A 144,179-nucleotide genomic window follows, 5' to 3' on the forward strand; every position below is an offset into this window, starting at 1 on the left:
AATTCCTGTAACACTAATGTATATGTTATTTCGATTCTTTTGTAAAGACTGTACTACAAATGTTATCTGTATTGTTATGTTTTTAATGATGTATTTTGTACCTTTGTTATTGTATTCTTATGTTATAAAATTGTAATTGACACCAGTTCATCAAATTAAGTAACTTGTAAGTTACGTTTCACTGCACACGTTTCTGTTGGTCATAGTATATGGAAAATATGTGAGAAGTAGGGACTGATAGTGTTTGCACGTGTGTTAATAATTCAGAAAGGGACTGGATAACAGCATTGCTGGTTCTAAGAACAATTCCAAAAACTTTGTGAGTGCACAAGTGGTGGTTATGGACTTGCTATATTATCCGCAAGACTCTTCAATGGTGATTGTGCACCTGCACAGTCACAACAGATGGCTGCTGGCCATCTCTACAAGGACTGCAGTGGGTCTGCATCTTTGATGACCCACCAATACCATTATTTCTACAAGGACTGCAGTGGGTCTGCACCTCTGGTGGCCCACCAATACCGTAATCTCTACCAGGACTACAGTGGGTCTACTCTGTGATGACCTACCTACCAATATTCTTCAAAACGTCGAATGACTCTGCTGTGGGTTTGCTCTGTTGTGGCCCATTACCTGTCTGAATGTCAAGAGTCAGCACTGTCTTTCCGTTGGAAGGACAACACTACTTGTTCAAGACTGCATGGAAATCCACTACTTCCGTGTGCTTTTTATTTTACTGCTCAGACTTTGAAAAAAAAAAAACCACTGAAATTTTCTGTGATGAACAATCTGGACTGTCTTTATGGACTGTGAGAAAATTTTAGCTTTTGACCAACATTGTATAAATAAGTGTGTGCATTTGATATCTTTGTTATTGTAATTATGAAAAATTTTATCAAATCATTATTGGCCACTGCCAAAAACAATTTGTAAAATTTTTTGTGGGGAGCATGGGGGCTATGTAAGTAGGCTGTTTATGTTTTCTTATTGGCAACGTTACGTAGCGCTCTGTATGAAAATCACTGGCTGTGCTGTGTGCAGTCTGTGGCTAGTTTGCATTGTTGTCTGCCACTGTAGTGTTGGGTAGCTGGATGTGAACAGCGCGTAGCGTTGCGCAGTAGGAGGTGAGCCGCCAGCAGTGGTGGATGTGGGGAGAGAGATGGCGGAGTTTTGAAATTTGCAATACTGGATATCATGAACTGCTATATACATTATGACTTTTGAACACTATTGAGGTAAATACATTGTTTGTTCTCTATCAAAATCTTTCATTTGTTAACTATGCCTATCAGTAGTTAGTGCCTTCAGTAGTTTGAATCTTTTATTTAACTGGCAGTAGTGGCGCTCGCTGTATTGCAGTAGTTCGAGTAACGAAGATTTTTGTGAGGTAAGTGATTTGTGAAAGGTATAGGTTAATGTTAGTCAGGGCCATTCATTTGTAGGGATTATTGAAAGTCAGATTGCGTTGGGCTAAAAAAAAAAGCACAGTCTTGAACAATTTTTCTAAGGGGACGTTCCATAACTTGCCTGTCTAGCTCCCAATACACGGCACCGCAACACCAACACCAATGCGCAGCCAATGGAGTCTTAGTTACCAGACATGAAGTTAATGGCATTTCGTCTCCCACTGCCCTGCCCAATTGATCAGTGGCCCTTAGTGAAGATATTTGCAACTGTCCCGTGCGTGTAATGGACATTAGATAGGAGCAGTCACCAACTGTACCCGCCATAGGATAAACGCAATGGAGGGTTCTCCTGTGCATCATAAGACTTCCTGCCTTACTCCCTATATGGTGCGCCAAGCAAAAGTTACAGTTAACGAACTGCTATCGGCTGGGATTATCTAACCATGAGACAGTAACTGCTTAAGAAAGACAGTTCATTCCATATGTGTGGGGACTATTGCTGGTTGAATGCCTGCACTATAATTAACAACTATCTAATCCCTCACATTAAGGATTTTGCACACTCCTTGATGGGGTACAAATATTCAGCAAACTCAGTTCCCAAAAGGCATACTTACTGATCCCCATGTTTATTAATGAAATTTCAAAAACAGCAATCATTACTCCATTTGGACTCTCTGAATTCTGTTTTATACCATATGGTCTGAAGAATGCAGTCGAAACTTGGCAACGCTTCATTGATTCTGTCTTGTTGGGACCCCCACATTTTTACCCCAAACTTGACGACATCCTCATATTCTCGTCATCTTTTGGGAGCATAAATAACACCTGAATCAGGTGTGAGCTGCCCTGTCTGACAATGGTGCCGAAATAAATGCTGACAAGTCTCAGCACGGTCCCACAAACGTTGCTTTCGTTGGATGCACTGTATCGCCCAATGGATTAGTCCGGCCTCTGACCACATCAAGCTCATTAAGTACCTTCCACTACCAATCATCAACCCTGAATTGTGCCCTTTTAAAACATGCTCAGTTTTTACTGTAAACACCTAGCAACATTCTGCCTCCATTCAGATATGCCTCACTGAGGATCCGGCAGACAAGAACATTTCAGGTAGTTTAAGGTGCTATGGTCAGAGGAAATGGTTCAGGCGTTCAAAAATCTCAAAAAGGCACTAGCAAACGCCATCACGCTCGCACACTCGGTAACGGATGTGCGCATTTCCATCAAGCTGATGCAAGCGACACTTCGATCGGTAGTGTGCTTCAAGTACATGTGGGTTATTCTAATCATCCCCTTAGGTTCTTTTCGAAGAAACTTTCCTCCTTTCAACGAAAGCGGTCAGCATTCGACAGAGTTATTTGCCGTGTACGAAGCAGTGGGATTCTTCCGTGATGACATTGAGGGGCCGCCCGAAGTGGCCGTGCGGTTCTAGGCGCTGCAGTCTGGAACCGTGAGACCGCTACGGTCGCAGGTTCGAATCCTGCCTCGGACATGGATGTGTGTGATGTCCTTAGGTTAGTTAGGTTTAACTAGTTCTAAGTTCTAGGGGACTAATGACCTCCGAAGTTGAATTCCATAGTTCTCAGAGCCATTTGAACCATTTGACATTGAGGGACCTGCTGTAATGATTTATACAGATCGTAAGTCACTCGCCGACGCAAACCGAAGCCCAGTGCAGTACCTTCCTCGATGGAGAGTTCGCCATGTGGACCTCATCTGTCAATATTCTACGGACATTATACATATATGTGGGACAGATAATGTGGTAGCGGATTATCTCTCCAGGGTAGATGCAATCACTAGCCCACTTGACTTAGACAGGTTGGCTAAATTACAAGCTGACGACAATAAACATCAAAATTTGTGCCAAGATGCCGATTCAGCTTACACATCGTGTCTCATTGGGTTCCTAGCTCTGCCTCCCGTGTTAGGTACAGTTCTTCAACCTCTGCCTATTTATCATACAGCAGACAGCATTTTCAGTCCTACACAGCCTCGTGAACCAAGGCATCAGGGCCACTACACACCTTCTTGACGTACGTTTCGTTTGGCCAGGAGTACAAAAAGACTGTCGTCTTTGGGTTAGAGCTTACATTTCATGCCAATATAATCAAGTCAGACGACACCACAAAACAACCGTTGGGCTCTTTTAATATCCTGAAGGACCACGTACAATGTGTGCATTTAGATTTAATCAGGGCCCTTCCTCTTTCATACAGTACATTCTGTCAGCAATCGATTGTACAACCAGGTGGGTCGAAGCAGCTCCTCTGGCAGAAATCACAGCCGACTCATTCACCTGAACCTTCATTTCTACTTGGACTGTGCGCTTTGGTTGTTCCTCTTTCATTACGATGGGCCAAGGCCACCAATTTTAATTTCTACTATTCTCCAGGTTGTGCTTCTTACGCAGCGTAGATAGACGGAGAGTGGAACACACCGAACAAATAAATGAAGACGTGGGATGCAAGTGCTACTGTGAGATGACGGCGTCGGCACAAGAGAGGAACTCATGGCGGGCAGCATGGAACATGTCAGAAGACTGACGACTAAAAAAAAAAAAAAAAAAAAAAAAAAATCATCGAATAGAACGATATCCAGTTCGTGTCTGCTCCGTTTATACACCTTCCTTACTGCGTCACTTTCCTGCAACGCAGCAAGTGACATTCATCCTCGCGGCAGGGATTTGCTAGATGTTTTGGGTCATCAGATTATGCCCGCAACAGGAAATTGTTATGGTCTGTAGTGCAGTTCTATGATAATCGTACTTTGTGAATATACATCGTTCAGTCATTATTTTCTCTTGCATGCATTCATAGCATTTTTAGATGTAGAAAAAGTTTTTAACAATATTGACTGGAGTACACGTTTTGATATTCTGGAAACTTGTGGCTACAAGACTCGAAGAGTATGAAAGGGAGGCAGTTGTTAAGAAAGAATTGATACAGCGCTGCAGCCTCTCGCTCATATTATTCAGTGTGTACATAAGATAGAAAGCTGAGGATGCTATGAAAAAATCCTGAAAAACCGTTAAAAGTGAGGAAGAAAAAATAAAAGCTTAAAGGTTTGCTGAAGACAAAGAAATTCAGCCAGATACGGAACAGCGCTTAGAAGGTCATTTGGACGGAATGGATAGAATATTGAAAACGGAGTATAGGATGAATATGAATAAATGTAGAAGAAGGGCAGTTTAATTAAGTCAGGAGATACTGCTGAATTAGATAACAAAATGAGGCATTGAAAGTAATACAAGAATTTTGATATTTTGTGAGTGAAATAAATGACGACGGCACAAATAAAGAGGATACAGTACATAAACAGGAACAGCGAAAAAATCTTTTCCGGACAAATAGGTGAATTAAAATCTAATATAAATGACAATGTGGAGAAGTATTTTCCAAAAAAATTTACGTGAAATGTTGCCTTGCGTGGAAGTGAAATGTGGATGATGAATAGAGCAGACAAACAGAAAATAGATTTTGAAGTTTAATGTTAGATAAGGATGCTAGAGATTAGATTAGTATATCGAATAACTAATAAAATATACTGAATGGAATCAGAGTGAAAATTGGTTTACGACGAAAACAAAGGATCGTTTGATAAGGCAGACCGTTAGACATCAAGGAATATTTAATTTGTTAGGGGTCGGAAGTGTTGGAGTTAAAAACAGTGGAGAGAGACCGAAGTTTTAACACAGTAAGCAGCATTAAATGGATGTAAATTGTAGAAAGTATGGAGAAAAGGGGAGAGTCGGGGAGAGTCACACATGATTAACTAGCGTGTATAGCTCCATCGAAATAGTCTTCGGGATGAAGATAAAAACGGACAAGAACAGCGTATTTAGTATCCCAGATCTGCCTATTTCATTTAGTAGTAGTTCAGATAGATGTGCAGATATCCGTCCAAGCCTCATAGAAGCAGCACTTTTACTTAAGGCAAGTGCTTCGTAACGTCTGGCTAACTAGCTAATATCAGCTGTGTCTTCATTTCGTTACACAAAGATCACATAAAGATTACATATGAATCATACGACAAAGAATTTCACTTTGTAACGCTAGATAAAAGTAATTTAATTACGTGAGTTGCATACGTGTCTCTAGTACAAAATGGGACATCTTGACCGAACGGCACAAAATTAAAAAAGAAAAAAGTACTTGCATGCATGTGTTATATGTTTTTATAAACAAAGTTAGGACACTTCTAAATTGCACAAAATCCAGATTGTTTAGAAACTGACAACTCAAAAATATTTTAACGCTAGAAAGGAAGGAAGATTAGGCTTCAACGTTCAAATGTTCAAATGTGTGTGAATTCCTAAGGGACCAAACTGCTGAGGTCATCGGTCCCTATACTTAAATACTACTTAAACTAACTAACGCTAAGGGCAACACACACATCCATGTGTGAGGGAGGACTTGAACCCCCGGCGAGAGGAACCGCGCGATTCGTGACATGGCGCCTCTAACCGCACGGCCACTCCGCGCGGCGGTTTCAACATTCCGTCGTCATCGAAGTCATTAGAGACAGAGCACAAACTGGCATTGTTTCAAGGACAGGGAACGAAATCGACCATGTCCTATTAAAGAATCATCCCAATATTTCCCTGGAGCGATTGAGGAAAACCTAAATCTGCAGACCTGTCACAGATTTGAACCGTCGTCCTCCCGAATGCTAGTCCAGTGTGCTAACAACTTCCCCACCTCGCTCGATAGACTCGGGTTGTTCCAGAACGATTACGCCAAGATGCACCGTAGAACTGTTCGACTAGCTCTGATGAATAGACGGGTGAAAACAGCTGCGTTTACAGGCATAGAGCTATCGCAAACCATCGGGAAGAGCATAGATTAGTGGAGACCGGGTTGTAACGTCGAAATGCAATGCTGCCACCGTACTACAGACAAGAAAGACTTGTTCAGTGTAGAACAAGAGTCAACTGGAACACTGAGTTTACGAATGTGTGATGTCTGTTCTTTCGGACTGAAACCACGCAGAATGCGCGACTGTTATGCATTTTAGTTACAGTGTTGGCGTAACATGTTTCCTCCAATTTAAGTAGAAGACGTCTGAAGGTCGGGTATTATGTGTGAAGTCGTTGGGGGTCACAGCCATTGCTCAGCATTGCATTGTTTCTGTTGAGAAATATTGCTCCGTTGTGTAATACGGACGTCCAATCGATCTCACTATGTACGCTCTGGCTTACGTAGATCATGCGGCCACGACCGTACAGGCACGATTAGTGTGAGAAAACCACACGAATGTGAGAAACAGAGCTACGTGTGCCTTCGTCTCCTACTGTTAACTTCTCGGCTTTCATCTACATCTACATCTACATCCATACTCCGCAAGCCACCTGACGGTGTGTGGCGGAGGATACCTTGAGTACCTCTATCGGTTCTCCCTTCTATTCCAGTCTCGTGTTGTTCGTGGAAAGAAGGATTGTCGGTATGTCTCTGTGTGGGCTCTAATCTCTCTGATTTTATCCTCATGGTCTCTTTGCGAGATATATGTAGGAGGGAGCAATATACTGCTTGACTCCTCGGTGAAGGTATGTTCTCGAAACTTCAACAAAATCCCGTACCGAGCTACTGAGCGTCTCTCCTGCAGAGTCTTCCACGGGAGTTTATCTATCATCTCCGTAACGCTTTCGCGATTACTAAATGATCCTGTAACGAAGCGCGCTGCTCTCCGTTGGATCTTCTCTATCTCTTCTATCAACCCTACCTGGTACGGATCCCACACTGCTGAGCAGTATTCAAGCAGTGGGCGAACAAGCGTACTGTAACCTTTGTTTTAGAATTGCATTTCCTTTGGATTTTTCCAATGAATCTCAGTCTGGCATCTGCTTTACCGACGATCAACTTTATATGATCATTCTATTTTAAATCACTCCTAATGCGTACTCCCAGATAACTTATGGAATTAACTGCTTCCAGTTGCTGACTTGCTATATTGTAGCTAAATGATAAGGGATCTTTCTTCCTATGTCTACATTGAGATTTTTCATTCCCTGCACCATGCGTCAATTCGCTGCAGATCCTCCTGCATTTCAGTACAATTTTCCATTGTTACAACCTGTCGATAAATCACGGCATCATCCGCAAAAAGCCTCAGTGAACTTACGATGTCAACCACAAGGTCATTTATGTATATTGTGAATAGCAACGGTCCTACGATACTGCCCTGCGGCACACCTGAAATCACTCTTACTTCGGAAGACTTCTCTCCATTGAGAATGACATGCTGCGTCCTGTTATCTAGGAACTCCTCAATCCAATCACACAATTGGTCTGATAGTCCCTATGCTCTTACTTTGTTCATTAAACGACTGTGGGGAACTGTATCGAACGCCTTGCGGAAGTCAAGAAACACGGCATCTACCTGGGACCCCGTGTCTATGGCCCTCTGAGTCTCGTGGACGAATAGCGCGAGCTGGGTTTCACACGATCGTCTTTTTCGAAACGCATGCTGATTCCTACAGAGTAGATTTCTAGTCTCCAGAAAAGTCATTATACTCGAACATAATACGTGTTCCAAAATTCTACAACTGATCGACGTTAGAGATATAGGTCTATAGTTCTGCATATCTGTTCGACGTCTCTTCTTAAAAACGGGGATGACCTTTGCCCTTTTCCAATCCTTTAGAACGCTACGCTCTTCTAGAGACCTACGGTACACCGCTGCAAGAAGGGCGGCAAGTTCCTTCGCGTACTCTGTGTAAAATCGAACTGGTAGCCCATCTGGTGCAGCGGCCTTTCCTCTTTTGAGTTATTTTAATTGTTTCTCTATCACTCTGTCGTCTATTTCGACATCTATCATTTTGTCATCTGTGCGACAATCTAGAGAAGGAACTACAGTGCAGTCTTCCTCTGTGAAACAACTTTGGAAAAAGACATTTAGTATTTCGGCCTTTAGTCTGTCATCCTCTGTTTCAGTACCGTTTTGGTCACAGAGTGTGTGGACATTTTGTTTTGATCCACCTACCGCTTTGACATAAGACCAAAATTTATTAGGATTTTCTGCCAGGTCAATACATAGAACTTTACTTTCAAATTAATTGAACGCCTCTCGCATAGCCCTCCTCAAACTACATTTCGCTTCGCTTAATTTTTGTTTGTCTGCAAGGCTTTGGCTATGTTTATGTTTGCTGTGAATTTCCCTTTGCTTCCGCAGCAGTTTTCTAACTCGGTTGTTGTACCACTGTGGCTCTTTTCCATCTCCTACGATCTTGCTTGGCAGATGCTCATCTAACGCATAGTGTACGACGGTTTTGAACTTTGTCCACTGATCCTCAACACTATCTGTACTTGAGACAAAACTTTTGTGTTGAGCCCTCAGGTACTCTGAAATCTGCTTTTGTCACTTTTGCTAAACAGAAAAATTTTCCTACCTTTTTTAATATTTCTATTTACGGCTGAAATCATCGATGCAGTAACCGCTTTATGATCGCTGATTCCCTGTTCACCTGGGATGGCATCTGGTGCCCAGGTGGATCGTTGCCAAGTTACTTCTGTCTGCGGGGAGTTTGGCCCAAGTAAGTTATGTGACCACTTCCCTCGGGTGTAATGTTGCTTGCTGGCTGGGTAGGCGCACGGTCTACCTGCAGCACTCCCAACATTGTTTCAGTTCAGTTACCTATCAGTCTTTCAGTTTGGTCAAAACTGCCAAGTAGTGTGTAGTACCCTTCTGTAATAATTGATATGCAATGACCACGAAAAACCTTGTTGTCTGGAAGGTAGGAGTCTGAGGCGCTTTTAATCTCAAGGTAATGGAATCTCACGCAATGCTATGTGTGCGAACAGTCCATCAGAAAACAGACGGCGTCGAACCGTCTAAAAAATGTTTCGACGTCCATTGGAGTTTTGCACCATCAGGGAAATGCTAAAGATAATAATTTATAGGCTGCTAGGTTCAGTTAGAGAGGATGGCTGCCGTCCTGACCTGTGGTGACAAGGCGTTGTCCTGCTCTCACTCTTCGCTGCGTAACCTATTCCATCTGCTGCTTACACACGCTCATTACTGTAGATGCAGCAGGCCCACTATTAGCTGAAATGTTACGGTACACAAATCTATTTCCTGGAGACCTGTCACTCTATCCTGTTCCAGCTTACTGTGCCGTATTACATCGACCTGAAACTCTGGTACTTACCAACTTTTTTTCTATATCGTTCGTCGACGCTTTACTAGCTGAGCTTGAAGTGAAACTGTGCACTGTGGCCATGAAAGAGAGAACATTCATGGATCTATGAGTACGTTATATCTCTGTTCTTAACACTGATTTATTTAGAATCACTTATATCGTAATCAAGTCATTTCCTTTCTGGAAGTAGCACAGTATTCCTTCCTACTCGCGTACCTACCCTCTAGCAAAATCAGGTGCGCCGTTTTGCCAGTATATTGATTCATCACTTTTGTGAATGCTCCTTTATAATGTTTGTTCCATTTCCACTTATAGACTCTGAAGAAGTCTTCCTTGAATATTTTTTTTTAAAAAGGGAGCCATTTCCTGTAACCTGCAGACAAATAAGAGACACTCGTGATATAACCTCAGTAGTCTTCTCAGGAGAGGTTGTGAAGTCTTTCTGTAATTCCAGGAGCACACTATCCTGTATGTTTCTCCACAGACTTTTTCTTTTTTCAATTTATTGGCCTTCAGGGCTTGCTCATTGAGCCATCTCAACAGTGGAATGCCACTTAAGACGATAGGAATGCAAACATAGCACAACACGCAGTCCCCGAGCAGAGAAAGTCTCTAACCCAGCTGGGAATCGAACCCTGGCCCCTTCGCTTAGCAATCGGCCGCGCTACCTCGCGCTACCAAGGAGGACGCCGCACAGGATTTTGGGTGCCTTAGCTTACATGCCAACATATAAATCTATGTTAGTCGACAGTCTCTGTAGTAAAGTATTGACACTAGGAACCTCCTTCTTTTGTGCAGAGACTCTGGCATCACCCACTAGATATCAGCGTACAGTATCGCGCTTTGTAATTTATTGCAATTTAAGAGTTGCGCCTTTAGTTATGTACCAGTAAGCCCCACTCACCATTGTTTAAAGAAACGACATCCCATACATAAAACAGCTTTAGACATTTTGACTACTTTACAAATGAGTTAACATGTTAAATATTTGACGTTAAGCATGCAAAACTTCATGATTGAAGATGTAAAACCATAATTAGGTTGGTTTCATTAGTTCCGAACCATTCATGCGTAGACAATGAAAAGGTCAAAAGCAAAACTGGTAAACAAAAAAGTGATAAACTATTGACGTGTTCCTGTAACACATGTTTAGCAAACTATTATCTGAACTATTTAATTTAGACTTCATCACAGGGAAATTAAGTTGTACAAGCAGAGTCATTGCACAGCAGACCAGTTTTTCACACATCTCAATGTTTATGACTATGTACCTCCCGAATAATGTGCCATACAGTGACGTAATTTTGCAGATACATTCTGTAGTATATTTGGTTACTGTCTGCAAACCGCTTTGCGCATAGTTTCAGTAGGAAAGAAGTAATAAATTAAAACATGGTGCTCGATGCCGCATGCGCAGTAAACTTTTTTCCTTTCATTGTTTTGTGGGATTTGTCTGAAAGAAGAACCTTCCAAAATGTATAAAATCACCTGTAAAATTTCTTGGAAGTCGCTAGATACTCTCCTTCTCAAGCACTGGATGAATATACTGGGGACGATACACATGCTGTGAATTGTACTTCCTCAAGACATTCACAATTTGTAACTATAATACTTGAATTATTGTGTTAAAACTTTAACGTAAGGTTACACCTTTTTAAATTATGAAATCGTTTTGAATTTTTGAATTCGATAAATAATTATTTGAAATAGTGAAGATCACACTTTTGTTACCCCTGGAAACCGTTAAACAGTCAACCTGAGATTGTGCACCGTGTCAGTCATTTAGTGGTATACACTGGCTGATAAAAAAAAAGTGAAACACCTATAAGATGGCAGGAAATAAAACTTCACGGCTTGGGAGGGTACGTGATGTTATTTCAGTAAATGCAATATCGAGTCAAATTGCAAAGAACTTAAAAGTGTGAACCCATTTATCAGTATGATGTTACACCCCGTCTGATCTGGATGGGAAGGATGGGAAGGGTGTCATAAAATAATAGATTCTCTCTCCTAAGCCAAGTTGGCCCACAAATTTTGTAACTGGTCCTTGATAGCCTAGATACTGGCATTGGGCTTGAGTTGACTCCGACCTGGTACACTCACCTAGTGTTGGTATAGTTAGTTCTTCCAAGCAAACGTCGTCAGACCTTTCTTATATTGTCCAAAACAACTAGCGCACTGTTCCTGAAGACATCAACCTCGATGGTATGTTACACACTGCACCTCCTCCCTCTTCCCATTCTTCTTCTCGCCTTTATGGTGATACATGGCTAAGAAGGGTCCTTAGTTGTTAGCCAGCATACTGGACAGCAAAAGTGCATTAGTTAGGAATGTCTGCGGTGTCAGTTTTTGGGCTTCATTGCATTCGGCATTTTATATTTTCTTGGAGCGTTTGCATTAACATGGAACCATCCAATTAGAAGAACCTCCAATTATTCACAGCTTTCGTGCCTTCTCTTACTGTTTACATTCTCGAGGCAGAAGCGCACTTGAATCCTGAGATCTATTCTCCTTCACTGGCCACGTGATTAAAAGTAGTTCCTACAATGTTCTGGGGCGCAGGGTGTATTTGGATCAGCGTTTTGCCCACGATGAGTAGCCGCGCGGTCTGAGGGGCCTTGTCACGATCCGCGCGGCTTTCCCCCGTCGGAGATTCGAGTCCTCCCTCGAGCATGGATGTGTGTCTGTTGTCCATAGCGTAAGTTAGTTTAAGTTAGATTGAGTAGTGTGTAAACTTAGGAACCGATGACCTCAGCAGTTTGGTCCCTTAAGACCTTGCCACAAATTTGCAATTTCCACGATGAGTAGTGCACTCAGAATGGTTACCTGGCCCATGTGTTCAGTGCAGTCGCATTCTATCAATCAGGAACTCACTTTGGAACCGCCTCAACGAAGAGGCCGTAATTTGTGTCAGTGATCAGTTAGTTCTTGTCTTTGCTTCTACACTAGACTTGACTGTGTTTTCTCATATACAAACTTTGAAACTGGGCTGTCCTCCTGGGACTTCAACTCGTGTTGAATCTAAGTGTACAAAACTGAAAATCTGGTCAGTCCGTCGGGACTTGAACATTGCCTAACGTAGTGCATTGTTGTTTATCAGTCAGTGACTTTTCCGCGGTGTTTGTTTTCTTCCTGAAGGCCTTCGGCCTTAGACCATATTTGAGCCTCATTCTTCCACAGAATATGACCATTTCGTTCGGGCTTTTTGCCTTCGCATAAATTTTACTGTTATTTCAGTATTTGAGAAGAGGTTCTTTTCAATACCTTCTTATCTTCATTTAAGAAAAAATTGCCTTTCAAAAGTGATTAATTTTTACGTTGTTCTTTTGAACATTTCTTGTCCGCGAAATCAGGCGGACGCCACAACATATTTTCATCCATTTATCCACGTAGTATTTTATTAACGTGACACAACAGCATGCCTTCCTGTGCTGGTACTGCGGTCGGCAAATAACAAGGGGAAACTACAGCTCTCAGTTTTTTCTCGAGAGCAAGCAGACGAGCTATTTTGTTTAATAATGATGGCATCCTCTAGGATACCATATTCCGCAGGTAAAATAGTCCCTCAATCGGATCTCCGGGAGATGACCACTCAGGAGGATGTCGCAATCAGAAAAAATGAAAATGGTATCCATAGATCAGAGCGGGGAATGATACATCCCTTAATTGGGTGGGTAGATCACAACATTTAAAAATGGAAATGGACAGGGTGAAGTTAGGTATACTGATAATTATTGGCTTGCCGTTGAGGAAGAACAGGACTTCTGGTCAGATCAGTACAGGTTTATCAACATAAAATCAGGTAGGGGTCATGCAGACATAGGCCTAGTAATGGATAACAAATCAGGAATACCGGCAAGATACTACGAACAGCATAGGGAACGCATTTCTGTAGCCAAGATACACATGAAGCATTTACACTACACAGAAAATAAGTCTGTTTGACCACTATCTCCGGAGATGATTGAGACTGAATGAATGTAAGATGAATAAAGTAAATAATTCAGATACTTAAGAGAGACGAAAATTTGTGGTAGCTGACTGGAATTCGGTAGTAGAAATAGAAAGAGAAGGAAAAGTAGTAGTAGAAGATGGACTGAAGGAAAAGAATGAAAGGAAAAGCCGGCTGTTAGAATTTTGCAGAGAGCATGATTTAATAATCACTGACAATTGGTTTAAGAATCACGAATGTTGGCTATGTACTTGGCAGAAATCTGGAGACACTGGAAGGTTTCAGATCGATTACATAGAGATTTCGAAACCAACTTTTATATTGCAAGGCATTTCCAGGGGCAGATGTGGACTCTGGTCACAATTTATTGATCACGAATTGCAGGCTAAAATGGAAGAAATTGCAAAAAAGAAAGAATTTAGGGTGAAGAGACTTGGATAAATTGAAAGAACCATAGGTTGTTGAGAGTTTCAGAGAGAGAGTTAGGACTGAAACGGGGGAAGGGAATGCAACAGAAGAGGAGTGGAACAGGAAGGGCACCAGAGGATCACGTAGGTAGAAAGACAAGACATATAAGAAATCCATGAGTAACACAGGAGACGTGAATTTAATTGAAGAAAGGAGAAAACATAAAACTGCAGCAGATGGAGCAGACGAAAGGGAATACAGACGTCGAAAAACAAGATTCGCTTGAAGTCCAAAATGGTTAAGTAGTAATAGCTTGAGGACAAATGCAAGACTGTAGAAGAAACCGGAGGTAACGTAGATGCTGCCTACAGGAGAATCATAGACAGTCGTGGAGAAAAAAGAAAGAGTTTTATGAATATCATGAGCTCAGACGGTTAGCCAGTGCTAAGCAAAGAAGCTAAAGCTGAAAGACAGATGAAATGTACAGAACTTCAGCGGATCTAGATATGGGAAACAACTTGAGGACAGTATTATACAAAGAAACGAGGAAGTATGGGAGATAGGAAACATGGTCCTGCTTGGATTAGACAACATTCTCTCAATTTTTGAGGTCCTTGAGACAAAATGAGAGAATTTTCCTCCCGGTTCGCAGGACACACGAGACAGGCGAAATACTCCTCGTATTTTAAGATGAACGTAACTGCCGTAACTGCCGTCCGCTTCACATCTGCTGTGCAGTGAGCTACGTTAATTAAAGTATTAACTGTATTTTTCTTACTTGTCACTTCTTCTTCGTGTGTTTTTGCTTTTAGGAAGCTTTAATTTTCGAGTACTAGTAATAGTGTTGCATACATTTCGTGTTTGTTTTGAATACAGTCAGAGAGAGTCCCTTTAGTCAGCTGTAGTGCCAGTAGTGCTAGCGTTTGTTTTTAATACAGTCTAGAGGCAGGTAGTGCTTATTTTCATTGTTTTCAACAAGAAGTGTCTAGTAACGACAGTTTAGTCAGCTATCAGCCGCCTTTAGTGACTTAGCAGTCTAGTTAAAAGTTGATTAACTCTCCACAGTAAATTGTTGATTTCTCAGGATAGATAGGATGTGTAACTGCTGTGTACGGACGCAGGAGGAGCTGGCCACCGTTCGCGAACTGCTGAATGTGTTGATAGCCGCGGTCAGCCGTCTTCAGGCTGCTGCCTCGGAGTGTAGCGGCAGTGGGGAGTCTGGTGCGTCGCATGGTGCACCCCAGGTGTTACATGCTTCACCCATGGTCCCTGCTGTCGAGACATCTACGCGGGTATCGGGCACGGTTGGGTCACCCTCTCCTCAAGAGGAGTGGCGGGTTCAGCGGCGTTCGCGGCGCACGAGGCGGATGGTCAATGTGAAGGCTGGCTGTGTGGCATCGCCTGCTCTGCCTGTGAGTGGACATGTGGCCGCTCCTTCAGCAAGGTCCGAGCAGGCACACGGGGGGAGGGGTTTATTAGTGATGGGAGCTCCAACGTTAGGCGGGTGATGGAGCCCCTTAGGGAAATAGCGGAAAGGTCGGGGAAGAAGGCCAGTGTTCACTCTGTCTGCTTGCCGAGGGGTCTCCTCCGAGATGTAAACCAGGCCGTACCGGCGCCGATAGAGAGCACTGGGTGCACCCGACTGCAAATTGTTGCTCATGTCGGCACCAATGACTCCTGCCGTCTGGCTTCAGAGGTCATCCTCAGTTCGTACAGGCGGTTGGCGGAGTTGGTGAAGGCGGAAAGCCTCGCTCGCGGGGTGGAATCTGAGCTTACTATTTGTAGTATCGTTCTCAGAACCGATCGCTCCTCTGGTTTGGAGCCGAGTGGAAGACTTAAACAAGAGGCTCAGGCGATTCTGCGGAGATCTGGGTTGCAAATTTCTCGACCTCCACTATCGGGTGAAGAAATGTAGGGTCCCCCTGAATAGGTCAGGTGTGAACTACACGCAGAAAGCGGCCACAAGGGTAGCGGAGTACGTGTGGAGTGCACATGTGGGTTTTTTAGGTTAGAGAATTCCCTCCCTAGGCCTGACAAGACGCCTCCTGAGACACAACAAGGTAGTAGTAGGCAAAACGCAACAAGGAATAACAATATTAATGGGGTAATAGGAAAGCTAACATTAACCTAACCTAACCTGAACCTAACCCTAATCTAACCGAACCTGACCTAACCTAACCTAAACTATCACAATCCAGAAGAACCTAACACAACCGAACCCAACCTAACAGAACCCAGCTCAACCCCACCCAACCCAACCAAACCCAACTCAACCCATCACAACCTAACCCAAACCAACACTAAGCCAATGCAACCAAACTGAATCCAACCCAACACTACCTAACACCTCCTAACCATACCCAACCCAACCTAACCCAACCCAATCCTACCTGAACCAAACCTGACCCAATTCGAACTGAAACATCCTGACCTGATCCAACCTGTCCTGACTGAACACAGCCTGCCCCTACCTAAACTTACCAGACCCAAACCGACCCAACCTGAACTGATCTTACCTGACCTGACATGACCTTTCTTTTCCCAACCTGATGCGACCTCACCTGAGGTGATGGAACCTTGCCTGACCTAACCTAACCTAGCCCAGCCCAACCTAACCTAACATAACGTTACCTAATGTAACCTAACCTAACCTAAACCAATCCTCCAAATACAATGCTACTGTACCAAAACTACCCTCAGCGAATTCAACACAATATGACCCAACACAACCTAACCAAGTCCTATCTAATTTAAACTATCCTAAATGTAATGATAAATAATCAAAACTATCAGTTCCCAAAAGATGTTGTTGATATATCTCGATGGGGGCTGTTGAAAATGTGTACCCCAACAGGGACTCTAACCTGGGATCTCCTGCTTACATGACAGAAGCTGTATCCATATGAGCCACCGAGGGCACAGAGGATAGCGCGACTGCAGGGACTTATCCCTTGCACACTTCTTGTGAGACACACTTTCGCAACTGTCCACAACTTAAATTTGTAAGGTGAAAATTCCTGTAAGAGTTTGGCCAAAGTGTGTGCATTCACATAGGAGAAGGTCAATGGCTGGGTACCCTTTAATTATACGAAGATAGTAAGTGTTCCAAAAGAATCAATCCTAATGTAACCTAACATAACCTAGCCTGATCTAATCTGACCTAACATTTTGTAATGTGATATAATTTTACCTAGCCTGACCTATCCTTTCCTAACTGATGTAACCTGATGCAGCCTGGGCTCACCCTGCCTCACCTGATCTCTCTTGACCTCATCTGATCTCACTTTATCTCACCTGTCCTGACTGGTGCAGAATGGACTGCAACAGATTGGGTCAAACCAGTTCAGTGTGGACTGGACAGGACTGGATCAGATTGGACCAGACCAGACTGGAGTAGACCTGACCTGATCAGACCAGTCCAGACTGGGTAGGACTGTGACAGAGTTGATCTGACAGGACCACACTGGTCCACACCTGTCCAGAGCTGACCCAACATGATCTGATGTGACCTTAGCTGACCCAGCTCTGTCTGTGTTTAATTTTTTTAGAGTGGTCGTTTCCAATGTGCGCAGGTGCGTTGCCTTACAAAAAAAAAATGATCCTATCCACACGCCCACGCTGTTGAAGGGTTGGAATGACGTTGGTGCGTAAAAGAGTCTCATGCCGCTTACCAGTGACGATATAGGTTATAGGAGCCACAGGATTCATCTGCTCGAAAAAAACATGGCCCGACGATGAACGTTGCCATCAACCTGCACCACACGGTTATCTTTGCACAGTGAACTGGTACCGGTTGATGTATGTGCGGGGTTTCCGTTGCCCATTTTCTGCGACTCTGCGTATTGACAAGGAAATCGGCTTCGCCTGGACACAAAATTTTCCGTGTCCGTTCACTGTTCACTTCCATGCGAACAAGAAAATTGAGATCGAACGCTTGTGTTGCTGGTAGGTCAGCAGGAAGCAACTCTGAACATGTGTGATTTCGTGCGTATGGCAGTTCAAGATGTTATGTAAGATTTTGCGCACCGTACTCCTAGGCACATCCCAACATTCGGGCAATTTCCCGTCCACTGTATGTTTGCACATCATAGTCGGACTCCTCCTCCAGTGCTGTGGTCACATATTCGACAGACGTCGTATCGTATCAACTGCTTCCCCCGCCCCCCTTGCCAATTTGCGCTTCAAAAGAACCCGTCTCTCCGAATTTTGCAATCATTTACCCCAGACCCTTACCAGACTTCACCAACGTTTTTTTTTTCATAACTGTGAGTGTCCGGAACTTCTGGAGGGCTATAAGCCAGTCGTTCTTGTAAAAGAGCCTTACCATCAGCACCCGGTCTGTCATGGAGACACTCATGTTGGGCGTCCATGATCTTTCCTCCAGCGCAAATAATATGGTGTTCAAATTTGACACCATTCTGAGCTGTGGTTTTCTTTCTACAGCGTTTTGAAACCTGAACTTCAGTTATGAACACCCTGCATATTGGTTCAAAATATTAAGGATTTCTACACTTTAGGTGCACATTGTGTAACATATCATTTCATGGGCAATGATGTGTGCTAGCTTGTTCGTCTTTCTAGTCCGCCCCAACCAGTTTTGTGTTGCATAGGGAAGGGGGCTTTCCCTCTCCCTCCTAAATGAGTCGGTTGGAACCTGCATTGTGACTGTAAGGGAGAGAAATTTCTTGATGACGGTCGATACAGGTAAGAGTCTGAAGGTCGTACCATGTGGTAGCACCTTACAGGAGTTGCGCTAAAGAACGGAAGGGGGTGGCTCCCTGTCGGCTCCTGGTTGTGCCACCTGGGAGGACTGTCACTGTGTGTCGGACAGTGTCGAGGAGGAGCTGGGAGATCGATAAATCGCCAAGTCGGCCTTGAGCCCTCGTATGGGTGACGTGGCAAGCTGTGGCCCTCTAGGGCGGACTTTGTGTTTTGACGTGGCCATCATTTCCGAGTTCTGGAGTGAGAGATCGTGCGATATTAGCAGAGGTACGTTTCCGGTGAAGAGAGCCGACAAAGTAGTCGAAAGTAAATTCCCGTGCGCGGGAGTCGATAACCACTTGGGCATTTCCCTGTTGGTCTCTGAGAGTGCTATGAAGTAATGAGTGTCAAATTTTTCTGTCAGTTAACAACTCAGAGGAAACTTGCTGTAAGTAATGGTTATGTAAAATGTGACGGAGTTGGCTAGGTTTATTTCATACCAATGACCTTATTGGCTATGAGCACTATGGGACTTAATTTCTGAGGTCATCAGTCCCCTAGAACTTAGAATTACTTAAACCTAACTAACCTAAGGACATCACACACATCCATACCCGAGTAAGGATTCGAACCAGCGACCGTAGTGGTCGCGCGGTTCCAGACTGTAGCGCCTAGAACCGCTCGGCCACAACGGCCGGCCAATGAGCTTAATTTGTTTCGATGCAAATCTGTGATTAATTTTTTTTGAGTGGTCGTTTCCATATTGTCTTTGAACTGTGTACTGCGTACACGCAGGTGAATGTGATTTATTAAGCTTAGCAGTGAAGCTTCCCAGTCCCATGATCCTATCTCGGAGTCTTCCCTGAAAGTAGCTAGGTGGTAACAGGACAATTTTTACGAGGGTGAGTCAAACGAAAACCTTAAATTTGTAATAACAAATCGAAATTTTGCGCCGTTATCCTATAAGCTGATAAGCGTGCTGCAAACAGCGTGCAGAATGGTCTGTAGGTGGCAGCATAGTGCAGATGCACACATACCGTCGCAGTATTAGTATAAAGATTGCCGCCCCACTTGCGACTTGCACCAGGGAAGAACAGCGGTTCTGTTATTCGATTTTTGCGTAGTGAAGGTGTGAAACCTATTGAAATTCATCGACGAATGAAGGTTCAGTACGGAGATGCGTGTTTGTCACAGTAGCAAGTCTACGAATGGAGTAGGAAGTTCACAAATGGTGTGACTTCAGTGGAAGAGGCTTCTCGTCCACGTCAGGCACAACGAGTTGTGACTCCTCAGAACATTGCAGCAGTTGAAGCCATAGTAAAGGAAAACCGCCGAGTGACACTGAATGATATTGCAGCTTGTTTACAGATTAGTCATGGGTCAGCACACCACATTGTGCATGATGTGCTCCAGTTTCACAAAGTGTTGCCAGATGGGTGCCACGGCAGCTGACTCCTGAAATGAGAGAACGACGTGTTGATGCTTGTGAAGAAATTCTTCGGCGCTTTGAACGAGAAGGTAATGGCTTCCTTGCAAGAATCGTTACTGGGAACGAAACCTGGGTTCACTTCCACCAACTGAAAACGAAGAGAGCGAGCAGGGAATGGCGCCATTCCTCATCACCAAAACCAAAGAAGTTTCGAACAGAGCCATGAGTAGGGAAAGTTAAGCTGACTCTCTTTTGGGAGGAAAAAGGCGTCATTTTGGAGCATTACATGCCTAGAGGGACCAATGTTACCAGTGCATCATACACAAATCTCCTAAAAAGTCATCTGCGGCCTGCAATGAAATCAAAGCGACATGGATTGCTGTCAGCAGGTGTCCTTTTTCAACATGACAATGCAAGGCCCCACACCGCAGTACAACAGTTGCAACAATCACAGACCTGCATTTTGAGTATCTTCCTCATCCACAATACTCACCAGACCTTGCCCCAAGTGATTTCCGTATGTTTGGACCACTTAAAGACGCAATGGAAGATAAGAAGTTCCGTTCTGATGAAGAGGTACGCCACGCGGTGCATGAGTGGTTGTGCGGACTACCAAAAGAATTTTTTTCTAAGCGAATTTATGCACTTTGTAAGCGCTAGAGGACTTGCATTCAGCGTGGGTGAGATTATGTTGAAAAGTGATACAGCTTAGTACCACTTCAGCACAATAAATAATATTTAAAAAAAATATTTAAGGTTTTCATTTGACTCACCCTCGTATTACAGAATTCTGAGTGATGAAGTTTAACCTTGTCTTCCAAGTCAAAGTAATGCTGACTACCCTTAACGTTACACTGATTTTACATTTGTAGCAGAGTAGGAAATTTGTTCTGGTCCACAAGTGAACGTTTCTATTTAAGTCCACGGAACACTACGCCATGTAATATGTTCCGCGCCGCACGCTGCCTGGAGTTTCGCTTCAACCCCAGTATGACTGCGCACGACGTTACGGAAGCCCCGAAGAACGGACGGGTAAGTATGTTCCAGTGCGACACAGTTTGGTTCGCCTCTGCTGTCAGTGTCTTTCTGTGGTGAAAGGCGTATGGAAGAAAGCAGTACCTGACACTTACCTTATGTGCAGTTTCTGGTTCCATTGTATCCAAAACTCGTACTCCTTGAATATCACGAAATTTACTGTCAAGTTTATTGGTACTTGGTAAATGGGTGATGACTGCTGTAACTTGACAGTTTCTGAAAATCAGATCTATCTAGTACCGTTTATATCAGGGTGTTGAGTTGGAATGGATATTAAATTCACACAGAGACCAGTTTCAATTGCGTTCGTCGCTGACTCAGTTTTTATTTGAACAAATGGACGAAAGTTTATCGATAACATATGACACTTAGTTGCATGTATCATGTCGTTATAGATTAATTTGTGGCCAGACGTCTGCTCTTTAGTTCAGCTTCTGACACATGTGTTTCCTACCACGATACCATTTGTATAAATGTCTCTTTAAATAACCTTCTTACTTGCTTTAGACTAACACACTACATGCGCAATACTTTTTAACGTCTTCTGCAGTACCTCGCTGTATCTCTCACTCATCAACATCTCGCTAACAAGCGCCATTACTCAAAACTTTTCGTTCACTTCAGACTACATTTCACACATGTAATTGTTAGAGTCGTTTGCTCTTCCTAGACGGACGTACCTTGTACAAATAAGCACGCGATTGTAAATAAAGAGTAAATTATAAAACTGTGGCACTGTGTCACGGTATCTATCACAGTTTATGTTATTTCATCGGCCGGACTGTGTCTTTATGTTTGATCACAGGCTTTAGTCGAGTCTACAATTAAGACACTTCTTAGAGAAGAATACACACGGGGATTAAAACGAGGATTCTGCAGGCAGAGACAGTTCCTTCCTCATCCTCGCCAGATTTCTCTCCGCTGCTGAACACAGCTCCCGCCCTGGACCGACCGCGTCTGGGTTAAACCATCCCAGTACTCTGTCCCTGAGCAGAGGCAGTGTTGTTCCGTTGCAAATGAAAAAAACAAACAGCACCGGTCCCTGCATCATCGTAGCTATGTGCACGTAGTACACGAACTGTGCAATACCTTGTGCCTGGTGGAACCCAATTCTAATAATCACGCCTATACCACTTAGGATAACGGTCTTCACTGACATAAACAGAACATCTTTCTTTGAGCCAAATTTATTTTTACTATAAATTTTGAGTTGGCGCATGGAGTTCCGATTACGCAGGTACATGTACCCCACTAGTCCAAGGCAAATCAAATTAAAAGCTATCGAAAGTGAAATTCCCACGAGCAATATTATTCGACTGTGGAACAAATAATATTTACTCGTTTTTTCCAAGGCAATACTTGCTGCACATACTACACTCCAGGATATTAGAGCATACAGCGCCTGACAACAGAATACTTTTCTTGCTTCAGCAGGTCGTAGGTCGTTAGGAAGCCTCAGGTGACGAATGCACGCGTACATTTGGTAGCAGAATGAGTTTAGCCAGATGCAGCCGAGAAGTGTGAGGGCGCTATCTATTAGCACCGCCGTAGATACATCAGGCACACCTGCCATACGATAAACGACCTCAGAACACAGGATCTGGATTATACCTGTGATCTGAAAGCACAAGAATATCTTTCCAGGCAAATTACGTAAGTGGGGAAGGTACATGTATACTCCGGCGGCCAAAAATCGGAAAAGAATATTAACTGCTATAAATGAAATTTCTAAAAGTTTTAAGCTGTCGATTTTAAAGTCCTTGTATTTCAAGGTGGCATTGTTCAAACTGTCTTTGTAGCTCAGTGTTATTTCTGTTGGCTTTCCATCCGCTTCGAAATCACCTTCTCTCCACATTTGATTGAACATCTTTACGTACGATCCATCCGCATGAAGTCCGACGAGACATTTCTCGGCAGGTTTAAGGGAGAAAAAGTCGCGACACTTCATGAACAGAATAGCTCTGGAAACAGAGCAGATGGCATCCGTAGCGTTCGATCCCAGACATGACTGGTGATCAGGACTATCGAAGTAGCAGCGAGCATCGTGTACAGACCGTAACATACTAAAGGGTACGTCCTGACAAATGCTGAACGAGTTGGCAGCCATCCAGGCCAGTAAACAGAGGTTGACTTTTGCCCTCTGTGTGTAGGCCAGGTAGCTGGTGACGGGTAAGTAGGGCGACCTCTGCACCATGTCGTTCCACAACTGCACGCGGCACCGCTCGCGCTGCTCGGTGGCTTCTGGAGGCAGGTCTTCCAGTGGACACGTGGGGTGGTCCAGGGCGTTGGCCAGCAGCTGCATGCAGCCAGTATCCACGTAAAGCGTAGCGTTGCTTCTGTCCTCCAGCTGCCACTCTTCTTCTGCAAAAGAAACACGCGGAACTTAAACTCTCCTCGATAAGACTGGCGGTTGCATAACTAAATCATCTGTGATCAATGTTTAGAATACGTCGCAACCAACAGACGTACATGAATTACCCACAATGTAAGGCGGATGTTCAACATACGCTACTGGCCATTACAATTGCTACACCACGAAGATGACGTGCTACAGACGCGAAATTTAACCGACAGGGAGAAGATGCTGTGATATGCAAATGATTATCTGTTCAGAGCATTCACACAAGGCTGGCGCCGATGGCGACACCTACAACGTGCTGACATGATTTCTCAGACACAAATAATAGTTGACCGGCGTTGCCTGGTGAAACGTTGTTGTGATGCCTCGTGTAAGGAGGAGAAATGCGTACCATCACGTTTCCGACTTTGATAAAGGTCGGATTGTAGCCTATCGCGATTGCGGTTTATCGTATCGCGACATTGCTGCTCGCGTTGGTCGAGATCCAATGACTGTTAGCAGAATATGGAATTGGTGGGTTCAGGAGGGTAATACGGAACGCCGTGCTGGATCCCAACGGCCTTGTATCACTAGCAGTCGAGATGACAGACATCTTATCCGTATGACTGTAACGGATCGTGCAGCCGCGTCTCGATCCCTGAGTCAACAGATGGGAACGTTTGCAAGACAACAACCATCTGCACGAACAGTTCAACGACGTTTGCAGCAGCATGGACTATCAGCTGCGGTTACCCTTGACGCTGCATCAAAGTCAGGAGCGCCTGGGATGGTGTACTCAACGACGAACCTAGGTGCACGAATGGCAAAACGTCAGTTTTTCGGATGAATACAGGTCCACTTTGAAAAGTGGACGTTACATTTCAGATATGTTACGACCCGTGGCTCTACCCTTCATTCGATCTCTGTGAAACCCTACATTTCTGCAGGATAATGCACGACCGCATGTTGCAGGTCCTGTACGGGCCTTTCTGGATACAGAAAATGTTCGACTGCTGCCCTGGCCAGCACGTTCTCCAGATCTCGCACCAATTGAAACCGTCTGGTCAATGGTGGCCGAGAAACTGGCTCGTCACAATACGCCAGTCACTACTCTTGATGAACTGTGGTATCGTGTTGAAGCTGCATGGGCAGCTGTACCTGTACACGCCATCCAAGCTGTGTTTGACTCAACGTCCAGGCGTATCAAGGCCGTCATTACGGCCAGAGGTGGTTGTTCTGGGTACTGATTTCTCAGGATCTATGCACCCAAACTGCGTGAAAATGTAATCACATGTCAGTTCTAGTATAATATATTTGTTCAATGAATACCCGGTTTATCATCTGCATTTATTCTTGGTGTAGCAATTTTAATGGCCAGTTCTGTAGTTCCCGATATTATTGTTACTGTTATTATATGTTGCATTAACTTTGTTTCATACAGTTTCGCAAACTTGCCCCCAGCCAGAAGATTTAACCAAAGGGTCACAAGTGTCTAATTTATGGCACGTAATGCAACACGTGCGATTGAACCCCTAGACGAGTTTGAGCCAATACATTTCGATGAAGGGGAACCGCATGTGAGCCCGAACATCTTTGGGATGTTAGCACGCATGATTGAATGTTGGTTTACAACTCCAGAGATATTGGATTCAGGGATAATTGCTACGCTTTTTCACCTCTACAGTGATTTGTCTGCAGCCAGAGTATACGTCCCCCAATAATTAAATGCGCAAGATAGTTCAAAAGTTGCAAGATGACAAGGGCCCACTGTATGCAGCAGAGACATGCCTAGTGAAGCACTGCTACGTCCAAACCAACCCTCACCTCTAGGACAGTTTTACATATTACATTCTGAAAAGTGCTGATAACCTTTCTTTCGAGCACTACCCAGGTTCAAAATACAAAGCGAAGGAAAATCATGCTGCTCCGCAATGCATCATACACTGCACATAGTACACTGATTTGTTGAGAGAAAATGCAGACAACAGCAAGACAAATTTATTCCAAAAGGTTTAAAGACAAAGGTAGTTTCTGGAAAAGACAGAAAACACGAGTTTGACTGTGACAGTTCTTTTTTTAATTATTTATTTCATTCCCACGATATGACGTGGCGGTAGCAATAGTAGTAGTAGTAGTAGTAGTAGTGTCGGTGGTATTACCTCTAACTAAACAGGGTATGGCGCTGTGTTGGGAAGTGCGGCTGATGAGTTGGTGCCGGAAGAGGGAGGAGCGAGAGAGGGCTTCTGATGGCCGGGAGGCCAGCAGAACAGCACAGTCCACACTTCAGGAATCTATGGAATGAACAGAATCAAGAAAACCAATAGGTTGACCATGAAGAAAATGAAGAAACCAGGTGAAGGACGAGTAGAACTGAAGGAGACTATAGCGGGAGGAAATGCTGAACGATGGACTGTAGGAGAATCGAGAAGACTGGAAGACACTGCGAACGGCCTGCATAAGCGGAAAGGTTTCATTAAGATGGAGGCGGAGGAGGCTGATAGAGGTATTGCAACCTTGGTATAAGTAGGGGAGGATTATAGCTGGTAGCATGGGTATGTATCAGCAGAGGGAGGATATGACTTGTTAATGTAGCCGCAATAGGAGCCCTTTTTTGCAGAAGACTGGTGAAAAAATTTATTTTGGTCCCCAAATTTCCGGGATGTGTAGAATTCGTTAAAATGTTCGAGGAATTTCAGAAGAGACGGCTATCTAATCAGCTGTAGAGGTTCCATGTAAGAAGGGGAAGATGGATACAGCAGAAAACACAGAGTGAATGGCTTTATAAGGACTGGTAAAGTCTTAGGAGGGCAGAGATCGTTCGTGGAGATGAGACTGGGACGGATGAGGCTTTTGTTAAAATGAAGTAAGAAAGAAGAGTAGGGTTAGTATTCTGTTGACGAAGAACTTAGAGAGAAAGCACAAGCTAGAACTTGGGAAGTGTACGGAAGCAACTCAGCTGTGTCTCTCCAAAGGATTCGTCCTAGCATTCGTCTTAAGCTGTTTGGGGAAATCGTGAGAAATCTAAGTTTTTATGGGCAAATTCGAGTTGTTAAACATCGTCTTACTACAGCGCCACGTCGCTCACAAGGGAAACTCCCCATCGCACCCTGTAATATTTCTGGCCTAGTCAGCCATCATATTAGGCTCCAAGAAGCTGTTCCCGGAGCAGTGGAGATGCAATAAGTATATAGATGCCAAAATGTGGTGTGAGGTACCTGTGACAGATGTTAGACTCGGTACCATTCCCGTGAGAAAGACCGCCTGCATAATGCTACTGCTCTGTGATTGGCTGCTGTGTTCGGAGCAAGGGCGCCAAAACGTTAAATTATAGTTATTATTATTAGTTAAACTACTCATTGGAATGACTTCAGTTTTTAATATAAATATCTCTCAACAGCTGACTATCAATCAGTCATTTTAGAATTATTAAAAACAATTTAAATCAAAAACAAAAGACTGACAAAATTGCAGACGAAGCACTTCGGAAGCGTTCGGGTCACGCCTCTTCTGGTACGGCGTGCGAATTGTTTCGGGCTGTTCGTCACTCTGGATTAGGCAGTCGAGAAGAACACACATGTTGTCTGTCGTAGGATGTGTTTCCAATTTTTATTTAAGTTCCTGTTCGCCACTCTAGATTAGGCAGTCGAGATGTACAGTCATGTTGTCTGTGGCATGATGTGTTTGCCAGTATTCAGTATTAAAAGATTCACTCTGGTAGTCATGAGGCACAGACACGTGCCGGAAATAGTGTAAAGATACATTTTCGTAAACATTGTGTTTGATCATGTACTTTGCTGTATCAGGAGGTGTTGTGTTAAGATCATGCAGTTATCTCGTGTGGCTATATTAAAATACGCGAGTGGCATCCCAAAGAAGTGATACAGTATTTCAGAACAGAACCTCGCTAAAAGTCAGTTTCAGCCTCAAGCTACAAAACCTACGACCTGCGTGCTGTTTTCTGCGCTGGGGACATCAACTTGAAGGTGCAGGTTAGTGAACTATAACAGAACCTTGGTATTCCACACAGTGCAGTGGAAACAACTAGGCCCTCATGTGTACTGCATGCACAGAACAAATGTGCTCAGTGACACGTCATCTGCAGTAATGCAGAGGAGGTAAAGGAGTATGATTGTTATTAAAACCAACAATCAATTCATTCTTCCTTTCTTGCCGGAACCCCCTCAGATTTAGTGGTAAGAGGGCCCAGTGGACAACCCGTCAAAAACTGAACACAGATAAACTTGAAAACAGGGAGAAGGCGTACTGAACTGTGAAAAGAAGCAAGACAGAAACACTGAACGGTCGAAGAATGGGAAGTGCAATATAGAACAGCCTAAAGCAACAGCGGAGTTGTGGTTAAGTGCTCAAGGTTTTGGATTGCCAAACGGGCGAACGATGTTCAAACCAGCATAGTACCAACTTCTTTTCCCGCTGTTCGCGTATTCAAATTTGTGTCTGTTTCGTGGTGTAACATCCGTTTGCAACAGCGAAGTGTAAGGAATAATACTAGTTGATTCTGCGGAACTACTCTATTAGCAGCCGAAAGGAAATGGCTTTCGAATGCGAACCGTAAACGTTTGATGACATGACGACAAGTCAACCGAATCCTCCACCAGAAAACAAGTCAAGTGTGTCATACACGGGATTAGTGACTGTACGTACGTCATATGATAGGAATCTCTTACCGACACTTCTAATTTGTACGCCTGGCAAGTGACTGAGATGTGCCTCATTGACCGATTTTGGTGTTAATGTGAATGTGATCACTCCCAAGGAAATGATGAAAACGTAATAGTTTGTCACAGAAACTGCAACAAATCAACGCAACTGTTGCACAATCACACAGTTTCTCTGTGCTCTGTGAAATCATATGTTTTTAACGTTTATGAAGCTGCGTTCCATTTTGGAAATTTCGACTCCTGAATTCCTCTGTTGTAACAGAGTTCACACATGTTTACTTGTTGCTTTCATTTCTGTGAGGCATCTATGTGGTATCGCTTGCTCTCATATTCATCACGTCTACTTGCAACGGTAACGTATTCTTACCACATTGCTCGTTTCCTATAACCAGTGAACAGTATGACAACTGCCAAGACTACAGAAAGACATTAAACATTTCAGTGACCGGAGGGACAATTCATAATACTGTGACAAAAAAAAGGCACAAGAGAGATTTGAACACGGTACATCCGCTTTAAAGTCCAATACCGTCACTTGTTAAGCTTGGACCGTTAACTATTTCTATTTTGCTTTTTTTCACAGTTCAGTGCACCTTCTTCCTCTTTCATTCACGATCTGTATTCAGCTTTTGACTGGGACAACTTACCACTAAATATGAGGGCCATGATGGAGAGTTTCCCTTGTCAGCAGGCTTTTACAAGAATAGACGATGGCTATAAGATGGACACCCCATGTATGGTCAGTTTGGAGACTTCATAATATGAGTCTACAGCGTGCTGGAGGTGCCAGGTTAGTTCACGATATGAGAAGTAAATTAAGAGTTATCTGCCAGTGTTGCCTGGGAGACCCTGAGGGATAGATCTCTAGCCACGTAATTGGAAGCCTATGTTCCTCCAGACACAATGGCTCCTGTCCATACAGTGTGCGAGAATTGTGTCTTGGAATGTACGAGTATTGGTGACTGTAACGTCAACATGTGAGAAACAGGTCATGATCGGTGTGGCATGCTCTCACGCCTTAAGACACTGTCGAGAGATTTGGAATTTAAACTAGTATATTGAAGCAAAGCCTAGCAACCAGAAATTCTACTGTTCTCCCTCCTCCTCCCCTGTCCCATTAGTGGATAAACACTAGTGGACGGCATTTCTTACACCACCTAGATTCGAACTGGTTACTTGTGAATCGAGTGCCACTACACAGGCTTGCGTTATCTACCTTGGCCATGGGCGCGGGTGGTACAACCCATTTAAGTGCGATAGCAAGATCGATGACAATTTATTGTGCGGTGGACGTCAGGGAGAGGGAAACGATAGGTGGTATATCTTGCGATATTTGGCTGGATTTTCAGCATAATTGATTTTGAGGTAACTTAAGCTACACAAACAAGGAAAATTTTTGAGGTAGTTCTGGAGTGAACATTAGTAGCTTGGAGGACTGGTTGGGTGTTAGGAAGGCGGTGTTGTTGGCGTAATGTAGCAGGTCTATACGGAGGTGGGTGGTCTATACGGAGCAAAACTGATTTGTCAGCGATCTCCTGTAGACGAATGAAGATATACTTTTGGGTAAGATTTACAGTGACAACAGAAGGTAGTGTGTCAGACAAGAAACTATACGACAGATATAATTGTCTGAAAGACCATAGACTTTTAGTTCATACATGGGAGAGCTGTGGCATACTTAGTCAAAGGTTTTCCATTCACGAGGGAAAGAAAAATCAGCATCTCAGCTTGAGTTCGTTATAAGAAAAGAAGAAAAAAATAAGGCTGAGAAGCTGGTACTCTATGGAGCACTTCCGATGGAAGCCATACTGGATTATGTGGAGGCTTAGATGGTGTTACAAATGTTTGTGGTTATTCTGGTTTAGAATCGGTTGACCCGTCGCACTGAAGATGTAAGTCAGGCTAATGGGTAGGTTGGATGATGATTCACAGGGACGTTTATAATTTTTGAAAATTTTTCCACTACCTAACAGTTTGGAGAAAAGAGAACCACTTGCATGAATATCAAGAGTTCAGATAGAAACCCAGTTCTAAGGAAAGAAGGGAAAGGAGAAAGGTGGAAGGAGTATATAGAGGGTCTATACAGGGGCGATGTTCTTGAGGACAATATTATGGAAATGGAAGAGGATGTAGATGAAGATGAAATGGGAGATATGATACTGCGGGAAGAGTTTGACAGAGCACTGAAAGATCTAATTCGAAACAAGGGCACGGGAGTAGACAACATTCCATTCGAACTACTGACGGCCTTGGGAGAGCCAGTCCTGACAAAGCTCTACCATCTGGTGAGCAAGACGTATGAGACAGGCGAAATTCCCTCAGACTTCAAGAAGAATATAATAATTCGAATCCCAAAGAAAGCAGGTGTTGACAGATGTGAAAATTACCGAACTATCAGTTTAATAAGTCACAGCTGCAAAATACTAACTCGAATTCTTTATAGACGAATGGAAAAACTGACAGAAGCCGACCTCGGGGAAGATCAGTTTCGATTCCGTAGAAATGTTGGAACACGTGAGGCAATACTGACCTTACGACTTATCTTAGAAGGAAGATTAAGGAAAGGCAAACCTACATTTCTAGCATTTGTAGACTTAGAGAAAGCTTTTGACAATGTTGACTGGAATACTCTCTTTCAAATTCTGAAGGTGGCAGGGGTAAAATGCAGGGAGCGAAAGGCTGTTTACAATGTGTACAGAAACCAGATGGCAGTTATAAGAGTCGAGGGACATGAAAGGGAAGCAGTGGTTGGGAAGGGAGGTGAGACAGGGTTGTAGCCTCTCCCCGATGCTATTCAATCTGTATATTGAGCAAGCAGTAAAAGAAACAAAAGAAAAATTCGGAGTAGGAATTAAAATTCATGGAGAAGAAATAAAAACTTTGAGGTTCGCCGTTGACACTGTAATTCTGTCAGAGACAGCAAAGGACTTCGAAGAGCAGTTGAACGGTATGGACAGTATCTTGAAAGGAGGATGTGAGATGAACGTCAACAAAAGCAAAACAAGGGTAATGGAATTTAGTCGAATTAAATCGGGTGATGCTGAGGGAATTAGATTAGGAAATGAGACGCTTAAAGTAGTAAATGAGTTTTGCTGTTTGGGGAGCAAAATAACTGATGATGGTTGAAGTAGAGAGGATATAAAATGTAGACTGGCAATGGCAAGGAAAGCGTTTCTGAAGAAGAGAAATTTATTAACATCGAGTACAGGTTTAAGTGTCAGGGAGTCGTATCTGAAAGTATTTGTATGGAGTGTAGCCATGTACGGAAGTGAAACGTGGACGATAAATAGTTTAGACAAGAAGAAAATAGAAGCTTTCGAAATGTGGTGCTACAGAAGAATGCTGAAGATTAGATGGGTAGATCACATAACTAATGAGGAGGTGTTGAATAGAATTGGGGAGAAGAGAAATTTGTGGCACACCTTGACTAGAAGAAGGGCTCGGTTGGTAGGACATGTTCTGAGGCACCAAGGGATCACCAGTTTATTATTGGAGGGCAGCGTGGAGGGTAAACATCGTAGAGGGAGACCAAGAGATGAATACACTAAACATGTTCAGAAGGATGTAGGTTGCAGTAAGTACTGGGAGATGAAGAAGCTTGCACAGGACAGGGTAACATGGAGAGCTGCATTAAACCAGTTTCTGGACTGAAGGCCACAACAACAACAACCTGATACAGAAACCTGTATACAGGATGACACTGTACAACGTGACTACTGCTAGTAGGAAGGAAAAGAGGCTATTTTTAAGATGGCGTATGTAATGAACAAACGAGCAAGCTCCTTTCCGTATTTTATGGATTGTGTTGTTTTCATATCTTGTGTTGTAATTGCTATATTTAATTTGTTTTGTGTCATTATGGTCAAGTATTGTAACTGGGAGCAAGGGAGTGGGATGTTTGTATTTGTGCTCTCTTGGACATACCAACTGGTGAAGCGTTAGCTACCTATAGTGAAGATATCTTCGAGAAATGAGGCACTGATTTTGGGTTTGCTGAGGTTGATTGGGAATGGTTGGTTGTTATGGAGGAGAAGATAATGTGCAGAATGGGTGCTTTCCAATACTTCGTTAAGTTTATGGGAAATATGGGGTTAGGTTCGTACATATCAGCCACCAGTCCCAGAGTTTCTTGTCCTACACAAGGTCAAAAATGTCGTCCTGTAGCATTGGTCTTCGGGCATGTGACATAGACATTTAGATGGAAGGTGAATGGAGCTGTTATCATCATCTGTTGGACGAGATACTGAACGTTCAATGAGGTTGGAGGTTGAGCAAAACAGTGATTCTCAAATGAAGGTCTTTCTTGGTGGGGTTGCGATGCAAGGAGTTGTTCGATTGAGGAAATGGTAAGTTCATTTTAGCGGATGATGCTTTTGCTTTGCATTTATGGAAATACATGGAGTGTGGCCGATGCAGGTAAGTAAAGATTGTACTTTTGAACACTGTTTATGTAGGTAGTTTTGCTTCTAATGGGGTGGGTCAGATGGTTTCTTCATATAACTGAACACGTCGACAGCGGTAGTAGATCAAGGCTGTGTTATTGATACGCTGGTCTACTGTGGATGTGGGTTCACTGAAAACAAGGGAATTAATGAGGATACGCAGGAATTTGCGTGTTTACACTTTGGGATGGGATTTTAAATACTTCACGATTTTCTCTGCTGATTATCATATTCACGAATCTGATTGATAGCTGTGAAAGTACGTGGACGTGAGCTCGAGTGTGTGAAAGCACAAGTTCCAGACATGAATGATTGGGATATTCTGAAGGAGGGATGTTTGAAATCATGGTTTGTGGATTTTATGGAGATGGAATCTAATCTAGGAAGTAGCTATAAGTGAGTACGATTTAGATTTGTGAGTATGATTTACATTTTTTCTCTAGAGATTTAGGCCTAAGGTCTTTCATGGGTGGGTGGGACTAGACAAAAAAGTAAGTCGCTGGAGACAGATTTCGAGAAGAAATGTGTGTGAAACTGATGTACTTGATGTTATCAGATACACGTATCTTTTTTTCTAGGTTAGGAGCTTTATCAAGACTTCGTCTTTGTAAGTTACTCTGAGTGGTTTGTGGTATGAGGCAGTTGGTGAGAATGTAGAAGGGAGGGAGTAACGACTAGACGTGTTACCAGGAGCGAGCGTGGTATCAGTAACCAAAAAGCGCCAGATGTGCTGTCTTCATGATTCTGCAATAATCTAGAAATCTTTTTCGTAAAGAAAACTAACAATGGAAGTAAATTGAAATGGAGGATAATGATGTTGAAAAACAGAGTACTTATGCTTTCACGAACGTTGTTCCCATCAGCTATACAAATGGAGTTAGGATGGCTACGAATGTAGCTGCGTTTGAATATCGTAATTTTGGGTGCTAGGGCACGTCATTGTAATGCACTAATCCAGTTATATCATCGACGTGTTTACAGAGGTCACCTTCAGTGCGATTAGCTGCTACAAGTCGTGGATTGTCTTCCGTATATACCATCTTACTGCAGTTGTCAGGCGATTACTGTTTTCACATTTCCTGGGATGTCAATGGACAGGTCGAACGTAGATTCCTATGGAAAGGTGGATGTAGTCTGACAGATGATTGGTAGACAAAAGCGAACCGGAAGCTTGTACCCAGAGCTAATGTTTTCCTGCACCGATACGTTGATGCCGAGCGCAGTTCTCGTGTGGCCGCTTGTTTGTGCTGTTGAACTTGTGTTAAGTGTGGCTACTGGCTGGCGAACCCACGCACCTCGTCGGACTGTGATCGCCGGCAGCCATGCCGTCGGTAAATTGTAAACACCTTCCTGTTAATGCTGTTGAGTCGCTTAACTATATCCCCCCCCCCCCAAGGGAAATCAGAAAGAATGGGGGCCAGATTCCTTACATAATACAGAACACTATCCCAGAATCTGACCTGTGATACGACCATCATATGAGACAATAGTAATTTCTCCCAAATGGTGACAGCCGTCAGAATCCAACGGAAATTTGAACTGCTACTATTTCTTCAGAGAAGAGGCCGATGCAGAAAACGTGATTTGGCGCCGAGGCAGGATGGGAAACCCCTCCAGAACGAGGAACGAGAAAACTATTACATGGCCGTCTTATTCCATTGCTCCGATGGATGACTGAGTATTTCTTCGTACGCAAATTACGTTTCGAAATCATAAGGGAGTCTGTATGCCATAGAAGAAAGTGAGAGTGAGAGGATAACTGACTATTTGTCACAAGCAAATCAGAATTCAAGAATCAGTATTGGATGCATATGCATGTACATGGTGTGGAAGGCTGTTAGTTTTAGTGGCACATTGGTTAATCGTGTCAGGACGAAAACACACACACACACACACACACACACACACACACACATACACACACAAACCAAGTATTATGTTACTTAAATAGCACGGACAGACGGTTGAAACTATGCAGCAGTATTTCGTAAATAATCGTCTCTTGGTTTATTGTGTGTTTTAAATTCCACGTTTTGCATCCAAAACCTGTTGCGTAGGTATAGCACCTTGCGTTGAACTTTCGTTGATCTTAGAATGACTGAGTGACCGAAAACACTAACAGCACATCTCTACCTCAGTGCTTCCACTATCTTAAGCAAGACAACATCACAGATCTACTTTCGCTCCACTGCAGCACACACCACTTCACCAAACCATGTATGTTTACGACATTTTGATGCTTTAGAAATATGCTCTTCAGTGAGTACCGCCTTAAGCGTTGTCACTGTCGACTGCAGCCAGTCATGTTCCATGCTGTCTGAAGGATGTCATAGACGGACGGCACCATAATTGATGTGCTGCTTGTTACCACAAAAGTGCTTTCTTTTTAAATTATAGTTAGTAAGTCATACTATTTTAAATTAAAAAAATAAAGAATCCTATTTCAACTGGGCCCATCCAGTGGGTTTGATAAATTAACACATCGTCTAAAAGATTATCTCTGCATTTTGACAAAAGAAATTTTGTGAAACTGTTTTGCTTACAGTTCCTCTTTTCAGAAAGGTCGATTGAATCTTTGAAGCTCATTTTGCTTATGATTCATGAAATTATTATTATTATTATTATTGGACTTAAATTCTAAATTTAGTTTCAAATATTGCTCTACTTGCGATACCCTCTCCCCACACCGTTCACGTTAAAAATATCTTGTAACTATTGCTAGCTTGTTTTGAACTGAGGCATATGTATATATACACATACTTTCTATGCACTGTGTTTCCTAAAAATTTTGTGGACTAAGCGCCGGCTGTTGCAAACTGGATGTCAATGTTGTTACCAGTGTGCAACACTGTTATGTATAGGTAAATAAAGAATATTGTTATATGGTATCCTCGGTTGGGTTCGTACATTCTACTCCAGCAGCCCTGTACCTTGTGTTGTAAGTAGGCTATGTAAGTAGGCTGTTTATGTTTTCTTATTGGCAACGTTACGTAGCGCTCTGTATGAAAATCACTGGCTGTGCTGTGTGTAGTCTGTGGCCAGTTTGCATTGTTGTCAGCCATTGTAGTGTTGGGCAGCTGGATGTGAACAGTGCGTAGCGTTGTGCAGTTGGTGGTGAGCCGCCAGCAGTGGTGGTTGTGGGAAATGAGATGGCGGATTTTTGAGTACAGAATGGATGTCATGAACTGCTATATATATTATGACTATTAAGGTAAATACATTGTTTGTTCTCTATTAAAATCTTTCATTTGCTAACTATCCCTATCAGTAGTTAGTGCCTTCCGTAGTTTGAATCTTTTATTTAGCTGGCAGTAGTGGCGCTCGCTGTATTGCAGTAGTTCGAGTAACGAAGATTTTTGGTGAGGTAAGTGATTTGTGAAAGGTGTAGGTTAATGTTAGTCAGGGCCATTCTTTTGTAGGGATTTTTGAAAGTCAGATTGCGTTGTGCTAAAAATATTGTGTGTCAGTTTAAGCACAGTCTTCTATAATTTTTCTAAGGGGATGTTTCATATGGCGACCCTGCCAGGATTATGGTATTTGCTTACACAACTTTACACATCGGTACCATATTTCTCTAACACACAAATTACACAGCTATCTGATCATTTAACTGAGAGAGACAAACTTTTTATTATGTCAGTGACAGATGTTTATGCAATTACACAGTTGGATAATTTCACACTTATGAAATTGTATTTTGTCTGTACTTTGTGAACTGTTCATATTTTTTCAGACCCATTGTGATATTATGAGAACTTTGAATGATATATTTGGTATGAGTTAATGATTTTTAAAGTACGTTTGAGGTAGATGACACTACTGAAATGAGCAGAGAATTTTTTTTAGGTTTTGAAATTATTGCAGAAAGCTACAACGTTTTCGAGATTTGACTGAGGTGTTATGATGTTATTATTACAACGACGATGTGTATTGTGCTGTTGAGGAATGTTTATTATGCTACGTATTTATTATGATGAAATATTGAAGAAGTGTCGACGAATAAGGTAAGGAATAATGAGTAGTGGTTAGGGACTCTGATTTGTGGAAAAGGATGTTGGAAACCAAGAATCGTACTTTAAGAGTTATGAAATGTGTGTAAATGCGTGAATGTATCACAATGCCGGCGAAAATTTTTTGGACACTGTTATATTCATAAGATTTTGTTTCTACACATTTGCAACGCAAATTCTCGACCCGTGAAATTTTGTATATTAGACTGTCACTGTAGCAGAAACTGCTGTCGTAAATATTTCCGTAAGAAAGTTAGGTGACCACCAGCACGTAATGCGTCGTGGGCACCCAGCTGTGTCAGATGCCGGGAGAACAAGTCATTAGTGAGTGCCTTTCAGAGGCACAGGTAAAAAAAAAAAGGGAGGCCATTATCCTCGCTATTGACATTCCTTTGTAGAAAGCATCGTAAATACGACACCCTCAAACTTGAAAACATGATAACACTGTGGAGCTCTTAATTTATGATATTTACTAAAATGCCTAATGAAATGATGACAAACATTTTACATATATTGTCTTTGTAGTTGAGAGATTGCTCATTTTGTTTAATATCTGGTTTCCAGCTGTGTTGCAGCATTAGTTTTATAAAATAAACTTAGATGCATTTGCTAATGTGAACACTTTCTGTCAACAGATCTATTAAATAATTATTTTATGATCCACATTCTTCGAAAAAGGAGCTCTTGGAATGGAAAGAACAATAAGAAGGGACATTTCATATGGAGGAAGAATGTATAAATAACAACACTGTGTCATCTGTTTGCAATAACAATGCATTCGCAATTACTTGTCTAGGTTACCTATGTTCTTGACTGGATAGTTAGTTAGCTTTAAAACATAGTTGCATGTTAACAGTTTGTAAGTGTGACAAGGAGTACTAATAACGTGAAGTGAAAAATTTTATAGCAAAGACTAAATTAAAAAACAGTTTATCTCTCAATAAACGGTTTTACATGTGAGATGTGGTGTAACCCTTTGCGCTTCTCAGTACGCAGAGTTTCAACTTGAATGCAATTATCATGCGGTATTCGTCCGTAAAGAATACTGGAATTTATGTTACACTGAAAACAAACCCTGTCCTTTCCTTTTGGTGTTATCCCACTATGTGTTTGTGTACGCTTTGTATTTGTTTTCTTCCTGTCTGTAGTTTCATAGAATTTTTTCTTCTTCTAATACTAAGCCACATTCACTATGATGAGGAATACTGTTATCCTCAAATATAATTGGCATTAATAATATGTTATTTACCTTGTAAATATGCTTAGACATTATTTATTCTGTTTTGTTTTAATGCTCATGTGTGAAGTTGATGTTTCGAAAGTTATTCTGATCTTTTATGTATGTACTCATGTCATAATTCCTGTAACACTGATGTATATGTTATTTCGATTCTTTTGTAAAGCTTGTACTACAAATGTTATCTGTATTGTTATGTTCTTTAATGATATATTTTGTACCTTTGTAATTGTATTCTCATGTTATAAAATCGTAATTGACACCAGTTCATCAAATTAAGTAACTTGTAAGTTACATTTCACTGCACATGTTTCTGTTGGTCATAGTATATGGACAATATGTGAGAAGTAGGGACTGTTAGTGTTTGCACGTGTGTTAATAATTCAGCAAGGGACTGGATAACAGCATTGCTGGTTCTAAGGACAATTCCAAAAACTTTGTGAGTGCACAAGTGGTGGTTATGGACTTGCTATATTATCCACAAGACTCTTCAATGGTGATTGTGCACCTGCACAGTCACAACAGATGGCTGCTTGCCATCTCTACCAGGACTACAGTGGGTCTACTCTGTGATGACCTACCTACCAATATTCATCAACTTTGAATGACTCTGCTGTGGGTTTACTCTGTTGTGGCCCATTACCTGTCAGCATGTCAAGAGTCAGCACTGTCTTTCCGTTGGAAGGACAACACTACTTCTTCAAGACTAGAAATCCACTACTTCCATGTGCATTGTCTTTTACTGCTCAGACTTTGAGAAAAGAAACGGCAGTTTTACTGTGATGAATGATCAGGACTGTCTTTATGGACTGTGAGAAAATTTTAGCTTTTGACCAACATTGTATCAATAAGTGTGTGCATTTGATATCTTTGTTATTGTAATTATGAAAAATTTTATCAAATCATTATTGGCCACTGCCCAAAACAATTTGTAAATTTTTTTGTGGGGAGCATGGGGGCTATGTAAGTAGGCTATGTAAAGGCTGTTTATGTTTTCTTATTGGCAACGTTACGTAGCGCTCTGTATGAAAATCACTGGCTGTGCTGCGTGTAGTCTGTGGCCAGTTTGCATTGTTGTCAGCCATTGTAGTGTTGGGCAGCTGGATGTGAACAGCGCATAGTGTTGCGCAGTTGGTGGTGAGCCGCCAGCAGTGGTGGATGTGGGAAATGAGATGGTGGATTTTTGAGTACAGAATGGATGTCATGAACTGCTATATATATTATGACTATTAAGGTAAATACATTGTTTGTTCTGTATTAAAATCTTTCATTTGCTAACTATCCCTATCAGTAGTTAGTGCCTTCCGTAGTTTGAATCTTTTATATAGCTGGCAGTAGTGGCGCTTGCTGTATTGCAGTAGTTCGAGTAACGAAGATTTTTGGTGAGTTAAGTGATTTGTGAAAGGTATAGGTTAATGTTAGTCAGGGCCATTCTTTTGTAGGGATTTTTGAAAGTCAGATTGCGTTGCGCTAAAAATATTGTGTGTCAGTTTAAGCACAGTCTTCTATAATTTTTCTAAGGGGATGTTTCAGTGTCACCTATCAAATACATCTTTTCATTTTACTTTCTTTCACGTATAATGTGCGAGTGATTTAGAACAACCAGATATTGATGAGTGGGTCACTCCCTTTTCTCCCTATCTTCAAGCTCCATACTGACTGCGCTAAATCAGCAACACGTCTATAAGAGCTTTAAATTTTGTGCAGATCATGCAGTGAGACACAATATTCTTCTGCGAGTGTCGTGTGCCTGAAAATGGATGGACTTATATATTAATAGATCGAATAAATTTACATTGTTTACTCCAAGATAAAGTCCTCTGAATAAAGCACTAGCATCGCTCTACAGCTCAAAAATTTTGGTCGACAGACCGATGTTCTTTCCAGCCACCAAAAAGAAACAACCAGCAAAGAAAGCAGGTTGTAACGTGTTTGTATTATCCGCTAAATGATGATTAGTGATCAACGACATTGGACAAATTGCCTGAAGCAGATTGTAGCATCAAGCTAAATAGTCAAAGGACTCCAATGGATTTTTTCGGTGACTTGTGGAAGAAAACGTTAAACATTGCAAACACAGAGTTGACTTGGAATTTAGTATTTTCTTTCAATTGCTTAATTAATGAGTGTAATTGCATAATTAAATTACTTAGACAGTTATTATGAGTCCTCTGAAAAGTTGCTGTAGAGTAAATCAAGTGCTGTAGTCCTTGTGAGTGACTGAAAAGTCTGGGTGGATAGTGTACATTCTTCCGTGAGTTTGGTCTGTCTATAAATGGATGGACTGACATTTTGATAGGCAGACTAAATTTACGTTGTTCACTCGCAGATAAGAAACAGTGAATTGAGATATGGAATTACTCTGCAATTATAACCGAGAGAAAGACATTCCACTCGTGCCCAATACACGAATGGTATAAGCTTCAGACGAAAAACGAATATGCTCGACTACTACTAGCAGTCAAGCTAAATAGTCAAAGGACTCCAATGGATTTTTTCGGTGACTTGTGGAAGAAAACGTGAAACATTTCAAACACAGAGTTGACTTGTAATTTGATCGCTACCACACTGAAACTTGAAACGAGAGGAAAGCCATTTGCTTGATTTGGAACGTCAGTTCATATGAAATTAATTTTTCAACGATCAGTGGGTCGGAATGACAAAAAAATACTAGAACTGACATAACGTAAATGAACGTGAAATTTCGAAGAGCAAATGAAGTCACATATCTTTGGAAACGTATACAAGGTTTCAGGAGAGATGTAAAATTACACGTATGGTCTGCTCGAATATAGGACAAAGGAGGTGGCCAATCCATTTTTTAAAATTATGGTATGTGTGAGACGGTTTTATAGAGTCAGATAGAGGTGTGCCACCTCGCATTCAGAGATGAAGGGCAGAACATCCGTATGCGACCAGTCGCAACAGGTCACACATAGCGCCTTTGTCTTTCTGCCCACTGTTTGCGGTGGGGCGGGCAAGGGCATTGCACATGCGAGCAGCCAGTCATCGCGATGCTTCATTACATGCAAATGTTCCGGGACGTGCAGTGCGGTGGAGAAGCACTCTGTTCTGCAGTATGATACGCATCACTGTGCGAAGTAAGGAATTTTATTGCTTTACACGTTTCTGAGAGGCCGCTGCACTGTCCAATGTTTAGTTAAACACAAACGTTGTAATAATTCACATACCATCCTGGTAGTTATCTCAAGGCGGTACTAAAATGGGAAGCAGCGGCGGCAGTTACTGTTAAATACGGTAGGCGGCCGCTGAAACATAAGGACTCCCCCAGTCCATTGCGGGCTTCGTGGTTGGTAGGACACGTTTTGAGACGTCGAGGGATCACCAGTTTAGTACTGGAGGGAAGAGTGTCGGGGTTAAAGATCGTAGAGGGAGACCTGTGGTCTTGCAATATTAATCACCTAATCATTTGAATGTTTTCCTGAAATTTCATATATATGTATATATTTTTTTTTTTCAATTTTTCTTTAATAAGTAATTTCTCGGTTTCTAATTGATTAGTCAGCTGCGGAAGATAAATTGTTAATTTTTGTCCATATAATTGTTAATAGCCTTAAATGTGACAAGATTGTATCACGTACACCAGTAGTAGTGGTGCAGAACCGATTTACAAAGTCAGAGTTTATGCGAGAGGGTCTAGCGCGAGGTACTGGACAAAGCGGTGCAGTACACGCTCGCGGCAGCAGAGGCGCTGAGGTCGCGTTCGCCATAAGCCATCCCACAACTTGGCTTGGTCTTCAAATCCCACCACTGCGACACCCCGTAAATGCGCCGCCATATATATATATATATATATATATATATATATATATATATATTTATATATATATATATATATATATATATACGTGATACAATCTTGTCACATTTAAGGCTATTAACAATTATATGGACAAAAATTAACAATTTATCTTCCGCAGCTGACTAATCAATTAGAAACCGAGAAATTACTTATTAAAGAAAAATTGAAAATATGGGAAATCTTACATGCAGCTAATGCATGTGACATTGAGAACACTACACCATTTCCCATTTTAACAAAAATGTAATTTAGGTGTGGAGCTGTTGTGTTACAGACTCGAAGTGTGATTTTTAAAACAAGTTATATATAGGATGTAAAAAACTACGTGTACAGAATTTTAGTATGTTAAGAGCAAATAAAACATATTTTTGTGCGATAAATGTTATGCAGTCGCACCGCATCCCCACCAGATGATTTTGATGAGAGCGATGTTCAGAGACCATGTTCACACTGAAGTGTTATCAATTTTATTCAAGAAATGTTGCTGATGTCTAATGGAATGTATCTTGTGGAGCGAGATGAAGCGTTTGGTGTAGAAGACACCGACAGATAATGCAAAAGAGCAGGCAGCCCGTTTGACTGAGGCGAATCACCTGGTTATGTTGAGCACACAGATGGCAGTTGAGAATTAATGTCAACTTGCGTTGTTTTCAGCAACATTTCTAAAAGATTATTCATCAAAAGGCAGTTTGAACACCGTCCCTGAACATCACTAGCGTCATATCCCTCGCGGTGGGGACACGGTGGAACTGTCTCACTCTTGTCACGTCAAAGAGCTTTTTTAACAGCTCTGATCATTCAAAAATTTTGTGCACGTTGTTATTCTACACCACTTATATCACAGGAGTCAATAGTACGTCGGAACGAAGTAGTCAGCTTACAGCAGACACAGATGGAAAGACGCCAACCAAACGAAGAACTGACTACGAGAACAACATCAACAATTATCTTGCCTGACACAGAAAGTCGCAGAAGATGTAAAACTGGATATTCATAGGCTTTTTATCCTCATACCTCGAATTAGAATGAAGTGGACGAGTCTCAGTAGTAAACTTACCTACAGTGTTTACATAGTGGAAACTTGCACCGAGTACATGTTGAAACCAGAAGGTGCGGAAGAAGGTGTACAGTGCGTCGGTGAGGCCGAACATTTGTGAAGCCTGTGGCTGTTGCTCCTTGCATAACGCACCAAAATCTTCACGGAAGGAGAGTTGCGGCACGTGATAGATCAGTAGGCGATGACTCAACAGCGGCAACCTGCAACATACATTTATATATAACACCAAATGAATTTGATTCTTGCAGAACATTTTCTTTGTTCTCTGCTTATATATCGTTTTAAATGGTTTTAGATGAAAATTATAGAAATTAAGAAGCACAATTGCTACTGGTCTAGAATACTTGTTATCTTTATATAAGAATTTTAAGTGAATCGAAAGAAAGTGAACATGTCATATTTATGTTAATGATATGAATGATTTTGATTTGTTCACATTTTTTGTAGATGAAGGTAATTTGCTTAGGTTTGTATAACGAATCACGCCCATCCCTCAAAGGTTTACTTCCACCAGTACCTCAGCTCCTACGTTTCAGACTTCACAGATGATCACCTGCGTGTCTTCCTGGACTAACACTCCCGTAAGAAAGGGTACCACAGATTAATTGCCTACAGGATTGTTACCGTAATTGATTTTTCAGTCTGTAGCGGAGAATGCTCTTATCTGAAGCTTCCGGTATCGAGTGCTTTGCAACTAACCCAGCGATTGAGGACAACCACGACGGGTTATTCCTGCGTCTAATACTGGACTTTTTGGCCTGTTTGCAACTCGATATGCAGCGCTACAAGTTACCTGACATAAAGCACGAAGAATAGAAGCACCACTGTTACACACAAATGTTTGTTTAATAGGTTCTGAAAACATTTGTTTTGGGCATCGCTTCGTGAACAGTGCTGTGGGTCTTTTGTTTGACAGTGAAATTTGTTATAGGGAAACGGGTGTCCGTAAGACGTGATCATAAGATGGGCTTTCCATACAGCTCTCCGATTCATATGTATCAGATACGTCTTACGGTGAGATCAAAAGTCTGAAAATCGATCTTGACATGTTAAAGAGCATCTAAACGCGGTGTCAGACAAATTTTTTTCCCAGTAAATCTGCGACTGCGTACCCCATAGGCCCGCCAACGACGGGAAGCTTCCATACTGCCAGAAAAATGCGGATGAACTCGTATTTGTTGTAGAGTGGTCTCTGGATACCAGCATTGCTTGAGGACATCACTGTCAATTAAAGGATGAAGGTCCATGATAACGAATTCCGTGCGATTCCTGGTCCCCAGTTTCTCCCTTTACAAGACAAAAATCAAATGGCTCTAAGCACTATGGGGCTTAACATCTGAGGTCATCAGTTCCCTAGACTTAGAACTACTTAAATCCAACTAACCTAAGGACATCACACACATCCATGCCCGAGGCAAGATTCAAACCTGCGACCGTAGCAGCAGCGAGGTTCCGGACTGAAGCGCCTATAACCGCTCGGCCACAGCGGCCGGCCTTTACAAGACATCTAATGTCATGATGTTAAGACTCACAAGTCATTTATCCATATGATCTATCCCAATTGCAGCCCATTGCACTTGGACATACAGTGCCATACTTACTCCACTGACAAGCTGGCTACTCAGAATTCGTGCCATGATGATATTCATCTTTTGCATGCCAAAGATGGAGGAAATAGCTGGATACTAACATCAGTGTGGATAATCATTGAGGATGAAATTCGGGAGAGGGATGGTTTTATAATGGTGGAGCGCAAACCAAAGAAGGAATGAGGTGAGAATTTAGTTTCTACCAAAAGCGTAGGAAAAATCCCCGAGACTTACTAACACCTTGTAGGTGTACAACATACCAGTGATGATTATTCATTTTATTTATTTATTTGATGTTTTCTTTTAGTCTGTTATCAATATCGAAAAAAGACCGAATGTCGCACGTGAATTGGCATGACTAAGTACGTAATATCTTAAAATTTCAAATGTGTTAGTGATAACTGAGCATTACGCTGTTTGAGGGGGGGGCGGGAATCTACATCGAATAGTTACATTGAAACAAAAACTTACAATAATAACTAAAAAAGGCGCCGTCCGTGGTGGCCGAGCGGTTCTAGGCGCTACATTCTGGAACCGCGTGACTGCTACGATTGCAGGTTCGAATTCTGCCTCGGGCATGGATGTGTGTGATGTACTTAGGTTAGTTAGGTTTAAGTAGTTCTAAGTTCTAGGCGACTGGTGACCTCAGAAGTTAAGTCCCATAGTGCTCAGAGCCAGTCAACTAAAAAAGTCTACATACTCCCTTTTGGCCACCTGGTGCACAAACATCTATTTATACGTAATCCAGGAGACACACACTACTGGCATTGCGCTATGCGGCATTGGTAGATCAGACAATTTTGTAATTTATAATTCTAGACTAGACTACTAGAACACTGTACAACACAGTTCTACACTACACTACACTTCTGTAGTTGGTATTAGAAACAAGCTATATATCTCATTCTGGATACTTAGGCCCGGCGCACTAAGGTGCAATTGAGGAATCACAGGGGATATGACACCCAAGATGTAGAGATTGGGAGACGGCTATCAGGGTCTCAGGAACTCCTTCCCTGTCCTCCGCGAGGCTCGTATCCTCACTGCTTCCAGAAGGTTGTTGTTGTTGGGTGTTCTGCCGTGGTGGAGCTCGTTATCGTGACGTATGGCCTGTTGCTGGTTGCCTCTCACCCATGTAGGCTTGCAGTTCATAAGCTGATATCTTCACTGCAAGCGAGATAAGCTTGTGCCACAGTTGCCCATTCCGTATTATGGTATGGACTGTTACATTTTCAAATGCGTTCCTTTCCTCGCCTGTAACATCTTGCCTAACGGCACACTCCCAGACGATGTGATCCGAGTTAGCGATTGCTCTACATTCACAAGTGTCTGTTGTGCACTATCGTATTTTTAGTAAGTAGTTAGGATACGGGCAATGTTCCGTATAGCCCCCTCTGTCGGAAGGAAGTATGTCATTCTTGATCTTTCTTTTGTGTTAGGAAGGAACTGGTGGACTCTCCCAGATTTCATGCTATTTTCTGTCAGTGCACGTTTTTATTTCCTCTTTCGATACCCCCCTTGTGTCCAGTGCCTCCTTATCACACTCACGCTTTTTGAGCCAATACTCTGCCCCTCCCTTCCTTATTCCTAGGTCGACAGGTAGCAAGCCTAATATCATCTGCAGCGCCTCAAATAGTGTTGTTCTACACGCGCCTCTCAGACACAGGAGTAAACTCCTCCGTGATCGCCGTAAAGCCTGCGCTGCCCTTAGCTCTCTGGCTCTACGACTGCAAACGCCGGACCCGAAGCCCACGACAGCGAGTAAGACAACGCAGTGGTACGTTCGTATTGCACTCAGTGGTAGCTGAAAATTTCTTGTTGCTTTCGTTAATATATGCATATGCTCTATTTAGCTAGCTAGACTCATTGCATTTTCACACATTTCGGAAACAGGTCGCGGGGCGGGCCATAAACTTCTTCCATCACTGTTTGTATCCTTTTCCCGTTAACATCTGTAATTTTTATGATATGCGTATTTTCACAAAGCGCTGGGTGCTATCAGACTTCACTACCACAACGTGTTGCAAGGTCTCACATCTTGCATTTAAGCACTTTTTTCTGAATTTGATAGTATGTAGTTCTACATCTACATCTACATCCATACTCCGCAAGCCACCTGACGGTGTGTGGCGGAGTGTACCTTGAGTACCTCTATCAGTTCTCCCTTCTATTCCAGTCACGTATTGTTCGTGGAAAGAAGGATTGTCGGTATGCCTCTGTGTGGACTCTAGTCTCTCTGATTTTATCCTCATGGTCTCTTCGCGAGATATACGTAGGAGGGAGCAATGTACTGCTTGTCTCTTCGGTGAAGGTATGTTCTCGAAACTTCAACAAAAGCCCGTACCGAGGTAATGAGCGTCTCTCTTGCAGGATCTTCCACTGGAGTTCATCTATCATCTCCGTAACGCTTTCGCTATTACTAAATGATCCTGTAACGAAGCGCGCTACTCTCCGTTGGATCTTCTCTATCTCTTCTATCAACCCTATCTGGTACGGATCCCACACTGCTGAGCAGTATTCAAGCATTGGGTGAACAAGCGTACTGTAACCTACTTCCTTTGTTTTCAGATTGCATTTCCTTAGGCATCTGCTTTATCGACGATCAACTTTATATGATCATTCCATTTTAAATCACTCCTAATGCGTACTCCCAGATAATTTATGGAATTAACTGCTTCCAGTTGCTGACCTGCTATATTGTAGCTAAATGATAAGGGATCTTTCTTTCTGTGTATTCGCAGCACATTACACTTGTCTACATTGAGATTCAATTGCCATTCCCTGCACCATGCGTCAATTCGCTGCAGATCCTCCTGCATGCAGTTCTTGAAGCCCTCCTTGTCTAGAGGTAGGCATGCTGCCCGTTCCTTGTTTTAGTTTCTTCTCAGCCATTTCCAGAAATTCCACTCCTTTTCTCCATTATTCTTCCTGATGACATTTTCATTGTCCATCTCATTATGGCCCTTGTCTGGATGGTGAGTCACGTTTTCGGTTTGGTCGCTATGCCTCTTCTCGTTCTGCCCTTCACATTCGACCAATATATTTTAGCTCTTTCTGCATCTCGCTTCATTTTCGATAGAGTTTTCCGTTGTTCACAATTATGACAGGTAACTTAATAATCCGTTTTCTCAGTGGGCTCGATATTTTTTTTACTAGATACCATTTCATCTTCTTCGACTGTCGACGTCATATTTGCTGCGTTTGTGTTTGCTCTGTGGTTTCCTGTGATGCTCGGCAGTAGATTACGCAATGGTACAGAATCCATATTCGATTTTTTGAATTTCCCGCTCCAAGAATATATGGTACGTCGCACTGTCTTTACCTCGTTGGGTTTCTTCCTTTTCGCATATGGAATGCACACTGGAGCTCGCTTGGCATTTTTACAGTTCTTTTTTAGATGGTCACCCTCTCCACAGTGGAAACATGCCTGTTTGTTTTCTTTATATTACTTTACAATATGCCGATAGCCGTGGCAGTTATAGCATTGGGTAACTGAAACGTAGTACTTCATAATGGTTGATCGATATCTATTGTATAATCGTTTCTGCGTAAATAATTGTGCTCTGACTTTTACATTTACCTTCAGTACATAACTTAATGTCAGCTTCTCCCGTAGGCCTTCTTTAAACATGACTTTTGTTTATTCTAAGAATTGCTTCCTATCTGTCGTTTCCTTCGGGTTCTGGTTCAAATGGCTCTGAGCACTATGGCACTTAACATCTGAGATCATCAGTCCACTAGAACTTAGAACTACTTAAACCTAACTAACCTAAGGACATCACACACATCCATGCCCGAGGCAGGATTCGAACCTACGACTGTAGCAGTCGCGCGGTTTCGGACTGAAGCGCCTAGAATCGCTCGGCCACCACGGCCGGCTCCTCCGGGTTGTGTCAGTACAGTGAGACTATTAATTTACTTTCTGGCATGCTAACTGGGACGTCATGCAGTATCACGTCCGGCCCACGTTTCCTAGATGGCTCACATATCATTTCTTTATTTAGCTTAGAATTTTATTTCAGGTTCCTGATTTCCTCCTCTATTTCTGTTTCAATTATGCCTGCCAACGACGAACGAAAGGACTGTCTTGCGTTTGTTTTCTTCCCTGAGCTTGGTGTTCTCTTTTTCTAATTGTTCTATACGCCCAGTCAGTTTTTCGTGTGACATTTCCCAATGTGTGAGTTTGTTTTTAGAATATACTACTTTTGCGACAGTGACCTTTGTGGTTATGCGGTATTCCTCATCAGTGTGGCGTATCATGTCCTCAAGTTCATCCAACTGTACTTTGCTTGTTTCTGAGTGATCGGAGGTTTTCGTGAAGTTGTTTGTTGCAATCTCTCTGTCACATTTTGCCTCGTCCATGTTGCATAATGTGCAGATGACATACCTGGGCCCTGCTGTGCCGGTACTCACGCATACGCACAGACGCCGTCGTTGCCGACGTCTCTGCTGTGTCCGCAGTCGTCGACGTCATACGCTGTCTCCGCCGACGAAGACGATGTCCCCCGGTAACCTGCGGTGCGACAGCTGGTGGCGGTGTCGCAGTGTGTGTACGCGACGCGGCCCGGGGCGCGGAGAGCGACAATTAGACGCAGACGAATACGCGAAGAGTGTCTCGTAATATCCAAGTAGCATCCGCACGGTGTGCAATCACTCACAGTGAAAGTGATGCCTCTACACGCAATCGCTAGCCGAACGCAAACGTTACTGGATTGCGTTTTTCACAGCAAATACGTAGTACAAACGGAGTGGACATTAACTCACTATCTACACGGCGGCCGTTTTGCCCATCAGTGATGATACAATATTGATTACGACAGTCAATTTAAGAGTACGAGCATTAGTGCACGAAGTGGCAAGTCAACAGAAGACGCAGTAAATACTCGCCGGAAGGAGCTGAAGTGGTCAGATATACATATGCCTGGGAGACCACTACCATGGAAGAAAACTGTCTTCAATGTGCACAGAAAGGCTGCCCCAGGGGTCAGTTTGCGATCCAGAGTTTTGGCTAGTTGCTCTGGATCCATTACTACAACGTCATTTGACTGCAGTAAATAAGTGGATTGCTAGGATTTTGAGACAACCTACAGTAAACGGCGACACGAGAGCTATAGAAGATATGTGTAGTACTGCATGCTCGAATAGAAGGACGACATCAAAGCCTCGCTGCCGCCGTTGCAGCTCTGCGGCTCCTCATACACCTCCGGTCTTCGACTCTGCGCCGATACTGAACCGACCGTAATCATCGGAACTTACGCCAGCACCTCAGACCCATCACGAGCAGTCACACAGTATGTGCAGATAGCCCTCTCAGTATCGGAACCCGAAATGTGACTTGGATAATATTTTATTTGCGGTGAGATGTTTAAGAAGGCCACTCCATATTATCTTTTCTAAAATTGTTGAGATTTCAGGCAAAACAGTATTTCCGTATAAAGTACAGTGAACCAACAACCCATACGCAATACGCATTCCAGATGTGGAATAGAGAAATAATAACCCAGATGTGGAGTACCAATTGGGTTTATCAAAAACAGCCTTATTCTGCTACAAACCCAGTTAAATCATCTTTACACTGAATGCTTTATCCTGTGCATCTATTTTATCACCCTAACAGTCACCTGTGCCACTACCTATGTCTGTCCGAGTCATCCTATATCATTTCCTTGCTCACATTGGTCAATACTTCTCCACCTCTTTTTATTGACGCTGAGGTGTATGTCCGCAGCAGTTCCCCTGCTGAACTTAAACAGGGATGACAGTTGACCTCCTTCCCTTCAGGAGGCCTAGTCCGCTTTCTTAAGACACCCATTTCCAAATGGACTCCTCTGACAACCTACTCACAACCCGATCACGACTTAGTTCAACTGTCAGTTCTAATCTGCACTCCATACCTTCAAACCCAAACCACAATAACCTGCGCAAAATAATCCAAGCACACCAGCACAAAATCTTGGGTGCCTGCTCTATCCTTACTCATACCGGAAGTAACCTTGTCACCGCCAACATCACTAAAATGCCTCGAACACTACTTCCTTCCCATCTATCCACTTGGCTTCTCCTCACCCCACCAGCTCTTGAAACATTCACAGAATGCCGCTACAGCTACTTCGTCCGGATCTTTTGTAAGTAGGCTGTTTAGGTTTTTATGTTGGTGACGCCACGTAGCGCTCTGTATTAAAATTATTAAAATCGCTGACTGCGCTGTGTGCAGTCTGTGGCTGGTTGGACTCACTGTTGGATTATTCGCTAGTGTAATGTTGGGCAGTTGGATGTGAACAACCCATAGCGCTGGGCAGTTAGAGGTGATGGATGTGGGGATGTTAATATGAGAGGACGATCTGGACGTGTGTCCGTCAGAAAAAGGAAATTTGTCAAAATAGGTCAAGATTTATATATACATTATGACTTATGAACACTATTAAGGTAAATACAGTGTTTGTTCTCTATCAAAATCTTTCATTTGATAACTATATACCTATCAGTAGTTAGTGCCTGTAGTAGTTAGAATCTTTTATTTAGCTGGCAGCATTGGGGCTCGCTGTATTCCAGTAGTTCGAGTAACGAAGATTTTGGTGAGGTAAGCGATTCATGAAGGGAATAGGTCATTGTTAGTTTGGGGCTATTCTTTTGTAGGGATTATTAAAAGTCAGATTGCGTTGCGCTAAAATATTGTTTGTCAATTTAGAAATGATCAGAATAAGTAAAAAGAAAACTGTCTGAGTACGTTCAGTTTTACTCAGCTGTTTCTGTATAAAATAACGTAGAAGTTTACCAGCACAGTCTTTCTTTATATTCAAAGGGGAAGTTTCACTTTGACTGGGACACATTAACTCTCCACCGGCAATTACAGACACATGTCAACAACATTCTTAATGCAAAAGATGCCTGGACTGCTTTAATACAAAACCAATCATACACTCAAGTAAGTATTGGAAAGCTTTCCATAGACTGTTAGAGTAGATACACTAAATAGCTGCATATAATAAGTACCATTCAATATGAAATATTGGCATCCATACCTATTCTCGCCAAAATAGTAATTGCAGGTACTTGAAAATGGCGATTAAGCCGAAACAGACAGTCGTAAATAAAGATTACTTATTAGAAGCATCTATATGGTGTATGTACTCTAACAATCATATCGTTATCAGACATATATTACGCTGCTCGCCCTAAAGGAGAGAAATTTCCATAGACTTATCAGCCACATTCCTCCCCACACTACGCACTCCTTCTCAACAGTCATCAACCTGACATTTAACTAAAGTAAAATTTTCCGCCTCCTACGTGCAGGACACTTCCACAGTCGCTGACGATCCTAAATTCAGCATTTCAAATGGTTCAAATGGCTCTAAGCACTAATGGACTTAACAAAAATGGTTCAAATGGCTCTGAGCACTATGCGACTTAACATCTGAGGTCATCAGCTGCCTAGACTTAGAACTACTTAAACCTAACTAACCTAAGGACCCCACACACATCCATGCCCGAGGCAGGATTCGAACCTGCGACCGTAGCAGCCGCGTGTTTCCGGACTGAAGCACCTAGAAACGCTCGACCACAGCGGCCGGCTAATTCAGCGTTCCATGGCCCATTGTGTCCACCAGTGGAGACACATTAAAGTTGCCACTCTACCCACCAATTTCCAGTATTTACGGTCCCTATGGTATACATAGTTTTTAAACACACTAATCGGAGCACAAGGTGTGAATACCATGGCGAGAGCCCATCCCTCCCCCTTCTGCCGACATCTTACCATTTTTTGTTTAATCTTAATGGCTGCTAAGTCTTTTTCTTCGTCTGCTGAGATTAACATGACCTACCGAGTCTCTCCCTCGCCAGATTGATGCCGTTATCTAGGCTAGGTGTGGTGTTACATGGTATTAGCGGAATTTCTCAAGGGCATGACTAATTTTGTTTGCCACGTGTTCTTAGTCTCGTACGGATTTACTGTGGTGACGAAATACTTAGTTTTCGTGTTCAGGTACCACAGGTGTTCCCAAGTTGTTATTGTTCCCATAAATTATGTAAACTTAGGTAGCATCCCACAGCAACGATATTTTGTAGTCAAAGTAGTAACACCGTTCATTAGAATAGTATGTTGTGTTGGTTTCCTGTGCTCTCTTGCCGCCTAATATGTAGCCAATTTTCAGACAAAGAAGCAAACCCAAAAACTGAAGACTAAACGGAATCCCAAACATTTGTTAATGACTAAATCCTGTAACCATCTCATTCACTGTTGACCATCAGTCACATTTCTTTACCCCGTCCTGATTTAATTACCTTATCGGCATGTATAGCTGTAAAGACTACATCCCAGGGAGAAAAGCGCAAGAAACGTTCAGAAATTATGGTAAGTTCTAGAAAGGTTTGAATGTACACTGGTTTATACCTTATTAAATACTCCTCAGTCCCGTTCTTGTCTTCTTCTATCTTGTATGTCGGTATCTGCTCCAAGACGGAATGCATGTCATGTACCCAATCCTTTAATTTCCTGTCTAGCATGTCCCTCACACGTTCCATGTCCTTAATCCACCCATCGAGCCGCTGATGAGTGGTGTGGTTACCCTGTGACACACAGAAAATAATTCAGATTACTTGCACTATATTCAGAAGCAGCAATCATAGTAACTTAAAGGTAATGTCATTATATAACATTTGAATTATTGCTGGTATATGACTATCCATTAAGTTTTGTGCAACCATAACAAGATTACTGCAAAGTAAGTGTCTAGCGATGTCGTATCAGCCACACAGAATCCTCAACCTGCAGAATCAAAAAAGAAAACTGCAGAAACTTTTAGGTAGTTAGAGCACAGACATTTTAATCTATGAATGCATGTTCTAGCGGCAGTGTGACTGAATAAAATGTTCCAGGGCTTCTAGCTGCGTCAGGTTACTACATGCATAGCCATCACGTCGTGGTTGGGAATCCAAGGATTTTATTCAGAGATATGAACGATTTTAAAAAAGAGATCGTTGATTATTACATCAAAACCTTACTCGTTACCAGTGTTGTGAGAAACATGGACACGTGATAATATGTATACGTAATGATGGACAACAAGCACTTCATATCAGAAAAAGTTCCTTAGATACTTTTGCACATATTAAAGGTCAGTTGGATTCAAAACTTTGTAGCGTTTTCCTGTTGTCTTGTAGCTTCCTTTCCGTGATCATTTAGGATTGTTGTTGGATGTCTGGTGTGTATCATCTATTCCTGAATATGTCTGGAGTATTGCAGATTTGGAGGCATAAAGAAAAGTTTATGGATTTAAGAGTTTCAGACGGGAAAAAATGAGCCCGTCCCAATTGTCCTAACAGAGAAGCAAAATCAGAGAAGATCTGTTGCATGCACTAAGATAACCAGTATGTACGGAGAATGTTTATCACAGAAAAGGTTATCGTCAAGAGCGCCCACAGAAGTGTTGTAGGACCACTCTCGTTCTCTGCATACGTGAACGTTGTAACTGGCAGGGTGAGCAGCGGTCTGCGACGGTTTGCTGAAGGACGCTGTAGTCTACGAGAAAGTGTCGTCACTGAGCGACTGTGGGAAGAGGCGAGATTACTTGGACAGAATTTCTGTTTGGTATCTACATCTACATCTACATCCATACTTCGCAAGTCACCTGACGGTGTGTGGTGGAGGGTACCTTGAGTACCTCTATCGGTTCTCCCTACTATTCCAGTCTGGTATTGTTCGCGAAAAGAAGGATTGTCGGTATGCCTCTGTGTGGGCTCTAATCTCTGATTTTACCCTCATGATCTCTTCGCGAGATATACGTAGGAGGGAGCAATGTACTGCTTGACTCCTCGGTGAAGGTATGTTCTCGAAACTTCAACAAAAGCCCCTACCGAGCTACTGAGCGTCTCTCCTGCAGAGTCTTCCACTGCAGTTTATCTATCATCTCCGTAACGCTGTCGCGATTACTAAATGATCCTGTAACGAAGCGCGCTGCTCTCCGTTGGATCTTCTCTATCTCTTCTATCAACCCTATCTGGTACGGATCCCACACTGCTGAGCAGTATTCAAGCATTGGGCGAACAAGCGTACTGTAACCTACTTCCTTTGTTTTCGGATTGCATTTCCTTAGGCATCTGCTTTATCGACGATCAACTTTACGTGATCATTCCATTTTAAAACACTCCTAATGCGTACTCCCAGATAATTTATGGAATTAACTGCTTCCAGGTGCTGACCTGCTATATTGTAGCTAAATGATAAGGGACCTTTCTTTCTATGTATGATGATTAGCGGGCTCCTTTAAATGCAGAAAAATGTAAGCTAATGGAGATGAGTAAGATAAACAATCCAGTATTGTTCGAATAAGTATCTGTGGTGTGCTGATCGACACAGTTACAGCGGTTAAATACTTAAGCTTAACATCGCAAAGGGACGTAAAATGGAACGAGCACATAAGGACTGTCGAATGGAAGACGAATGGTCGATTTCTGTTTATTGAGAGAATTTTAGGTAACTGTAGTTCACCGCATATTCAACACTTGTGAGACCCATTCTTGAGTACTGCTCGATAGTCTGAGATCCTCTCAGGGTCGTATTAAAGAAGAAGATCGAAGCAATTCGGAGGCGTCCTGTTCGACTTGTTATCGGTAGGTTCGATCAGCAAGGGGAGTATTAAGGATTTACCCAGTGAATTCAAGACGTTACGAGGAGCAACTGAGAAACTTTAGACAACAAATAGTTCAAATGGCTCTGAGCACTAAGGGACTTAACATCTGAGATTATCAGTCCCCTGTAACTTAGAACTACTTAAACCTAACTAACCGAAGGACATCACACACATCCATGCCCGAGGCAGGATTCGAACCTGCGACCGTAGCAGCAGCACGGTTCCGGACTGAAGCGTCTAGAACCGTTCGGCCACACCGGCCGGCAGATACCCTCCCCCACGCACCGTACGGTGGCCTGCGGAGTGTGTATGTAAATGTAGATGTGGAGCAGAACATGTATTCTTGGTAAGTTAGCACAAATGCAAACTGCGTGTCCTCTGTTTCTGTCACCGGGCGGTCGGGTGACCAAACTTCCGTTGCAGCCACTCTTCCTCGGCTGCTGGTCGCTCAGCACACGTGGTAGAGGTATCGCCTTCTGGAGTCTGGCGGCAGGTGTCAAACTGGTCACTGAGGCGTCCGCTGGTGCCTCAGTGGGGAGAGGACTTTCACTGGGAGGCGATCTGGTCCGGTTTCAGTTCCTCTTCCACTCAGAATTTCAACTTGTTAAAAATGTCCACGTACACCACTAACATGATAACGCTCTTGGGAAAATTATTGGAGAGCGAGAAGGAGCTGCACAGTATTCAGTTTCAGAATGAGGACTCAGAAGAGATTCATCTACCAAAGATAACGTAAGCTACTGTGAGCAAATATAATGATGGCAATGGAAAGTGTAGCACCATAAGGGAAAAGTCCGACACTTATCATAGTTTGTGGAGATGTTCATTGCACAACTGGGATTAAACAATTAAAGTTTCGTTCCATGTAGAACTGATGACCATCATCAACGTCAATATGAGATGTGACACCCACGCACACGAATAACCTGTTCGTTCATTGGAACATGTTGGTATATAGCCTCTGAGGTTTATCTAAAGAAATTTTTTGCTTTACCACAAACTAATGCTGTGTCAGTTGAAGAGCCGGCCGCAGTGGCCGAGTGCTTCTAGGTACTTCAGTCCGGAGCCGCGCGACTGCTACGGTCACAGGTTCGAATCCTGCCTCGGGCATGGATGTGTGTGATGTCCTTAGGTTAGTTAGGTTTAAGTAGTTCTAAGTTCTAGGGGACTGATGACCTCAGATGTTAAGTCCCATACTGCTTAGAACCATTTGATATTTTTGGAGGGTATCTTGTATCATTGCTAGGCATTTCCTTTCCTGTTCCGCTCACAAACGGAGCAAGAGAAAACGAGGCGAGAGAAAATACACTCTCTGTGTGCCTATGCACGAACCCTAATTTCTCTTATGTTGTCTTTTCCGTCATTAAATGAGATGGAAGTTAGTTACAGTAGAATCAATCTGCAGTCAGTCTTAATTGAGGTTCTCTAAACGGCCGGAATGATGTGAATGTATAAACAGCATTTTAGCTGAGAAAACGTTTTGGAATCTAAACTGTGGTATATTAAGTAAATTGTTTTATACTATTGAGAACAGTAATTTGTTGAATATTTTCGAAAGAGGTGTCAGTAAAGAAACTGGACAATAATTATTTAAGTCTTCCTTATAAAGGAGGATATTTTAATCTGTCTGGAAGAATTCCCTTTGCCAGTGATGAATTACATATACCACTGGGGATATTTGTTATTAAATTTGAGTGACTGTCAGAATTCTGTTTGAAATTCCATCAGCACGAAATGAACTTCTGGTTTTAGAATATTTATAACCCTGTGAATTTCAGTGAAGAATGTTGGTGCTACGTCTAGCTGCTCAGAGTTCTCTGGATTAACGTTTTTAATATATTTTTGCTGCTTCCACCAAACCATGTGATACCATATTTGCTGCTACGTTTAAAAGGTGATTATCTGAGCACTCGCAACTTGTGAATTATTAGCCAAAACGTGTAATTTAGTTTAACTGTTAACGGCATCTTGTACACTGACTGGTTGTCATGTCTCTCATCTCACATTACCCCATACAATTCTGAATTTATTATCTGCAGTATTTATTTCTGTCAGAATGTTCATGCATCTTGACATTTTAATCGTGCCCTTGAACTTTTACAGTATTGTTTGTAGTATCCAAGTAGTGCTACGTCTTTACTTATTCTGGCCTACCCTTTTCCATGAGATTTTAAATCCCTTAGTTATCCATAGGTTATTTTTGTCTTTAATTGATTTTTGGATAATTCTGTAGCAAAGAAACTTTTAAATATCGACACAAGTTTTCTACGGAATAAAAGAATTTGCATTAGCATCAGTTTCTGTATATACCTCATCCCATACTTCCTCTTTTAACTTACTCTTAAAACGGTGTATTCAGTCACTGTTTTGTAAGAACCTGCCTCAGGACTGTAAGGTCCTACATTATTAATTTCCATTAACTGTGTGTCATGATCGGCTACTGCATTAATAGTTGGGTACACGTTAATTGTTGTAGCCTGAGAAATATCTATAAAAATGTTATCAACCTGTGTCCTAAGATCTTGCTGCAGACGAGGTTGGAACTGGCTACCAAAAATAGGCGTAACATCCAAATAATGATTCCAGTTCACTTCTTCTGTCCATGTCTTTTACGAAATCTATATTGCAATCTCCAACACTACTAACTGTTTCTTTCAGTCTGACAGGTAACTCAATAATGTATCTAGATTTCGCATAAATAGGTGAAAATTTCCTAGACTGTTGTTGATTGTTGCAGTTACCAGAGAAGTATTCTGTGCTAACAACCCACAAGCATGTGCTTCTAGACTCTGATCTGCACGAAAACTATTCGTTTCAGTATTTTTGATTTGTGTCCTACTTTTAAATATGCTGCAGTTCCTTCTTTTTCCGAGTTAACTGCAAGGAAATGGTGCTAGAATATAATTTCTGGCTTGGCTCTGAGCACTAAGAGACTTAACTTCTGAGGTCATCATTCCCCTACAACTTAGAACTACCTAAACCCAGGATTCGAACCTGCGACCGTAGCGGTCGCGCAGTTCCAGACTGTAGCGCCTAGAACCGCTCGGCCACGCCGGCCGGCTATAATTCCTGACATTTAACTTTTTCATTCCTGTGGTTATGTGGTGTTCAGAGGTGCACAGAACCTCTATCACTCCGGAATTTTTCACTTATTGTTGACAATAAGAAGAAGCTCTTCTATATTTTTTCCACTGTTCAGACGAAAAAAATCAATTTTATTTTTCTGGAAATTGTTAGCTATATTATGGTCCTGTCCTGTTGCAATTTCTGTCAATAATGTAAGTCTGGAACGTAAATCGAACCTATAAAATGTGCCCCTCTGACTCCAGTGACCACAGGGACCTTTTCCTTCTGTGCTTGTGGGCCCTCTTAACTTTCAGAAGATGCTAAGCTAATCTTTCCTTCTCGTTCACATTCAGGTGCTGACCACGACTTTTGCATCCCTATCTCCCAACTGCACCGAAGGGCACAGTGCAAATACTAGACATTGTTTGTCAAAAGCAATTCACTCAGTTCTATGTTTGCATGGGTAACAGCCATGTTAACCCAGGGGTAGTCATGCCGCTGTAAAACCTCCACAAACCCCACATGGGTCTGTGCTGTTGTTACTCCTGTTTCTCCACGTCATCTTTAGTCCTATATATAAGTCGTTAGCCAGCCTGTCTCGTGCTGCTTCCTCTAAAAGTACTTTATCCTCCGAATCAAGATCGCTGCAAGGTTCTGTCACCTAACTGAGCTTGGTACTAGACACCGCGAAGACTGTGACTTTGTGTTATACATCCAGTTTTTCCTGTATCATTTGGCCTACAGCCCTCCTCTGACTGCTATCTAGCTACTAGCAGCACTGTTTGACTTTTTGCTACCGATGTCGGCGTAAGGTTTTTTTCTGCGAGTCTGCTGCATTCTGTGTAGCTCAAAAACCGGTTGAGGCTCTTCTCCTACTTTAGGTAACAAGTCCATTTAATTGCTAAACGGATTCTGAAATGTGATTTCTGAGGTTCTCTGCGGTTTCGTATAACTTGTCATCTTTTCCCTGCTCCAATCGTCTATTCCCCTTAAATATAGCTGATTCAAAATACGTCATTTCTGATACTGGCCGAAGGCACAAATCTTTCTTTCCCCTTCCACGATTTTCTGGTCTCGACTACATTACTGACAACTCCATGGTAGAGCCGTATCTGACGCATTAATGGTTTCCCCTCTACAATCACCCGTGTGAAACATAAACCCACAGTCCCCACAGTCCTGACCTGTTCGTACAATAGTAACTAAACTGCGTCAACAGCCACATTTGGCACACATGATGATACTTTTGCTCTACAACACACTTAAGCTGTAATAAAGTAATAATTAGTGAAACCTTATCTTTGAGTGGGTTGTGCAGTTAGTTGGTAGACGTAAGACCACGAAAATGTAAACAACACACAGATATTCACTGAACGTAAGTTTTGAATCACAGAAGACACGGAACGACTGAAAACTGATAAAAGCACGAGATTTTTAGCAACTGCATTAAACTGGCACTATTTGGAAATCACGTAAAGCACTGCAATGTATCCAAAACAACACGTAGCGCTCTTCAACTGCTGGTGTTTATGCTAGAGCACTTGGAGTTAATCTCTCGTATTATCCAGCATAATTCCATAAAATTTTTGAAAAGAGAATTTCTTTCCCCGCAATCTTATCAATTAACTGCACTAGGACCACCGAAGCAATTTGACCCTGACATGACATTTTATGGGCTTACACACTTCACAGACGACATAAAAACTTACACCGACTCCACTGATCATATCATGTCATTTTTATTTCTATGTATAGTAACGTTAGAAGTCAGGCGTGAATAATGTGCAGTGTAGCTACAACTGTCTTAAGACCAATATCCGTTACTCGCCGTTTGTGGAATAATCTCTGGTGGCAGTGTTCAAAAATCACAGGCGGAGATATTAGAGACAATGAAGGTGTGAGTCAGATCTGCAGGGAGCGCAGAAATCGCAGTTATTAAGACGAATGATCGCGAAAAGCGGGAAATGCGGGTGTGAGTGCAGCGTACATTTCCATTATTCTTAACATATTCGTTAAATGTTTTGCTTGGCGACTGTAATAGAACAGGGTCTTTATCACTGCCACAAGCCTTTCGTGGAGGCTGTGGCAACGTGTTGTGTCGCTCACATAGTGACTGCAGTAGCAGGTCTGCAGATCAGGTCGGCAGCGTCAACACGTGGTGTCAGAGACGCAGGCTCTGGACACGTGGACGTTATGGTGGGAAGTAGTGAAGCCGATATATCGAGCTGTATATTAGTTCATGTACAGACGTTAAGTTCAAGATGTAAACTGGGAACGTTGAGTAGAAGTAATTTTACGAGGCCGGATGTCGACTTACATAATACCAATAGTTGCCAATCGTTGGTATCCACACCGCCACCCGAAATAACTTATAGCCGGATCTACGATAGTTATAACCAGATCCGTACTGAATCAACTTTGGCTTTTCTGGAATAAACTGACTTCGGTTTCTGAACGGTATCCGTGCGAATGAGAAAAACTGTAATGTGTGTTCTATCGCTTCAAGATTAATAACGAGAGTGGAAATCGTCCGTTATTGCTGAGGTTTCTTGTCAGAGATAGTTTTTAATTCTTTGTGGCAGTTAATTACGTGCATCTCACGGCTAGTAGGCACATGGTTTCACCATTTTTGCCGGGCGTGGTTAGTCTGTAAGCTGTATCCCCTTGAAGGAACCGATTACCGTCAAATTCAATGAACCGTATTATTACAAGAAAAATAGTGGGGTACCTAATATGGCGCAGAGCTACTCCCAGGTATTCATGTTTATTCAGTAACTGATAATATTTGATAGTAGAAATATTTTGGCTTATGCACATAGGGAATTGCGCCTAGGATGTGTGTAAACTCCGTAAGCGTGTGTTGTATTTTTTGGTTGTCGTAATATTATGCATCAATTTTAACGGAATTTCAATGGAAGCTGGTACATTTGTATGATTTACGTCTCCGAGTTTTACTTCCGGGCAAGGGACTTTTGAAGTGAAACTGCAACAGCCATAACACATTCAGAATTTTTTAAGATGAGTGAAATCTCAGCGAAAGTTAGTAAGGAACTTGACACATCCGGGTACCTACCATTTACGAAAAAAGGTCCTTTTAAGAATACTTTCCTACCAATTTAAAGATTCCTCTGCTTTTTTCAAACGAGAATACTTCATAGCAGTAAAGGGTTGAACTGATATCAATAGGACTGCTACCAGTAAGCAAATATGTTTCACGAGTGTAAACCATTTCTTGGCAGCCGAAACAAAATATGAGTGTTCCTAGAGTTGCCCTAGCAGCTGAATTTCCATTAAATTACAAATTCTCGCTAAAGTTACGATGGATAAGTATATTTTCTATGGCATCCATATCGGGGAAGAAGATTGTTCGTATGACACATTACTGAATACTGTAACTACGCTGGCTATGTAATCTCTTATCCCCTCCCTCCACCACTCTCCCGTGGGTGCAACAGATTCCAAATAAACAAATTCGCAGATGCTGAGATAAAATCATTGAATCTAGACCTACCTCTAGTACAGATGCAGGCAATAGGTTTACGTACATTAAGCAGGATACGAAGTTTCCCAAATCTTTTAAGGAAATTGCTGTAAACTACGAAAAAACATACAGACGACTTTCTTCGCTGTACTTAACGTTCCGGGATAGTGCTCTGTGTCTAATGACCCCTAAGGATTACAGACGTAGAGGTAGGACGGATCTCGTGCAGGAACTGCACGATACAGTCGGAGAGGCAAAGGAAACGACAGTGTGAGGAAAATTAATCAGGAAACTGACCACTTAACGGGAGGCACTGTGAGTCACAACTCGTCCCTGCTATACATAACACAGCTCAAAAGAGGAGAAGAAACATTACTTACCATGTGTTCGAACGCGAGTGGAACCACCAGTTGTGAGAGGTACGTCGCACCGAGTGAGAACAGCTGCGCAGCGTCTCGCAAGTTGCTGGAGAGGAGTTCCCGGTGTGCCGCCATGATGTCTTCGAGTGCTGGACAAGAAGATGGACGATATACTAGTGTACTCCCCAACAGATCTTATTTCTGTAGAAACACAGATTTCACTTTCGATCATCATCAGCTTACAGAGAGTAAGAAAGCAGAATTTACGTTTAGAAACTAAATTTATACGCACTGATAGGAATGATAAGAATTACAGCATGGAAATCTTAACGTTACCAAACTCTTATGTCAGTAACTTTATGTCTGTGGTATATGTTGATCGAGTGCTTATCCATATGCGACATTACTTCCATTATTTTCAGTACGGAGGGAAGGGACTCCTACAGATGAAATGGTTCTGAGCAGTATGGGACTTAAGGTTTAAGTAGTTCTAAGTTCTAGGGGACTGATAACCTCATATGTTAAGTCCCATACTGCTCAGAGCCAGTTTTGATCAGGGACACTGAGCGGCGTTCTCCTGTGTCCTATGCTGAATATCGCTTGTGCTTATGGTGTTCCAGACGATACTGCTTTGTCCATAGGCGACCTGTCGAAAGGCCTCAGGAAGCAGTGGCCCTTGAGATACTTACATCTTCAACTGACAGAATCGTGATGTCGACAGCTATTGGATTTGACAACAGGAATGATTTCGAAATTGGTAAACGGAGGCTGAACGCTCGCCTGCACATGCCAACAATTATAAACCCTGTGCTTCATGTGTGTGGTTCCAGTTGACGTATTCCAGCAGAATAGTGCACGACCTCTCACATCATAAACTCCTTGAGGAATGTACGAATCGGCGAGTGACCAGCGCGTCCCTTGATTTGTCATTCATACAGTTTGTCTGGGCTGCTGCAGAAAGAAGTATATCATCATCCCGGCCTCCAGTCAGCAATCTTCGTGAATTGACAGGGCATGGGTTTCAAGATGGCGAGAAATTCTTCAAGACGACGTTCAAAGAGCGTTTATGACACTGGATGTTAGGTCTGAATGAAATGAAAGTTTTCTAATTTAATAGCCGTTATACGACGAACTACTGTCAAAGTTTGAAAAATATCAGCCTGGTGCCTCGTGGTAACACTTCCAGTTTCCGCCACAGCGTGTCCAGATAGCTGCACAGACGTCGCCTGTGACTCCTCCTTGCCGCTAACAATTTCAACTCTTTTCTAGACTCAGTTCTCTCGGTGTTGCTGCCGCGCCTTTCTGATAGTACATACTAAATCCGTTTTTAAAGGAACGTGAACATATCACGATTTTACTGGACTGAAATATTTAATACTACAGTTTTTCGTTATTGTTATTATTATTATTATGTGCACATTGTAAATTCAAGATTAAGTAACATTCCTCAGTATTCCATGTTAGACTTAAGAAGGAGACCAAGAAACTGTCTCCTTCGTGGCTGACTGTAGCCGCGTTGGATGAAAAGTTGGTCACTCTTACGGGACATCACGAAAATAATCTATTACACCATCTCTAGCCTTTCTCGATAATGAATTCAATTTTAAGACGAAGACGGTCTACAAGATTCTTGACGTATGTCGTATTCATCTACGTCCCCTCATCAATGATCCCCATAAAACTAAAATTATCATCTCCAAATACGACTGAAGACTTCCAACACAAACACTACCCCTCGTTCTTCTAACGACCTAGTTGGAGAGGCCGCAAGGCACCGTCTTGCCATCGGTATGGCAAACTGTCCCTAAAGGGCGGAAGAATCAGTAGTTATCGACGGCGTCAGTATGCAGATGACAATCGAAACCACTTCATTAAAGACACTTAATATAATACGTAGGACATATCACCTATGACTGAAAAATCGTCATGATAACCTCCCCGTTGGCAAAATATTCCGGAAATGTGCCAGACATGTATCTCCCGGAGCGGACTGCCAAGGGAGAGGTGACGACGAGAAAAAGCCGGATAACCAACGAAACGAGTCTGAGCGTGGAATAGCTGAAGTCTGAGTGTGTTAGCGAAGCTAGGAAATATGAAAAGGAAGTGTCAAAGCTCAGTCTAGATATATTGGGGTCAGCGAAGTGAAATGGAAATAAGGATTTATGTTCAGCAGAACGTAGACTAATATCGACATCAGCACAAAATAGCGTCATGAATGGGAAGGTGGGGCAAAGAGTGAGTTTCGGTAAACAGCGCAGTGGTCGGAATACTATCACTAGAATCGGCAACAAACCAATCGCAACAACAACAGTTCAGGTATACATGCTGACGTCACAAGCAGGGGACGAAGACACAGAGCGTCTGAAGACACTGAACGTGGAATTTAGTGTATGAGAGAAGCGAAAATCTAGTATCATGTATGGCAGTAGCGTGGTAGTAGGGGAAAGAATAGAAAACAGGGAAGAATATGGGTTTGACAGTAGCAATTTTTTTTTGTCTTCTGACTCTTCATCTCAACGTAGCATCGTCCTCAATTATTTGCTGGATGTATTCCAATCTCTGTCTTCCTCTAAAGTTTCTGCGCTTTACTGCTGCCTCTAGTACCATGGGAGCCATTCCCAGATGTCTTAACAGATGTCCTATCATCCTGTTCCTTCTCCTTGTCAATGCATTCCTCGTATTTCTCTCCTCTCCGATAACGTGCAGAATCTCCTCATTGCTAATCTTATCAATCCATCTAATTTTCAACATTCGTCTGTACCACCACATATCAGATGCTTTGATTCTCTTCTGTTCCGGTTTTCTGACTACCGTGTTTCACTATCAGACGATGCTGTCCTCCAAACGTACGTTCTCAGAAATTTCTTCCTCAAATTAAGGCCTACGTTCGAGAGTAGTAGACTTTTCTTGGACAGCAATCTCTTTTTGCCATTGCTAGTCTGCTCTGATGTCTTCTTTGCTCTGGCCGTCATTATTTATTTTGCTGCCTACATAGCAGAATTCCTTAACGTCATCTACTTCGTGACCATCAATCCCGATGTTAATTTTCTCGCTGTTCTCATTTCTGCTACTTCTCATGACTTTCGCCTTTCTTCGATTTACTATCAACCCATAATCTGTACTCATTAAACTGTTCATTCCATTCCTCAGATCATGGAAATCTTCTTCACTTTCACTCAGGATAGCAATGTCATCATCGAATCGTACCACCGAAATCCTTTCACCTTGAATTTTAATTCCAGTCCTTAACCTTCCTTTTATTTCCATCATTGCTTCATCGATGTACTGATTGAACAGTAGGTGCGAAACACTACATCCCTGTCTCACACCTTTTTTAATCCGAGCGCTTCATTCTTGGTCGTCCACTCTCCCACTCTCATTATTCCCTCTTGGTTCTTGTACGTATTGTATATTACCCGTCTCTCTCTCTCTAGCTTATCCCTATTTTTCTCAGAATTTCGAACATCTTGCACCATTTAACACTGTCGAACGCTCTTTCCAGGTCGACAAATGCTGTGAACGTGTCTTGATTATTCTTTATTTTTACTTCCATTATCAACCGCAACGTCAGACTTGCCTCTCTGGTGGCTTTGGCTTTCCTAAAGCCAAATTTATCTTCATTTTTCACAGCCTCAGTTTTCTTTTCCAGTCTTCTGTATATTCATCTTGTCAACAACTTGGATGCATGAGCTGTTAGGTTGATTGAGCGATTAGTCTCGCACTTGTCAGCTCTTGCAGTCTTCGGAATTGTGTGGATGACATTTTTCCGAAAGTCAGATGGTATATCGCCAGAGCCATACCTTCTAAACACCGAGGTGAATAGTTGTTTTGTCGCCACTTCACCCAGTGAGTTTAGAAATTCTGATGGAATGTTATTTATCCCTTCTGCCTTATTTGATCTTAAGTCCTCCAAAGTTCGTTTAAATTCGGATTATAATACTGGATCCGCTATCTCTTCTGTATTGACTCCAGTTTCTTCCTCTATCACGTTACCAGCAAGTGCTCTCTCTTATGGAGGCCTTCAATGTACTCTTTCCACCTACCCGGCTCTCCTACGTATTTAACAGTGGAATTCTCGTCGGACTCTTAATGTCAGCGTTCTTGCTTTTTATTTCATCAAAGGCTGTTTTGACGTTTCTGTATGCTGAATGAGTCCTCCCGACTATCATTTCTTTTTCGATTTCTTCACATTTTTCACGCAGCCATTTCGTCTTAGCTTTCCTGCACTTCCTATTTATTCCATTCCTCAGCGACTTGTATTCCTGCTTTCCTTAGTACATCTGTAACCCACTTCTTTGTGTATCGATTCTTCCTTACGAATCTCTTGAACTCCAGCCTACTCTTCATCGAAACTACATTATGATCTGAATCTATGTCTGCCCCTGGGTACGCCTTATAGTCCAGTATGTGATTTCGGAACCTCTGTCTGACCATGGTGTAATCTAACTGAAATGTTCCCGTATCGTCTGGCCTTTTCTAAGTCTACCTCCTCCTCTTGTGATCCTTGAATAGAATATTCGCTGTTACTAGCTGAAATTCATTACAGAACTCAATTAGTCTTTCACCTCTCTCATTCCTTGTCCCTAGCCCATATTCTCCTGCAACCTTTTCTTCTACTCCTTCACCAACAACTTAATTCCAGTCCCCAACGACTATTAGATTTTCATTTCCCTTTACGTACGCTACTGTTTCAATATCCATTCTCGTATACTTTCTCTATCTCTTCGTCTTCAGCTTTCGACGTCGGAGTGTATACCTGAACTATCGTTGTTTGTGTTGATTTGCCGTTGATCCTGGTAAGAACAACCCTATCACAGTACTGTCCACAGTAACACACTTTCTGCCCTACATTCCTATTCATAACGAACCCGACTCCCGTTATACCACTTTCAACTGCTGTTGATGTTACCCTATACTGATCTGGCCAGAAATCCCTGTCTTCTTCCCTTTCCACCTCACTGACCCCCACTACATCTACATTCAGCCTTGCATTTCCTTTCTCAGATCTTCTATTTCCCCTTCCACGTTCAAGCTTCTTACATTCCACAGCCCGACTCGTAGAACGTTATGCTTTCATTGATTATTCAGTCTTTACCTCATTGTTGCCTCCCCATTAGCAGTCCCCTCCCGCAGATGCGATTGGGAGACTATTCCGGAATCTTTTGCCAATGGAGAGGTCATCATGACACTTCTTCAATTACAGGCCACATGTCCTGTGGATACACGTTACGTTTCTTTAATGCAGTCGTTATCATTGCCTTCCGCATCCTCATACTGTTGATCATTGCTGATTCTTCCCCCTTTAGGGGCTGTTTCCCACCCCTAGGACAAGAGAGTGTCCTGAACCTCTGTCTGCTCCTCCGCCCTCTTCGACGAGGTCGTTGGCAGAATGAGGGTGACTTCTTAAGCCGGAAGTCTTCGGCCGCCAGAGCTGATTATTGTTCAAAATTTAAGTGGTGGTGTTTTTCGAACCTGGACCCGAGGATATTTTCATTACTAATCAAACAGCTACCCCTAGACGGCACTGGTATGTACACTTCCTAAATATTAAGAGGAGGAGAAACATATGGAAAAGGCATGGACACTTGGGAATATTCCAACTGGATCACATCGTGGTGCGATTCCAAAGTCAGATATTGGATTGTAAGAAGTACCTAAAAGCAGGTATACTAAACTCTGATAGTTATGATGAACAGAGGTAAAAGCTGAAGAGAATCTGTGTGAAAACAAGTATGACACTGGACTACTGATGAATAACGAGTCCTATTTGAAGTTCTCTAATGTTGTAGATATTGTGATGATTAATCCCAAAATAAGTAGATCTGTTTAAGGGGTATAGACGTGTCTAAATAGGCAAGCACAGAAATTAGACAGGCAAATATAGATACAAGGAATGTAACTGTCAAGAAACATAGAGTATCATAAGAAATACTTCAACAGATAAACGAAAGTAGAAAGTATACAAATGTCCAGGAAAAGAGAAGAATACCGTAATATAAGCCACATGCGGCCGAGTGCACAAACCCCAGTCAGGAACCAGGGTAGCCCAAGTCCCGTGATCACTACGAAGAGTAAACCGCGTTTAAACTGTCTCTGCGGTGCAGTAGCCTTAATCACCGGACAGCAAGCCGTCCTCAGCCAAACGCGCATTTGACCGCGGTAGACTTCGTATATTGCAGTGGAGCGTACCCAGGTTGTGAAAAATGTTTACAGGCATGAAATTACACGGACTGTTGCTGGTGAGTGACTTCTTTGTCACGTGATCTCACTTCCGCGTTTTTCGTCAACAAGTTGAAGTGTTTATACCTACTGCGCTACTATGTACTAGTCCATTCATTTGTTTGGCGAAAAACGGAAAGAAAAGAAGTACGCCTAATTTCTCGAAGTACGAGATACCTATATGTCTTGAACTGATGGGGCAAATGCATTTGTTCTGGAAAATAAAAAAAAAAATTGACGGCTGCAGTGTAAAAGAGAACATGCAATGTGGTCATATATGGGGGCTCAATTAGACTCTAGTCCTGGTAAGTTAATTCATAAATTAATGAACGTTCTGGATTCATCTTAAGTATGGGATACGGTATGCAGTGTTTTTAATCCGTCTCAGAACTCTCCAGCTCTTTCTTTGAAGCTGGGAAGTGTTATTGGCCTACCACCGAAATACGTGTGATAGGGCTGTGTACGTTTACGGTGGGGATTGTTTTGTTTGTTTTAGATTTAAAATCTTATGCAATACTACAGTTTAGCTAAAGAAGCATTCTTGTTGAAAATTGTTAGCATAGGTTCATCAATTAGCTCTGTGTCGTTTTCTTAAGATAAGTCTACACTGTACCATACCAACTGAAATTAAAACAGCCATATATAGAGCTTAGATTTTATTGAAATTGTATATTAAGAGCCTCAGAATGAAAAATGGACTCATGATTGTAAATAATATAAGATTAATTAAGGGTACTGGGAACTATGACATTTATTCAATTTCAGGTGTGACCATAAGATCCTGTGACAGGCTCAAAAGCTGTTACGGAAATATGAAAAGATGTCTGCGAAAGGATCCTGCAGAAGAAAAAGTTGAAGTTTATAAAACGGGTGGGAGGGGGGCGGGGAGACAACTCCAAAAACGAAGCTTCACGATCGTACAAAACTGCTTGAAATTGTTGGTTCCTCTCTGAAACCGGTAAAGAATGCATATGACATCGATACACAGTTCAGCATGGTTGTTGCTGTGCATGTTGTTGACTGATTCTGAAGCAGTACCACGGGCTTTAACTGTTTAAATCAGTTGGGTCTTGGAATATACTGTGGCAGCCGACATTTAGGAATTCGAGCTAGTGTCGAGTGAACTTTAGATCATCGGAATTAGGACGTGTTCTAGCGAACTGGTCGATGTGCCAAATATCAGTCTATGTTCTTCAGCAGTCAACAATTTTTATTACAATTTATAACATGTTCGGTAATCACTACTGGGTGCTCTAGCATAAATTAAAACGGCACGTAACTGTTTGGAAGACACAACCAGTGAACTGTATTCAGTTATGAACAAAAATTTGTGAGTTTCAAGGAACTTAACACACGCGTTCGATTCGTTATCCGACTTCAACCTTCTAGACTGTATCCTGGCTAACATTTGTACTTGTCGGTCAGCAGCATCGAGATTATATTATTTATGCATTTTAACCGGTGTTAAGCGCGTGCGTCTGGCTGCTTAAATGGCTGGATGTTATCTCCGAGTTAGATGATGAGACCCAGCGAGCACACGCATTTGCAACCCCATTTCTCATTCCACTGACCGTCATAGGTACTGTAAATTTTTCTGGGGCTTGGTTAATTTTTTGTTTGACGTATTTATCGGACGTCAGCTGAAATTACTCCTTATTGTTTGTGTTTATTATTGTGCACAATAAGAACCTCACGCGCAAGCTCTTTACGTGCAGATATTGATTTATTATTATGCAGGATGGGTACCTCACGTGCAGACCCGTTATCTGCAGTTTCTGATTTTTTTCTTCCAGTGTGGTTTATCATTTACTTTCAAGTTTGCTGTTCCCTGTGTACTTCTGATTACGGTGCTGTTGTCAGCTCCGACACAGGCCCATCGTCTACCTGTTCATCATCTTAGTCGAGATTTTCTTGATACCATAGCTTAAAGACAAAGTTGCACTCTCTTTAACAATAGTGGACTTACTCACCGGTTCCGTTAACGTGCAGCAGACGTAAAGCTCTTCCGACATAACATATCACCCTCTCATCTATGGCTTTTGTGGTGCTCCGAACGGCGTGCAGTAACTGGGCGAGTATAGTGTTCCTCAGATGATCCGTTTTCAGCGTTTCCACGTTCCATTCCATGTCGGCCAACCTTTCAAAATAAAATGAAGTTACTTGACGTAACAAATGGTATGCTGAAGCTTGATTATATTTTCTAGAACAGAACAGTGGAAGCGAAACTCAGCTTACCTCTTCTCCAGTTTTTACCTTTTCCATAGGACATGAGGCCTCTAACTTAAGAAGTATCATAATTATTTCTCCATTGGCAAAAGATTTCGGTTTAGGCCACAATTCGGATTTCCAGGAGGGGAAAGCCAAGGGGGAAGTAGCCCTGGAAACAAGACTAGGTAACCAACGAAAGGGTAACGTGCTGCAAGGCGGAGCCTGGAATGTCAGATGTTTGAACGAGGTAGGGAAGCTACAAAATCTGAAAAGGGAAATACAGAGGTTGAGTCTAGACACAGTGAAGGCCCGTCAAGTGAAATGATGATAAGAATTTATGGCCAGACGAATGAAGGATAACATTAGCAGCAGTAGAAAATGCTTTGATGGAGTAGGACTTCTCATGAATAGGAAGGTAGAATAGTCAGTGGCATACTGTGAACAGTTCACAGGATTCGACCGGAAACGAACGCGGACTACAATTGTTCAGGTATACATGCCAACGTCACAAGCAGAAGACGAAACGGCAGAGAAAATATATGAGGATATTGAACAGATAATTCAGCATGCAATGGGAACTAAAAGTATAATGCTCATTGAATAAACGGATCGCGGTTGTAGTGGAAGGAATAGGAGTTTGTAACACCACAACTCTGTGGACAGTTTCTACGTGTTTTGCGAAGTTTGCTTCATTAGCTGTGCTGAAGATTATTTAAGAAAGAGAATACCCATGGAACGATAATTTTTTGTAAGTATACACGCTGGCCTAGTCAGGGAAAAGCTATAGTCAAAGAGAGTAATAAATTGCATTATCGCTGGACGTGCGAGCGCACCAAATGTAGTAGCAGCTGGGAGTCGCGAGGAGACGGTTGGTGTCGTTGGTTGTGTGTATTCGGCGGTTTGGATATGCAAAAGTGCGGAGACGAAGGATCTTTTTCCGAAGCGCGGAGCAGTGGCAACTGAAATGTTTGTTTTGGTGGATGTGTAATGTTGTTGTTGTGGTCTTCAGTCCTGAGACTGGTTTGATGCAGCTCTCCATGCTACTCTATCCTGTGCAAGTTTCTTCATCTCCCAGTACCTACTGCAGCCTATATCCTTCTGAATCTGCTTAGTGTATTCATCTCTTGGTCTCCCTGTACGAGTTTTACCCTCCACGCTGCCCTCCAATACTAAACTGGTGATCCCTCGATGTTTCAGAACATGTCCTACCAACCGGTCCCTTCTTCTAGTCAAGTTGTGCCACAAGCTCCTCTTCTCCCCAATTCTGTTCATTACCTCCTCATTGGTTATGTGATCTACCCATCTAATCTTCAGCATTCTTCTGTAGCACCAAATTTCAAAAGCTTCTATTCTCTTCTTGTCTAAGCTATTTATCGTCCACGTTTCACTTCCGTACATGGCTACACTCCATACAAATACTTTCAGGAACGACTTCCTGACATTTAAACCTATACTCGATGTTAACAAATTTTTTATTCTTCAGAAACGCTTTCCTTGACATCGCCAGTCTACATTTTATATCCTCTCTACTTCGACCATCATAAGTTATTTTACTCCCCAAATAGCAAAACTCATTTACTACTTTAAGCGTCTCATTTCCTCATCTAATTCCCTCAGCATCACCCGATTTAATTCGACTAAATTCCATCATCCTTGTTTTGGTTTTGTTGATGTTCATCTTACATCCTCCTTTCAAGACACCGTCCATTCCGTTCAACTGCTCTTCCAAGTCCTTTGCTGTCTCTGACAGAATTACAATGTCATCGGCGAACCTCAAAGTTTTTATTTCTTCTCCATGGATTTTAATTCCTACTCCGAATTTTTCTTTTGTTTCCTTTACTGCTTGCTCAATACACAGATTGAATAACATCGGGGATAGGCTGCACTCCTGTCTCACTCCCTTTCCAACCACTGCTTCCCTTTCATGCCCCTCGACTCATATAACTTCCATCTGCTTTCTGTACAAATTGTAAATAGCCTTTCGCTCTCTGTATTTTACCCCTGCCACCTTCAGAATTTGAAAGAGAGTATTCCAATCAACATTGTCAAAAGTTTTCTCCACGTCTACAAATGCTAGAAACGTAGGTTTACCTTTCCTTAATCTTTCTTCTAAGGTAAGTCGTAGGGTCAGTATAATCAGTGTAATATGGGCAAGCAATGGCATTTATAGGGCACAGTAGAAATGCAGCAAGAGTAATACACGTAACATAAAAAGTACTGTGGGCCCTTGCTATTGGCTGTGGTATGGCAGGAAGATCAACCTGTGCCGTGCGGTTCTAGGTGCTGCAGTCTGGAACCGCGGGACCGCTACGGTCGCAGGTTCGAATCCTGCCTCTGGCATTAATGTTTGTGATGTCCTTAGGTTAGTTAGGTATAAGAAGTTCTAAGTTCTAGGGGACTGATGACCACAGCAGTTAAGTCCCATAGTTCTCAGAGCCATTTTGAACCATTTTTTTCAACCTGTGCCCTATTTTCCGCTAAATGAAGCCACTCGACAAACCAACGGCTTCATGAAGTGAAGTAAGATCTAGACTTTTGTAAATAGAAGTGAAATAGACTGACCAGCGTAGTTGGAATTTCATTGCTTGAATAACATTGTTGTCGTGCATACTCTAACGTAAATAATTTTCCTAAGTCATAATCCAAGTAGTATACATCCTATCCCTTTGTATGGGCCGAGATAATCAGAAAATGAACTGAAAATGAAGTGAACAATAATTTACTGGATTATCAAAACATAATTTTTGTAACTTTTGGGCGATTACGTGATAATGAAATCTTTGGTTGTAGTACGAATAATGTCAGAAATAGAATGATGCAAAAGCCAGCTAAAAATAGAGTAGCTTTCATAATAAAAAATGGCAGTAAAACTTAACGTAACATGGACACTCAATTTCATTGTCAAAACATAGTTCTAATTTATAGCTTGCGGCATAATTTGTAACTTTTATTACAAAGAAATATCAAAGTAACTGCTAAATTCAAACACTCTTTCTGCTTGCTACAACTACGACAGTCAATATTACGGTGAGTAACGTAACAAAAAGTTTCTGTCTACAGCCAGTAAAAAATCTTATTTTAATTGATCATTGAAAATTAATGTAACATGTTGTATATGTTTGCTATTTGATTATTATCTGACCAATGTGTTATGTGTGGTGTGAAGTACTTGAAAGTGTGCGTCAGGTACTGTTCCTGCATCATGACGCCAATAACTATTCTTACGTAAGATTGCTTACGTGTATAAAATTCAGTTTCAATTTAATTGTTCTTGTTCCGGTAAGGAACTGGCGGCCGTTGGTTATTTCATTAATGACATACTCTGAAAACCTTTCTTCCATATTTCCACTAATTACTGTTAATTATAAAACTAGTTTACATAATTAAAAAAAGTTAACCAAACTTTGTTTCTAATCGTCATGTTAAAATACTGAGCAGTGAGGATTCGGTTATAACTTCATCTACCTGTCTCGGTTTTGCATTATTATTCGGAGTACATGTCTTTTCCTCACAGATTAGGGATTTTAGGTACACGGTCATACAGAAAATCCTAATAAGCCAGAGAGGTAAGAGCGTTATAAGTTTCCGGACAATATGGGCTTGGTAGTAGCAATGAGAGACAAGAAAGACTAATTGAGTACTATAATAAATTCCAGCTAGTAACAGGGAATATTCTGTTCAAGATTCACAATAGGACGAGGCCTACTTGGAAAAGGAAAGGAGACACGGAAGATTCCAGCTGGATTACATCATTACCAGACAGAGATTCCGAACTCAGATTCGCAAATCTAAGACGTGTCCTAGAAAAAACACATACTCCTATTACTGTTTAGTAAAGATGAAGAGCAAACTGAAGTTTAAGAGATTTCTCTATAAGAATCAATGTGTGAGTGGGATACAGACGTATTGAGGATAAGGAATAACACAGTACAGCTGAAGAGGAGTGGATATCATGAAAAGGGCACTCACAGACGTTGGAAAGATAAACACAGATGCAACGAAGCTAACTGTGGAGAATCATCGATCGACGAAAGAAGAAAGCACGAAGATGTCAGGGAAAGACAGGATTAATGTAATATAAATCAGTTAGTAGTATAAATAGGAAGCAGAAGGCAGCTCAGACGAAATAGCAAGAGGAAAAATGAGAAGAAATCGAAAAGAAACGCTCGTCGGAAGGAATCACTCGATATAGAGAAAAGCCAAAACAATAGTTGGTGAAATGAAAAGCAAGGGACACTAACAAGAGTTTAGTGGGTATTCCATTGTTAAACGCAGAAGAGAAAGTGGACAGGTATATGTCTATATGAGGGGTAGGACTTGTCTGATAACGTGATAGAAGGAAAAGTTGGACCATAAGGAAGGGGTGGGTGATCCAGAAATAGAGGCAGAGTTTAATAAAGTTTTGGAAGACTCAAGTCAGACAAGGCTCAAGGAATGGACAATATTTCATCGGAATTTCTAAAATCTTTAGGGGAAATGGCAACGAAGTGACTTTTGAAATTCGTGTGAGGAACCTATGAGACTGTCAACGCACAATCAGACTTTGACTTTCGAAATACTGTCATACACACAATTCCGAATACAGCATGGGCAGATAAGTAAGAGAAGTATCACACAGTCAGGTTAATAGGTGATTCGCCGAAGTTGATGACAAGAATTAAATACAGAAAAATGGAAAACACTGAGGAACTGGTTATGTGGCGATCAGTCTGGCTTTAGGAACGATAAAGGCACTAGTGAGGCAGTCCTGACGTTGCGCTTGATAATAGAAGCAAGTCTGAAGAAAAATTAAAATACTTTCATAGGATTTGTTGACCTGGGAAAAGCCTTCGACAGTGTAAAACGGCGCAACATTTTTTAAATTTTGGCGAAAGTGGGAGTACGCATAGGGGAAGACAGGTAAAATACAATATGTACAAGAACCCAGAGGTAACAAAAGGAATGGAAGACCAAGAACGAAGTGTCCGGATTAAAAAATAAGAAACGGATGTAATCTTTCACACCTACTGTGTAATACATGCATCGAAGAAGGGTTGGAGAAAAGAAAGTAACGTTCAATAGTTGGGTTATAATTCGGGTTGAAAGGAAATTTGCTGGATCTGGTGAACTGAATCAACGGTCGAGTGGGCATAGAATATGTACTGAGAGTAAACCAAAGGAAGATAGAAGTAACGAAGTAGCGGAAATGAGAATATCGAAAAGTAAATAATTCATAACGGACGAAGCGAGGAGGACCTAAAAAGCAGACTAGCACTGGCAGAGAGGGCATACCTGGGCAAAAGAAATTCTCTGGTATCATAGGCCTTCATCTGAGGAAGAAATTTCTGAAAATGTACGTCTGGACCACAGAATTGTATGGTAGTGAACCGTGGACTGTGAAAAAATCGGAAATGAAAAAATTCGAATTGTTTTGGATGTGTTGCTAAAGAAGAACGTGGAAAAGTATCTAGACCGAGAAGGAGTGAGAGGGTTCACCGCAGAATCGGAGAAGCAAAGAACATACGGATACCTGAGAAATAGAAGGGACAGGATCATAGGACATGTGTAGAGACATCAGCGAACGAGCTCTGTGGTACTAGGGGGAACTGTGGAGGGTAATGTAGGGAAAGGCAGAGGCTGGGATACATCCGACAGATGATTGAGGCTGTAGGGCGCAAGTGCTACTCTGAGACGAAAAGGCTGGCACGAGGAGAAGAACTGGTGGTGGGCCGCTTCGAACCAGTCAGAAGACTGATTAAAAAATAAAGAATAACAAAAGTAAAAATAATAAAGAAGAATATAAACCCATTTACGCTGTCTACTGTGAAGGTAGCGTAAGACTTTTCACGAGCAGTTTAGTTAGTAGAGGAAATTGGTATCGCCGGCCGCGGTGGTCTAGTGGTTCTAGGCGCGCAGTCCGGAACAGCGGGACTGCTACGGTCGCAGGTTCGAATCCTGCCTCGGGCATGGATGTGTGTGATGTCCTTAGGTTAGTTAGGTTTAAGTAGTTCTAAGTTCTAGGGGACTGATGACCACAGCAGTTAAGTCCCATAGTGCTCAGAGCCATTTGAACCAAATTGGTATCCATGCTACCATGCATGATGCGTATTTGGTGGCTTGAAATCTATACTGGCATAGGCGGTATGTAAGAGTGTTTGCTAGCTGGTGACGAGGTTCCCAATGCATTTTAGACAACGACCACAGATATTAAAGTCTTTGAGGTCTTAGTGATTGACAAATTTTTCTGTTTCCAGAAATTCCGTTCTCCCAATTACGAGAAAAACACCGGGAAACTGATGAAGCAGTACAATGGAACTTCGTTCTGTAGAAACGTTGTTGCAGGATATTAATTTTTCATTTTCCGGTAGTCTATTTGGAACGATGAAACATACTGTCCCCCACGCACCTCATACTGATCGCTAGAGTGTAGATGTAGATATAAAAAGAACAAGCAGTACCTTGCAGCGGTGCGCGTCTCCCCCCGTCGGAGATTAGAGTCCTCTCTCGGGCATGGGTCTGTGTCTTGTTCGTAGCGTAAGCTAGTTTATGTTAGATTAAGTAGTGTGTAAGCCTAGGGACCGATGACCTCAGCAGTTTGATCCCATCGGAACTTACCACAAATTTCCAATTACCACCGTCCATTCTCTAGATGTAGATGTAAAACAGTAAACAGTACTATCCATTCTCAGCCGTAGAAGTGAATCCCAGGAGGGCTCTTTTTTACAGGGCCCCGTTTGAGCTTGATGTGCGATAGTTCCTTCAGCGGACATACCCAGTTATTCATGTTTTGGTCCTAAACATGACACTCGAAACGCTCTCTTCCAAGTGTATAAGAAAGAGATTCCCTTCGATGACTAGTTCTTTAGAACCGAAAAGCAAATTTGGAATGGGGAAGGGCATGGGCCGTGTCCAGTGAGAGGAAAAACCTCAGCTTTCACTGAAAGAGATTTATGGAAGCCACGAGAAGAGCTGAAACCGGGCGGGTGGACAGGAGCTCCGGCCACTTGCTGGCTGGCTGGCTGACTGGCCGGAACACGGCCAGGCCGCCCCGCACTCTAAGGAGTGGGCAGGCCACGGTGGGTGGGTGGGTGGGGAGTCCGTCTGTAGGGGGACACACGGCAGCGGGCTTCTGCTCCAGGAACTGCCTGCACACGTGTTTCACCTTAAAGATGATATTTCATCCAGACAGTGATCGAAATTTGTAGTTAACAGGTGATAGGGGGCTACAAGCGTTCTACTAATGTACTGAAACCATATTTTTACTGACAATGATTTTGCAGTACAGCCAGTCTTTACTGCCAAAAGTTTCTGTTGACATCCACTTACATCGAAGAACTAGCAAAAGGCTTTATTGTGCCTTCAGAGTTGAGATTAGAAGGTATTCTATATAGAATGATTAAGTACAACACTGTCCTTCTCCATTTATTTACTTTTACTGCAGATTTCTCAGCCACAACAAAAAGCAGGAGCAGAGCCACAGAATGTGTCGGTCCCACAACCATAGCAATCACGGCCGCTTCTTGAGTCCATGGTGAATCTTGTTTTGTGCTCATTAACCCGTCACCCAAGCCATCGTTCTCTGCATTACGTTTCGACCTCCAAATGCTGGAGACACCGTCAAAAGATATAAACGCTCAGAGAGCAGTTTCAAAAGTAAACAAGTTCTGCAAGCCAAATTGTTTACACGTATCCATGCAACGGTCGGGTCGTGACCTCATCATACCGTTGCTTACGTTCGCCGAGTCACGCCGACCCGTGTGATGCAGCTTGTAATCGGGAAGAGTATGCGCTTTTTGCTTTATTCAGCTCTGAGGCCAACAACCTGTCTCATTTCATTCGTTTTCTGTTAAACTTGATTTTTCATTTTGAATTTCTGTGAACACACTATAAATCCTACCTCAGTAGCCATTAGATCATAAAACCATAGCGTCGAACATAAGATTTTTGGTAGTTCCCTGATCCGACTGCACAATCTCTCACTACTGATTTATCCGTGTTTTCCACGTAAGTGCTCCTCTTTTCACTAAGTTCGGAGTTAGTGCTTCTGTTTGTGGCAACTATGTGGAATATTAGATCCTTTAATAGAGTAGGTAAGTTGTTGTTGTTGTGGTCTTCAGTCCTGAGACTGGTTTGATGCAGCTCTCCATGCTACTCTATCCTGTGCAAGCTTCTTCATCTCCCAGTAACTACTGCAACTTACAGCTTTCTGAATCTGCTTAGTGTATTCATCTCTTGGTCTCCATCTACGATTTTTACCCTCCACGCTGCCCTCCAATACTAAATTGGTGATCCCTTGATGCCTCAAAACATGTCCTACAAACCGATCCCTTCTTCTAGTCAAGTTGTGCCATAAATTTCTCTTCTCCCCAATCCTATTCAATACCTCCTCATTAGTTATGTGATCTACCCATCTAATCTTCAGCATTCTTCTGTAGCACCACATTTCAAAAGCTTCTATTCTCTTCATGTCCAAACTATTTATCGTCCAAGTTTCACTTCCATACATGGTGGCAGGAGGAACAGGGCTTCTGGTCAGGTGAATACACGGTTACAAATACAAAATCAAATATGGGCAATGAGGACGTAGGTTTAATAATGAATAAAATAGTCGGATCGCGGATAAGCTAAAATGAACAGCATAGTGAACTAATTATTGTATCCAAGATAGACACGAAGCCCACACCCATCACAGTAGTACAAGTTTATATGCCAACTATCTCCACGGATGAGGAAGAGATTGAAGAAATATATGATGAGATGAAAGAAATTATTCAGATAGTTAAGGGAGATGAAAATTTAATTGTGATGGGGGACTGGAATTCGATGGTAGGGAAAGGAAGAAAAGGAAAAATAGTAGGTGAATATGAACTGGGGGAAAGGAATGAAAGACGAAGCCTCCCGGTAGAATTTTGCACAAAGCATAATTTAGTCATAGCTAACACTTGGTTAACACTTGGTTTAAGAATCATAAAAGAAGGTATAAGTGGAAGAGACCTGGAGATATCTAAAGGTTTTAGATTGATTACATAGTGATGTGACAGAGATTTCGGAACCAGATTTTTATCTGCAAGTCATTTCCAGGGGCAGCTGTAAATTCCAGGAATTTAAGGAAATGGGACCTTCATAAACTTGAAAGAACCAGAGGTTGTAGAACGTTTCGAGGGAGCATTAGGGCAAGGTTGACAAAAACAGAAGAAAGGAATACAGTAGAAGAAACATGGATAGATTTGAGAGACGAAATAGTGAAGGAAGCAGAGGATCAAGTAGGTAAAAAGACGAGGGCTACTAGGAATCCTTGGATAATACAAGAGATATTGCATTTAATTGATGAAAGGGGAAAATATAAAAATGCAGTACAGTAAGTAAAATGGCGAAAGGGAATACAAATACCTAAAAAATAAGAGTGACAGGAAGTGCAAATGACTAAGCAGGAATGGCTAGAGGACAAATGTAAGAAATTAGGATCATATATCACTCGGAGATAGACAGACGCCGCCTACAGGAATATTAAAAAGGTCTTTGCAGAAAAGAGAACCACCTGTAAGAATATCAAGAGCTTAGATGAAAAACCAGACCTAAGCAAAAAGGGAAATCAGGAAGGTGGAAGGAGTATTACAGTGGGAGTATATAATGTGTCTATACAAGGGAGATGTAGTTGAGGGCAGTACTACAGAAATGGGAGAGGACGTAGGTGAAGATGAGATGTGAGATATGATACTGCATGAAGAATTTCACAGAATACTGAAAGGCCCAAGTCGAAACAAGGCCCCGAGACTGGACAACATTCTGTTAGAACTATTGATGGTCATGGGAGTCCGCCCCGATTGCTGAGAGGTCAGCGTGACGGATTGCCGTCCTACGGACCCACATTCGATTCCCGGTTGGGTTGGGGATTTTCTCCTCTCAGGGATTGGGTGTTGTGCTGTCTTCATCATCATTTCATCCCCATCCGCAGCGCAGGTCGCCTGATGTGGCGTTGAATGTAGTAAAACATGCACCGAGGCAGCCGGACCTGCCCCGCAGTGACGCCAAATTCTCATTTCTATTTCCATGGTCATGAGAGAGCCACCAATGACAAAACACTCCAACTGGCGAGAAAGATATAAGAGGCACGTGAAATACCCTCCGGTTTCAAGAAAAATACACTCCTGGAAATGGAAAAAAGAACACATTGACGCCGGTGTGTCAGACCCACCATACTTGCTCCGGACACTGCGAGAGGTCTGTACAAGCAATGATCACACGCACGGCACAGCGGACACACCAGGAACCGCGGTGTTGGCCGTCGAATGGCGCTAGCTGCGCAGCATTTGTGCACCGCCGCCGTCAGTGTCAGCCAGTTTGCCGTGGCATACGGAGCTCCATCGCAGTCTTTAACACTGGTAGCATGCCGCGACAGCGTGGACGTGAACCGTATGTGCAGTTGACGGACTTTGAGCGAGGGCATATAGTGGGCATGCGGGAGGCCGGGTGGACGTACCGCCGAATTGCTCAACACGTGGGGCGTGAGGTCTCCACAGTAAATCGATGTTGTCGCCAGTGGTCGGCGGAAGGTGCACGTGCCCGTCGACCTGGGACCGGACCGCAGCGACGCACGGATGCACGCCAAGACCGTAGGATGCTACGCAGTGCCGTAGGGGACCGCACCGCCACTTCCCAGCAAATTAGGGACACTGTTGCTCCTGGGGTATCGGCGAGGACCATTCGCAACCGTCTCCATGAAGCTGGGCTACGGTCCCGCACACCGTTAGGCCGTCTTCCGCTCACGCCCCAACATCGTCCAGCCCGCCTCCAGTGGTATCGCGACAGGCGTGAATGGAGGGACGAATGGAGACGTGTCGTCTTCAGCGATGAGAGTCGCTTCTGCCTTGGTGCCAATGATGGTCGTATGCGTGTTTGGCGCCGTGCAGGTGAGCGCCACAATCAGGACTGCATACGACCGAGGCACACAGGGCCAACACCCGGCATCATGGTATGGGGAGCGATCTCCTACACTGGCCGTACACCACTGGTGATCGTCGAGGGGACACTGAATAGTGCACGGTACATCCAAACTGTCATCGAACCCATCGTTCTACCATTCCTAGACCGGCAAGGGAACTTGCTGTTCCAACAGGACAATGCACGTCCGCATGTATCCCGTGCCACCCAAAGTGCTCTAGAAGGTGTAAGTCAACTACCCTGGCCAGCAAGATCTCCGGATCTGTCCCCCATTGAGCATGTTTGGGACTGGATGAAGCGTCGTCTCACGCGGTCTGCACGTCCAGCACGAACGCTGGTCCAACTGAGGCGCCAGGTGGAAATGGCATGGCAAGCCGTTCCACAGGACTACATCCAGCATCTCTACGATCGTCTCCATGGGAGAATAGCAGCCTGCATTGCTGCGAAAGGTGGATATACACTGTACTAGTGCCGACATTGTGCATGCTCTGTTGCCTGTGTCTATGTGCCTGTGGTTCTGTCAGTGTGATCATGTGATGTATCTGACCCCAGGAATGTGTCAATAAAGTTTCCCCTTCCTGGGACAATGAATTCACGGTGTTCTTATTTCAATTTCCAGGAGTGTATAATAACTCCAATTCCCAAAGAAGCAGGTCCTGACAGATGTGAATATTACCAAACTATCGGTTTAATAAGTTACGATTGCGAACTACCAACACGAATTCTTTACGAACGAATGGAAAAATTGATAGGAACCGGCCTTGGGGAAGATTAGTTTGGATTCTGGAGATATGTTGGAACATAGGAATCATTACTGACCCTATGACTCCTCATAGAAGATAGGTCAAGGAAAGGCAAACCTACATCTATAGCATTTGAGAAAGCTTTTGACAATGCTGAGTGGAATACTGTCTTTCAAATTCTATAGGTATCAAGGGTAAAATACAGGTAGCTTAAGGATATTCACAATTTTTACAGAAACCAGATGGCAGTTATAATAGTCGAGGGGCATAAAAGGGAAGCACTGGTTGAAAAGCGAGTGAGACTTAGTTGTAACCTATCTCCCATGTTATTCAATCTGTATATTGACCAGATAGTAAAAGAAGGAAAAGAAAAATTTGGTGTAGGAATTAAAGTCCAGGGAGAGCAAACAAAATCTATGAGGTTTCCCGATGACATTGTAATTCTGTCAGAGGCAGCAAAGGACTTGGAGGAACATTTGAACGGAATGGACAGAGTCTTGAAAGAAGGATATAAGATAAACGTCCACAAATGCAAAACGAGGGTAATGGACTGTATCGACTTAAATGAGGTGATGCTGAGGACATTAGATTAGGAAATGGGACACTTAACATAGAAGATGATTTTACTGTACAGGCAGCAAAATAACTGATGATGGTCAAAGTAGAGAGGATATAAAATTTGTTAACATCGAGCATAGATTTAGGTGTCAGGAAGTCATTTTCTGCAAATATTTGTATGGAGTGTAGGTGTGTAGCTCAGTATGGAAGTGAATCACGGACCATAAACAGTTTCGACAAGAAAAGAATATAAGCTTCTGACATGTGGTGCTACAGAAGAATACTGAAGATTAAATGAGTTGATCACGTAACTAATGAGGAGGTACTGAATAGAATGGAGGAGATCAGAAATTAGTGGTACAATGTGACTACAAGAAGGGCTGTATTCATCATCATTTCATTCCCATTCGGTGGATGTAAAAAGACCTGCACCGAGGCGGCCGGATTCTGAGACATCATGTGATTACCAGTTTGGTACTGGAGAGAAGAGGGGTGGGGGGAGGGGTGTGTAAAACTCTTAAAGGAAGAGCAAGAGATGAATACAGTAAGCAGATTCAGAAGGATATAGGTTGAGTTGCAATAATTACTCGGGGATGAAGAGGCTCGCACAGGATAGAATAGGATGGAGAGCTCTATGAAACCAGTCTACCGGCGGAAGACCACAACAACAACAACATGTATGCTTGACCAGATGTGCAATGAAATTTGTATCTCTTTCTGCGGTAGCCAGAAGGCATATGTCTTTTGCAGTGTTTGAATAGTCACACTTACTTCTTGGTGGTTTAAATACTCTGTCAAACATTTTGGTATTCTTTTGGTGTGATATGTGACTGCTTTTAACAATGGGAGGTTTACTTTGGTTCATTTTCATCATCTTCAAGGAGATAGTTCCCTTTTTGTCTCTTTGTCAAAGTAGCCGTTTCTTCTGAGGGTAGATCTTCGAACAAGTACTGTGGCTTATGGATTACTTAGCCTAATCCACCAACATTTTGATTATACCTATTTTTCTGCTTGGGATGGAGACTAATTTTTGTGAAGGTATCCGTACATGAGAGTGAGTTTTCCGTAGACATTTGTGCTGAAGTATCGTCGGGCTTTTTGTGTACCTGTACGTCCCAAAACGAAAGTTTTACTTCAATCTCCTTTTCATAGTGGGCTTTACATTAGAAATAACATCACTCAGAAAATTTAGATAGTCTGATATTTCTTTTCCTACATGAGGCCATACAACGAAAATTAATGTACCACAGTCGACAAGAGGGTTTCTTCTCGGTCATCTGAAGAATTCTTTCTTTAATTTTTTCATGAAGAAATTCCCTACAACTGCGCTGATGCGTTTTATATAGCCACAACACTAGTTTGTTCGTAGAATTTATTGTCCCATAGAAAGGAACTTGCGGTGAGACAATATTTAACCCTTAACTGCTCTAGTAGGGTCCTGGAGAACCCCACGTGATATGAATACAATACATAGATGTCAACGAAACAACAAACGGCGCCTGTGTTCTTGGTAGTTATGAGAGAAGTGATGCCGTTTAACATGAAGTGTTGGATGCGGTGTTTCCGGTAATATTTTGTGAGATAAAGAGAAAGAGGTCTCAGAATACCCCACCAGAGAATTAACGTAAGTTGTTTTTCATTATCTCAATTAGTCTTTTAGGCGACTGAAGTCTTAGAGTACTTCAAAAAGAGCAAACTTTCAATGATAACGTCAATTTTTAAGGTTATGTGAGAATGTATGCATTATTTTTCAGAGTGGCGTCATCGAAGTCATGAAAAGATGACGAGTTGGAAAGAATAATGAATGATCCTGCGTTTTTGCAATCTTATGAGGAGAGCATAGCAGATGAGGATGATTTTGTACTAAGTGATCATGATTCCATCTCTGAAGTTACATCAGAAAGTAGTTGTGAAGGGTCAGATGAAGAGGCGTGTATTAGGCCTTCCACTGACAAATATTTTTTTGGAAAAAAGCAGTGCTACAAGTGCTCAAAAGAAGCTCCTCCTACAACTCGTACGTGTGCTCACAATATAGTTAGTCGCCTTCCAGGCGCTAGACGAGACAAAAGCGCTTTATTCAGCTGACATATTATCTGCTTGGGAATTGTTCGTTACTGAAGATTTATTACAACTAATTCTCACCAATAGAAACGTCAAGATACATGACATGTCAAATAAATACAGAGCTCCTCAGCCAGCATTCATAAAGGTGCTAGATATAATAGAACTGAAAGCATTTCTAGGCCTGCTTTATTTATCTGGAGTAATGAAAGCTAATCACGAAAATGTTCTTGAAATTTTTGCTAATGATGGAACTGGTCGTGATGTGTTTTTAGCAAGTATGAGCGTTCATAGATTTTTATTCATTTTGTCATGTCTGCGTTTCGATTGTGTTACTACAAGAGATGCTAGAAAGGCTGATGACAGACTTGCAACTATTAGATATATCTGGGAACTCTTTATAGACAAATGTCAAAAGTATTTCACTCCAGGAGCGAACGTGACAATCGATTAAATGTTAATACCCTTTCGTGGTATGTGCAAATTTCGCATGTGTATGCCTAAGAAGGCAGAAAAATACGGCCTCAAAGTTATGTGCCTTTGTCATTCACGAACATTCTATTTATGAAATGCATTTGTCTACACAGGCAAAGGGACAAATAAAAGTATATTAGCAACTCCAACACAGGATATTTAGAAATTAATAACACCAGTTGAGGGAAGCAATAGAAATGTGTCAATTGGTTCATGTCACTTGAACTCTGTGATCAACTGGAAGCCTAAACGTTGACTGTCTTAGGCACTCTAAAGCTAAATAAACCGCAGATCCCAGAAGAATTCAAACCAAACAGAAAGCGCCCAGTAGAATCTGCGTTATTTGGGCATAACGAAGGAAAAACAATTTGTTCTTATGTTCCTCGGAAAGGTCTAGCTGTTGTGTTGCTTTCATCTATGCGCCACGATCAGAAAATTAGTACTCAAAGGAGGAAACCTGAAATGATCATTGATTACAATGCCACAAAAGGAGGAGTGGGCGCACTGGACCAAATGTACGCCAAATATTCTGTATCACGGCGAATACGCAGATGGCCGATGTATGTATTTATGCCATTTTAAACACAGTAGGAGTCAATGTTTCTGTTTTACTTCAATGAACCAAACAACTTGATCAAAATGATGATTTAAAAAGAAGAGAATTGCTGCAGAGGCTTGGAATGGATTTACTAAAACCGCATATACAATGTCGAGATGTCCTACCCCTTTCTCATGAACTGAGAGAGATTGTTGTTAAACTTGGTGGTACTTCTCTTGCCTAAACATCTTCAGAGCCAGAAGGCATGAGTGAAGCAAGATGTTACATGTGTGAAAGAATACGGACAAGAAAACCAAAGTAGTGTGTGAAAAATCCTCAAAACATGTTTGTCTCGATCACAGATTTTCAGTGGGGCAAAATTGTTTGTAATCGTATCTCAAATGAATTCTTAATAATAGATTTCAGCTATCAGTCGCCCTTTTTAAATTTTATTGGCACATCCAGATTTCAGCTAGAAACTAGCCATTTTCAATGCACTATCATTTTTGATCAATGCATGTAATGCCTGTTGGTCGGGCTTCATCCACAGTTCATTCAGTGAACTGTGGATGAAGCCCGACCAACAGGCATTACATGCATTGATCAAAAATAATAGTTCATTGAGAATGTCTAGTTTCTAGCTGAAATATAGATCTGCCAATAAAATTTAAAAAGGACGACTGATAGCTGAAATCTATTATTTAAAATTCAGTATAACAGTCGCTGCGTGCAACAGCCTTCTGAACGGAAGGTAACCTGATATCTCAAATGCGTTAAAATGTTTATAATATTCAGTGATAGAAGTGGAACTCAAAATAAAATTTCTTTAGATTACAGTTTCGTTTAATTTATTGGGGTACTGCGAGACCCCACCAGAGTATTAGAGTATGAGCATTTCGCTAGAGTAGTGGGAAGGGTTAATAAGATTTGCTATATACTTTGCAAAAATACCTTCTTATTGTGACATCACTTCTTTCAGAGAAACCATAGTAAACAGGAATACAACAGCTAGAGTCACTAGAGTCTCTCTTGGGCTTAATCTCAAGGGTTTTGATTTTTCAATAATATGACCAGAAACGTTTATAGTTTTCTTTTACTCCAAGTGTTTAGCAATCTCTTTTGTCAAACAATCAATAGCGCTAGCAAGAGGTCCTAAGGGAATGTCAGGTTTGTGAATTTTTGATAAACTGTACAGTCTTGATGGGAAAACTTCTGATTTGGTATGACATTTCTAGGGTGTGGCAGAAATCAGAGTCTTTTACTAGCTTATTCGTTACCCTAAGAACAAAAGGTATGGGGTATCCCATAAAACTACATTATTACTCTGCTATTCACAATGAAATGCGTGGCAGAGGGTTCAGTGAACCACCCTCAAGTTGATTCTCTACCGTTCCACTCTCGAACGGCGTTCGGGAAAAACGAGCACTTAAATTTTTCTCTGCGATCCCTGATATCTTTTATTTTATCGTGATGATAATTTCTCGCTATGTAGGTGGGTGCCAACAGACTGTTTCGCAATCCGAGGAGAAAGCTGGTGATTGAAATTTCATGAGAAGATCCCGTGGCAACGAAAGATGCCTTTGTTTTAATGATTGCCACTCCAGTTCACGTTTCATGTCTGTGACACTATCCCCCCTATTTCGCGATAATACAAAAACGAGCTGCCCTTGTTTGAACTTTCAGTGTCATCCGTCAGTCCCACCTTCTGCTGATCCTACAGAGTACAGAAATACCCCAGAATAGGGCGGACAAGCGTGGTGGAAGCAATCTGTTTAGTAGACATGTTGCACCTTGTAAGTGTTCTGCGAACGAATCGCAGTCTCTTGTTTGCTCCACCAACAACATTCTCTATGTGATCGTTCCAATTTAGGTTATTTGTAGCTGTAATACCTAAGTATGTAGTTGAATTTACAGCCTTCAGATTTGTGTGACTTCTCGCATAATCGAAATTTAGCTGGCTTTCTTTCTTTCTTTTTTTTTTTTTTCTACACACTGTATCTTCCTGGTTATAATACATCCCAAATTTTACAGTCTTTTACAGTCGTAGTTTTACTACCTCATTATCACTGCAGCGTTGCCTTAATTGCTGAAAGACTTTAAACGTCTTTTTCAGAATTTAAATCTCAGAGAGGTTTCCTCTGACATTTCATTAAGTTTCTGTTATCTGAATCTTCATAGGCTTTAAAGGTGACTCCAGCACCTGGAGTCGAAGCGTTAGGCACAGAAATATTCTTTGGACCACGGCATGACACCCATAAAATAGAATTCAACAGAAGATAGTATTTTCATGTCAGGTTCAGTGTAGAAACGGTTTCTAATTAGTTATCAGTACAGCTCTTGACTGTATTTTCATATCAGGTTCAGTGTGGAAACTGTGAGCGTACAAGCTGTGGGGAGGGGAGATTAGAGCGGCAGTTCTCCGCCACAGAGAACGTGGCTGACGGTTGCTACGGGGCCATGGCGAGTGACTAGCGTGTACGCGGCCTTGAAAAACCCGAGAGAAAGCTTGGCAGGGGAGCGGATGGCCGTGTTTGTGCTCTTGGAGGAATTTATATGCCAGAGAAAAATTGATAAAAACGGAACTAAGAGTGGCACGGAGGTGCGAGTTGGCACTCATAGACAGAAAAATATGTAAAGCTAAATCATCTAGACGCGTCACAAAAATATGTAATAGTTTGAAAATTATTGTTGTCTTAAAAATTGTTAATTTATGAAAGTTCAAAAGCTAATAAGGAAAATCCTAGGACCAAGAGCTAAAGATGGTGTGCATTATTTAAAACCCAATGCAGAAATATATAAAAATATCTCCAGAATAACAGACACAATTCGCATGAGAAGAATCCAATTCATGGGGCATTTAGAAAGAATGGACTCAAGCAGGTTAACGCACAAAATCCATACATTTTTAAAGAACAAAACTACAAGACCGAACTGGTACAAACAGACGGGAAAAAGACCTGAGAGAATTAGGGTCTCCAAATCTACACGATAGAAATGAAATCAGGAAATCACAAACACACGGGGTTTTGAGGAAAAAGAGAGAAAAACTAACCGATATACGTTGTCTACGCAACGAAAGCTAGCCCATTCGTTGTTTATAAAGGACTAATGGGCGAAAAGGAAGGCCAACAAATGTTGATTACGCGTGGTCCTAAGTGATCCATCCGCGAAGAAGAAGAAGAAAAGCTAATATCTCCGTAACGCTTTGGCCAATTAATATGAACAAAGTGTTCACAGATGGGGCTAACAAAGCTGCATCGAGCAATCATAGCCGATTTAAAAGAATATATACTATTTTTGAATGAGAGGTTGGAATATGGGATTCGGCTGAGAGAAACTTTGTTTTTGGTAATAAATAAAATTAAAGAGACACAACTAGTAGTAGCATTCTAAAGTTTAAAGTGGTAGGTGAGTATTTAAGTATGTATTTTTATTTGTTTAGTTATGTTTAGTATTAAAAAACAGGGAAAAGCAAAATCACGCCACAGGAACTTATTTGTGAGAAAACGGTGGTAGATAGGAAAAATTGGACTTAAAATTGTTATTGCCTGGAAAATTTCCATATTTTTCAATGTATCATATGTGTTTTCGTGTTTAGTTTTAGAATATTCGTAATTGATTTGTCAATCATTGTTTTGAGTTAGGCAGTCGTTTAGAGGGTGTACAGAGCGGTCATTATGGTGTGGAGTTTGAGCGACGCTAAGAGCCGGACGTGCTTCTCATCTGGGGGTAGTATTGGGTTGGTAGCCACGTTCGAAAGCGATCAAGAGGAGCGCAATGTAGTGGTTTAAGACAGCGGACAACAGTATATTTTTTGAACTCTGAACAGACTGTCGAGTGCCGTGATCGCGACATATGAATTTTATAGTGAATTATTGTAGCATCAGTTATTAACGGCCGCCCTTACGTAACAGCCCCTCAGACTGCATTTAACTGTTTAGTCAATATACTGAAGAGTAGTCGTGGAAAAATAGAAATGAACAGCATGTTCAAATTATAAATCATCGCGAGTGAATCAATATTTTAAATTTTACCGCCGGCCGCGGTGGTCTAGCGGTTCTAGGCGCGCAGTCAGGAACCGCGCGACTGCTACGGTCGCAGGTTCGAATCCTGCCTCGGGCATGGATGTGTGTGATGTCCTTAGGTTAGTTAGGTTTAAGTAGTTCTAAGTTCTAGGGGACTGATGACCACAGATGTTAAGTCCCATAGTGCTCAGAGCCATTTGAACCATTTTTTTTTTTTTTTGAAATTTTACCGCAATACCTGCGTGCGTTGTTTTCTTTAATATTTTATTTCTGCTTGAAAATTGAGTTAACGACACGTGTGAGCTGGCACCCTACGACGAGAAACGTAGGTAAACAATGATACCAGCCATATCTCTGGGGCCGCTCAGTTAAGCTCGGTGCTGAATGTAACAAATATATATATTTTCATGCCATAGCACGTCGAGGCTCGAGCTAACTATTCGATCTAGACTAACATTTTTATCAAAAACCGACGAACATCACCAACGCAAACTATATAAATATTTTTATCCTTTTCAGCGAATTTTTACAGTGTGTAGTGCCCAGTACTGTCGTGATATAGGGGCAACTATCACGACGGTACTTTGCACTATCACGTAATTGAAATCTTCCTGTATCTTGCAGCCTTTTACAATTATACTTCCTCCTTTTGCAATTCTTGAAAAAGTATTCGCTATTACTAACTAAAATCTATTTCAGAATGCAGTCAATGCTTCTCATCTCTCATTCCTAGTTCCAAGCGCACATTTCCCTGTAACTTGTTCTTCTACTCTTTCCCCTACAATCGCACTGCAGTCCCCCATCACTATCAGATTTTCATCTCTGTTACGTACTGACTTACCCATTCAATATCCTCATATATTTTCTTTATCTCTTTATATTTGGCATGCAACGTTGGCAGGTATACCTGAACTGTCATCGTCGGTGTTGGTCTGCTGTCGGTTCTGATGAGAGCAATCCTATCAGTGAACTGTTCACAGAAACTCACTCTCTGCTCTACCTTCCTATTCATAACGAATCCTACTGCCGTTATGCTATTTTCTGCTGCTGTTGATTTTACACAGTACTCACCTGACCAGAAGTACTCGTCTTCTTTCCATTAAACTCTAGTATCGTCCCACTACTTGTACACTGAACCTTAACATTACCCATTTCAGATTTTGTAGCTTCCTTCACATGTTCAAACTTTTGACTTTCCACGCCCCAACTCGTAAAACGTTATCCTTTCATTGATTATTCTATCTTTCTCTCATGGTGACCTCCGAGAGTCACCTCCCGGAGATATGAATTGGGGACTAGTCCAGAATCTTTTGCCAGTGGAGAGATCATCGTGACACTATTTGAGTTACAGGCAGCATGTTCTGATTAGTAATCAAAACGTTGTCAGTCCTGGGTTCGAAACCGCTTAAATTTTGAATAAAAGTCATCTGCAGTGACCCCTCATTCAGTCAACGGCCTTTCAAAGAGGGTGGATGAGTGGACAGAGGCTCGGGATACTCTCTTGCCCTCGGGGTGGGAAACTGGCCATAAAGTCGGAAGAATTAGCAATTATCGACACCTTGAGGATGCAGAAGGGAAAGGAAACCACTGCATTAAAGAGAACAGCGTACAGAACAACTTTAAGAAGAAGAGGAAAGGATTAGACCCTCGATTGGTGGTCGGGGCCCTCACTGGCGAACGTACCCTCGCGCGGAGCAGGAGTCGATGCAGTCGGCGGCGACGCGGCACTGGATGTCTTCGACCAGCTGGTACGCCTCGTCGATCCCGAGGCTGCGCAGCCCCACCACGCCATTGGCGCAGCGCCAACCCTCCTCACTCCCGGGCTGCGGCGGCGGCGGCGGCGGCGGCGGCGGCCACTCGTAATTCCTGTGCGGAACGAGGCGTGCCACGGCCGGCACGGCGACGGACGGCGGGTCGAGGGTCTCGCACGACCCGTGCAGGTAGTAACGACCTGTGGAACGTTTTCAAGTCAGCTCAGTGTCTCCACGCAGACCGGTCAGTCGAGCTTTCACTAGCTATTTCTACACTACTGGCCATTAAAATTGCTACACCAAGAACAAATGCAGATGATAAATGGGTATTCATTGGACACATATATTATACTAGAACTGACATGTGATTACATTTTCACGCAGTTTGGGTGCATGAATCCTGAGGAATCAGAACCCAGAACAACCACCTCTGGCGGTAATAACGGCCTGATACGTTTGGGCATTGAGTCAAACAGAGCTTGGATGGTGTGTACAGGTACATCTGCCCATGCAGCTTCAACGCGATACCACAGTTCGTCAAGAGTAGTGACTGGCGTATTGTCACGAGCCAGTTGCTCGTCCACCATTGTCCAGACGTTTTCAGTTGGTGAGAGGTCTTGAGACTGTGCTGGTCAGGGCACCAGTCGAACATTTTCTGTATCCAGAAACGCCTGTACAGGACTTGCAACTTCTGGTCGTGCATTATCCTGGTGAAATGTAGGGTTTCACAGGGATCGAATGAAGGGTAGAGCCACGGGTCGTAACACATCTGTTCAAAGTGCCGTCACTGCGAACAAGAGGTGACCGAGACATGTAACCAATGGCACCCCATACCATCACGCCAGGCAATACGCCAGTATGCCGATGACGAATACACGCTTCAATGTGCGTTCACCACGATGTCGCCAAACACGGATGCGACCATCATGATGCAGTAAACATAACTTGGATTCATCCAAAAAAAATGACGTTTTGCCATTCGTGCACCCAGGTTCGTCGTTGAGTACACCTTCGCAGGCACTCCTGTCTGTGATGCAGCGTCAAGGGTAACCGCAGCCATGGTCTCCGAGCTGATAGTTCATGATGCTGCAAACGTCGTCGAACTGTTCGCACAGATGATTGTTGTCTTGCAAACGTCTCCATCTGTTGACTCAGCGATCGAGACGTGGCTGCACGACCCGTTACAGCCATGCGGATAAGATGCCTGTCATCTCGACTGCTAGTGATACGAGGCCGTTGGGATCCAGCACGGCGTTCCGTATTACCCTCCTGTACCCACCGATTCCATATTCTGCTAACAGTCATTCGATCTCGACCAACGCGAGCAGCAATGTCGGCATACGATAAACCGCCAACGCCGTCAACTGCTGTTTGTGTATGAGAAATCGGTTCGAAACTTTCCTCTTGTCAGCACGTTAGGTGTCGCTACCGGCGCCAACCTTGCGTGAATGCTCTGAAAAGCTAATCATTGACATGTCACAGCAGCTTCTTCCTGTCCCTTAAATTTCGCGTCTGTAGCACGTCATCTTCTTGATGTAGCAGTTTTAATGGCCAGTAGTGTATATTGCAATCTGGCAGTTTTTAATCTTTGATATTCCGCCTTTTAGCGGACTTTTGTTTTGACGGACACAAATGTTGGGTAGTTCCCAGTTTCTCCGCTCTAATGTTTCATAATCATATGTTCACCTGCAGATGTCGTTTTTGACGTCACGAAACCGGTAGTGATGGAGTAATAAAGGACTAAATACAGCTGAAGCGGTTATTTGTACCCAAGATGAGAGAGGCGTGTCTGCCCCGCTAGATCATCTACTGGAGTAAGTACAAGTCTTTTCATACTGTCAACAGTGTTTCCATGGAGCCTTCGGCCTCACCATCCACCTTCTCACCCATCACCAATATGCTATGGTTCCCAAAGAACTGAGGAATATTCTAGGACGGGTCACACACCTTCTTTGTTCGCAAGCTCCTATGTACAGTGAATGGATTTTGCCTGTATTCTATCAATGAACCGTAGTCTAAAAATGGCTCTGAGCACTATGGCACTTAACATCTGAGGTCATCAGTCCCCTAGAACTTAGAACGACCTAAACCTAACTAACCTGAGGACATCACACATATCCATGCCCGAGGCAGGATTCGAACCTGTGACCGTAGCGGTCGCGCGGTTCCGGACTGAAGTGTCTAGAACCGCTCGTCCATAGCGGCCGGCGAACCGTAGTCCACCACCTCCTTCAGTTATGACTGACTCCATGTTATTGTTGGATTTCATCTCTTCACAAATTTTTTACTCCAGTATTCACGTCAGTTGACTGGTTCCAGCTTTTGAACTGCACAATTTTATGTTTCTAAACATTTAAAGAAAGTTGCTTGTTATACCAACACTTTGAAATCGTATTAATATTTGGGAGGGTGTGTGTGCAACTTTTCAGGTAGCAGTTCACTACGGATAACTGCGTCAGCTAAGCTTATTATTAATATTTTCTTCCTAGTAATTAAGAGACAACATGGACAACAAGGGCCTCAACAAACTTACCTATGCTTACTTCTCGCCTGTCACATGACGCCCCATCTGTACTGTGTCGTCCCTACCTGAAGCCAGTTACAAATTTAATTTAATTTGATACCACATTTGATAGTACTCTGTTTAGTAAGTGTTGATGCGATAGTTAGTTAAACGCTATTCGAAAGTCAATAAAACAGCACCTCATCATGCTGAACTGTGGCCTTTGGGATGACATGTGTAAAAAGCGTTAGTCTGGTTTCACATTATCATCTTTTTCAGGGTCTACGGTCATAGCCATGGAGGAGTTATTCTGTTCAAGTACTTCGACTTTCCAACCCGGTAATCAAGAAACTGAAGACAGTCATCGACAGACAGTTCGAATTTTCAATGCTGTCACAGAATCGGTTCGCACAGAGTATGAGCAGTTTGACGACCTGTCCATACACGGAAACAACGTACAGCCGTAAGTTGCTGTTTATATGTTCTGAACGTCAGAACAAAAATGCCCAAAACAAGTCTTACCAAAGCAGCGTGAAACGTACTCCGTTTGGTGGACTTAAGTGTTAGTCAAGTAAAAAATACAGTTATTGTAAAATAATTTCATTGACGAGATGGAGTACGGGAGCTGGCCACACCCACATAAATGTTTGCAGGCTGCGAGGGGGGGTGGTAGTCTTAAGTCGGCGCGGGACACGCCAGGATCGGCGTAAGGCGCCTGAACTGCTCCACACAAAATATGCTCCCCAGCGAGGTCTCTGCTGCTGATGTCACAGCTCCAGTGCGGCCTGGGCCGTGAACGGCGCCCGCCCACCTGCATCCAGACGTTCTGTAATCTCATCTCCCGCGGGCCGACACTTACTTGAGTTCTGCCATCGTTGTCTCTCTGCCAAGGCTTGTGTTAGAGTCACAATAACTAGAACCAGAAGAGCTAGAATTCTCATTAATGTAACGCACATATCATTGTCTTCCTGTTTCAGTCACTGTGATGCGTCTGTGATCTGTATGTCGCCTGTAATTGTCGAAGTTACTATGTGGCGTATCTTGCAAGGTAAGCAACAAACGTGCTGCCATTCGTTGTTTTGCAGACCTGTGAGAGAGTCATATGATACCGTTTGTTGCTTTGCACTTGTGTGAGAACACGCAACACTTGCCGAACTGGCATAAATCGACTCTGATACCTAGTTATTGAACAATGTTAGCATCGTTTGATATACACATATCAAACAAAGTTTTGCATCACCTCGGTTCCGAGAGTTCCGGAAGAATAGATAAACATCATTTCTCCCTTTCTATTGCTCATGAAAACCACACACTGCATGCTGTACCACCGTACAGCGAGACCTGCAGAGGTGGTGGTCCAGATTGCTGTGCACACCGGTACCTGTAATACCCAGTAGCACCTCGTCTTGCATTGATGCATGCCTGTACTCGTCGTGGCATACTAACTACAAGTTCATCAAGGCACCGTTGGTCCAGATTGTCCCACTCCTCAACGGCGATTCGGTGTAGATACCTCAGAGTGGTTGGTGGGTCACGTCGTCCATAAACAGCACTTTTCAGTGTCGAGCGATGTCGTTATCCCGAAGTAAGTCATTCACGAAGTGGGCGCGAATTGTAGTCCATGAAGACGAATGCCTCTCCAATCTGTTGCCGATATGGTTGCACTATTGGTCGGAGGATGGCATTCACGTATCGTATAGCCGTTACGGAAGCTTCCATGACCACCAGCGGCGTACGTCGACCCCACATAATGCCACCCCAAAACAGTAAGGAACTCCACATTGTTGCATAGGCTGGACAGTGTGTGTAGGGCGTTCAGCATCACCGTGTTGCCTCCAAACACGTCTCCGAAGATTGTTTGGTTGAAGGCATACGCGACACTCATCAGTGTAGAGAACGTGATGCCAATGTTGAGCGGTCCATTCGACATGTTCTTGGGCCCATCTGTACCGCGCTGCATGCTGTCGTGGTTGCAAGGATGGACATCGCCATGGACGTCGGAAGTGAAGTTGAGCGTCATGCAGCCTATTGTGCACAGTCTGAGTCGTAACATGATGTCCTGTGGCTGCACGAAAGCATCATTCAACATGGTGGCGCTGCTGTCAGGGTTCTTCGGAGCCATAATCCGTAGGTAGCGGTCATCCACTGCAGTAGTAGCCCTTGCGTGACCTGAGCGAGGCATGTGATCGACAGTTCCTGTCTCTCCGTGTCTCCTCCGTGTCGGAACAACATCGCTTTGGTTCACTCCGAGACGCCTGGACACTTCCCTTGTTGAGAGCCCTTCCTGGCACAAAGTAACAATGCGGACGACATCGATCAGCGGTATTGACCATCTAGGCATGGTTGAACTACGAGAACGAAAATGCTGTTCTGTGCAATGAAAACGTGCTGCTCCATTTTCTGTCTTCACAGTCGGTTTTAACTAAGACGCAGTTGGTTTTGACAGAAAAACTGTACACATATATATAGCCCATGTCCGTCCAAATGTTTATTACTGTGTTTGAAGTAGATCGGGCAACAATTTGAAGTAGATCGGTCAAGAATTTTCGAGATCTTTTTCATTCATATTCTATATTATTTATTACAATTTCGAGTTCCTTACCCTCAAAGTGGACGAAGTTGCAACGAAGAGCCGAAATTTTCATCGAGAAATAATTCCAGGGAGTACATCTAAGTACTGCCACGTTCAGCAATATCTCTGTGGGGAAACATATGCTTAGTCCGTTCGCGGTGACTTCAGAGCCGTACACATACACTGGCAAGATCCGCTGCGCTGAGGTCAGCTCGCTCGAGAGCTAATTTCGTCGACAGGCGCTTATACATTACATTACACGGCTGCTGGCACATATCACTATTGACAGAAGAATCGGGATGTCTTCACGGTGTGTCTGTTGCAATTGACCACTACGAACTTCACCAAGCGAGGTGGCGCAGTGGTTAGCACACTGGACTCTCATTCGGGAGGACGACGGTTCAATCCCGCGTCTGGCCATCCTGATTTAGATTTTCCGTGATTTCGCTAAATCTCTCCAGGCAAATGCCGCGATGGTTCCTTTGAAAGGGCAGGGCCGACTTCCTTCCCCGTCCTTCCCTAACCCGATGAGACCGATGACCTCGCTGTTTGGTCTCTTCCTCCAAAACAACCCAACCCACTACGAACTTCACAGTGCCACGCATCTGGTACCAATGAACGTAAGTAAGTTGTGACTGGGAAAAGTTTACACTCCTAGGCGACACGGAGACTGGAACTGGATCGTGTCTAATGAGAGACTGCCTCAATTGGCGCGCTCCACAACCTACTACGTAGTTTCGTACGACTCCATGTCTCCTCGTATATTCTCTGGAGAGTCTCTCCTAATTATTTATTTTGCAAAAAGGTGTTGTTTACTGTATTGGTGTAACGTCAAGATTAGGGCCAATGAGTAGGATACCTTCCCTGAAATTTCTATAACAAAATATTGTTATCAATATTCGTGAAGGCAGCTGCGACTGTTTGGCGCGCCTTCTGCGGGTAATCCCCGACCACCACGGCTGACAGCAGGCAGGGCGTCTGCTCACGCCTCCCACCGTCGATCCCCTGCGTATAAGCGGCACACGGTACGGCTCGCTAAGAGACAATCCGTTTCACTCCTTCCTTTACACGAATATCCTGTTTGTTCAAACTGCTGTTGCCGCCGCGATTGTTGTCGTCATTTGCAGTTGCTTCATTGTGTCGCCGCCGATAAATTGTCTGCACCGTGGTAAAGGAATGATGATTGCTAAATTCTGACACGCAGAATGCCGTTCACCATTTTCTCTTATTGTACGTAACTTTCCACTTGACGTATCACCCCGATGCATTGGCTTCCGATTCACTACGCTTGAGAAGCGATCAACATTTTGAACTTTTATTACAGTCTCAGTTCTTCTTATCGCCGTATTAATCTGCATTAAATAACTGCAGCCCTCACCGCTATATTTATTTTGAACTGGTCTGTATTATGATGTTGAACTTCCCAAATTATGTGAAAAACATTATCATAGAACTCGCGTAAATGGGCCCGAGTCTGACAAAGTACATCACAACCTCCCCACGAGTGTGCTCCGGTAATGCAGGAAGTGTGCACGATATTTGGCTACCTACTGTCTGACATCGGGAAAACGTTTTGAGCTCAATGAAGAGACGTAGATGGTTAACTTAACGCCATTCCAAACTGTACTCCCTGATATATTCTTACTCACAAAAGGCTGGAAAAAGTCTGTTGCCCTGTTGTTGTTGTTGTTGTGGTCTTCAGTCCTGAGACTGGTTTGATGCAGCTCTCCATGCTACTCTATCCTGTGCAAGCTTCTTCATCTCCCAGCCTACATCCTTCTGAATCTGCTTAGTGTATGCATCTCTTGGTCTGCCTCTACGATTTTTACCCTCCACGCTGCCCTCCAATACTAAATTTGTGATCCCTTGATGCCTCACGATATGTCCTACCAAGCGATCCCTTCTTCTAGTCAAGTTGTGCCACAAATTTCTCTTCTCCCCAATTCTATATAATACCTCCTCATTAGTTATGTGATCTACCCATCTAACCTTCAGCATTCTTCTGTAGCACCACATTTCGAAAGCTTCTTTTCTCTTCTTGTCTAAACTATTTATCGTCCACGTTTCACTTCCATACATAGCTACTCTCCATACAAATACTTTCAGAAATGACTTTCTCACACTTAAATCTATACTCGATGTTAACAAATTTCTCTTCTTCAGAAACGCTCTCCTTGCAATTGCCAGTCTACATTTTATATACTCACTACTTCGTAAGTTATTTTGCTCCCCAAATAGCAAAACTCCTTTACTAGTTTAAGTGTCTCATTTACTAATCTAATTCCCTCAGCATCACCCGACTTAATTCGACTACATTCCATTATCATCGTTTTGCTTTTGTTGATGTTCATCTTATATCCTTGTTTCAACACACTGTCCATTCCGCTCAACTGCTCTTCCAAGTCTTTTGCTGTCTCTGACAGCTATTGCTCTAAAAGTTTGAAAATTCAGCGCAGTTTCCCCCTAAGAAACACAGGCCATCACTGTCACGCTGAAAATGTGTTATCTTGCCTGATGACAAAATGTGCAACCCCTGCCGCTTCTCAGCAGTCGCAAAGCGCACAGTGGATAACGTCGTGTTAATTCGTAGTGCACGGAGAAGTAAGTACTTACGGCGCCCGCCCGGTTGGCCGTGCGGTCTAACGCACGTCTTTCCGGGCGGGAAGGAGGGCCTGGTCCCGGGTACGAATCCGCCCTGCGGATTTGTGTCGAGGTCCGGTGAACCGGCCTGTCTGTAGATGGTTTTTAGGTGGTTTTCCATCTGCCTCGGCGAACGCGGGCTGGTTCCCCTTACTCTTCCTCGGCTACACTATGTCGGCGATTGCTGCGCAAACAATTTCTCCACGTACGCGTAAACCACCATTACTCTACCACGCAAACATAGGGGTTACACTCGTCTGGTGTGATGAGACGTTCCCTGGGGGGGGGGGGGGTGGTTCCACCTGGGGCCGAACCGCACAATAACCCTGGGTTCGGTGTGGGGCGGCGGAGGGGTGAAGTGGACTGCGGTAGTGCTCGTGGGGTTGTGGACCACTGCGGCTGCGGCGGGGACGGAGCCTCTCCGTCATTTCTAGGTCCCCGGTTAACATAGAATACAATGCAAGTACTTACGTGGAGCGTTGCAGTACTTGGACCACATGACGTGCTCGCCGGCACTGAGTGCGAAAGGGCCGTCGACGGCCTTGAGGACGGCGGTGTGCGTGCAGACGCAGCGCAGCACGCGGGTGCCGTTCGCCGCCAGCAGAGCCAGCAGCGGCAGCGCCGCGCCCGCCGGATGCATCGCCAGCTGCCGACACTGGGACGGAAAGGCGTGCAGTACGCGTCGCTGGGAGCACGGGCCCAATATAACGATAGGCGCGTCGGGAGTCCTTCCGCTGCATGATTGAGCCACAGGAAGGATGACGTCTGTCGTCCCGATTACAGCTATATTCGTTTCTGCCGTCACAGTGACCAACTGCTGCCACACAGACATCGCAAAAAAAATATTCATTCGTTTTGTGAGTACGCTTGCCACATGCCTTTAGGACGATAGAGTTGTTGTTTTTTTTGGGGAGGAGACCAGACAGCGAGGTCATCGGTCTCATAGGATTAGGGAAGGGCGGGGAAGGAAGTCGGCCGTGTCCTTTCGAAGGAACCATTCCGGCATTTGCCTGGAGCGATTTAGGGAAATCACGCAAAACCTAAATCAGGATGGCCGGACGCGGGATTGATCCGTCGTCCTCCCGAATGCGAGTCCAGTGTCTAATCACTGCGCCAACTCGCTCGGTCAGGGCGATAGAGACCTCTCTCAAATACTCGTGGGACATGTCCACAACTACTGGTTTACCAAATTCAAAATGGTTCAAATGGCTCTGAGCTCTATGGGACTCAACATCTATGGTCATAAGTCCCCTAGAACTTAGAACTACTTAAACCTAACTAACCTAAGGACGTCACACAACACCCAGTCATCACGAGGGAGAGAAAATCCCTGACCCCGCCGGGAATCGAACCCGGGAACCCGGGCGCGGGAAGCGAGAACGCTACCGCACGACCACGAGCTGCGGACTACTGGTTTACCACTCCGACACAAAAATTGCCAGGCCTGCTCTTCTTTAGTACTGAAATGCGAACTGAGAAGTTATACGTAACAGTACTTACTATAAAAATAAATTTGTTGATCACAATGATGCATGATGGACGTAGTATGTAGAAAACATACTAATGAGCTTCCCTCTCTCCCTTTCTCACCGTCTACAGCAAAGAGATTTTGAATGAACAGGGCAACTGTGGGAAGAGACTGTGGAGCAAAATGAATATCGCACATTGAAGCGCCAGAGAAATTGGCATAGGCATGTGTATTCAAGTACAGAGGTATGTAACCAGGCAGAATACGGCGTTGCGATTGGTAATGCCTACATACGACAGGAAGTGCCTGGCGCAGTTGTTAGATCGGTTACTGCTGCTACAATGGCAGGTTATCAAGATTTAAGTGAATTTGAACGTAGTGTTATAGTCGTCGCACGAGCGGTGGGACAAAGCGCCTCCGAGGTAGTGCTGAAGTCTGGATTTTCCAACACGACCATTCCACGACTGAACCGTGAATATCAGTAATACCGTTTAACATCGAATCTCCGACACATTTGCTACAACGTCAAGAAAACGATCCTGCAAGAGCGGTACCAACGACGACTGAAGAGAATCGTTCAACGTGGCAGAAGTGCGACCCTTCCGCAGATTGGGGTACATTTTATTGCTGGGTCATCAACAAGTGTCAGCTTGCGAACCATTCAATGAAACATCATCCATATGGGCTTTCGGAGCCGAAGTCCCAGTCGCGTACGCTTGATGACTGCACGAGACAAAGCTTTACGCCTCGCTCGGGCCCGTTAACACTGACATTGGACTGTTGATGACTGCAAACGTGTTGCCTGGTCGGACGAGTCTCGTTTCAGATTCTATCGACCGAATGGGCGTGTACGGGTATGGGGACAACTTCATGAATCTATGGATTCTGCATATGAGTACGGGGCTGTTCAAGCTGGTAAAGGCTCTGTAATGCTGTGGGGAGTGTGCAGTTGTAGTCTACATACGACTCTGACAAGTGACATGTACGTAAGCATCCTGTCTGATCACCTGCATCCATTCGTGTCCATTGCGCACTTCGACGGACTTGGGTAATTCAAGAAGGACAACGCGACACCCCAGACGTCCAGAACTGCTGCAGAGTGGCTCCAGGAACATTCTTCTGATTTTAAGCACTTCCACTGGCCACCAAACACCCCAGACATGAACGTTACTGAGCATATCAGGGATGCCTTACGACATGCTGTTCTGAAGAGGTCCCCACCCCCTCGCACTATTACAGATTTACGGATAGCCCCGTAAGATTCATCAATTCCCTCCAGCACTACTTCAGACATTATGCGAGCGCATGCCACGTCGTGTTGTGGCACTTCTGCGTGCTCACAGGGCCCGATATGATATTATGCAGGGGTACCAGTGTCTTTGGCTCTTCAGTGTATGACGAGTGTGTATTTTTTAGCGAGGGTAGCTGGCCTGACCTATGGTATGCTGGAGAGAGACGAGCAGCTGGATGCTGCCCGCTGGTATAAAGGCGCCGTCTGTCAGTTTGTGTGCAGGAGCTTACCTCATCCCACCTCACAGCTGCCTGCCTTCTAAAAATGGTTCAAACGGCTCTGAGCACTATGGGACTTAACGTCTGAGGTCATCAGTCCTCTAGAACTTAGAACTACTTAAACATAACTAACCTAAGGACATCACACGCATCCATGCCCGAGGCAGGATTCGTAACTGCGACGTAGCGGTCGCGCGGTTCCAGACTGTAGCGCCTAAAACCCCTCGGCCACCTCGGCCGGCGCCTGCCTTCTGTCAGGAGCACCTAGTCTTAACTATCTGGACACTACGGCCCTATTTACTTACTTGTTTAACATTCTTAGCATGGTTATATGAGTAATGGTGTAGCGTGCAGGCGAATGGGAATTTTCCATTGTTCTTTTGTCTTCTGTGTAAGTTATATGGAGAACATAGTGCTCAATACGCTTACGATATCTAACTTCTCTAATTAAAATGTCACGAATCTACACTGTGCCTCACAAGTTGCGTTCCATCACTCTTTCTTCGAATGATAATATTTTTTTGCTCCAGAGTAAATTTTAAGACATGAAACAGAAATACACAAAATGTAACCACAAACAATAACGGTAATTTTCTGACAGTTTTTCGTTGCCCCACGCTGCGTGCCAGGTGTGGCGTTCCCTCCTTGTCCCACAGTGAGTGTCGAAAATTAAATAAATATTTCTCAAAGGCGCGGAAATAATTAAGTAATTTGCAAATTGTGCAATTTAGTACTATAGGACAGGCATGACATGGAGGCAACCCACATTGAGGACGGATAATTTTACTAAGATGCACACAACGTGGTGCGCCACAGGGAGTTCCTTGACTTCACATCACAATGTACCTCATACAAGTCCACCCTCGCCTTTTCTATTTTTGTATCTGCTCGGTGTTAGGCCACTGTGTATTGCCGGCGCTGAAACTGAACTCGATCAGATCCGCGTAATTTCGACTGCAAAATATTGCATACAACCGAGAAACGATCGGATAAAGTATCTCAGGAGGGTTTGGGCATTTAACTGAAAATGTACTTAAAGAAAGGACACCAGCTATTTCCGATCGTTCGTCTCCCAACAATCCGTCGATAACTTCGCCTGATTTGTGCTGAAACATATGTAAATTACAACGTAAATTATATAACTGATCATCAGATTAGCTAGTGGTTTGGATTAATGATGGAATCGACACAAATATATAGATGTGGTTAACATTTATTCAGCAAAGAGGAACTGGTTACCCACCTTAGGTGTGCGCAGCTCAAGGTGTTCCGAAAAAGAGATAATTAGAAATCGAAAAGATAAAAGAAAAATGCTTCTTCATGTACTTTCACTGGCTTTGCATTCACCACCTTTACAAACTATGGAAGGTTTGCTATGTTAAATGCAGCCTTTGAACTTTTCGAAACTATATTTATCCCAAATATTTATTTTTCCTTTTTTTTTGCAAATAAATCATCTTTTTCTTATTACACATCATTACATTATTAATTACAAGAGTCAAAATAATAGTGTTAAATACATTAAAACCTGGCAAATTGTCACAAAAAGGCGAAGGTCACACTTTCGCAGGGAAGATTCTGGCAACCATCTTTCGAGACTGGGGTTGTTACTCGTTCACTACCTGCCTCTCAGCACCACATGAATGCACAGAGCTTCGGTTATGTCTTGAGAAATCTGGGAGATGCCATCAAAATAAAACGTTCTAGACTTTTGTCTCGTAAAGTTCTCTTCGTTCGTGACAACGCTCAGCCTCATGCAGGTCGAATGACCCAGGTGTCTTTCGGAAGATCCCACTGTTAAGTGTTCCCGCATCCTCCATTTTCACCAGATATTTATCCAAGCGATTTTCTCATGTGCCCTCTACTTAAAGGTCATATTGGTGGTAACCATTTCAACACTGACGTTGCAGTCATGTCATCAGTGAACTTTTGGTATGAGTGCAGGATCGGACCTGGAACAAAACTGGTTTGGAACAGCTTGTATCACGTTACCAAAAATGCTTGGAAAAACATAGCGGCTAGGAAGAGAGGTAACTGTACCATTGTACAATGTCACATACGATGGTAAAGGGCACTATGCACTGTAGATCGTATAGTTACCTCGAGCCCCCACGTACTATGGCACGAAAATATATATATTAGTTACACTCAACACTGAACTTAATTAAACGGCCCAGAGATGTGGCTGGTCTCAGTGTTTGGCTTCATTTTTCGTCATAGAGTGTCAGCTCACGCTTGTCGTAAACTCAACTTTCAAGCTGAAATAAAATATAAAAAAACAATGCAGGCAGGTATTGCGGTGAAATTTAAAATATTGACTCACTCACATTGATTTATAATTTCAGCAAGTTGTTTATTTCTATTTTTCCAAGAAAAGTCTTCAATATATTGACTAAACACCTAAAATGGCGGCCACTAATAACTGTTGCTACAAAACTTCAATATAAAATTCATATGTCGCGATCATGGCACTCGACAGTCTGTTCACAGTTCACAAAATATACTATTGTCTGCTGTCCTGAACCACTATTTAGCTCTCAACTTGATCGTTTTCGAACATCGGTACATACATACTTGTTCCCGATCGTGGCTACCATCCCAATACTACCATCACATGGCCGGCACGTCCGGCTCTTAGCGTCGCTGAAACTCAACAGCCCTCAAAGGTGGCCGCCCTATGCACCCTCCAAATGACTGCCTAACTCAAAATAATGTTTGACAAAAGAATGACGATTATTCTAAAACTAAACAGAAAAACACATATGATACATTGAAAAATATGGAAATTTTTCAGGCAATAACAATTTAAAATCCAATTTTTTGTGTCTGCCACCGTTTCTCCACAAATAATGTTCTTGTGGGGTGATTATGCTTTTCCCAGCTTTATGGTACTAAACATAAATAAACGAATAAAAATACATACTTAATTACTCACCTACCTCTTTAAACTTTAGAATGCTGCCGCTAGTTTCATCTCTTTAAATTTATTTATTACCGAAAACACAGTTTCTAACAATCGAATACCATATTTCGACCTCTCATTCAAAAATGGTACATATTCTGCTAAATTGGATATGACTGCTCGATGCAGCTCTACTAGCCGCATTCGTTAACACTTTATTCGTATTAATCGGCGAAAGAATTGCCTTGGTATTAGCTTTTGAACTTTCATAAATTTACAATTTTTAAGACAACAATAACTTTTAAACCATTATATATTTTAGCTTTACGTATTTTTCTGTCCATGAGTGCCAACTCGCATCTCCGTGTCACTCTTGGTTTTGTTTTTATCAATTTTTCTTTGGCATTTAAATTCCTCGAAGCGCGCAAACACGGCCATACACGCCCCTTCCAAGCTTGTGCTCGGGTTTTTCCAAGGCCGCATAATCGCTAGCCATTCGCCACGGCCCCGCAGCAACCGCCTGCGACGTGCTCCGCAGCAGGAAACTGCCGCTCTAATCTCCCGCCACAGCTTGTACGCTCAAACTAGTTCAACTTGATAAACTGTGTGTAATTTTTTTTTATAAAACAGGGAAACTTACTTACAGGACGTTCCCCGTACAAATAAATCATACAGACGAGAATATATTATTGCTAGACATCTTCCCTGGTCTGTAATGTACTTACGCATAGTTTGAGAAGAGGCCTGTTGTTTTTCTTCACAGCTCATTAAAAGTATCTAAAATTTACAGATATATAATTGTGTTTTTCTAAATTACAATCAATTTTATGTTATTTTCCTATATCCATGTACTCTTCAGTATGTATTAGACCCATGTAGTGCATGTTTCTTCCAGAAGATAGGTCACCTTAACACTTCATTGCACGTGACCTACACTTTAGCACTTTGCACACGTTCTTGCTCTTATGTATTTAAGTTGACTGATGCATCGTGGGAATTGTAAATCGTGAGATTAGGGTGGGCATGGAGGAACGGTGGCTAGTGGGGAACTGTCCGTGTGTGTGTGTGTTTAATTTATTATTGTAAAATGTGAAATAGTTTGTTCTTCTGTTATTGCTCTATTTATACAATTGTTGGTAGCCACAACACGGGCTCTGCAAGACACCAAAACTCTTGTCGCGACGTTTCGATGAGTTTCGTACCCATCATCTTCGCCAGAAGAAACTCATCGAAACGTTGCGACAAGACGACGCCACCACCGGCTGATAACCGCAAGAAGAGTTCATCACTGGAATACGCCGAGAAAGACTGCAATCGCATATATCATAATTCTTCAGTGTAAAACCTGCTCCAGATTTACGTCAACGATATAGGCCTATAATCACGTCTGTTTGTCCTTCGATCCTTGTTGGAACCGAAAATGAAGTGCGCTTTTTTCCAGTCGCTAGGTACCCTTCGTCGCTCCAGTGAATTACGATAAACTGCTGCTAACAGGGCAGCGAGTTCTTTCCCGTAATCTTTGTCGAATCTTACAGGTATGTTATATGGTCCTCATGCCTTTCCATTATTTAGCGATTGTTGTTGCTCTTCTATTTTGCGACCGGTTCTCTCACTGTCTACCATTTCGACGTTGAAAGAAGGGACCGCATTACGATTATCCACGATGAAACACTTGCTGATACCGAATTCGGTATTTCGGCCTTCTCTCTGTCATGTATTGATTTTCGCCTTCACTCCTAGGATTTGTCTTCTCTTGACTCTGTGATGAAGCTATCTTTGTTTATGTAGCACTCGTTTTGCTGTCAAATGAAGCCGTGTCTGGTAGAGATAGTCTCAAGGGAACATGACCATACCGGTAGTAAGGAAATGTGGTTCTCCCTTGAGCAAACACAATTTCTCTTGTTTTACTACACACGTTTCGAGGTAGATTCTCCATCTTCAGAGGGTCCTATTTATTTTCTGTTGAAGATTATACAAAGAATGTAGGCATCATTATGTTTACCAATGTTTTTAGATTTTAGTATTTATATTGCTGAAAATCAGTGATAAATATTAACATTCAAGAAGAGATTTGACCATAAAAGCCGGCCAGTGTGGCCGAGCGGTTCTAGGCGCTACAGTCTGGAACCGCGCGACCGCTACGGTCGCAGGTTCGAATCCTGCCTCGGGCATAGATGTGTGTGATGTCCTTAGGTTAGTTAGGTTTAAGTAGTTCTAAGTTCTAGGGGACTGATGACCTCAGAAGTAAAATCCCAGAGTGCTCAGAGCCATTTGAACCATTTTTTTTACCATAAAATGATCAACTCAGCACCATGCCAGGCGTCTCCTATTCTTCATTGCTAATTTTTCTGTCAATAGTTATAGTAACGTAAATACTATGATCTCAAAAAATGGCAAATATCATAACGTAGAATTTTTTGTGTATTGTTTGACAGATAATGAATAAAACCACTGAAGATGGAGAAACTCCTCCGAAACATGTATGGGTAATACAACAAGAAAAATTGTGTTTAGTCAAGGCAGAACCATATTTCCTCATTTCCTTATTATATATTAGGAAGGGAATGCGACCATATAAAGGGCTGTGATCGCAAAACCATTATGTCCTACCGTTTACCTGCCATGTGGAACAGTTAACTATTACAGGCACCAGGAGGTCGAAGTATTCGAATAATGAAGGCATGTTCCGTTTGCCCGCCAGTTGCGACAGTCTGACCGTCTGAATGTACGAGTGCCTCTCTTAATCGCAAAGACAGCTCTGTCATCAAAGCCTTCTTGCAACAGTTAGGGTAGGTGCTTCGTTCTACTGCCGTGTGCTACCATTGCAACGTATCTCTCCTGCTCGTCCCCACTGATGTGATTTATTTCTATTAGTGTTCTTTAATAGTTCATGAGTACAGTTTTCCTTCACTGACCGAGCATTGTCTCCTGGTGTCATAAGCATTATTTAGAGTCAGGCCCTTTTGGCATTATTTTCACTGCCTTTTCAGTACGTATGAATTCGATTATTAATGTAATTGTCAAAATGGTTCAAATGGCTCTGAGCGCTATGGGACTTAACATCTGAGGTCATCAGTCCCCTAGAACTTAGAACTACTTAAACCTAACTAACCTAAGGACACACACACACAACCATGCCCGAGGCAGGATTCGAACCTGCGACCGTAGCGGTCGCGCGGTTCCAGACTGAAGCGCGTACAACCGCTCGGCCACATCGGCCGGCGATGCAATTGTCGTCCAACATTTTTAAAATTATAAACTTTTTAAATAGTATTTCGTCGACTATTAATTCAGTGAAGTTGTGGCGCGACCATCTCTGTCCTCATTCTGCCTTACTTTGCGTCTTCTTCACTGTGATCGTGTAGGCAAGGGAGAGTTCCTCCTGTAGCAGTAAATAAATCTGATGCTTCAGGCACGGTCAGGGCAGGAACCAGAGTAGGGCGTGCTCGTTTCCAAGCCTTACAGCTGGGAACGTTGTTCCACGTTTTCACAACCTTGGGTATACCGTGACTGGACTTTACAGCCTTGTGGAACTGAATTTCTGCAACCTGGCAGCTTTCTGTCCTTCCCTGGCGCAGTGACGCCTTTGTTGATCACTCTTCGCCCAGGGAGCCGGGCCTGTCATAGCGAACAGGTCTTGTCTACTGGTCCGTTCTTCAGAGAAGCGACCTCAGTGCAGAAAAGGCGACCAGTATTCTTCTGCCTCTAGACAACCAAACTTCAAAAATCAGTAGCAGAGCGTATCTTAACTTTCTGAAGATAGCACGCGAGAGACATCTATGATGAGGTCGCGATTATCAGAACGGCAAGACACTTTGCTGGAAGCTGCAGACCCGTCTCATGTTGTAAGCGAAGGAACTTTAGTGACGGCAAGACGACGGTCCACTGATCGAGACCCGACAGGGCCCACTGGAGCGTCCGCAAACAGAGGAATTGACGAGTCTGCAGGTTTAAGATCGGTATTAATGGGGTCGGAGAGTAAACTGGAGTCCGCAGCTCGTAGTCGTGCGGTAGCGTTCTCGCTTCCCGCGCCCGGGTTCCCGGGTTCGATTCCCGGCGGGGTCAGGGATTTTCTGTGTCTCGTGATGACTGGGTGTTGTATGCTGTCTTTAGGTTAGTTAGGTTTAAGTAGTTCTAAGTTCTAGGGGACTGATGACCATAGATGTTAAGTCCCATAGTGGTCAGAGCCATTTGAAGTAAACTGGACTAGTGGGCCCAAACAGTGAACAAACCCCAAACAGAGAACAAACAGTACAAGGATATCGGAAGTCGCTTGACGCGCACAGAGCCGGGCTGTCGCAAGCGGGAAGCTGCGGACAGCGCAGGCGCGCCAACAGCTGCTGCCCACCCGCCACTGCGGTCACAGCGGGCACGTGACGTCAGCACTCGCGGACGCGCTTCCGCCGCTGTCCATACACACACACACACACACACACACACACACATTATAATAGCGAATTCTCAGAATATTAACTTGTTTAAATATCGGTTGTAAGCAATAAGATAAGTAAAAGTGGGAAAGTGCCATGATATTGGTGGGAGAAAGTCGGCGAAGCCTGTGCTGCCGGCCCACCTTTAACTGCATGGTCGATGAGCGTGGGAAAAGAACGAAGATTCTGCGTCAGAATTACCATATAGAAACAGTTGAAATAACACAAATGAAGGCAGAACAGAAAGAAAGGTTAAGTCTAAATTTGTCGAAAATTGTGGAGTCATGTTTCTCATCAGACATACTTTCAGTTGTGTCAAGTTTGCTGAATGTAATGGATTTAGTGTCACAGTTATAGCCAGATAAAAATGAGGTACACACTTAGAAAATGTCAAGTTCATCCAGAACATGGATGGAAGGAGTGAAGTCCAACATTTGTGGATTTGTGAACTATACTGACACTCTTATATTGTTTTATGATAGTTTCATTGTTGAAATTGTTAAGTGCAATGTTATTAATGAGTTTTATTTTGTATTTTCGTAGTGCATGATCTCTGATTGCACAGAGACGATCTGAGATAAGCTTTTTGCTTTCTAGTGTGGTGAACTTGAATTTCGTGTAATAGCCAGCTGCGGTCCGTGTTTTAATTGATAATTAAATATCCAGAACAGAAAAAGAGTTATGGTAGACAATCTGAAGCATCTAAAAAACCAAGAACTATGTCACAAGAATTAAGAGAGCACTGTAATTGCAAGAAAAATCCTACTGATATGCTAACGGAAGCACGAAAGTCTAAACTCATATCTTATTTTAGTCTGCTGAAGAATTGGAATAGGCAACTTTGTCATCTCACAGATCTCTGCTAACAATATTCAGTACCGAAGGCCTCTTGGAGATGACACAGTAGTTACTTCGTGTGATTACACTGGTCAACAGGGATTTTGTTGCCAATTAATTGACAGTGAATTTACTGTAACTTAATGGCCCTGAACTCGAATATGTCACTCGTTTTGCTAGGTTGGCTCTATGTATTACGGTAACGTACAATGCGTAGATAAACAAACAAATAGAAACTCAAAATATTAACTGAGATTCAGTGTGTACATAGTCAAATGAAAATGAGAAAAACATATGAAAAGGATCATAAAAATGCAGTTTCATTGTTGATTCAGCAAGTAATAGAAGGAGAAAGGGAAAAACAGACAGACTTTTAAAAAGCATTGCAATTAATTTATGGAAAATCTCCGCCTGTGTGATTTTCCCTTATGTTGATCGTCGGTACAGTCACGCTGAAGATTAAAGCAGTAGTCTGCCATCATGTGCTTGGCCCATCTACCTTCATATCGTACTTCCATCATTTTCAGGTGAATCTTACACCTTGTTCCTCGCTGTAGTGACCAAGATTGTCCGGAAATCTATCAAGATGGCTGTGGAGGTAGTGAATCTTAATGCTCATATTAGCCCCCCAGCTTTTGAAGTAACCCAAGAAATTTTTGACAACAGAGACAAAACTGCTCCAGGCAGATGCTTCAATGCAATTCATAATTTTAATGTATTCCAAATAATGTATAAGCTTCTGAATTTGGCGTCCATCAAATATACCAGCTTATAATTTTTCATTACTGAGTCCAGGGAATGATTTGCATATATATTCGAAACAGTCCCTATTTTTGTCAAATGCTTTCACAAACTGCTTCATTAGACCAAGCTTGATGCGAAATGACGGAAAAATGATTTTGTCCCTGTCAACTAATGCTTCTTTTAGGACATTAGCTGCTCCTACAGTAAAGCTATCTCTTGATGGCCATGAAACTTTTTCCCAGTAATCATGCTTTACTCTGCTGTCCCACATTCAGATAAAGCAACGGAATTTTGTGTATCCACTTTGCTGCCCAAGCAAAAAGTTAACCATTTATAAATCAACACTGATAGGCCATTGGTGCTGACTATAACGAAGTTTCTGGAGAATCATCTGGATATTTTCGTATTCCTCGTGAAATTTCGTTGAGTGGCCAATTGGAATGGATGCATAGCACTTACCATTATGCAGTAACACACACTTTAGGTTTCTGGTTGAACAATCAATAAAAAGCCTTTAGTCTTGTGGTTGATATTTTCATAGTCCCACTTTTAGTAGCAAACCAGGGATGTCACTGCATTAAACAAGTGCATCATCTTGATTGAAGTATGAAACTAGATCTTCTTCTCTTGTCCGGTGATTTTAGTTTCTGGTTGTCAACAAATCTTCTCATTTAGTCTAGATACCAAGAGTTCTGAAGATTGTTTAGAAAGACTGTGTTCTCTTATCACACAGTTAAGCTGTTCCTGACTGAAGAGCTGGTGTCTTGTGGAACTTCCTTCGTATTAAGATTCACTACTACTAGTGTTCAAGAACTGCAAATCATCATCATCTGAAGGAAGTAGTTCTGACAGAGTGGTATGGCAATGTCATCACTATGTGGCACAGGCCGCCTTGCTGATTCTAAATGGGAATATTCACACTTGGACTTCTTGTAGCGATTGAAACCTTTTACACTGACAATGCGAAAATAACAATCGTTATGATGTTTTTTTGGCTCACGCCACACCATTGGCACTCCAAAGTTTAAACCCCTTCGTTTACTACCAGACCACAGTCGTAAAGACTCGACACAGCTTTTGCAAACTTTATGAGGAGCACAATGTTTATCTTGGTCTCCCAGTTTAATTCCAAAATACGCAAAATAGGCCTGTTTCGAAAAGTCAGCGATGTACTTCCACTGTTCTTGCAGAGTGGATTCTCGACAAATATAGCGGAACACATCAGGAGAGTTGAAACAACCTTTATGCGAAGAACTCATGTTTATCTATGAAAGGAACAAAATACAATAAAAATCATATTTCCAAAAATATATTGTTATAAATGTGACAAGATAGAAGTAATAAGACAATGTATATTACACTATGATCTGCAACTTAAATTTAACTAATCGTGCATACCTTTTTCTTGGCACAATGAACGAGAAATTCTTCACAAACAAAAACTTTTAACGGCTGTTACACAAATTAAGTCGTCACTCGACTTCTGCTCTGAGCACAAAAAAGAGGGTGGGGGACACTGGCCTTCAATGCAGCAGTGTGACCAACTGACTCTCCTTGGAATTGTGAGACACAAGAGAGTGTCTCAAATTACTACCATGTCCCATAATATCACCTTCTCCTCTATAACGTGTAACATGTAAGATATTACATTTGTACATATGCAATCAAAAAATATAAAATGAACAGGCGTACAGAATTATGGAATTCACAACCGATTTACTGCCAATTTAACGATTAAACGCTACACCTCAGAGACAGCATGTATCTAAGGAACTAGAGCCTACTGGGGAAAGCAGTTTCCAGATTCAGCATACCAAATATACCTAGTATATATTCAAAGAAAAAAATTGTAGAGTTGTGTAAAGTAAGTGTAGTGGGACATAATGCTTTGACAGAATTGAAAAGATCTTTCTATCACTGAATGGGATTGCAAAGAAAAGATTAGAAGCCATTAGGAATTTCTTGAAAATGAAGACACCTCTCAAGTTTAGAAAGGAGGGAAACACAGAAACGAAGCTCATAAACTGTCGGTGGAAACAGAGCAGAACATCTGCACTGAGATCGTGTCTTTTAAAAGCAGATCCAGTTTTTACAGCATAAATCAAACATTGAAACTGTATTTTCCTGAAGATCTATTAAAATGATGTTTCAAGAGACACATCGTGCTTGTTCATCATCATATGAAACCTGTCGCAAAGTATTTCATGCAAAATTTATTACCCCGCTCGGATTCCCTCGAAGTGATACGTGCAGTACTTGCGATAAGTTTCCTATAACTTTCATAGCTCCAAAGGCCGAACTCACATGTGCAACAGATGGTACGCACAGATCAGACATTCAAAATAATATTAAGACAGAGAAGACTAAATATGAACTGCACCGGTGAAAAGCTGATGCATTCTATCAGCGTAAAAGAGTGTCTCGAAAAAGAAGCAGAAAGTTTACAGGCACTGATTCGACATGTATGGATCTCCAAAGGAATCGTTCGTTTCCAGACATCAGCAGCAATATTGTCTATTATGAGCGCCAGCTTTCTCTACAGCTACTTATATTTAAATTACATCGACTCTCAGACAGTAACACAGTATTTTATTTTTATCCTGAAACAACAGGGAAAGAATTTCAAATGAAGCAGTTTATTTCCTGCATCATTATGTGACTACGACCCTGGCTCGACGGTTTAAAAATTTGGAAACATTCTATGACTCATGTGGGTGTCAAAACAAAAACTATACCGTCTTCAAATTTTTACTCTATACTGTCCATAAAGCAAAGGGCTTTGAATTCTCAGTAACAGGACATTCATATCTGGAAAGTGACACACACATGAGGCTCATCAAACGTAAAGTCTGAGCTTCTGAAGAACTGGATGAACATAATTAAAGATGCATATGTGAAACCCACTCTTTTTAATATTCATGAATCATGTAAAAACCGTGATGTTGCCTGTAGAGATCATAAAGATTTATAATGTAGCCATGAAGGAAATAAACAAGCTCAAGAAATTCCAAAACAAAGAATGATTACTTAAGATGCATCATTTGGTGAAAAGACTGCATGTCCAAAAGTTAGAGCAATAATGTGTGGAAAAAGAAAATTAGGTATGGTAAACCGTTTCATAATTTTTGTCCCTAATTTTTATCTTGATAATTAAAAATGTAATAATTGTCAAAAATGAAAACCATATTTTGTTTTAAATAAGGTACAATTTTTAACATATTTTCAAAGATTGCATCTGACAACGCGAAACTTACAGGACTTGTAAAAGTGGTGAATGCAAAGCCTCTGAGAATAAGTGATAGAGCGCTGTTCTTTTATCTTGTTCTTGAGGTATCACCTTTTTTTCGTTTGGAGCTCAATGTGGGCAGATGTAAGTTACGTAGTTGTAACTACATTTATTCTATAACCGTTATTTAAATCTATCTGTTAAGATGGATTCATCATTTTTTTTCAAACCACCACCTAGCATTTTTATCATTCGGTTATGATTTCTGAATATTACAGCAAGAACAATAGGCGAGATTAGCGGAGAACTGTTCGGATACAAATGATCAGACATTATTCGTGTCCTTTCGATATAACTTTTTAGGTTAGCTCCTTCATCCCCCCTCAGACATTTATTCAGATCATTTCTCGTCGGTATGCAATATTTTACAATTGAAATTGTGCGATTCTGATAGGTTTCGTTTTGTGAAGAATGATGTCTGCCAGCCTACTCAGTGGCCTCTTACAACGCTGACTTGAAAAAAACTGCAAGAGCGTGGATTTCTGTAAGATAAATTGTGGTATAAAAGCAGGACATTTTACTGCGACGCACTACTTTGTGCAGTTATTAGCAAAATTATTCGTCCTCAATTATGACTGCCACCATGTCATATCTGTTCTATTATTCTAAATTGCTCCATTTCTAAATTACCAAGTTCTTTCCGCACCTTTGAGAAACCATTAACTTTATTCAACTCTCTTTGCGAGAAGGCAGGAGGAAAAGAAACATTGTGAGAGATGAGAAAATGCCTCACCTGACTCTAAAAATGATGGGGCTCGAAAAATTGTCTGAAAGCTTCTAGTATCGTTTGTGATAACATCTTGTATCTTTTCTGGTTCATGTTGGAATGAATGTGCTGGAGCAGTTAATTGTAATGTCTGGTGGGAGACTAATGGAATGAAACCTCCATCAAGAAAAATATATAAAGAAGGAATTTAATATGATGGTATCAGGAAGTGGTAACACATGACGGAAGAAAAGGGAAAAAATTAAAGGTAAGGCATACCTATCCTTCTCTGTTGCTTACATTTCGCTCGTCAAGATCTTTTCTCTTTCTAAAATACCTCATTGAGGAATTCATAACTCGAAGTGTCGTAAGTTCTATGTTAAGAGACATTTAATTCTGTTAACTGCATGTTTGCAAAAGATCATGACCAGTATGGCAGCAATTCGGCAGCAAGCGGATAAGATAGACCGTAGATGACTTTCTGCTACTTTAAAAAAGGAGCGTCCGTTTTGTTCAGGACAGTTAGAAAAGTTTTGCTGCAAGTCGTAGTAGTAACACTTTTACTTTGTATTGGAACATTAGTCAGTCTCAGATAACATTGATTTTCCATATAATGACCAAAATAGGGAAAGACGTAACAATGGATCTTCAAGACCAAATGAATATTGAACCCGATGCCGATGCTGGCAGTAAAGCCTATATGGCAACAAGGGAAGTGAACCGAGTCATTTCTGAAATAGAATCATACGCACAAGCAGTACCTAGTGACTTAGTGACCAAAAATGTGAAATGAATGAAATTGCAGATCCATCCGTAACGCTGTTTAAGTGAACTGCATTAATGGTAAATAAGCGTGACCAGGAACAGGCCATGTGAATCGATGAGCGTGGCAAACTGTTTTATGCTTTAATTAACAGAACTCTTGTTGCTGGTGAAGAGATGACCATGCGAATTTTCGCGCAAACCCATACTGGTTTTGCTTAGCGAAATACGAAGTTAGCTGTTCGCACTAATACCTGTTTGTCAAGAATTTTTCTACTGAAATTTCGGCAATTAAGAAAAAAGTATGAAGGTATACCGGAGGCAGTATTGAAGTTAACAAGCGATTCACAGTCACTGCAGACGACGCAGTCAACAGTAGATGCTACAGAGGCAACACTCGTATCGGGTGCTGTCGGTGAAAATATCCAAAAAACTCACAGATATGAAACGTGTACTGAATCATCACCTTCCTGAGCGGCGCGAACATGTGTCTGTTACAATCATTTAATTGCACAGTGAGGTAACGGCAGATTAGGCAACGCCGCATCATCACTTTACGCCCTCAGCAATTTAAATTCCTGAAATGTCTGACTGGGGTGATCCTTACCGCCGAACTTACCTGAACGAAACAGGACCGATTAATCCCCATTCAGAATTTAGGAATGGATCAGTGGGGGCAACACCCACATTCGCGGAGATACTTTTCGAAGAAAGCTTACTAAAGCACCGTCAGTTTCAAATATATGAAAAGAAATCCCCAAAACCCATTGTCTTCATAAAGGCGTTTGGAGATCTCCTGCCTAGATCATGTGATGAAAGACAAAACATTGAGTATATTACAGCATATATTCGGCGCGAAGGGTCCCTGTAGGCAACTGCTGCTGCTGATGAATGTACCACATATGACGAGTTTGAGAAGCCTTTCCTGGCCAAGTTTTGGACAGGAGTTGTCCAGGAGCGTCTTCGCAAGGAGGCTTTTAGTCCAGAAGTCTTAACGCTATACGGCATAGCTTGAGAGAATACTTTGAGCACTATATTTATAAGACAAGATACTGGGATAATCCTGTTGCACGGAAAGATGTTCTGTGAATTTTAAATGTAAAATTGCCGATCAATATATGTGTGAGCTAATCACGATGCCAGGCGATGATTTGGAATACTTTCTCTCGGTCCTTGATTCGATCGACTTGATACATGAAGATTTTAAGTATGCTATTGGCAATGGTTGTGCACAGCCTGGCAACACCGCCTAGAAGGGCAACAGTCACGGGCGTGGTAACGGACGCTGTGGCAACAGCGCAGCAGCAGCGTACACTGGCGAATCAAAACAATCATTAAACACTCAGAGCTCGACTCCTTTTTACCAGAGTCCGAGAAGTAATAACCACTGGCTCAACCATACAAAGTACAATGCGACACCACATAACCAGTGACATTCAAATTTTAGCAACCAGTGGCACCAAGATAACGAAAATCATGATAACAGCCAGGTGAACAACGCGTGCCCTATACCAAATTGGTCACTGCCTGACAGGCACGCAGACAGTAGAGATGGACTAACTTGTTCATCATTGGGAACTAGTTCACTGATGATCGCTCTTTTTTTGGAACCATTCAATTTTACTCGTTCATCGTTCATTTGTGCATGTTAGATGGTTCTTATGCAAAATTTAAAATTAGTAGCGTAGGTGACTGAAGGCTGGAAGGCATCAAGCGGGGGCACTTGCCTCCCTGCTGGAGTACAGTGTTTTTATTCATGGCAGATTCTCACACTACTGTAGAAGTAACTTCCGTGATTCTGTAAAACCTCTCGTTTAGCCAACGGTAGCGTCATGTGGCTGATCGCAGTGAATAATATAAGGGGCGCACTAAAGCCGGCCCCGAGTACAAACTGCTCGCCTATTACGCATGACTTGTTGACCGCTACGAGCAGAATAGATAAACATGTAATAATTAGGCAGTGAAGAAATAACAAATAAGCTAATGCAAACAACAACTTCGAAACAATAGATGACGATTGGTGGGCGGCAGTGAGCAGTCTAGTACTCGGTCCGATTTTTCGTGCGCCACCCTGTACCACAGAAATAATGTTGTGTAAGTTATCATATTCTCTTTACAAAATATGAGACCAGACACTCGAATATTTAGCGCGGGATTCATTCGGTTGTACGTCTGTCTGCCTTCCGTAACAATGAACACGCTGTTTTACCTTAGATAAAAAAAAAGACAGAAAATGGGCACTCGTGTGCGCCGTGCCGACTTCCTTTGCGTGTGTAATAACAAAGAAACTTGGGTCTTTTTGTCTTCTGCTGTTTGTCGAAATAATGAAGTAGGCTGATGTGCTCTTTTGTTACCTGGAAAGATGTATGTATTACATACAATGTAATTTTTATGTAATTTACGTATTAATAAAATACATTTTAATTACCGGTCTTGGAAGGTGAACAGGATACGCAAAGAACCAGAAGTCCAGAGTTCAAGAAAGGTTTGAAACAGATGTAGAGCCGCGCGGAGTGGCCGCCGTTTAGAGGCGCCATGTCACGAAGCGGGCGGCCACTCCAGCCGGAGGTTCGAGTCCTCCCTCGGGCGTGGGCGTGTGTGTTGTCCTTAGCGTAAGTTATTTTAACTAGTGCGTAAGTCTGGGGACCGATGTCCTCAGCAGTTTGGTCCCATAGGCATTCACACACGTCACACACCGATGTAGAATGGGCGGGCGCAGTGAACGAAACGAAAAACAAGATACTGAACTGACTAGGAACAGTTGGCAGTGGAACTGCGACGAGTGGCCACGCGAAGAAAGATGAGTCCGGCCGAGGGAGACCGAGACGGAGGCAGACGGGAACGGGACCGAGGTTGGAATGAGACCGGATGCGGTTGCGGGAACGAGACCGACCGTTTCCTCGCGAACTATAAGTAGACAGCCGCGACCGAAGTGAGCTATGAAAGACCGTTCCTTAGAATTCCTTCCTCGGTCCATCTGTTCATCTTTGGACCCGTTACTTCGCTAACGACCACCCTTAGTGGACAGTAAGAAGCCTTCTCCAAACAGGCCAAGATCTGAGAATCGTGCCGTTCGTATTGTTGGGGTGACAGCTGAGCAGACCTCGACAACGAACGAAATGTCAGATTACATGTGACTCCGCCGTTCTCCGCCGTGACAGTCGCGGGACAGAAATGGGGCACTATTTCCACCAAAGAACTACATATGTTGTGATCCAAAAATGATTTAGATATTGTGAAAGATCTGTGCGATGAGTCTGAGTCGTGTAGGGAACCTTCTCGACTGCAGTTTATGCAGACCCTCGTTATACTTGGCAGAGGTTCAACTGTGAAAGTTGTTATTGACAGTTTCCTCAAGGTACCTGCCAATATGATGAAAGCAACTGCCCTAACATAATTAATTGTTTGGTATCGGGTGCTATTGGTGGCTGGTACTAGAAGTTGGATAAGCAAGTGCAGATTGAAGTCAACTTTGAGGAAAGAGCCATTAGTTACACGTTTCTCGTGGTGAAGGGGTTAAGCGTCAATTGTCTGCTGGGCACAGAGTTTTTTGCGAGGAACTAATGCAAGGACTGACCTTCCTAGCGGTCAATGCCATTTAAGAGTCAGTGGTAGAGAGGACGTATTAAAGTTGGTTAAAACAAAGGTGCGTCATGGTAAATTTTATCCGTGAGTTACAGTAAGAATCATATGGTCTCAGATGTTGTACGGACACCATTACCCTGATCGGGCTAATACCACACGCCTAGTGAGGATGCTATGTGTGACCCTACACATATATATGAAAGCGAAAAAATCAGAATGTTTTTCTGATGAGTTGTGACTCAAATTGTTGATGTCCTATGTTAAAGTATTCTCCAGTAAACATGGAATGATCACTGTCCCATGAGATAGAAGAGAGGCTGTGGAGTACGATATTCCAACAAGATTAAAGACTTATCACCAGAGCGATTTAAAGAAGCATGCACAATAGAGATTTTGTACATAGTACATACTGGTGTATTTGTAAATATTTTGATTGTGTTTATCTACTGTATTTAAAAGTCTTATAATTTATGCCGAAATTTTTACAAAGGCACAGACGGTGTTAAGAAAGGATAGATTGCATGCAACTGGTGGTGGCGTGTTTGTCGCTGTTAGTAGTAGTTTATCCTGTAGTGAAGTAGAAGTGGATAGTTCCTGTGAATTATTATGGGTGGAGGTTACACTCAACAACCGAGCTAGGTTAATAGTTGGCTCATTTTACCGACCTCCCGACTCACAGCATTAGTGGCAGAACAACTGAGAGAAAATTTGGAATACATATCACATAAATTTTCTCAGCATGTTATGGTCTTAGGTGGAGATTTCAATTTACCAGATATAGACTGGGACACTCAAATGTTTAGGACGGGTGGTAGGGACAGAGCATCGAGTGACATTATACTGAGTGCACTATCCGAAAATTACCTCGAGCAATTAAACAGAGAACCGACTCGTGGAGATAACATCTTGGACCTACTGATAACAAACAGACCCGAACTTTTCGACTCTGTAAGTGCAGAACAGGGAATCAGTGATCACAAGGCCGTTGCAGAATAAGGAAGTTAACAGGAATATAAAAAAAGGGAGGAAGATTTATATGTTTAGCAAGAGTAATAGAAGGCAGATTTCAGACTACCAAACAGATCAAAACGAAAATTTCTGTTCCGACACTGACAATGTTGAGTGTTTATGGAAAAGGTTCAAGGCAATCGTAAAATGCATTTTAGACAGGTACGTGCCGAGTAAAACTGTGAGGGAAGGGAAAAACCCACCGTGGTTCAAAAACAATGTTAGGAAACTGCTGCGAAAGCAAAGAGAGCTTCACTCCAAGTGTAAACGCAGCCAAAACCTCTCAAACAAACAGAAGGTAAACGATGTTAACGTTAGCGTAAGGAGGGCTATGCGTGAAGCGTTCAGTGAATTCGAAAGTAAAATTCTATGTACCGACTTGACAGAAAATCCTAGGAAGTTCTGGTCTTACGTTAAATCAGTAAGTGGCTCGAAACAGCATATCCAGACACTCCGGGATGATGACGGCATTGAAACAGAGGATGACACGCGTAAAGCTGAAATACTAAACACCTTTTTCCAAAGCTGTTTCACAGAGGAAGACCGCACTGCAGTTCCTTCTCTAAATCCTCGCACAAACGAAAAAATGGCTGACATCGAAATAAGCGTCCAAGGTATAGAAAAGCAACTGGAATCACCCAACAGAGGAAAGTCCACTGGACCTGACGGGATACCAATTCGATTCTACACAGAGTACGCGAAAGAACTTGCCCCCCTTCTAACAGCCGTGTACCGCAAGTCTCTAGAGGAACGGAAGGATCCAAATGATTGGAAAAGAGCACAGGTAGTCCCAGTCTTCAAGAAGGGTCGTCGAGCAGATGCGCAAAACTATAGTCCTATATCTCTGAAGTCGATCTGTTGTAGAATTTTAGAACATGTTTTTTGCTTGCGTATCATGTCGTTTTTGGAAACCCAGAATCTACTCTGTAGGAATCAACATGGATTCCTGAAACAGCGATCGTGTGAGATCCAACTCGCTTTATTTGTTCATGAGACCCAGAAAATATTTGATACCGGCTCCCAGGTAGATGCTATTTTCCTTGACTTCCAGAAGGCGTACGATACAGTTCCGCACTGTCGCCTGAAAAACAAAGTAAGAGCCTACGGAATATCAGACCAGCTGTGAGGCTGGATTGAAGAGTTTTTAGCAAACAGAACACAGCATGTTGTTATCAATGGGGAGACATCTACATACAAAGTAACCTCTGGCGTGCCACAGGGGAGTGTTATGGGACCATTGCTTTTCACAATATATATAAATGACCTATTAGATAGTGTCGGAAGTTCCATGGGGCTTTTCGCGGATGATGCTGTAGTATACAGAGAAGCATTAGAAAATTGCAGCGAAATGCAGGAAGATCTGCAGCGGATAGGCACTTGGTGCAGGGAATGGCAACTGACCATAACATAGACAAATGTAATGTACTGCGAATACATAGAAAGAAGGATCCTTTAGGTATGATTATATGATCGCGGAACAAACACTGGTAGCAGTTACTTCTGTAAAATATCTGGGAGTATGCGTGCGGAACGATTTGAAGTGGAATGATCATATAAAATTAATTGTTGGTAAGGCGGGTGCCAGGTTGAGATTCATTGGGAGAGTTCTTAGAAAATGTAGTCCATCAACAAAGGAGGTGGCTTACAAAACACTGGTTCGACCTATACTTGAGTATTGCTCATCAGTGTGGGATCCGTACCAGATCGGGTTGACGGAGGAGATAGAGAAGATCCAAAGAAGAGCGGCGCGTTTCGTCACAGGGTTATTTGGTAACCGTGATAGCGTTCCGGAGATGTTTAACAAACTCAAGTGGCAGACTCTGCAAGAGAGGCGCTCTGCATCGCGGTGTAGCTTGCTCGCCAGGTTTCGAGAGGGTGCGTTTCTGGATGAGGTATCGAATATATTGCTTCCACCTACTTATACCTCCCGAGGAGATCACGAATGTAAAATTAGAGAGATTCGAGCGCGTACGGAGACTTTCAGACAGTTGTTCTTCCCGCGAACCATACGCAACTGGAACAGAAAAGGGAGGTAATGACCGTGGCACGTAAAGTGCCCTCCGCCACACACCGTTGGGTGAAGTATAAATGTAGATGTAGATGTAGTACCATAAGTCATGTTTACTCTGTGAATATGACAGTGACACACTGCGAGTGTATAAACACAAAGTGTTCACTATCTTCCTTTTTAGTGTAAATTGTAATTGATGTAGTACATTTAAAGCTATGAACAACTGCAAAAAAAAAAAGAAAAATGGATAGTGTATTCGCCATGAAGAGGTTATTAATAAAGAGTCATAAAAATGTTAAATGAGAACATACATTCGCCTCTGAGCTCCTGCAGAAAACAGTTTTCCTGGATGACCAATCTTAGTGAGAACTGGAATGCCAATTTTTCTTCCTGCAGTGATGTGATCAGTAATCACTACGTTAAAAGTAAATATACTACCTTATCGGCCCCACATAACGTTGTATAAGTGTGTATATAGTATAGGTTATGTATTTTAGGAACATGTTTCAACTGTGGGACTAAAACGATACACAAAAACCTACTCGTCTGAAGGACTTATCTTACCGAAAAGTAGAGAAACACAGCTTAAGCCAAGATACTGCTTTCAAAATATATATCAACATACCGTTAAGTAAGAAATATGCCACGTACGGTGTTACTAATACTAAGAGAAGCAAATCTTTTTTTTTAGTACTTGTAAAGAGAAGTTTTGAATTTGATGATATGCTGACAGCCCAACATCATTGTACTCGATGTTACGTGAGCTGTGAATTGTTCAATGAGGGCTTCATCCTAATCTAGTCCTTGATCTCTTTCGCGATCGCGTTTTTTTTCTCTCTTTTGGTTTGCCTGCCATACCCCATCCATTTTCACGTAAATGACGGTTTATCACGTGTGCACATGAAACAATGACATCCCAAGTATTGTTTATATCCGTTTGCTCCTTGTATAAAGAAAAATAAAAAGCTAGAATTACTATTAAATACAAGGTCATTGAGTTTCACACAGGAATTACAGCCATAAGAGGTTTAAACAAAAAACAAAGAAGCTTTGTAAAGAAATGAAGTGAGCGATACTGTATTCAGTGTAACATGAAAAGCTATTGCAGATTCTTTGACCCAAGTAGTATAAACAAAGTTTTGCAATCCGTGGAACGACCAAAAAAAGAAATATTGTATAATTTTCTATTTAAAGTTATTACAGTCGGTCTTTTGTGTGGCAATAAAACATTCTTTCACTCGTTTTTGAACGGATAAAGTAGTATGTGGGACTATAAAGCAAGCGAAGATGCTATGTGGTGCAAGCAAGCAACATTTAAAAAGGACCTTTGAAAGTACATACTTCCTGCTGCGTCAAATTCAAATATTGACGTGTCTTGTAAACAAAATTGCATGTGACTGCATTAAATCCGAATCATGCACCTATAACGATACAACATAAATCTGATAAACTTTGTGTAAATGTTTTAGTTAACAAGCACTTTAAAAATCGAAACACCATGTTTCAGTTGTATCGAGATGTTAAAAGTATGTACCTAATAGTTATAAGATGCACTAAGGAATATTTGTTTATGAAACGAAGAGTAAAATAATGAATATCTATTATGAATGTAATGATTGTAATATACACGATATAATTCAAAAATATAAAAACGTTTGCCAATGTAAATAGAAAGCAAGAGGATCCACTACGGGTTTTGAACCCGCAGATGTGTGGATAACCTTGGCGCACAGGGTGTGCAGGTCGAACAAAAAAGAGACAGATGGAAGGCAGTCGCAGTAGAGGCACAGGCGAGGGAACCTGGATAGCATTCATAGCGAGTCATGTAAGACGATTTAAGTGGTGAAAACTGGGGTGTCCACTGGCGCCGAACTGCAAAACCCTGGGTTCGGTGTGGGGTGGCGGTGGGGCGGGTGGACTGCTGTAGCCTGTTGCGGGGTTGTGAACCACTGAGGGCTACGGCGGGACGAAGCGTCTTCCTCGTTTCTAGGTCCCCGGTTCCATACACAATACGCAGTCTAACTCCGTATGAGCCCTAATTTCTCGTATCATATCTTCGTGTTCCCTACGCGCAATGTATGTTGGCTGCAGCAGAATAGCAGTCAGCTTCAAATGCCTGTTCTCTGGAAAGCGTTGCTCGAAAAATACGTCGTCTTCCCGCCAGGGATTCCAATTTGAGTTCACGAAGCATCTCCATAACACCTAAGTGTTGCTCGAACCTACCGGTAACAAATCGAGGTGTCTGCCTCTGTATTACATCGATGTCTTCCTTCAATCCGACCTGGTACGGATCCAAAGCACTCGACCAGTGCACAAGAACTGGTCACGCCAGCGTGCTATATACTGTATCCTTTACAGATGAACCGCTCTTTCCCAATAAAGCGAACTCGACCGTTCACCATCCCTACCAAAGATCTCACATACCTGTTCGACTTCATATCGCTTTGAAACGTTACGCCCAGATATTCAATAGACTTGCTGTGTCAAGCAGGACGCTAGTAATACGATTCCGAGCATTACAGGTTTGTTCTTCCATAGCATTATCTTCCATTTTTCCAAATTTAAAGGTAGCCGCCATTCAGCACACTAACTGGAATTTTTGTTTAAGTCGTCTGGTATCTTCCAACAGACACTCAGCTTCGACACGTTACCACACACCTAAGCTTCATCAGCAAACAACCGCAGATTACTGCCCACCCTGTCCGCCAAATCGTTTATGTGGACAGAGAACAACAACAGTCTTACCACACTTCCCTGGGCACCGCAGACGAAATCCTAGTATGTGATGAACACTCGCCATCGAGGACATCATACTGGGTTCTGTAACTTAAGAAGTCCACGAGCCATTCACATATCAGTGAACTTATTCAACAAGCTCGTACCTACGTTAACAGCCCGCAATGGGGCACCGCGTCAAATGATTTCCAGAAATGTTGAAATATGGAATCTGCCTATTGCCCTTCATCTGTTGTTCGCAGTATATCATGTGAGAAAAGGGCAAGCTAAGTTTTGCTTTCTAAAACTATGCTGATTGATGGACATAAGCTTCTCAGTCCCAAGAAAGTTTATTATGCTCGAACTGACAATACGTTCAAGGATTCTGCAGGACATGTTAGGAATATTGCTCTGTAATCTTGCGGGACCGTTCATTAACCGTTATTATGTACTGGAGTCACCTGCGCTTTTTTCCAGTCACTTGGAACTTGATACAGGGCGAGAGATTCACGATAAAATGCAGGGTAGGTAAGGGGCCAATGCCTTAGAGTATTCTTTGTAAAACCGAATTGGGTTTCCTTCCTGACCTGGAGACTTATTTTCTTTCAAATCTTCCAGTTGTTTCTCTACGCCAGGTATGCTTATTACTATGTCGTGCATACGGAAGTCTGTCCGATGGACAAATGACAATATGCATGTATAATTCTCCTGTGTGAACAATTTCTTGAACGTGAAAATTAAAACATCGGCTTTCGTTTTGCTTTCTTCAACTGCCGCAGCAAACTGATCAACAACAGACTGAATGGCAACCTTACACTCGCTTAGTGATATTGCATTAGACCAGAATTTTCTTCGATTCGCTATCAGATCTTTTACTAAGGTGCGACGGTGGTAGTTGTGTATACATCACGCATAGACCTTTTCACGAATCTCTGCTAATCTAGACTGTCGGAATTTATGCGTTCCCTTTTGAACCGAGAGTGCAACAGCTTCTGATTCCTCAGCATGCGCCGTATTTCGTTATTAAACCGTGGTGGGTCTTTTCCATCCTTTGTCGAGTTACTAGGCACATAACTCTCCAAACCACGATTAACAATGTGCTTCACCTCTGCCCATAATTCCTCTGCATCCATATAACTGGAACTAAGTGATTTCAGTTCACTGTGTAAGTGAAATGCTAACGACTGCTAATCCGCTCTATCTAGCGGAAACACTCTCCTAGCTTTCTTGATTGATTTATTAACTTCCGTAATCATAGTTGCTATGATGACATTATGATCGCTAATCCCCGGTTCCATCCTGACATTGTCGTTAAGGTATGGCCTGTTTGTAGCTACAAGGTCTATGTTTCCACTGCGTACCAGCTGGCGAGCTAACTGTTCAAGGCAGTTTTCGAAAGACGTGTTCAAAAGTATTTCGCATGACCGTCTGTACCCCCCGCAATGAATCCATAGACATTTCAGTTTATCTCGGCGGATCTGGGTATTTACGCGTTACTGACAATAGACTTTCTTCGACTGACTCCAGAACTGTGGCAGCGGAATCGTATGGCCAGTAAAAATATCCAAACAATTAACTTGGTTTCACCTACACCTGCCATACGCAACTAGATAACTTCACTTCGAACTTCGAACTCAATAGAGACAATATTTTTGTCAACTGTAATGAACACTACCCTTCCTATGGCCTCTAATCTGTCTTTCCGATATATGTTCTACGACTCGCTAAATATCTCAGAGCTTTCCACTTTGGGTTTCAGCCAGCTCTCGGTTCCAAGAATGATTTGAGTGTGAGAACTTTCCTGGGCGACACTAAATTCGGGAACTTTAGTAGGAATACTTCGACAGTTTAAAGATAAAATTGTGACTATCGAAGTGTCTTTGTTCTGAACGTCGTTTGAGTTCCCTTTCTATGTTCATCAAAGCACCTCAAATTACCACTTAACCTAAAAGACCGTGCAAGCCGGGGTGGCCGAGCGGTTCTAGGCGCTACAGTCTGGAACCGCGCGACCGCTACGGTCGCAGGTTCGAATCCTGCCTCAGACATGGATGTGTGTCATGTCCTTAGGTTAGTTAGGTTTCAGTAGTTCTAAGTTCTAGGGGACTGATGACCTTAGAAGTTGAGTCTCATAGTGCTCATAGCCATTTTTGAACTAAAAGACCGTCATGTACATTCCACAAAAAGTCTGGTACATAGGTAACTACTGCCTTCGTTTAGTGCAGCCCTGACCCATCAAGGGAAGTCCTACAAATCCCCACCCAATAACGTAGGTCTAGAAATCTGCAGCAAAGAGAGTCGTCGAAGCCTTTGCTTGTGACTCTCCACTCGGCTGCAAACTAAAATACCCCGATCAACTCTGGGCACAATGCTGTAAACTGCAAGCACTGCAGTCTTCACCACCTCCGCCAGCCACCTGTACAAACTGAGGATGGTCTCAGAACCCTTATGACAGCCACAGCTTGCTGACGACTGCACCATGCACGCTCGATAGGCAAGGCCGCCTCCCCATCCCAGATGAGGCCTGCTGGCAGACATACTGAGTACACATTGGCTTTCTTCGCAGCCCTGAAGGTTTACTGTCTAAGGGGCCCCATAACGTGCCTTACGTTGAGCTGTCAATTACTCTAAAACCCCTCCTCCCTGATGAAAGAGCGGCCACTCGCTGACTGAATGGCGAGGCTAGGCGGCCAGTCTACACATTGGCCCTCCCACGCAAGTTACGTGAACCCACTATCACCCACCACTCATCCTGCTGTGAGGGAAGATCCACCACGTTGGGTGCACTAGGAGGTGCTTCGGAAGCAAAGCCTGTGGACAAAATAAGGGACACATGAGGTGTCCCATGAGACGTGCCAGATTCTTCGCCACCGCGAGACCCCTAGGCAGCAGCCTGAAGGTGATTGGCTGTAGCCAAAAACACATTCAGCTGTTCGAAAACTGTGGCCAACTCCTCCTGCATCCGCACACAGCATGCATACACCCTAACAATCTTAAGATGACTGACTGAAGAAGCAAACTATAAAATCAGGCAGAATCCTAGATATGGAACTTGCTACCCTATTGATATATTACCAATGGGTGATATGTTAGTGAGATATGCAGCTGGCTGTCCAGTGAGCAACTGCTGCGCTATAGACAGAATGAATTTACACTTACAGAAAAGGGGGGTTAAACGTTTTAAACAGAGAAACATGCACAAAATTCAATAAATATGCTACGAGGAAAACACAAAGAAAGATAAGCGCTTAACTTGCTACACTGTAGATGTACTTAGTTTCTAATTTGAAAAAAATCATTATGATAAAAATATTTTTCTTCAGCTGTATTATATTTTAAATTTAGCATATAGGATTTGGAGTTGCTAGCTTACTTTTCATAAAAGAAGGAAAATCACCAAATTTCAGTTAAGCATCGCGTAAAATGGTTGTAATATGTAGGTCAATGTTACGGAAATATTTGCAAAAGTTGAGAAGAATGGGTAAAATATTTGAAAAATAGTGAAAATGATGAAAAAATAATGAAAATTCTCTAAAATCGATGGAAAACATCCATTTTTCTCCGTTGCTCTCAACTTTACTTTCCTCGATTTTTAATTCTGATTTTTGGTAAAATAGCATTTTAGATGCTACTTTTTCTTCAAATTATCTTTTTTTTGTTTACTCTTTGATGATATTTCTTATTTTGTGGAAAATGTCATGTAGTTGAGTAAAACATACAAACTACATCTACTCATACATTCTACAGTACTCGAAGCAATATAAAAACAGTTGGAAGGTGACGAATAGGGATGGACAATTGAAATACTGGTAGTATTCTATAAGCACAGAAAAATATATCTCTCTCTCGGTTGTTAAGCCAGAACATTACTGAAGGTACATCTATAGCCCTGAAACCGCTGCAAACAAAATATTGCCTCGACCTCACCATAGCCACTAGAACGTAACCTTAACTCAGTACACACAGCATCCACAAGGCCGTTCTGAAAATTGTGAAGATTCAGCGCGACGACTAATGGTAAACACAACACGCCAAATGCAGGAAACAGACTGCAGAAAGTAGAAGGCCATTTTCTGGCATTCAGTGTCACACGCTTCGACTGTATTGTGCCTTGTGGGCACCTTATTTGTCAACCAAGAATATTTTCCAAAGTGCGACTGTAGACATACCTTCACTTTAACAGTCAGAGACTGTAGAATGCTCAGCAATCGAGAACCCAGATACAGAATGCCTTTCCAACAATTCAGCGAGTCACAACTGGTGAGAAAATAAAAAAACCTATGTTTTTGCATAGTAATTTGGAGAAGACTTTCCGAAAATGATATTCAAACTTCTCACATGTATACAAGATATGATGGACAATATTCTCCAATGTTTTTGTGGACTAATAGTCACTGACTGATACAAAGATGAATACATACAGTACTAAACAATTACAGCAGATAAACGAATCTGTCGTTACCAAACAATGTTCTTGTAACACAGTAGAAAGCGGCATGACATTCGTGCTGATTAACATATATCAATGACTGAGATAATTTGATTGCATAGATATTAAACTGACTACAAAGTGAGAAACCGACACAAAAATGAATGTAGTTCCAATTGCAGGAGGGGCACCTTAGTCTCACACTCAAGCATACAATAAGGCACGTGAAGAAATCAATCAGAGACTTTCTGGAAAGAGAATACGAAGCACGGACACACAGGAAATATTTTATGGGAAGCTGAATTTGTACTGCTAACCTACTGAGTGTACTATCTAATCACATAATATCCCAATGAACGAGTGTTATTGCAGTTTATTTGGGAGGGATGGGAAGTATTTATTCTGTTCATTTACCAACTCACAAACAGGAAAACATATCTGGGGCTTAGGAGCGCGTTTCTGCAACAAAATATGTCTACGGCTCTGGTTACGTAAGGTTCTCAAGTGACATTATGGAGGGCAGAACAGAAGTCTATGGTGCATCTGGTGAGGCTTAGTTGCGGATATCACAGACAGACATAGGGCTGTGATTACTACATCACTTCTTTTTGATCCGTGGTAATTCCGTGTGACTGGAGTTGTCTAACCTGGGCAAGTCACACTTAGTTGGGAATCCAGTTAACCTTTAAGTAACTAGAACATCAGTCTGGCTGGAGAGCGTCTCTGTATTAATCCTGGCTGAATACCATTTTGCCTGGTTTGCTTGTTATGTTAAAACAGTCCTACATATATGATGTTTTTCCGTTTCATAAAGTGGAATGATCCTTCATAGCTAGTGCCCATCTTTTGGCTACTTTATTCGGAGTGTGACCCACACAAAGAAAATTACTACAGATTTGAGCAAAAGTTCATAATCACAATGAAGAATTGTATTTAACACAAAGTATTCTCATCATTTTTTCTGTTTTTCCGTCGTTCCTTAGTTGCTTCAAAATTCGTGGAGGTATGTCCCGTCTGTGCAAATAATTGAAAGCAGTTTGTTTATTGCCATACACCTTTCGCTTCTTTTATTTGTGAAGCATCTTCAGTGGGGATTTCCAGCGTTGTTAGCCCATATGTGTAGTAATCAAAGGAATACAATAAAGGGGTTTAGAACACATACAGGAAAATATTTATTGACAGTCATTGAACATTGATGAACTGTGCTACGCCTCTGAATTTCTTTGTAGAGCCCAGGTGTACAATGCATGGTTGTGGATTTATTCCTGTACCTTAATATGCTATTCTTCTCATTGTGATAGCTCTCTATCTAATCAGAGACGGGTGGAGGACTAGACTGCGTTCTGACTAATGGAACGGTGCTGTCGGATCGTGGTGCGATACAGAGAGAACTAGTAGGCGCCTGTAACATGGCGGAGGACACCCCTTACTTGTCGATCTGGTGGATTCGAATGCTATATATAGAAGACTGGAAGATTCGTGAGGATATGGAAGGTAAGCGATACTCTGGCGAAAGAGGAGTTGAGAGGTGACTGTGTACCGCTTTTTGTAAGTGTTGTGCACAAACCTATTACAGCCTCTCACAAACGTCTTGCTATGTGACTGCAGTGAGAAAATTGGGGGGTAGCACGAATGTTTTCACCGACAGGCAATCAGCAGGAGAAGTTATATACTTTGTTTTCTAGATAAATAAGATACAACATTCTTCCGTGAGTTTTGTGTGTCTATAAACGGATGGACCGTCATCTTAGTAGGCAGATTAAATTTACATGCACGTCGATATGCATACCTTGCAAGTCAGCGTACTGTGTGTGGTAGAGGGTACCGTGTGCCTCAACTAGTCACTTCCTTTTCTACTCCACTCGCAAACAGAGAGAGGGGAAAAACGGCGATCTCTATGCCTGCATATCAGCCCTAATTTCTCGTATCTTATCTTTGTAGTCTTACACTAAATCTATGTTGGCTGCAGTAGAATCCTTTTGCAGTCAGCTTCAGCTGTCAGCTCTCTAAATTTTCTCAATAGTGTTCCTGCCCTCCGGGGATGCCCATTTGAGTCCTCGAAGCATCCACCCACTAATTTAGCGGAAACCAATAGGAACGCCTGTACATGACTGTATTCTGAGGGAAACTCCTGTGTACAGGCTCATACACGTTTGGGATGGATAGTCAGAAGACAGGTATTTTGCTACTGTTCACTGGCATATCTCCCCTGTCTGGAAAATCTCGAAAACACTTCTCAGAACATTTCAGTTTGCAGGTGGGGGAGAAGGGGAGGCATATTATCAAACATCTTGGTATTCAACCCAGCAACATTTAAGCGAAAGGTCCACACACTATGGTGGACACACATACACAGAAGAAAGTTTGGGTGGGGGGGGAGGCATTTTTCAACAGGCTAACACTTGCTCATCCCAATTTCTCACCAATTTCGAACGCTGTTTTGTGGCAGTATTGTAAACTACACCACTCATCTCCATATGCCAATGTGATCATACACAACAAAATTTTGGGAACATTCTCCAACAGCATAACACCTGCAAATCCAAACAAAGAAAAAAAAAAGAAATAAAGACATGTCGTTCCTCATCAACAGCTCAGCGCAGACTGTTTACCATCAATTTTTATGGTGGGGAGGGAAGCAAGACAGGGGAGCTGAGAGGGTAACTTGTAGGTCCCTTTTTTTGCAGTGTTGTGAACCAGTCTCACAAAAATTTCCAGGTGGGAGAAAACTCTGGTCAACAGGTTCAGACACATTAAGTGTTGTTGTACAACAGAAATCAGTTTAAACAGTAATCAGTTCGCAAAAACAGACATAATGTCCGAAGGGATACCGCAATCACTGGTTATACAATGTTACTTCTAATCCGTCTTGACGGCAAAAATCTTTATTCACATGACCGGTTTCGGTTCCTCTAGAACCATCTTCAGATCTGCAATTTCGGTTACCTTCACATGCTGCGTCACATTGAATGTTACGCAGCATGTGAAGGTTGCTGTGCGTGGACGGGGTTACTCCGGTAACCGAAATTGCAGATCTGAAGATGGTTCTAGAGGAACCGAAACCAGTCATATGAATAAACATTTTTGCATTCAAGACGGATTATAAGTAACATAATAATCAGTTCTCCTTCTTCCAGAAATGTCTTCGTCACCATTCACCAGTCCTCACAGAAAAAAAAAAAAATCATGTAGTCGAGTACATGAAAGCTGGTGTAAGGTCGTCCGGGATGGTTATTGCTCACAAGGTAAATATTGTTGGTACCTATTTGTCAGTGTTCGGAAAAACTATTGTTTTCTACATCGAAGTGGACGAAAACACTCTATGACAAATGGTGTTCATAAGGACAACATTCCAGGAATGTCTTTGCTGGCATTTACCGGTCCATACTGGAAAACCAAGCTGTTGGCTACATCAAATCCAAGGTCATCGTCTTGGCGTTTGCCATACAACTTTTCCATCCATCCAGGAAGCAATTTCTGCTTTTGTCAGCATTTTTCAAGAGTGAAAGTCGACAATGTCCTTCCGAGAACTGTAGGAGAAGCTGAGGAATGCCTCAGAGTACCTGCTTGTGTGCGATGACAGGAAATGAAGCATCCTTTGGCGCTTTTTCTAGGAATGCCTTTGAAGCAACCACTACAATCCAGGTGTTCCAGGAATGTTCCAGGAAACAAAGGCCTGGTTGAGTCGGTAGTGTGGCCCAGCGTTCTGCTGACTACTTTGGCGAGTGAACGTGTTGCTAGCGCCGAAGGGCACAGTGCTTTTTCGCAGCACGTGTGGTTTACTATAAGAAAGATCTGTGTTTTGCCACATACGTCTGGCCTGTTTCTATTTAGTGCTACATTAGCGATATGTAGCTGTGCAGTTACGCGCAGTGTGTTTATGTTACTTTTGACGCCAATTTCATGGCGGTATAGCACACATGATCGGAAAAAAGCGATCTATTTGAGTGTTTAATTACTTTTTGACAGTTCGGTAATGTTTTTCGAATTATTTTACAGCACTTGTAAATCCAGAATTAAATGAACAGCTGAGAATGATGAGTTTTTCCGCCAAATAAAGAGACCCACAGCCCTGTCTGGATTAAATAAAGAATAAACAATTTTGTATATAAACAACACATCCTCTGCAATGCAATTGACATTGATTTCCATTTAATGTCCTGAGATCCTCCCAAACTAACAGCTGAACACAGACTGAGCAGTTCATCCTGTCAACTTTTTTTTTTATTGGAAGAGTGGTGGGGAGGGAAGGGGTTGGGAAATGGGAGGGTTGAGGAGTGCTGGGGATTTCCTAAAGACGGAGGGAAGACACTGATGGGCTGGAGTTTTCCCACAGGGCTAGGGGCTATTTATTGATCAGTTTAATCAAATAATAATCAATTTGATGTCAGTTTGATATCAAAAGTGCGCCAGAATCACCATTGCTGTGCTACCGTTTCGTAGCTAAAATATAAGAGGTATGTAATATTACAAAATGTTTTCGCAGTGATTGTATGTTGTATTCAGGAGATGAGGTGGTGCTTCTGTAGCAGTGACAGTGACGCCTTCAGTCGGGATCGAGCAGAGAGCAGATGAGGAAGACGTTTCTCGGCATCCAGTGAAGTGGAAGAGGGGTATTAGGCAACAGCAGCGGAACTGTTGGCAGAAGTTCACTACGAGGAAGTGCATAAGAGTTCAAGCTAGAGGGCTTCCTGCTAACATCTGCTGCTACAAGTTGCTGTGCCACAGTCAACTTAACCCAACTTCTGCCAGGATTCTTTTGTTCCACTTAGTACCGCTGGGGTATTAGCACAGGTGTATTGGCAGCAATTCATTGTTTTAACGAAGTGGCATAAAAACATACAATACTGAACTCTGCACAGGAAAACTACGTGTACAAACGCTTTTAGATATTGTCTTGGTCTTTAATATTAAAAATCCTTACATTTAAAACAAAGCAGCCCTGAATCTTGTTTATAGACAATATAAAAGAATATTCGGCATTTTTCTGTATTTTTCTCTTCCCAGAACGTTCGCCAGGGAGCACCGCCCGTGTTTCGTTCCCTGTTACACTTGTGCTGAGGAACAAGGCAGGAGGGGTGAATTCTGCTGCGCAGACTACCGTTTATCTGTACCAGAAATGCTTCGAGTCCAAAAACTCTTTTTTGTGATTAGCTTATTCCTTTCAGTCAAGATTTAAGGGCAAGTGCGAGTAGCACTCGTGCTCTGAGTTTTCTACACAAACTTAATTACACACACACACACACACACACATACACACACACACACACACACACACTTTATGACATAAATTTCCGTGTTCTTTGGCTCCATTTGCATAGAAGCTTAACAATTTTTCGCTGCCAGGGGATCTTAGACTTCTATGTTTGACAAAAACTTCAACTTCATATCTTTACACATTCCCACACAAATGTGGTCTCAACACTCTGACAGACAGGCAGGAGCTATTAGGGTTCTGCTTTTACCAATGGAGCAACAGAGCCCTAAAAATAACCATGGGCCATCGTCTTGTCATTCGCTTTGTTGTGTAAGTCTAAGTAATTTGTCCATTGTGGCTTCAATATGTTGTTGTTGTAGTCTTCAGTCCTGAGACTGGTTTGATGCAGCTCTCCATGCTACTCTATCCTGTGCAAGCTTCTTCATCTCCCAGTACCTAGTGCAACCTACATCCTTCTGAATCTGCTTAGTGTATTCATCTCTTGGTCTCCCCCTACGATTTTTACCCTCCACGCTGACCTCCAATACTAAATTGGTGATCCCTTGATGCCTCAGAACATGTCCTACCAACCGATCCCTTCTTCTGGTCAAGTTGTGCCACAAACTTCTCTTCTCCCCAATCCTATTCAATACTTCCTCATTAGTTATGTGATCTACCCATCTAATCTTCAGCATTCTTCTGTAGCACCACATTTCGAAAGCTTCTATTCTATTCTTGTCCAAACTATTTATCGTCCATGTTTCACTTCTATACATGGCTACACTCCATACAAATACTTTCAGAAATGACTTCCTGACACTTAAATCTATACTCGATGTTAACAAATTTCTCTTCTTCAGAAACGCTTTCCTTGCCATAGCCAGTCTACGTTTTGTATCCTCTCTACTTCGACCATCATCAGTTATTTTGCTCCCCAAATAGCAAAACTCCTTTACTACTTTAAGTGTCTCATTTCCTAATCTAATTCCCTCAGCATCACCCGACTTAATTCGACTACATTCCATTATCCTTGTTTTGCTTTTGCTGATGTTCATCTTATATCCTCCTTTCAAGACACTGTCCATTCCATTCAACTGTTGTTCCAAGTCCTTTGCTGTCTCTGACAGAATTACAATGTCATCGGCGAACCTCAAAGTTTTTATTTCTTCTCCATGGATTTTAATACCTACTCCGAATTTTTCTTTTGTTTCCTTTACTGCTTGCTCAATATACAGATTGAATAACATCGGGGAGAGGCTACAACCCTGTCTTAATCCCTTCCCAACCACTGCTTCCCTTTCATGCCCCTCGACTCTTATAACTGCCATCTGGTTTCTGTACAAATTGTAAATAGCCTTTCGCTCCCTGTATTTTACCCCTGCCACCTTTAGAATTTGAAAGAGAGTATTCCAGTCAACATTGTCAAAAGCTTTCTCTAAGTCTACAAATGCTAGAAACGTAGGTTTGCCTTTTCTTAATCTTTCTTCTAAGATAAGTCGTAAGGTCAGTATTGCCTCACGTGTTCCAGTATTTCTACGGAATCCAAACTGATCTTCTCCGAGGTCGACTTCTACTAGTTTTTCCATTCGTCTGTAAAGAATTCGTGTTAGTATTTTGCAGCTGTGGCTTATTAAACTGATAGTTCGGTAATTTTCCCATCTGTCAACACCTGCTTTCTTTGGGATTGGAATTATTATATTCTTCTTGAAGTCTGAGGGTTTTTCGCCTCTCTCATACACCTTGCTCACCAGATGGTAGAGTTTTGTCAGGACTGGCTCTCCCAAGGCCGGCAGTAGTTCCAATGGAATGTTGTCTACTCCGGGGGCCTTGTTTCGACTTAGGTCTTTCAGTGCTCTGTCAAACTCTTCACGCAGTATCGTATCTCCCATTTCATCTTTATCTACATCCTCTTCCATTTCCATAATATTGTCCTCAAGTACATCGCCCTTGTATAGACCCTCTATATACTCCTTCCACCTTTCTGCTTTCCCTTCTTTGCTTAGAACTGGGTTTCCATCTGAGCACTTGATGTTCATACAAGTGGTTCTCTTATCTCCAAAGGTCTCTTTAATTTTCCTGTAGGCAGTATCTATCTTACCCCTAGTGAGATAAGACTCTACATCCTTACATTTGAACTCTAGCCATCCCTGCTTAGCCATTTTGCATTTCCTGTCGATCTCATTTTTGAGACGTTTGTATTCCTTTTTGCCTGCTTCATTTACTGCATTTTTATATTTTCTCCTTTCATCAATTAAATTCAATATTTCTTCTATTACCCAAGAATTTCTACTAGCCCTCGTCTTTTTACCTACTTGGTCCTCTGCTGCCTTCACTACTTCATCCCTCAAAGCTACCCATTCTTCTTCTACTGTATGTCTTTCCCCCATTCCTGTCAATTTTTCCCTTATGCTCTCCCTGAAACTCTGTACAACCTCTGGTTCTTTCAGTTTATCCAGGTCCCATCTCCTTAAATTCCCACCTTTTTGCAGTTTCTTCAGTTGTAATCTACAGCTCATAACCAATAGACTGTGGTCAGAGTCCACATCTGCCCCTGGAAATGTCTTACAATTTAGAACCTGGTTCCTAAACCTCTGTCTTACCATTATATAATCTATCTGATACCTTTTAGTATCTCCAGGGTTCTTCCATGTATACAATCTTCTATCATGATTCTTAAACCAAGTGTTAGCTATGATTAAGTTGTGCTCTGTGCAAAATTCTACCAGGCGGCTTCCTCTTGCATTTCTTAGTCCCAATCCATATCCACCTACTACGTTTCCTTCTCTCCCTTTTCCTACTACCGAATTCCAGTCACCCAAGACTATTAAATTTTCGTCTCCCTTCACTACCTGTATAATTTCTTTTATTTCATCATACATTTCTTCAATTTCTTCGTCATCTGCAGAGCTAGTTGGCATATAAACTTGTACTACTTTAGTAGGTGTGGGCTTCGTATCTATCTTGGCCACAATAATGCGTTCACTATGCTGTTTGTAGTAGCTTACCCGCATTCCTATTTTCCTATTCATTATTAAACCTACTCCTGCATTACCCCTATTTGACTTTGTGTTTATAGCCCTGTAGTCACCTGACCAGAAGTCTTGTTCCTCCTGCCACCGAACTTCACTAATTCCCACTATATCTAACTTTAACCTATCCAGTTCCTTTTTAAATTTTCTAACCTACCTGCCCGATTAAGGGATCTGACATTCCCGCTCCGATCCGTAGAATGCCAGTTTTCTTTCTCCTGATAACGACGTCCTCTTGAGTAGTCCCCGCCCGGAGATCCGAATGGGGAACTATTTTACCTCCGGAATATTTTACCCAAGAGGATGCCATCATCATTTAATCATACAGTAAAGCTGCATGCCCTCGGGAAAAATTACGGCCGTAGTTTCCCCTTGCTTTCAGCCGTTCTCAGTACCAGCACAGCAAGGCCGTTTTGGTTATTGTTACAAGGCCAGATCAGTCAATCAACCAGACTGTTGCCCTTGCAACTACTGAAAAGGCTGCTGCCCCTCTTCAGGAACCACACGTTTGTCTGGCCTCTCAGCAGATACCCCTCCGTTGTGGTTGTACCTACGGTACGGCTATCTGTATCATTGAGGCACGCAAGCCTCCCCACCAACGGCATGGTCCATGGTTCATGGGGGGGGGGGGGGCTTCACTATAGCTTGGCTGATTATTGTCTTGTATTGTAATAGCTTTTGCTGCTTCACATTCACCTGTTTCCTCTTTTTGAAGTTTAGTATTCAGCAGTGTCACTATATCATCATTTTTGTGTAATAGAAGACTATCGTAGTTAATTCCTAGAATCCGAAGAGACTTGAAGCTACAGTTCTTCCCCTTGCTACGGCAAATTCTGCCAGTAGTTCAGGGTGACGTTTTCTTATTGTTCTGCTTTGATTGTAATTTCGTTAACAACTCCAAACCAGAGAAAAAATTGTGTGTTGCCATGTTTCTTTCCAGAACAAATTATCTTTCAGTGTCAACACTACTCTTAATGCCGGATTTATTTCTATTGCATGGTCCTCGTCCTTCGTTGTATACTACTGCAAGTTTGTACTTATATAAAATATACAGGAACTGATAGAAGTACATACACTGAAGCTCCAAAGAAACTAGTATACTCATGCATATCCAAATGCAGAGATATGTAAATCGGCAGAACAAGACGCTGCAGTCGGCAACGCCTATAGAAAACAAGTGTCTGATGCATTTGTTAGATCGGTTACCGCTACTACAATGGCAGGTTATCAAGATTTACCGGTACATGAGTTTGAACGTGGTGTTATAGTCGCTGAACGAGCAATGGGACACAGCATCTCCAAGATAGCAATGAAGTGGGGATTTTCCCGTACGACCATTTCACGAGTGTACCGTGTATATCAGGAATCCAGTAATTTATCAAATCTCCGACATCACTGCTAGAAAGGCAGAGTAAGGCCCTGCAAGAACGGTACCAACGACGACTGAAGAAAAGCGTTCAACGTGACAGATATGAAACCCTTCGACAAATTGCTGCAGATTTCAATGCTGGTCCATCAACAAGTGTCATCTTGTGAACCATTTGTAGCACCATAGCACCAATGCTGTACTGATTTATTTTGCTTTTGTTTTATTTAATATTATATCGTTGAGCTTCTGTAAATGTGTTTGATTGAATCGATAACACAGAATTGTATACTCCTTTCTTTGTACAAACTTTGAAGTCATGGTCTGATTCTATGCAAAGTAGTGTATCTGTAATTTAAAATCTTTGTCCCATTTGGAGGGAACAAAACTTACAATATATAATTGTAATTTCTGTGTGAATAATTTTTTGTAGAAATGTCAATATGTGCAAATGTTCTGTCTTATTTAATATATTTGTTTGCTGTTATGTAAACTGCTGATCCTCACTTAGGGCTCTTAGTTATTCTGTATGTAAAAGGTGTAGTGGTTCCCCTCGGGAACGGAACTGTGTAGCGCACGCAAATTGTTGTTGGCCTATGTAGAAAAGGTGGAACAGTCGGGGATGAGCTACGAGTCGGGGACGAGCTACGAGTCTGTGCACTGCCATGTAAAAGATGCATATTGTGCTGGTTCCGAGAGAAGATTTTCCTGCCGCTTTCCAATGCCTCAGAAGAATGGATAAATAGCTGGAAATATTCTGGGATTGGTATCAATCATCGCCACCAAGAAATGACAGAGTCCAGCAATTCTACCTGCAATTCCACCTAACAACATGCAGTTGCCACCACATTGCGCAATCATTACATCGGAATACTACAATGATGTACAGTGAAGGATCAGCTTAATGGATGTGTTAGTGTGCTCAAATATAAGGTAATTTGTATCTGAATTTATGTACCTACCTTGATTTTTCTCCTCATCATAACACCTCTCAGGTTCCTCTTCTTTTGAGCTAAAGTGATATCCGAGTGTCCCTAATGAAAGAACATTTATGACCAATGTTATGCTAATTAATGCCTCTTGAACTTAGTAAAAAGAAAGTTAAAGTTAATGTGGCAAGAGATTGAGTTAAAGTAATTGTTGTTTGCTGAAAATAATTTTCCTATTAAAACTGCCTATTAAAGTGCTGTTGCCAACTGCAAAATTAAAAGTTCTTAAGACTGAGGCTTCTAAAGTTTTGCTTAGCAAATGATCACTTTGATATCTGTAGTAAATTAAAAAAAGAAAAGGTGAGTCAGTTTCTTGAAATTTTGTCAACATTGTGTTTCGCTGTAGTAAAAGTGGAAAACTGCCGTTGTGAAACGTTATATACTCATGTTTGTTAAGTGTATGTCTCTCTTGTGTATAGGAAGTGCATATTAAATAATATAACAAGATCCACAGTTTGTCTATTGTATTAATGCTGGGTATCAAGTAATGGGAAGACCACTAATTATAAAAAACCATAATTTCTTTAAAGCCTGAAAGTAATAGGGTGTTTTGGTATCTCTTATAATTTTGCAAATGGTTCTGCTGCTCTAACTGCTAGCTTCATTCTTAACGTAAACAAATGTATGTGTCAGAGTTCACTGCACTCCCGTGTGACAAAGTATAGGTTGTGTTTATCCACTAAAATTACTAATAACTATTTTCTTGAACGAGAATGTTAATCATTCTCTTGCTTAGTTAGGCTGGCGACCATTTTCTTTATCCATTAAGCAGTGCAGATAGGCAAAATTCCGTTTGTTACTGTTCAAATATTTACGTAATTCTGACTTTCATTTCCGATAAGCCACCTCCGTTAGGAACAACACGGTTAACATAACAAAATTCCTCTCAGAGGGTAACACTGCTCTGTTGCTTTATACCATAATTGCTATAACAAAATAATTCTGTTTTGCAAACTGCCTCCAGCTTCGAGGTTAAGGTATAGCAGTAGCAGTTAGGAGTGTTATACGTGGCGCCGCGTGACAGGACGTTGTTCAGTTTGCACCTACAGACGAAAAAAAAAAATTATAAGTAGTTAGCATTTTACAAACATAGAGTGAACATAAAACGTCCAGCGGCACGAACCTGTACATTATTTGACAGAACGGATAGTGAATGTTCAGTTTAAATTGAAAATAAAAGGTATCAGTACTTAATAATAGCTAAAATGGACAGGAAACTAGAAATAAATCTAGACACGCGAGAACAGAATGCAATTGAGAGCAGTTCAGGCAGCACACCAACAGATGGCATTACGCGCGAGTTAAATTACGTACGTTATCACGCAGACGTCAATAAACAGATCGAAGCTATGTATGTCGCGCGTACTAAGCAAGACAATATGGGCGATGTTGTCGAAGACAGTGGCTATGTCAATGAATCACGGGATATTTTCGAATCACCAGAAACTGAGAGGGAAGTAGGACTCGAACCTGAAAATGCGGTAGAAACCAAAAGTGAAAAGACACCAGATCTGACTGATTTACTTAGAATACTGTCTGCGCAATTTGCAGCGCAAAATGACAATATCAATGACAATATTAAGGCACAAATTACAGCACACAGTGATAATATTGAGGCACAAATTGCAGCACAGGGCCATCAAATTGCAGCACTGGGGCAACAAAATGCAGCACAAAGGCAGCTAATTGCAACACAGGGTAGCGATATCAGTAAACAAATGCAAGAGCAAGGCAAAAATCTTTGTAAACAGATTGAGAAGGTTGATGTAAAAGTAGACGTTGTGAGTAATGAAATTAAAAACCTTAAAAGCGAAATTACTGTGATCAGTGGCAATATTGCCAACATACAAGGACAAATTGATGATATTAACGAAAGATTTGATATTGAAGTAATTAAAATTCAAGATCAAATAGAACCCTTAGTCTGTACTAAGGTTGACGAAAAGGTATTCTGTATTAAATCCGAAATACAAACCGAATGTAACGCGGAATTTGCACAGATTAAACAGTCTGTAACAGAAACAAGCAGAGCTCTAACCAAACAGATTGTTACTTGCGAAAAAAAGTGTGAACATAACACTTCACAATCCAAGGCAAAATGTATGACTTGGAAAGAAAAATACAAACCGGACCTACACATTTTACTGAAAGAATGCCTCTCAGTAAAATATTAGAGGGCGAAGAGAAATTCGACCCTGCAAACAGGCATAACGGATGGCACCCCCTAGAGTTTGTAAAGAATTGCGAAAGAAATTTTCCTGAATATTTGTCTGACCAGAAAAAAATTAATGTTGTAATTAGTACACTAACGGGAGAAGCAAAAAGATGGGGGTTGAATCTGGACACTAACCAGATGTCTTTTGAAACCTTTAAACAAAAATTTATTGACGAATACTGGTCCGAACAAAAACAAGACCAGTTGTGGCGTGAATTTCTAATGGCCAGGTTGTATGACATCAGAGGTAGGCAAACCATGAAAGAATTTTGCGAATCATGGTACAGAAAACTGATACATTTGAAGGCTAGAAGGACTGAAGCTGAGATCGTTTGGGTTCTTTGGCAGAAACTGCCTGAGGATTCTAAACGATATGTTGGGAGTACCCACAGAAGTTTTTCTGCGTTCTTGGAAAGGGTAGAGGATGAAGATCACTGGCGAAGAAATTGCGAGTCCCGTCCCCATCATAACAACAATTATTCGCGCGAAAATAATGACCAAAACGAACGACCTGAAAACGAAAGATATCGTGTAAACACGATTCAAAGAGGTCGTGCGAGAGGCAGGGGAAATTATACTACGCGCGGTAGAGGATACATGGCACGGAATTTCCAAAATAGAGACGAAATGGAAAACTGAAAACCGCGTGTGTTACGGGCCGGATTCACGCGGAACCGGTTTTGGGCCCAAAGAAAAGGTGTCAAATCACAAATTCAAGAAGGAAAGATGTAAAATACGGGGTAGGGAGGTTAAGGACGCGCCTATGGAAGACGGGCGCAGAGTGATAAATAGTGGGGTTCCCAGTGCTAAGTCACGTGACCGTTCGTGTTCGGGCCAGCGCTTGCTGGAACACCGTACATTGCACTTGGTGGCACACACAAATGGCAGACGTCAGAACAAGATGGCGGCCGTAGAGAGAAACAGAAGAGGCGGGATCGGACACTTCCGTTGGCCGGTTTCAGTAGTAAATGAATGTAAAAATGGAAATAAAGTTAATATGTCATATGATAGGGATAACGTAGTATCGGAATCGTGCGAAAAGACTACATTAAAGAATGAAAGGGAGATAGAAAACGCGAGTGAAAAAGGGAATATTGGTACTGTTAATGATGTATATGAGGTAAAAGACGTAGATGTGGGGGAGGTTATGATAAATAAAGAGGAAAGGAAGGTAGAATACGCCACGCAAAAGACGTGTGCACAATTAATAATAGGTGAAAATGACGTAGAGGAGGACGGTAGTAAACATTGCATTATAAGCAGTGCAGACGATATTGTTGTCGATGGAAAAGTGTTCTGTGATTATAATGCAGAAGAGTCTAGTAGGAATTTCGCACGATTGTCTGAAATTGATAGTAAGGAAAATAATGAAATGAAGGTTATCGAAGTATATGACGATTATACTAAGTATGAAGTTAAGGCTGAAATCGTTCAAAGTGATACAACAGAAGTGCCTGAGTCTCCATACGATGTGCAGTGGGTAGAAAATGAGTCGAAAAACGAAGTGGCTGAAATATCTAGTGATAATTTGCCTCACTGTTTAAAAGTTGCTTTCCTGCTAGAATCTGATGACGAAAATGAAATCAGTGATAGTTCAGATGATGAAGGGTATATGAATACAGATAAGAATGAATATACTAACTTTCCCTATTGTTCAAAAGTCGAATACTTAAATAAATCTGATGGTGAGGAAGAGAGTAGTGATGACTCTAGTGAAGATGAATTTTCATGTGTTAACGAAAGTGAATACACTTTTACTGAAAGAGGGTATGAGAAAATTAGTGACATTTTACCAAAACAAGATATAGAAAGTGAAACTGGTCCAAAACCGAAGGAATTATTCTGTAATGTAGCACAGGGGCATAATTTGCAGGGACCTCCAGATGATACTATACTGGGGCAAGCCTTAACAAATGTTTTGATAGAGTGTGAATTACAGGAACAAAATGAATCACCTGGTAAGATAATAGCAGAACAGGAGATCATGTACCTTGCT

At 42.3% G+C, this 144,179-nt stretch overlaps 1 protein-coding gene across 1 annotated transcript; it reads right to left on the bottom strand.

Moving 5' to 3' along the window:
- Positions 1–21,390: 21,390 nt before the first annotated feature.
- On the bottom strand, positions 21,391–99,638 carry LOC126159206 (uncharacterized). Its single transcript, XM_049916499.1, has 7 exons — positions 99,470–99,638; positions 91,216–91,483; positions 69,976–70,142; positions 61,808–61,935; positions 52,642–52,817; positions 42,658–42,857; positions 21,391–23,432 (listed from the first exon to the last, which is right to left on the bottom strand). The coding sequence occupies exons 1-7, from the start codon at positions 99,636–99,638 to the stop codon at positions 21,931–21,933; spliced, it is 2,610 nt and encodes an 869-aa protein (XP_049772456.1). The 3' UTR covers positions 21,391–21,930.
- Positions 99,639–144,179: the final 44,541 nt, after the last annotated feature.

The sequence above is a fragment of the Schistocerca cancellata genome, chromosome 2 (assembly GCF_023864275.1).
Source record: "Schistocerca cancellata isolate TAMUIC-IGC-003103 chromosome 2, iqSchCanc2.1, whole genome shotgun sequence".
Classification (NCBI taxonomy): Eukaryota; Metazoa; Arthropoda; class Insecta; order Orthoptera; family Acrididae; genus Schistocerca; species Schistocerca cancellata.

What these genes read in the sequence shown, in the direction of transcription:
- LOC126159206 (XM_049916499.1), bottom strand. Translation starts at nt 99,638, where the DNA reads ATGCATCCGGCGGGCGCGGCGCTGCCGCTGCTGGCTCTGCTGGCGGCG. An exon ending in CAAGTACTGCAACGCTCCAC is followed by an intron (nt 91,484 to 99,469) that starts GTAAGTACTTGC and finishes AACGTTCCACAG; the next exon opens with GTCGTTACTACCTGCACGGG. An exon ending in GCTGCACGTTAACGGAACCG is followed by an intron (nt 61,936 to 69,975) that starts GTGAGTAAGTCC and finishes CTTCTTGTCCAG; the next exon opens with CACTCGAAGACATCATGGCG.